The sequence below is a fragment of the Hypomesus transpacificus genome, chromosome 6, assembly GCF_021917145.1.
Source record: "Hypomesus transpacificus isolate Combined female chromosome 6, fHypTra1, whole genome shotgun sequence".
Classification (NCBI taxonomy): domain Eukaryota; kingdom Metazoa; phylum Chordata; class Actinopteri; order Osmeriformes; family Osmeridae; genus Hypomesus; species Hypomesus transpacificus.
The window spans coordinates 3,128,226-3,272,404 of NC_061065.1; the positions used below are offsets into that span (position 1 = coordinate 3,128,226).

At 40.9% G+C, this 144,179-nt stretch overlaps 4 protein-coding genes across 13 annotated transcripts; 1 reads left to right on the top strand and 3 right to left on the bottom strand.

The window, feature by feature from the left end:
• Positions 1-7,602: 7,602 nt before the first annotated feature.
• dusp10 (dual specificity phosphatase 10) lies at positions 7,603-19,435 on the bottom strand. The gene is made up of 4 exons (XM_047021803.1): positions 19,110-19,435; positions 17,100-17,909; positions 11,755-12,123; positions 7,603-11,337 (listed from the first exon to the last, which is right to left on the bottom strand). The coding sequence occupies exons 2-4, from the start codon at positions 17,860-17,862 to the stop codon at positions 11,072-11,074; spliced, it is 1,398 nt and encodes a 465-aa protein (XP_046877759.1). The 5' UTR covers positions 17,863-17,909; positions 19,110-19,435; the 3' UTR covers positions 7,603-11,071.
• A 21,602-nt stretch (positions 19,436-41,037) lies between these two features.
• On the bottom strand, positions 41,038-67,220 carry taf1a (TATA box binding protein (TBP)-associated factor, RNA polymerase I, A). 6 transcript variants are annotated; one of them, XM_047022395.1, is made up of 11 exons: positions 66,490-67,219; positions 51,728-51,867; positions 51,479-51,642; positions 51,273-51,386; positions 50,978-51,176; positions 50,557-50,678; positions 50,311-50,469; positions 50,134-50,200; positions 49,906-50,029; positions 48,232-48,377; positions 47,105-48,077 (listed from the first exon to the last, which is right to left on the bottom strand). In XM_047022395.1, exons 1-11 carry the CDS (start codon positions 66,648-66,650, stop codon positions 47,902-47,904), a joined length of 1,572 nt encoding a protein of 523 aa, XP_046878351.1. In that variant the 5' UTR covers positions 66,651-67,219; the 3' UTR covers positions 47,105-47,901. The 6 variants fall into 6 exon arrangements, with proteins under 6 accessions (XP_046878355.1, XP_046878351.1, XP_046878348.1 ...); XM_047022392.1 differs by having other exon boundaries at positions 51,728-51,870; XM_047022396.1 differs by lacking the exon at positions 66,490-67,219 and adding an exon at positions 54,266-54,350 and having other exon boundaries at positions 51,728-51,870.
• mia3 (MIA SH3 domain ER export factor 3) lies at positions 52,083-79,598 on the top strand. 5 transcript variants are annotated; one of them, XM_047022387.1, is made up of 28 exons: positions 52,087-52,779; positions 54,341-54,474; positions 54,567-54,653; positions 54,739-56,896; positions 57,067-57,318; positions 57,407-57,534; positions 67,840-67,971; positions 68,073-68,094; positions 68,203-68,291; positions 68,391-68,468; positions 68,653-68,763; positions 68,880-68,951; positions 69,034-69,138; positions 69,269-69,391; positions 69,527-69,614; positions 69,724-69,782; positions 71,067-71,157; positions 71,245-71,383; positions 71,473-71,635; positions 71,795-71,830; positions 71,926-71,993; positions 72,172-72,242; positions 73,021-73,134; positions 73,726-73,770; positions 73,859-73,902; positions 74,046-74,114; positions 78,381-78,693; positions 78,817-79,598. In XM_047022387.1, exons 1-28 carry the CDS (start codon positions 52,659-52,661, stop codon positions 79,083-79,085), a joined length of 5,181 nt encoding a protein of 1,726 aa, XP_046878343.1. In that variant the 5' UTR covers positions 52,087-52,658; the 3' UTR covers positions 79,086-79,598. The 5 variants fall into 5 exon arrangements, with proteins under 5 accessions (XP_046878347.1, XP_046878346.1, XP_046878343.1 ...); XM_047022388.1 differs by having other exon boundaries at positions 74,049-74,114; XM_047022390.1 differs by lacking the exon at positions 73,021-73,134 and having other exon boundaries at positions 52,086-52,779.
• Positions 79,599-109,344: 29,746 nt separating this feature from the next.
• nfkbie (nuclear factor of kappa light polypeptide gene enhancer in B-cells inhibitor, epsilon) lies at positions 109,345-116,543 on the bottom strand. Its single transcript, XM_047022070.1, has 6 exons — positions 115,818-116,543; positions 113,412-113,514; positions 112,184-112,394; positions 111,270-111,358; positions 110,362-110,610; positions 109,345-110,185 (listed from the first exon to the last, which is right to left on the bottom strand). The coding sequence occupies exons 1-6, from the start codon at positions 116,135-116,137 to the stop codon at positions 110,120-110,122; spliced, it is 1,038 nt and encodes a 345-aa protein (XP_046878026.1). The 5' UTR covers positions 116,138-116,543; the 3' UTR covers positions 109,345-110,119.
• Between the last annotated feature and the right edge of the window lie 27,636 nt (positions 116,544-144,179).

A 144,179-nucleotide genomic window follows, 5' to 3' on the forward strand; every position in this document is an offset into this window, starting at 1 on the left:
AAGGGACATTGCAGCCTTTTTTGCCCCAGTAAATAAAAGGGTTAGAGAAACATATCAAGGTATTGAGAAAGTTGAGGAGCTGGAAGAGCATTTTGTATGATTTTAATGTAAAGCAAAATAGGCTATTTAATGTTTAAATATCCTTTGTTTCAATTTTTTATGTGCCCCCTCTGGTTAACCACTGGCCCCCCCAGTAAAATTAGTCTAGAAACCGCCACTGGAAGTAACCTTGAAATCCAGATCCATATCCAAGCTATGTTGTATGTTTGGCCGACTAAGTAGGGATTGCACTTTCTATTTTTGAGTGTGTGGCGGCCGGTTCCAGGAGACGGGGTCGAACGGACCAGGAAGGGACGGCCGCACACGAGAAATAACGACCACACAGCAGAAAGCGACCCGACGGGACGTTCGCTGTGGACATTGATTCCAAGCCAAAAACTGCTGGTTTCTCTTTTTAAAATAATTCTTTGAACTTTTAAATGTGAATTATAAATGTTTTTTTAAAGCTCTCCTTTTGTGGTGCTTCTTTGTCTTGGGGATTCTGAACTTAAAGAGGAGCCATACGGCTGACATATGCTCTGTCTTTGTTTCATGTGTGACCTGTGCCTTTCTATATGTACTTAATGTCATCCCATGTTTATGGACAGCACATTGGTCAACGACAGTTGTTTTTAATAGTGTTCTATAAATAATAAATTGATTGATTGAACATGCTCAACCAAGTTAAATGACTCAGAGTTTGTTAGTGCTTACAAAAGCAAACTTACAGACTCTCTCAAATACTCCCACAAACATCTTGGTGAGCAGTCACCTTGATTTACAGGTTAACCTAGGAATGCAACCAGCAATCATCTCAGGGGAAGGTACTTCATACAATACCCCTCCCTTTCAAAAAGAGCAGGGAGCATGGACCACCAAATAATCAAAAAATGTCACTTGTTTTGTGTAGACTCATGTAATATAGACAGATTGTTTTTCCAAACACTATTATTTAACAATTCACCTGAAAACGCCTACAAAAGTCTAATAAAGGAGAATCAACAAAAGTCTTAAGGAGGAGTTGTGTTTTTGAAAGCTAGAGCTATGTTGGAGGGCATAGCATGGCCATCATTTTGTCTTTCTCCCATGAGAAATTGTGTTATTTACAGTAATAAAGCTGTCCCATTACCCTTGGTTACATTCATGATTCCATCCTTGGCCTGTTCATAGAGTTTGTGTTCCACAAGACAAGTAGACCTGTAAGAAGTCTGCTCTCAGGGCAAACCATAAAAAGCACATTGCCATCCTACACACACCGAGGGTTACCATGGGTCGAGCTAGTCCAGACTCCAGCTCAGACTGGCTCCTCATTGGTCAGTGGGTCCTTTCCCAGAACGCCTTCCCTCTGTGTTTACTGATGTCATGGGCACCGGGAGGCTGGAACAGGCCATGGCTCATCTCAACATTACGACCTGTTTATACCTCAGAAAAAAATGACACTTTTATTGCCTTTGCATTGTCTAAGTGTCCTGCCTTTTCCTGTTCCATTCCCTGTCTCACCAGTAGCCCCCCTAATGTAGAGAGAGAGAGGACTTTGAGAAGAGGGTATGGTGGTAAGGCGTGTGTGTGTACGCAAATGTGTGTGCATGGGAACAGGTTTGGGGGGTGTCTGGATCCTGACAGCTTTAATGCTGCAGGGCAGCTGTGTCTGATAAACACACATTAATCAAAGGGGGGAGCTGGCATTACAATGGTGAAAATCAGGGAAGGAGAGAGCCTAGTGAGAGTTCAGAACACTGTCCCTCTTGTTCTGTTTTAGATATGATCCTTGAGAATGGAAAAGGTCTGGAGCTATTGCAAGTTCAGACAGGGAATAGAGACAACACAAGCTGTTAGACCTGTTGGGAAAAGGCAGAGGTAGAATGTCAAAAGAGATGGGGGTACAGCAATAAGAGTGAAGGATGAGTCTACAAGAGTATAGATTAAGTATAAAACATGGCTGAAGATTAATGAGTTGATAAAAATTTGAAAGCTTAAGGAGATTTTGTCCTTCAGCTGATTTTCAGATATCCTAATAAAATAAAAATAAAATACTTACTTGAAAAACTTTAAGTCCAATGGTCATCGAGAATAGGCCGAATCCCAATACTCCCCCTTCCCCTTACCCCTTCCCCTTAATTTACCCTTGGCCCTCGAAAGTAAGGGGTAAGGGCTACATAGCCCTAGGAAATGGGACGCCACTTGGTTACAGGTACGTCATCTAGCACGTATCGATATCTCCAAAGCAAGTAGCGTTATGCACTGATATTAGACGAAATTCGCTGCTAATGGAGTTTACTTAGAACTGTAGACATGTTAGTCAAAGAAATGCGGGAATGTTGTGCAATTCAGAACTGTAACATTAACGTACCAAACTAGCGATTTTTAGAAACGTTTCAATTAGGAAAATGGTTGCAAATATATATGTTCATGGCTGTATATAACACAAAACAAGACTGTCATATAAATTAATGAAGCCGATAATATAACATTTATCGGATTCTCTGGATGATTTGGTCGCCATCGTTGCCGGTCGCGCAGTTTTCACATAGCCCTAGGTTTCAAGTAAGCTCCCGATCTTACTTGGTTTTAAGGGGTGTATACCCCTTAGTCTTAGCCCTTCCCCTAGCTCCAAAAGAGTATTGGGACACCACTAGCTCTCACGGGAACGCGCAAAACTAAGGGGAAGGGGCAAGGGGAAGGGGTAAGGGGGAGTATTGGGATTCGGCCTAAGACTTGATCTTATGTTTACAAAACAAGTCCCATCGTGACATAAGCTGTGGATTTTAGCATTAGGTAATTTACCAGATACCATGCATAGGAGATGAGCAACCATCCAGTGAATTCACATTCCTACATGTTTGGTTATTCATAGCTATTGAACATATGACAATGGCCTACAGATAACAAGTATGTATCACTAGTTTAGAATTCTTTATTTGTATTGGTAATTCTGTAGCCTGGTCCTAACCAGACTCTCGTACATTTCAATTGTACAGAGAGTCTGGCCTCGCTCCATTGACAAGTGTTGACTTCCTTGTAGGCAGGTACTCTGAAGTTTTAAACTATTGGATCTGCCCAGAGCCACTCTGATCTGCCATAACCAATCACTAGCATTCACCTTAGCCAATTCCTTCACAACTACTGTAACAGAGCTCGCTGCCGTAGCTGGAAAATCAAACTGTTCCCAAACCCCGTGGGGAGGAGGGCCACAACATCATGGCCACCAACATAACTCAGCAAAACTTGTTCTTGCTCCGGCTTAAGCTTATGGATATTCGGCAGCGTTGCTATAACGGACCGAATGGCTTCGCTTGCATCTTTTCCGCTGCAATTACGGAACTACAACACAAACTATCGCACAACATCGACGTCATTGTTTTCAGCCACTCTCTCTGTTCGCTCATTGGCCGGTAGAAAATTAACCAGAGACATCTGACTTACGTACCTCATGGCCAGACCTAGCCTGACGTTGTCATACTCATAATTCTAGTCAGAATATGAGTCTGATAACGCTCCGTTGGGCTGTGAGTATTGGGCGTGTTTCAACCGAACTCGTAAAACAAATGCCTCTTCGCTCAATTGGATAGACCTACAACCAATCAGAGCAGCGTAATATGTTGTTTGTTGAAAACAAATTCAACCCAAGCGCTCTTTCGTGGCGTTGATTACGTTATTGTTGATCATCTGTCCATCATCGAATAAAGCCCGCCCTGGCAATTTCATTGGTCCGACCAGCTCCTGGTCTTATATAGTTTGTCCCCAATAAGAGCCCCTCCAGACCCAACTTCCCGACCAAATAATTTTGAGGGCGGGGCTAAGTTGGGCTGGCAGCCAGGCTACTCCAGACCCAACGTCCCGACCAAAATGTTTGTGGGCAGGGCTAAGTTGCCAGGCTAGGCCAGACCTAGTACAGAAGCAAAATCAAAATTGAGCGGAAGTACCTAGGAGGCAGTGCCGGGCTAGTAATTCTGGGTTGAACAGCTTTCTTTTTTCAGAAAGTCAAACATTTTTCCTCCTTTTCCAAGGCATTGGCTATGCAGAATTTAAAACTATGTTAAGAGTTATTCTACTGTCCACCAGAGAGCAGCATTGAACTCCTTCACACTTCTGCATGAATCTAGGCAGGCGATAGCAGTATTCATGTATTGTTATCATGGCTCTATTTATAAAAGCCCTGATTCTGTTCCAACAATGTTTCCATCATGAACAAATTTGTGTGGCATTTATGTAGACCTTACAAAAACAGCTCTGTCCTGCACTTGTTTTACTATAAGACCCCTTGGAAAGAGGGCCTACCGATAGACTACACTAAAATGGAATAACCACAGTTAATCAAGAATAAATCACACATTATTATGATATGAATGGTTATGCTGATCTATCTATAACGTTTGTAGATGTACTTGTTATTTAAAATTATTGTGATTGTTTCACAGGCTCCTAAAAAGATGGGCAGATCACATGGTTTGCATGCTAAAAATGCATCACCCATCAAATTACATCTAAAAGAAGGCTTATCATAGCTAAGTGGTTTCAATTACAGTGGAAAAAATTGACCTTTGTCCCACAACTAAACTTAAACTCTGGAGAAACTTAATATATCACCAGGCTCTAATACCACGTTAAATCCGCCAAAGTGATTTCAAAATGATGCTCATGCTTCACAATAAGACAGGGATTTGATTTGAATGAATAGATGAACCTGATGGATGACATGTAGCACCCTGGAGACCTAACACAATCTGACGATTGGTTTGTTAGCATGTCCCCTATATTCTTTGCATTGTCTTGGCAATTATTTTAGCTGGACAAGCATTTCCCATAATACCGATATCTCTTTCATATGACAATATGATACATCCAAGTAATGACACACACAGGATTGAAGCACAGTGACCTTTAGGGTCAACAGCTTTATTCTCAGACACTAAGACCCTGGCATAAGTCATCACGACTTCTGATTCGCCAGACAGGATTATTTACTTGTGATTTTATCCCATGACATGATTAGATTTGACATGACAAAAAGGCATAGTCTATTTTAATCAGCATGACATTTTTCAGACATGATATTTTGGACGGTGTGCCTGGGTTGCATAGGCTGCTTGTTAAACTCTGCAGCTGTTGTTTGTGGATGTGTCCAAGGAAACAGATGTAATTGATATACAGACTCAGTTACACTGCATATAATCCTCCAGATGTCAAGGATACTAATAGGAGCAATTTGTCAACTTCTTGTACTGTTAACATTGAGAACTGTCAATTAAGCTGAGCTCTGAGAGTGAGCGTGTGTGAGTCACAGAGAGAGAGAGAGAGACAGAGACTGAGACAAATACAAATACAGAGACAGAGACAGAGAGAATGTATAAGCAAGTCACAGTGTGTTTGTTGTCATAAAATAAAAATATATCCATTCATTTCATGTTCAGTTAATTGTTTTAATTTGTTTTGCAAGATTCTGACCCAAAATGTCAAGCTTTGTAACTATACAATTTGATTTCAGGACAAAATCATGTTACTGTACAATGTGTTCAATACATATGCATGTTACATACATAGCTCTCTGATGTAATTGTTTCCACCACAATTGTCTGCAGTACAGCAAGTGGGTAGGACTGACATATGAGGGTTAGAAGGGGCTTTCCTATGACTGAGGGGATGGAAATGAGAGGGAGGAGAAGGGTAGAAAAGGGGGAGGGAGGAAAGAGAGAGAGGTGGGATGTTCTAAACTTTGATTGAGGGGGGAGGAGCGAGGTTCGGTCAAACTGAGAGTCACAGCTCCATGGAAGATGTCCTCAGACACAGAAAGCCAAAGCAGTGTCCGTTGGCCTATCTCATGTCTGTTTTTGGGTGTGTGGCTGACGGATGGACAAGCACCACCTGTTAACAGCATGATTTGGGACGTCAGTGATAACAAATAGCTATCGAGGGCAACACAAGCTCAAAGGGAAAGCAGTTTGAAATAATTATAGAATCCCTTCCATCCGCATGGCCATGTACTGGTTAGAACCTCTCCTTCAGGGACATATAGGCCCTTTCCATCACGTCCTTATCTCTTGTCCGTCCCGGGTCCTGTTTACTGAGGGCTTCACCACGTCCAGCCTTGAGACCTCCCGTTGTATCCTTGGTGGGTTCTTTGAAATGGGTCATGACCCAGTTTTTGCTTCTCCCTGACCTCTTTCTTTCTCTCTCTCTGGCTGGGTGTGATTTCATGGGGGGATAATTTGTACTATGGGAGAGGAGGGGATAAATGTTTGTATGTCATTGTGTGTGATGCTGATGTTTGTGGATTGGGGGAGCATGTGTGTGTGTGTGTGTGTGTGTGGGGCGCTTGTTTTGTGCCTTTGTGGCGTGTGGTGGGGAGTGGTGTTAAAAAAATGATAGATGCAAAGTGGTCAAAAGTCTACCTCTGTCTCTCTTTCTTTCTCTCTCCTTGTCCCTCTCTTTGTCTCACTTTCTGCGTCCCTCTCTCGGTGTGCCCCTTCCTTTTCCCTTCTCTCAGCAGGAACTTGTATACTCACCAACAAAGAGCTGACGACGCAGGGAAGAACTCATTTAGGATCTGGATATATTACCGCAGCCTGAAAGGGACGCAGAATGGATACTCCAGCGCGCCTTGGTGCCATTACTGTAACGGGAAGGTCAGTCTCATTGAAATACATGATTCATATACTCTAGTTTAGTTACAGGATCAATGCTCTTAGAAACCTGCACTGGACTGTCATGATTTAATCTATTTCACCAAGCTACAGCTGAAAAGGAAACCATCATATTTTGAGCCAAGCTAGCTGGGCTTGTTTCATCCCACTATGGCATTGGAAACTGTTTTGATGGTACGTCAGTGCTCAACCTGAGAGATCCTCTCTGGTTCGTGTCAGAGATCCCTCTGACTGCTCTGCACACACACATGCGTGTGTGAGGCAAGGCATGAGCGTATTGCATGTGTGCGCACAATGTGTGTGTGTGTTTATCCAGGAGATAGGCCCTCCTCTCGACCCAACTCTGGTAGGCTGCCTTTCCTAATACGTCCATATAGCAGTGCGACAGTGCTAAGATCAGAGCTCAGGGCTATTCTGGTGCCCCTGGCCTGCCCAGTGCTGATAGGAAAGGATTAATGAGCCAGGAAGCTCATCACTTGTAATTAGAAACAACACTAAAAACTATTTTTGGGCCTGTTCCTATGGAGAAAACTTGACCCTTTAACCAACCCCTTCCCCACACTCACCATCTACCCCACATCTCCCACCTACCTCACACCCCTAACCCCGCTAGCAATGAGGAGGTAGGTGCTTGCAGAGTTGGAATAAATAAAGGCCCATAAGTCCTGCAGCTATGTGACACAAGGTTTAATGCAACAAATAATTCTCAACTCTGTTTCTGCTGCTGCCGTGATGTGTGGATTCAGACTTGGGGAGAGAGAAAAACTGGGAGTATGACCACCCATCCAGGGCTAAGTAGGATGACACTGTTGTTGTTGATGTTATTATAGAAGTCAAGATTTAGGAAAACTGGGAATGCATTAAGTCAACGGATAGATCCATAAACCGAGCGATGATAACAAAAAATGCACATGACTCGAGCTAAAATGTAAGCGTCTCTGTTTATTTCAAACCTCACAAGGTAGGGTAAGGGATTACAAAATAACAGTGCTCAAACCGTATCAAGGAAGGTAGAGGAGAAAACAATAGATCTGTAGGGGAAACTTTGAGAGGGTCATGCAAAAAGGTGTGGGAGAAGGCCTCCGTAATAATAGCACCCTTTGTGAAAAAATAAATCCAGCTGTCAATATACTGTAGGTCAGTCCAAAAATAGTAATGAATGTGCATAGAAAGAAAGTAATGACTATATAGTATATACTTGACTGTTGACTACAGACACAAATGCACTGTAAATCCACTCTGTCCAGACTCTGAGCACAAAGCAGAAACTTTTAAACAAGTCTTAGCCGTCAAACAGTCCACATCCAATATGACAGGTTAAAACTATTCTAATACAGTGGTGTGTTTCCAAATAAAAGCCACGCCTCACACCCTTCCTGGAGCTGTCATTCAAACCAGGCGTTGCTAGACACAAGGCCTTAAAACATGACCTCTACACTGTAGGACAAACATACACACAGCACCGAGAACCACGGCTCTCATAAACCTGGAAGACAAAAGACATGCCTTGTTTTCCATCCAGAGAAAATTAGCACAGTACAACTATTACATTGAATCAATTAAATACAGTAGGCAATTAAAAAATAAATACTTGGGCCACTCAGTGCATACAGTACAATAGGATCCAGCTAAATGTGGGACAGGGTCTTCCTTTTTTTATTGGCTCAGGTGAAAAGTACCTTTTTTTTGTTGCAGATGGTTATCATGTACATAAATTCACAAGCTGTGGTAAATGTTTTAGACCTTTGTAAAAATATAAAAGATGAAAGTTTCACTCCCTACTATAGACCTTTATCATATCCAAACATATTGTTGAGCACCAATATTACGTCTAAGTACAGTACCAGTCAAAAGTTTGGACACATTTTCCCACGGTAGCAACCAGACATTTCAGTTATATTATGTGTGTATTGATTCAATGCCGTATGTTGTCTAAGCTGTGCGACCCCTTCAAAAGAGCATGTTTATTTTTTCTCTCACAATCGACTGTCAAATGTCATTCTTCCTTATTGAGGAGGATTTATTGTAATCATTGGGTTTTTAGGTTCAAAAGCAATATAGTATGAAGTCTTTATAAATGTGGTATACTATATAATGCAAAGTCACTAGAGAACAAGCCCAAAGGACACTACGACACAAATATTATAATTGCACGTGCGAAGCATTTTTTTTTTATTAAAAAAAGCAGTCTGTCTTTCCCACACCGAGTCAGACCAATGAAGATCTATATCCCTTGCCTTCGGTTAAAGATCTCTCCATGTGAATTTTGGCCTCAGTCGAGTCAGGATGATTATGGGGCATATCGTAACATCAACACAGTCCTTTAATTACAGTGTGTGTGGCTGCCTGTTGCCTGGTTTTATCCAGCGTGTTTTATTCAAGCACACATTTTGTTGAGATATACAGACTCAGCCAAGGGTCACACAGCACATACACAGGCAGCCATCTTCTGTCAGTGCATTCTGTGTGGATTACACTTACAACAACACTACAGGTCCCTGCTTTCCCTTCAGATGTCATTACCGAAACACACTTACAATAACATGATCCTCAAGGGCAAGCTAAACAGGTATTTTTGGATTTGAAATTTACATATAGTGTTACTCCAATCTAGTTATGAACAAATAGTCCCTCACAGCCTGTGTGAGGAGAAGCTGTGTGCAAAGTGGCATTTTGTTTTTGGAAACTACTAAGAGACTGACTGCTGAAGGGGAGGAGTAGATTATACTCCACAGCCTGGTTGGCTGCTGTCGGCATGCAAACGGCCAAATCAGACGCAAGCCCTCTGGTCAAACATGTATTAAGGCATCAATTGAGGCACTAGCAAACACAAGGCAGAGCAGCCTACGTCCCTGCTGCTTAGCTGAAGGGATGGGGAGTTTGAAGTGATTAGGTGAGGAGTTTACTACTTTTTACCCTGACTTCGGAAAATATGTCTCGTTTGAATCCAGCAGTTGGACTCAACTTATTTCATAGCCCTGTGTTATCTTGGAACAGCTGAAAAGACTACTGCACCAAGAAAACGTTACCTACAAGGGTTAGACACTACAGTAGAGTAGGGCAATGAGTGAAATATCTCAACCAGACAAAGGTACACTACAGTAGCAGGCAGTGATAATCTTAATGGAACTGTACAACAGCAGAAATGTGCCAAACATGATAGAAGCCTGCTCTTCTATCTGCTCCCAGTACTCATGCAGTACTAGGTTTTTATGGCTGTTAAATCTTATTTCAATGTATTACTAAAGTGATAATGCAGATGGTGGATGTGGGGGTGGAAAACCAAGTTAGACAAGAAAGGTCAAGACAAAATGGGACTGTGAGATGTTTTTCATGTATTTTTTAAACAGGGAACTAAATGAAACCAACGTACACAGACAACAACCGACACACACCATAAAGCAGTGACACAAAATTTAAAAAACACAATTTCCCATTCTAATACCCAGCCTTGCAGCACTTAACAGCATAACTGTATGCATCAAAAACATAGGGCCCTACCTTGCTGGTGCAGAACAATAAACAAAATGTTTTAATACAATATAGCATGATAGCATGTCAAGCATCACATATTTGAATGTTGAATACATCAACTGTTTATCTCATTAGGAAAAGCTTTAAGAAAAAAAATGTTTTAGAAGATCCACATGAATGTTACAGCAGATTTTGTTCCAAAAGGGCACATTTTGCACTGGCAAAAACAGCCGTAAATCTACAACAATTAACAAAAAAAAATTGCTTCAGCAGAGAGCTGGATTTATTTTTTTTCTTTATTAACAATATAAACACATAATATCAGACTCTCAAGTCGCATTCCACTCCGAAATTATTGCACAGTAAGCCACTACAGGCTCGTCATGGTCACCCCTATTAACCCCGTATAAAAATAGAACAAGAACATTAACACACCAAACAAGTCTTCATCTTTTCTGACAGGCACTGCCATGGCTGGCTCGGCCGGAGCCTGCAAACATAAACGTGTGTTTGGAGCTTGCGGTGAGAGCTGGAAGAGTTCCTCTCACTGGTAACTTCTATAAGCCCACAGAGCAGCTTGCCTTTTTTCTCTGAAAGCAGTTCATCTGTTTTCCTTCATGTTTTTCTCCTCATCGATCATGCATGGACAGCTTCCCACTGACCACTCCTCTGTCGAACACGTCTGCTCTTCTGGGACAGCAGCCAGTTGGGAGTAGCAGGGATTCTGCTGTTTCTTATCGTCAGTGACCCGGGTTAGGGTTCCAGCCCTCCGGAGACAGTCCCAGATGAGCAGGAGGGGATTCTCAAATAAAGTGCCTCTCTCTCTCACTCCAAACTGGACTAGTACCAAGTAGCCAGTAGCTCTTACACTGTATGTTGCGTGCGTGTGTAAGTGTGTGTGTGGGCAGGATGGTTGCCTAGACAATGGTCTCCACCCCCATCAGCTTGGGAGTGAGGATGCGAGGCGTTACGCCGTTGTTGAGGTCCTCCTCGAACTCCAGCAGCTGACCCATGAAGTTGAGGTTGGGTGAGATGATAGGCCTCCGGGTCTTGACAAACTTGTACGCGTCAGTCATGGTCATCCAGGTGTGCTTCATCAGGAAGGCGATGACGATGGTGGCCGAGCGCGACACACCCGCCTGGCAGTGGATCAGCAGGGCCTGACCTGCACACTGTGCTTCCTCTGCAAACACACAAGAGGAGGTATATACGTAGGGCTCCACATACCCGGGGAACAACAAAGGTATCTTAGACGCACCATATAAACACTTAACACATCCAACAAACAAATTAAATGTGAAGTCTACAGCAGTTTTTGTAATCAAGTGTGTGTCTAGCGTTCACTTTAAAACACAGTATGCCTGAGAAGTCCATAGTTACACGCCAAAAAGCAGCCAACGTTCTGTACATAGCCTTGGTTCAATAATAAAGTAGTTTGAATAGGCCTCAACCTCACTCAAGCCCCTGCTAACTCAACGTATATTCAAATGTATATTTTAAATGACTGACATGACAAACCTTGTCACATACCGTGTGGAGGAAACCCAATTCCCTCACTTATTTGCAAGTGACAGTAGCACTGTGGAGGCTCGGTACATACCGATAAATTCAAACGCCTCCTCAAAGTATTGGCGCAGGTTCTGCTTGTTGCTGTCAGTGGCGGGCAGCCTCTTGTAGTTGAACAGGCCTGTGTCGTAGTGGTAGAGGGGCAGGTGGGTGGTGACATTGAGGATGAAGCTGATGTTCAAGCGCTGCAGCTGGTGGAGGTCCTGAGCATCCTGTTCGTTCCCCAGGTACAGGAATGGCAGGATGGGGGTCAGCTGGGCGTTCTCGATGTCTGGGGTGGAGGGCAGGGAGTGAGGTAGTGCCCCCGAGAGGCCGGAGGCCCCGGCGGAGTCCAGGCCCTCGTGCAGGTGCAGCGAGTGGTCACACAGGTGCTCGTGGTTCTGCCTGAAGAAACTAAGGCCTCCTGGGTAGGTAAAAAGGATCAGAAACAGGAAACAGTCAAACAAATGTTTAGAACTGAAATGTTTCTGTTTGTTGTGGGGGTTTGTCAGGGACACAATAGTGCAGCAGACAAGGAAAATTGTCGTCTGGAGAGCTTCCCCCTTCATCGGTCTGAGGGAGAGAGATGAGGGAGAGCTCCAGGGTAGTCGCAGACAGGCAAACATAAGGATGATAACGAGTCTCACTGGACAAATAAACCATAGAACTGTGAGTGTGAACACTGATCAGGCTTATGTTTTCAGTTACTTTCAGTTCTTCATTTGGGAGACCTTTGCACCTGTCGCCATTACATCATTAGGTGGGGAGGTGAGGGGTGGGGAGGTGGGGTGGTGAGGTGTGTATTGGGGAGGTGAGGAAAGGGATGGGGAGGTGAGGGTTGGAGAGGTGGGGTGTGTGTTGGGGAGGTGAGGGGGCACACAGTGGCCCAGGGTATCAGTTCATGTATTGTACACGTTACAAAAGTTCAAATCCTGTCTAGGTCACTGTTTGGGATCTACTGATCAACTGTCAAGCGGAAGAACATAAAACTTAAGAAGGTCATAAAACAGCCACACTGATAGGCCAGTGAACAAACAAATTAGCAGTTAGGTGGAGGGTTTTAACTGTAAAAGCTAGTTTTGTTCTCTGCGAAGGTCATTAAAAAACAACAACAGTTAATCAACAACCAATCAAGCGTGTCCTTTGGGGATTAACTTTTCAAGAGTTAAATGAATAATGTGGTCTTTTTCACCACCACCTTAATATAACAATCAAGGCTTCTCTCTTATCAGGCTAGAATTCCCTAACAATGTGATAACATAGTTCATTTTCTGGCTTAATAAACACATCAACAAATGTGTGTATTACACCAATTCTCAACCATTCAAAGTATCTCTGAATAAAGCTATGTTATTTTTTCTTTTAGGAGGCACTCGATTGGTAAATTTACATTTACATTTATTCATTTAGCAGACGCTTTTATCCAAAGTGACTTCCAAGAGAGAGCTTTACAAAAGTGCATAGGTCACTGATCATAACACTGAGATAGCCCCAAACATTGCGGGTAGCCAAACATGAAGCATACCTTGTGAAAAAACAAAATAAGTGCCAAAGGGAAGAACCATAAGAGCATGTAGTTAAACAAGTTACAATTAAACAACATGAACCTCAAAATAGTGCAAGAGTGTACCTGTAGAAAAGCAAGCAACAGTAAAAATATTTCACAGCGAGTACAAGAATTTTAAATCAGTTACAGCTAACCAACAAGAGCAACAAGTCTCGAAGTAACAGTCATTGTGATCCTGGAGGAAACTAACATCAGGTCCAGCAAATCATTCCTAGGTACCTTTGTATTCCCGTATACCGTTGTATTCATTGTGTCTTGAGCCTTTTCTTGAAGGTGGGGAGACAGTCAGTGTCTCTGATGGAGGTGGAGAGTTGGTTCCACCACTGGGGGGGCAGACAGGTTCTCTTATCAGAGAACGATGGGGAGAAATAAAATAATCTTCCGGTACATTTTGATGAGATCTGTGAAGTGTGACTATTGACACTACTATTGGCATCTATCTCATTGAAGAAAGTTGAGTGTCTCTCTCCCTTTCAGAATGCCCGTTCCTACTCAGAAATGATTTATTTACACAGCACGCTCCCTTGTTTCCAGAGCTATCCATCAGAAATGGGTTCACACTTAACATAAATAATAGAGTGTTTTGATAAGACCTGTGGCTGAAACATAAATCAAAACTAAACTTTGGGTTACAAAATTTAAGACAAGCTTGGACTAGAGACTGCTACCGTTCTCAGATCCAGTATGTCACGCAGCAACATTATGGTTCTGAGTCATGTTCAGCATGATATACTACTCCAAGAATAAAACTGATGACATGGTTATCTTCCTACCATGAGATAAAAAAATAAAGGCCTTATCTTTCTATGTGTTTTTGTAATATGTAATGTTTTTGTTGAATCCATTCTGAAAAGCGACAAATCATTTTAACATTGACGTAATCTTTGCACTCCGATCTTGAGGGGGGCCACAATAATTAAATAAAAAGCGCCACTAAGCACACAATCAAGATAACAAATAAGTGGCTTTGGGACAACTCTGTAAATGTCCTTGAGTGGCCTTGCCACAGCCTACAATTGAACCTGATTGAACATCTTTAGAGAGATCTTAAAATGGCTGTGCACCGACACTCCCCATCCAACCTGATGGAGCTTGAGAGGTCCTGCAAAGAAAATGGGAGAAACTGTCCAAAAATAGGTGTGCCAAACTTGTAGCATCATACTCAAAAAGATTTGAGGCTGTAATTGCTGCCAAAGGTGCCACTTTCTCATTATGGGGTATTGTTTGTGTCGAATTATTTTGAAAAAAATACTAATGTAATCCATTTTGGAATAACTTAAGCGCTGTGAATACTTTCCGGATGCACTGTATATAAGGCTCCCACATCACCATTAGCCTACCTCTTGCACTAAGAAAAATAAGAGAACCCTGTTTCATTCTACACTTTCATGCTTTGCATTTTGAAGGGTAAATAAGTAGCAAGAAATGTATGTTGTGTGCTTTTGAATCTATGCAATCTTCGATAGTAAGTACGCATCCTTTTTTTCAAATATACAAACATATCAGTTGAAAATCTTGTGGTGTTTGGATGTTTGATATTAGTTTAAACAGTTGGTTAGGAGGGATACAGTAAAAAACTAAGAAAACTGCCCCAGCTGCAATGGACGCAAGCACACCTCACAATTTCCCCAGAAATGGTACCCTCTCTAGTTATTATATATTATTATAGAGATACCATTGTAGATATATCATTATTGAACATATAACACTCAGTTGTTATTTGTGTATTGCATATGTTATTTACTACATGTACCATCAAACATGTTTGGGTCATTCCACAAAAAAGATGACAATTTGTGTTTTAACAGAAAAAAAAAAAAGCTTTTTAGGTAACATTAAACTAAACTTACAAGTTGTTCATATGTGATTCTATTCATGTTTTTTTTAATAGTATCTAGCATGTCTCATTAAGAATAAAACGTATAAAAATCCAATGTTTATAAAATCTTAACTTTGTTATAAAGTGCACACTGTCTTTTTACTGATCAAAGTTTAATTTTTAATTTTTATAAATGATTGTAACATGTAAAAAAGCTATTTGTCAGTGTTCTTCAGTTTCTTATCTTCTACTCTGGTTAAACTCTCCAATAAAATAGTTGTACTGTTCCTCAAGTAGTAAGATGCTAATGAAATGACATTGTTGGCCTAGTATGAAGACCATGGTACACACACTGCCTTTCTACACAATGTTTTCTAATGTTTTACATTGTTAAACACAAGGGGAAGATCCCATGTCATCCCTGTCACCCTAAATCAACCCTGTTCCTGTCAACCCTGCTATCGTCAACCATGTAATCGCCAAGCCTGTTACTTTTCCACAGGGACAGTGGAGTAACCAGGTTGGCATGAATACATTTATATTTTGCACTACACAATCAGTCAACCCTGTTACTGTTACGTAATGTCCTTCATTTGTAAATATGTATTTAATATTTAAGTTATTCCTATGTTTTACCAATAATAGCACATGTTATTGTTTTTATGTGTATGTAAAGTAGAGAGCAATCATCAAACCTGAAAATGTATAACAATCTGTAATAAATGTGTTTGCTTTGACGCAACATTAAAAAAATAAAATGTAGCTTATAAACTCAAATTAACAGGAGACAGTTTATGCTAAACATAATACTGATGTTTCAGACCAATAATCAAAACTGTGTCTGCCGATAAATTACACGTTGGTAACCCATAAGTCGATGGGTCTTAACTTCACATGCTTTCCTCCATCTACACAGTGTCAGCAGTGTTACTGACAGTCAAACATACAAGCGAGATACAGGCTTGATGAAATTAAGAATGGATTCAAGCAGGAGCTGAATACTTCCATTTTAGGGGAATTAAATCAGGAAAAAAAACAAGACTGTCGCATAAACCGCTCCGTGTTATCCTCTACATTCATAGACAGAGACAGAGGGTGTTCAGATAAGTATCTTCCATCAAAGCACTAGAGGGGGAAGAGAGAGAAGGAGAGGAGTGGAGAAGAGAGAGGCGTGGGAGGATAGAGGATAGTATCAAGGTGCTGTGATCTCCTTGCAAGAGAGGCAGACTAAAGGTAGACAAAAGTCCCTGTCCCAGCCCCAAACTCAGTCGACAGCCCCAGCTTCACAGACACACACACACACACAGACACACACACAGTAGATATAAAAAGGGCATAGACCCAGGAGCTGCTGCCTCAACAGGACTCCATATTTACCGACAGCTGCTTCCCCATCTTTGCTAAACGTGTGTGTTTGTGTGTGTGTGTGTGTGAATCGTGCATGTGTGTTTTTGTGTGCTCAAGTGCGCTCATTTGTGTCTTGCTACACTGAAAAATAGTAAACTTTGTATTGATTGGATTGTCCAAAACACTGTAGGGAGTGACTATTCTCTTGGGAAGGATCAGCTTTTGTAGTTTTACTGATATCTATAGATATAATCATATACAGTAGCAAGGTTTCACACAATGATTTACTGTGTAATGACTATGAGTTGACAATATAAGTTTACAACACAGAGCAAAACAAGTCTCTAAAGCTACCCTAAAGCAACCATGTGGATTTTTCTCAGAAGATAGAAATGGGAGAGCTTAAACAAATTACTTTGCAAATCTGCAAACCCGTCAATACACCATGGAAACGGGTTAAATAGCCCTTGAAAAGTATCGGGACTGACAGACCTTGCAGTTTTGTAAACAAATCTCTCTATCTTTCCCCTCAGGCCCAAAACAGAAGTCTCAGAAATGTAGCTCCTAATTATAATATCCCCATGGCTTCGTATACAACACCCTCTCTCCTTAACCCGCCAAGCAGTCCTGGTGTTTCTACCGTCAAGTTCCACTAAGAATGTCCTACCTTTGAGAACGATGGGATCCTTGCCCTCCCTCTTTAGTGACTCCAGAACCACGTGTAGGGGCTGGGAGGGGGTCACCCTGGAGGGGTCCATGGTGTTGTCATCGTAAACCACGATCTCTTTGGAGAAAATGCCCTTGTAAGAGTCCTTGCCTTGGCGGCAGGAGATAAGGTCCAGCATGGTGATTTTGCCCTGCTGCAGCCTTCGCCGGCTGATCTTGTCTGAGCAGTTGATGTGAACGGCCCCCTGGATGTGGCTCTTGTTGTACTCCATGAAGGGCCTGCAGTCGATGATGACCGGCAAGGGCCCCACGGGGTGGCCCATGGGGCAGCGGGCCATGCGCCTGGCCAGCTCATAAGGGTGGATGACCCGGACGGGGGAGGCCTTGGGCTGGCCCGGGCTGTGGCTGTGGCTGGTCAGAGTCTCATGGTTGCTGACCATAGGGATGGAGGCCCCAGCATAGCTGAGGTTGGGGCTGCTGGCGCTCACCTGGCTCAGGCTGTGGGCGTCCTTCTCGTAGGTGCTCACCGAGCAGCAGCTGCCACTGCTGCATCCACACGACAAGGAGCGCGTGGAGCCGTTGGATGAGGGCATATACGTGAGGTTGGTCGCCTGGATCTTCACCACAGTGGCGCTGATGACCGTTTTGCCGTTGGAGGTAACAGAGTCCAAATAGCTGGTGTCCAGGCGCAGTCGAAGTTCCTGAGGTCGGATCGGCCTTGGCAGCGCCACCACAATTCTGTCGTCGAGAGGAGATGGAGGCATGGGGAGGCTGAGAGCTGACGTCTACTGAGAACTCAACAAGCCTGCGTCTACAGGAGGAGAAGAAAGATCCAGAAGAAGATTCCGTCAGGGCTAAGGGTGCACAGAGTAGCAGTGCCAGAATATATCCACTGAAGAGGGCACTGGACCATTTATTTGCTGTCATACAAAGTAACAGTCAATCTTAATTGTTCCTACACAATATCAAGTCGTTTGGAGATTGATTGAAGACTAAATGATTGGCTTGGATGACATTGCTCCTGAATGAAAACATTCTTATCTGTTTAAACATCCTGCAAAATAGTAAACCCTTAATAGCAAGCAAGTATCAGCAACATACTGAAGACAGTAATTTGAATAGTTTGGTAACACATAAACAGGAAGTGTCTTGAGGATATTCTGCACATATGTACACTACCATTTGAACAGTCAAAAGATGGGCCTTACCATAAATGTAAAATCTACACCATCTATGAAAGCATCATGTGGGAAATTTATTTTCCAGCATAGTAATGCAGTTTGCCTATTTGGCAAACAGTAGGATTTACGCTATTGTTGAACAAAGGTTATAGTATCGGTGTGACAAAATACTGCATCAAGGCATCTTACGCCGCAGTTTGGTCTCTCCCTTCACATCACATCTGGAACAGTCATGGGTTGAGAGAAGCTGATTTCCCTCAAACGTTTTAATAAGCCATGTCCTCACACATTAAAGACAGACACTCAAAATCGCGGAGCCTGACCATAGTGCATTATTCCCAACAATTTTAGATGCTGGCTACAGTAAGGACAGGGGAAATCCTTCAAGATCAATTCATTCAAGAAAGCGGCATGAGGACGTGCTGGGAATGTGATATGGGTAGCTTATTCGATGCACATTGACTGAATCGTATTAATACAATTATTCACTTTAAACACAGCAATTATTTAACTAAATATTATTTAAAAAATGTGATAGGATGCCTATAACACTGTCATTGCTGTAACCAAATTCAAACTTCACGTATGTAAACCAACATTTATTCAGAAAATAACACCGATTGACTGACTGCATGCAATCTGCTACATTATATTTCTGTATTTCAGTATTTGTAACAATATTTGCGGTAGCCCATGCTCCATCACGTGAATTTAGATAACGATGCCTTTTCATGTTGCATTCGTCAGTAGAGCTATAACCGTTCAATTTTCTCAAGTTGAAGGCTAGACAATATTGACCCACACCCTTAAGATCACTAAAGTTTACTCACATTTTTTAAAGTAATATCTTGTGCGCTCCGATTTAATGTAGACGTATATTATTTGCGCTCACAGAAAATGTTGACACCATTCAGCCTGTCCCAGTGCCGTGGGTACGCAACATTTTTACTTTTACCCTGGTCCTCTGTAATAATATACACGGGGGTCAGCCAACCTACTGAAGTCGCACTCTAAGATTGACGCGGGTATAAGCCAATAAACGACTTCATTAATATTAAATTAACACGTTATATATCGTGAAAGCCAACCCAACAGTGGGCGGAGGGTGTTCGCCGGCTGTTAAATCAGCTTTCCGATGCTAGGACTGTCGAATGAACAATGCTCATAGTCCCATGTCCTACTAGGCAGGGGTGATGTCATTGGCAACCAATCAAATGGCTCTCTGGCGTATAGGGGAAGAGCAAAGTCGACGTTGGAGCCACACTACTGATTGATTCAGCTTGATTGATAGGATGCACGGCTTTGGACACTGAGGTGTAACATATATAGTCTAAAACACGCTCTCACACATTCTCTCACTCACACACAAACGCACACTCGTACGTATTTGGACAAACAGTTCAACATTTACAATTTAGTAAACTAAGTGAAAATGATCCATAATAACATCAAACATTCACAGTTAGAACTTCGCAAAGTTGACTGCTCATGCCAGTGGGGATCAGACAAGAGGCACAACCCCACTTAATACAACAGACACGACTCCTGAACTGTGTAAAAATGTGAGGTAACATTATGAAAGGCAAGTAGCGATCTTTGGCAGCAGCCCCACATAGAAAGTGCCAACTTGGCTGACAGCATGGCCCCCACATGTCATGACACATGTCATGGTGTAAGGGTCTCCCAACACCAAAGCCAGAGTAACATCTGAGCTGGCTATAAATATCCATTGGCAGCCGTGAACAATGCAGGGCATTCAAAATTGCTTCTATTCTTAGCATCTGTGCAGAGAGCCCTTTTCAACATAATATTCCAAACTGACTATGGTTTGGGTGTTGTTGTTTTTTAACTCAAACTGATAAAAGTTGATGGGTGGGCCATAATAAAAGGGAAATAGCATGATCACATTTACATAACATTCAAAGTAAGTAAGTACTCAACCGATAAGTACTCAACCGTTGATTGAATACAGCAGCAGCACTTATCAATAATGTGAACACAACTCGTAGATTTGTCGCTCATCAAAGTTAGGTTTGTGCTCAAAGCATGGCTAGTTTGGCATCCTTGTTTGTGTACACTTACTTGGCGAAAAAACCTGATTCTGATAGTTGAGCTCAGTACTATAAACCCACTGTGATCATGAAATGGTCAACAAAATTTCACATTCAACAATACAACTACATCTGAAAGTCTCAATATAGTAGCTTTGTCTTTACCCAAAACAATGTCTACATGATATCTAGTTCACTTATGTAAACTTAACTGGTATAGCCTGGTAGCACTCTGGAAGGAAAGTATTGGTTCACTGTTGTCAAAGAACTAGTAATGCCTGTGGAGGGAGTTGCCAGTATTGGACTAAGACAAAGAATGATGAAGTATGTTACTGTAATAGAATAGTTTTTTTTCTTGTTCATCTCTAGAATGCTGCTGTCACAACAACTGACTGATCCTTTTACTTAGGTACTTGGGACTAGAATGCCAAATTAATTCTTATTAAGATAAACTGAAATTCAAATAAGGAGATGTGTTTTTTTCTTACTCTGTGTGGAAAATGTGACAGTTCACACTGTGATATTTGTCAGCCCTAAAGCAACAGGAAGACCCAAACCACTTCCTGTGTTCACTCACAAGTAGGCGGAGAAACAACGTAGGCAGTCACATTCAGACCAGTACAAGATGAATTTATAAACTGATGTAACCCTAGATACAGGTTGTACTCACAGAGAACACATACATCCGTTAAAAGTAAACCCAGTAGACCATGTTCGAGTTACATGATACTTGTATGTACAGTTATGGCTTAAAGAACTGGCAGTGACCATTTTTTTGTTCTGCTTCAATTGCCGTGGTGTTGATTCACATTGTTTCTCTATTATTGTGCAGAGTGATCAGATGGATTTTAATAAAACCTTCACTGGCCCCCCAAAAATGACTATATCACAAAAAAACAAATTTCACAGTTTTTTGGCCCTAGCATAAAATGACCAGCTAACGTCATTTCATTAAGTCCTTTCATCATCATATAGGAAAGTATGAACAAGTTCTAGTCAGGTGAAATCACTTTATTATTCAGATTGGATTATAAAAGCAGATAGATTGATATAAAAGGGGGGACTAAATATTTGTTTTTACATTTTGCCAATAAAAGCCTTTAAAACATATTAAATGTGTATTAATGTTTTCCAGTATACCATAGAAACATGTGAAAGTATTATCTACAAATACTGAACTAGCAAACTTTGCAAAACACAAAATGTGTCAATGCTACTACCTTTTCTGGCTTTTTCATTTTTTATACACTTGTACATTTTGTTTTACTTTCACTATCCTAATGCTACAAAGATATTAAACATAAATACACTGTTAAAATATGAACCTATAACATATTTTATGGTCCATATGGCCATTAATTACAAGTTTAAACAATTTTCCTTAGCAATGCTGTATATTTATGAGATGATAAGATGATGCTGCTGCTTTCTCAGAGAAAATGGCACAGATGGGCATACTGCACTCAACAGCTTGAAAAGCAACATGTCCAGTGATTGGAAGGAGAGGCTGTGCCAGAGATTCAACAGTCTGTCGACCTGCGCCCCCATAACTATGTAGCATTACTGTGTTTTCATCAAATTTGAGTCTGTGTTACTTTGCTACACTGGGTTATTTTACAGACTGGGATGAAATTGATCAAGAGACAATGGGATGAGTTAAGGAATCCCTTGCTGCAACCCATTTTATTTCAACATGCGATATCACTACTTTAATGGCAAAATTGATTTTGTTATGTTATGATTTTTGTTTTACAATACTTTACAGAGAATAGATTTGTTGTTTACATTGAAAGTCTGTTGTTTGCCTTGACTGTAAGCAGAGACCGGTGTCTGACAGATTCTTGACTAAAGGCCTGGTTTACATCCAGCCTTAGCAGCCTTATCCCTGTATTCATAACAAGCCCAGTTTGTGCTCAGTATTATTCATTCAACCAGGCATTTCCTTTAGCCCTATCACAGTCACTTAGCAACTGCCAAATATTATTTTGTTAATAATAAAAAGAAACACACTGTCCTGGAGGGGTTTAGCACTGGGCAGATTTTTGAGGTACTGGACCCTCCGTCATGGGACGCAGTTCATTTCATGCATACTCTGTGGAGAGCATTCTCCATGCTGTTCAAATGGATCTGGACTTATGAGATAGATCCATAAGGTCATGGACAACAATCACACACATTGCACCAGAGGCCTGTTCCATAAAGCGAGTTTACCGAATAAGCCAGACTTATGTCAGTTAGTCAGACTCATTTCTTGTTAATTCGGTTCCATAAAGCTAGCTCAACGTAGTTCGAACTCGGTTACCATGGCAACTTAGGCTACGAAACTAGTCTGGTCAGGGTCAGACTAACTGTCAGGCTTAGCGTGACTTGGTGCTTAACCAGACGTCCCTGTAACACTGACCCAACGGGAAGACAATGATTTACCACGTATATTCTCATTTTCTTATTCTCATCAGTTCAACATTGATAGAAAATCTACGTAAATAGCCTACATAGGCTACAACATTTAGCCTAATGCATTAAACATTGATGAACAATGCTTTGATAGGCTACGCACCATAGCCGTTAAATGTATGGATGTTAGTTTGTGATTTCAAATGTTTAGGCATCAGGCATAGGCCTACATCTCAATATAAATTATCAGAGTATAATTATCATAGCAATATAATTGTTAACAGTAGCCTACAATTGCAAAACAAACCTAAATCCGCCCTCCATTTCCCCGACACAAAACCCATGTTAAAAAGTTAGCACTAGGCTACTGGATAATGTTTTAATTAATAGTAGGCTATTTATTTTAAACAATGTCAAAAAAGTCAATTTAGATTAGTTTAGAGGGTAATTAATCAACGAAGGTCTTATCGTTCATGACGTCCATCATGGCGTGTCATTTTACTTTGATTGAAGCGGTGGATGAAGAAGCTGTCATTGTACACGATTTAAAGGGGACGTTCTTTCTGGAAGAAGTCATGTGGCCGTGTGCATTGCTTTTGCCGTGGTGGATTGTATGATCCATGTTTTACCTCTCGGGCTGTTAAAAAATAGGGTGCACGCGCAATTAGCTTGACTACATAAATCTGACTTGAATTAGTAGGACTGCGTGAGCTGAAATTGGCCTTTATGGAACCGCTTATGGGCCTGTTCCATAAAGGCCGCTCAAATAAGTTGGACTTAAAGTCCCAAACCAGACTTGAATTAGCTTAACATGTCAAGCGGGGCTAAAGCGGTTCCATAAAGGCCAATTTCAGATCACACAGTCCTACTAATTCAAGTCGGATTTAAGTAGTCAAGCTAATTGCGCGTGCACCCTATTCTTAAGCAGCCCGAGAGGTAAAACATGGATCATACAATCCACCACGGCAAAAGCAATGCACACGGCCACGTGACTTCTTCCAGAAAGAACGTTCCCTTTAAGACGTGTACTATGACAGCTCCCTCATCCACCGCTTCATCAAAATAAAACGACGCCATGATTGACGGGAACGATAGGATACGTAGGTCCTTTTTTGGACCTTTAGGCTACTTCGTTGATTAAAAAACAGACGCCCTCTAAACACAAGTTACATTTACTTTTTTTGACATTGTTTTAAATAAATAGCCTACTATCAATCAATACGTAACCCAGTAGTCTAACTTTTTAACATGGTTGTGTCGGGGAAAATGGAGGATGTAGCCTATGGATTTAGGTTTGTTTTGCAATTGTAGACTACTGTTAACAACTATATAGCTATGATAATTATAATCAGATCATTTAGATTGTGATAGCCTGATGCCTAAACATTTGAAATCACTAGGCTACGTAACGTGGCGTGTAGGCTATCACATCATTGTTCATCATCGTTTAATGCATTAGGATAAATGTTGTAGCGTAAGTTGATTTTCTAAGTTAAGTTGTAGGCTAAGTTGATTTTCTATCAATGCTGAACATGAAAATGAGAATATCCGTGGTAAATCATCGTTTTCCCGTTGGGTCAGTGTTACAGGAAGGTCTGGTTAAGCACCAAGTCACGCTAAGCCTGACAGTTAGCCTGCCCCGGACCAGACCAGTTTTGCAGCCTAAGTTGCCAGAGTAACCGAGTTCAACCTACGTTGAGCTAGCTTTATGGAACCGAAAGAACTAGAAATGAGTCCGACTAACTGACATAAGTCTGGCTTATTCGGTAAACTCGCTTTATGGAACAGGCCTCTGGCTAGACGTCAGAGCAGTGCACATGAAAAATATGTATCCACATACGTCTCCTGACCTGTGCCCCTTTTCCTCAGCTGAGACGTGGGGGTCTGTCCCTGAACACACACACACACATCCTCCTTTTAGTTGAGTAAGTATTTGAGCAGGCATCTGTACAATATTTCATACTGTAACAGATAATTGTTTATTCTTTAACAATTTCAACTGTATGATAGGGATGTAGAAACAATCATATTTGTTTAGTATTATCTCAACTTTGGCAACATGTAGTGCAACAGTACAACAGTCAATTGGTATATTACACTGTTACAATGGGAAGGGTTGCTATACAACATAACCAACTATCAAGAAGGCCAGCAAATAATTATATAACACATCAAGAGCTGATCAGATGACAAAACACATTTCTATTCTTGTTATTACTGTTCCACTTCTCTGAGCATGACTTGACTTAACTGTGCTTGGCTACTGACTAACTAGGTGAGGTCACCCCATTCTATTCATTTTCCCTTTTAAACAAGTGGCACTATGTCGCCAACCTGATGACAGTGCAATTGATGGTATGGGATGAAAAAAAAGAGTGAGTAGAAGAAAAAGAGTGAGAGAGAAAGAGAGAGAAGTGTAGAGAACAAAGGAGAGAAGAGGGTTCAGTGTTTCCCACAGATTAGAAAGCTATATGTGGCGGGGGGGGGGGGGGGGGGGGGGTGTTGTTTCATGTCAGACCGGGGGGGGGGTCGAAATAATTCACAAAATCAATCAACAACAACAAACAAATAATTTCTGCATATGCAGGTAGCGACGCTGCATACAGGGTGCTAAATAACTATTTAACTGGTCGGCTCCATGACGCCGGGTAAGTAGCTAGCTCTTGAAACTTCTCACCAAAACAACGAAGGGGAACCTTCGATTAAGACATGTCCGTCGGTACCTAGCGAAAAGTAGCCTCAACTTTCCTAGACCTTTAGCTACGGCACTAATGCTGAAGGCTCGCTGATGTAGCTGTCGGTCTCACTAGAACGGCGTATGCATCGTTGCTAACGTGTGCTGACGTAGTGACTGTGTGTGTATGTGAGAAAGACGCGTGCGTGAAAGAGACGGAGGGAGAGCAGGGAAAGGAAATGCAGCTGAACGAATACGCTGCGTGTTTTTACCTAAATAGCGAAAAAAAAAAATGTTTACGAAACGCAATGTGTGGCGGCCGGTGTTGATTCTGTGGCGCACCGCCACAAATTAGTCTATGTGTGGGAAACACTGGGGTTAGCGAGTGAGTGTAAGAGAAAACAGAGAGAGAGAGAGACAGAACTAAATCCCAAGCAATCTTTGTGGTCCGCTGATGGAGTCTGGACAGCAGGATGACAGTGGTGGTGCCTGTGACAGCAGTGCCCTGAGTCAGAGGGTGACATCAGTCCCTCCCTGCCTGTCAGACAAGTTGGAAAAGGGCTTAGTCCCACGGTCCCATTGTGCTCTGGTTAATGCTGTCATTCAGCCTGCCACCAGGCCTATTACTTGTTAATCTGACCTCACACTGTTTCACAGCACAAAGCCACACAAACAGTTAGTAGAAGAGATGACTCAAAAAAAGACAGATGACCATACAGTCTGTCTATGGTACAAAAATATGCACAACTGGTCTGTGAAACAGGGTGGGGGAAAGGAAAGTGCAAACGACACACGCATTCATGCACTCACTGACCATGAATCATAACCAAACTCATGAGTTATGGATAGGGTCAGGGACATCTGCCTTGCTATTTCAATAAAAAATGTCATTTGAGAGTAAAAGGAAGTTGAGAATAAACTGAAATCAACTTAAATGAAAGGCCACACATCTCTTTCAGGATGTAATGGATATGGAAATGAGGAGACTGCACCACTGTCAAACTACCACAGTCCTTGTGATGTGTCTTCATAACTGGATTTTCCAACCACAGAACACCCCATACAGACATGGCAGACACATGAACACACTCAGGGCCATGTTGAGGGAGTTGTGGGCTCTTTGCCTCACAGACCAAAATGAAAATGAGTCACACAAAAGTGCACAAGTTACTTGATAGCCTGATAGTATACATATAGTTGCTGCTTCACAGAAAAGCATTATCAAATGGTGATTCAAATGACTAAAATTAAGATTTTTTGACTGAATTCCATGGATAGAAGGACTCTTTAGACAAAAGTATGTACAAACATTAAACCCTCTGTTGACTCTTTCTCTAAACCTTTAGGTTATACTAAACATCACCTCTTCACAGACAGTGAGGCTTGTCATAAGACTCTAATTGACCATATCTGAATTTGTTTTACTAATAACTGAAACACTTTTAATTGTGTTTAAATTCAAAGCTGTCACCCTACTACCCTCTAGCCTGGCTGCCAGCCCAACTTCTCCCCGCCCACAAAAAAATTGGTCGGGAAGTTGGGTCTGGAGGGTCTCGTATTGGGGAACAACTACAGAAAAACAGAATCTGGGCGTACCAATGAAATTGCCAAGGCGGGCTTTATACGATGATGGACAGATGATCAACAGTAACGTAATCAACAACGTCACGAAAGAGCGCTTGGGTTGAATTCGTTTTCAACAAACAACATATTACGTTGCTCTGATTGGTTGTAGGTTTATCCAATTGAGCGAAGAGGCATTTGTTTTACGAGTTCGGTTGAAACACGCCCCGTAGTCACAGCCCAACGGAGAGTTTTCAGACTCATATTCTGACTAGAATTATGAGTATGACAACGTCAGGCTAACTACCCTCAGCAATAGTACTAAATTCCTGTGTCAGGTACCTTGACTGCCCCCTGGAGGGAGGGAAGGTTACCTCTGACTTACCTGTGGTGTACAATCAACACTACACACCTCAGATGACCTTGTGGCTGAGGTTCTGGATACATTTCTGAGTAGGACAGCTGTCAGAAAAACCAAGGTGAAAGAAACAATGATATCGTTGAGCTCATTCATTTCAGCTGTTGCATGTCTGTCTGGCTTGTGACAATAATTGATTGCTGATATAAAAACTGTTTAACTTACATAGTAAAAACCCTCCCAAATGTTTCCCCTCTTTCCTTGGCCCATTGACTGGACTTGATGGAATTCAAAGTGACAATGTGATTTCCACTTATCTCGTGCAGGCACGCAATAAATTAAATGTCAACCTTTCAGGTGACTGCTCTGTTGACCGAGGCACATAGGATTTCTACGACTGTTTATCAGTCGCGGAGCCAAAGGGGTGGCCGGGGTGGCACTGGACCCCCCTGATATCGGACTGGCCACCCCAGGTGCCACCCCAAAATGTAATTCGCTATCCCTGGCAACTGGATGCTGATTGACATTAATTTTATCTTGTTAAAAGAAGCGTTTCTTTTGACATCTGGCAGTGCATTTTTTAAATCGAGGATAGTTCTTGATCACAGTTCACCAGTCAGTCACAAATCACTATGCCAGCGTCTGATACAGCGCCAGCGATGGAAAACAAGAGCATCATACAGTTATCGTTTTAAGGTTTAGCATTGGGGTCGAGGCTTCCTGAACAAAATGTTGTGAAAGTAGAGTTGCTGGGCCGCAGAGCCATAGAAAAAGATGCACATTGGCAATTTGGTTCCATAACAGATTCAGATAAGAGAAATGAACCTAAGGCCTAGCAGCGAAGTTCCTGCTGTGGTGTAGTTGATTCAATTTCGTTTTTTTCCATTTTTATTTATATAGCACACTTTTAAACAACACAGTATCATTTAGCCATTTGAAATCTATTGTAATGACATAACTAGGTCAGAAAGGAACAATCGTCCAGGCATAAGATGAAGTTCCCGATTGACGTTTATTAACCACACGGTACACAGGCACAGTAAGCCAAACCGCTGTTTGGCCCTAGCCCACGCTAAATAAAAGAAAGGTAGCCCACGAAACAATTGTGACCGTCTCTTGTGAAACCCAGACGTAATAGAAAGAACAGACGCTAAACCTGGTCTTGATTTCGAATGCCCCAACCCCCCTGCCCAACCCCCCTCCATACCCGTTCTCCAACCACCAGGATTCCCAGCGTCCAAACATTCTGGGCATTCCCATGATTAGCAGACAGCAGGCTGATTGGCATGTCGGGCCCTGCTAACACTACTGGTAAACAACCAACCAACAGCCTAACATAACACACGTCTTTCGGTGTGGGTCGCTACTCGACACTATTTTTGTACTTGTACTAAGATTCTTTAATGAGATGCCTTATCAATTTACTAACGTTACAAAATATGTTTGTAACGTTTGTTTGCTATTGTATAATGCCTGTTCGAAATACGTATTTCAGTGTAAGGCTAGCCATGATCTAGTAGTTGATTGAAGATAATAATGGGAATATGTTTAAGATTGAGATTGGACTCAAATGTGGATAATTGGATGTGTAAGCCTACATGTTATTTTTGTTGTTCACTTCAAACATTAAAAGAAAGGGTGAGATAGCAGACTTCTTCAAAAAGCTGAGCAAACAGGATCTCAGACCTCAGAGCAGCATACTAGTCAGTCACGCCAAGTTTAGCCTGTGTAGGCCACACATGTAAGCCTACACAAAAGTTTTTCCCCACATAAAGCCTCACTTTAAAATGTTGGTTGTTGATTCATGAGTGTTCTTGTTTTGATGGCTGTGGCATTTTTTGTGTGAGTATACACTACAAGTTATGTTTTAATGTAAAAGAAGGATCTAACCTGGTTAGACCCAGATTATACAGTGTATTGTTGAAAACAGAGTGACCAAAGCTCCCCAGTTTGTGAGTAGCCTACACTACAGTGTGTGTAAGAAAAGACGAGTTGCAATTCAGATGTAGAGACACAGTCTATTCATAGTTAATGTATAATTTGATTAAAGTGACCCTAGTGGACCATACTAGGCCACCCTGAAGAACTCAGGTTTAAGTGAATTTTAATTTATATTTCTCATCAGCAATCATATGAATAATTAACACTGCTTATATGCCAGGCTAACATTTTCAATCTTTATCCGTGGACCCCCTGAAGTGGCCCTGGCCACCCCTTGGCCACCCAAATATAAAAGTCTGGTTCCGCCACTGCTGTTTATCAATCTGAAGAACGATTAAAAAGCACTTGCGTTATTGAGAAAAACGATTGGCCTCTTGCCAAGCGTCTTGCGAGAACGGTCTTGCAAGATCGCGAGGAGGGGGAATGATTTGAGATGCGCGTGTTCTTGCAATGACTTCTGGGGAATCAGTTGCGTTCTCGCTGACCGAGTCACCATCCGATGCATCCTCGATAAAAGGGGCGGATCAAGAACATTTACGGGTATTTTTGGCATTCTTGGTGACATTCTTGGTGACTTGGTGACTTCTTGGTGGACTGTCTTCCAAGATGGCGTCCCCATTCATTTCTATGAAAAGTGCTCAGTGGCGCAGTGAGGCAAGCGAGAGCGCGAGACTGGACGCGGCCATCTTTCCACTTCCGTGTCTTCCGGTTTAGCTTTAAACGGTGGCTCTTTTTTTCCCCAGCTCCGAGACCTCGTGCACGGTTGCAACTAGCTGTACATGTCATACTTTGCGACAACCAGTCGCAAGCATAGATTTATATGGTTACGAGCGTGTGAGCTAAGGCATTGCAGTTGCAGAATCTATGGGCAAAATGGGGTACAAGTCCGATAAGAATCAGACACATGATGCAAACTTAACGGAAATGTATTCTGTCATTGTATAGTATTCCTTTCACTTGTTTTTTAGAAATAGGCTATAGGGCTAAATATTGGGCTGTTCTAGATGAAACTCATCACATGTTGCTTTTTTCTTCATGATACGAGTATGATTTCCAACGCATTGTATCGGATTAAATAAACTGTTAACATGCACAGTTCCGTCGTTGTTCTCGCCAGGCATAGAAAGCTTAATAGCTATTTTGGTAACCGAAATCTTCCATAATGCAGACTTACCATAGCTTACTGTCAACTTTATATTCAAACGAAATGCCACGAAATTCACACTACTGCCTTCAATTTCACATCAGTTTCGAAATGTGACCTGTTTTATATGTTCAACCTCGAAAACCAAACGTCTATTGATGGATATAACGTGATCTAACAAGACGTGTTAATAATGTAATAAATAAAAGCTTGAGAAGTGTGTCTAAAATATACCTTATTGAACATTTGCCTTTTAAAGGGGCATATTCATAGAACCGTATAGGCTACAAGACGGTGAAACATAGTCACTGAGGACCTTCATTGTCCCACAAAAGCAGTCTGGCTTGATGACACGATCAAAAAAAGAATAATGGGTGTGTTTAACAAAAGCTTCTGAAGGCAAGACAATAAGGCAATATTATTTAAATATATATCATTTCCTATTGTGGTTAACAGTTTAAGTATTAATCTTCGTCTTTGCTCCAGATACATGTCAACAATCTATGCTCGCGCTTAGCATAATGTATTTGCCATCATGTCATGAACGATTTGACGAAAAATCAAATCTGTTTTAAAATAACGGGAATAAACTATATTAACAACATTTCGTGTATGTGTGACAACGATTTTCTAAACTTGCTACAACAAGGTAGGCAACTCAAGCTATTTCTCCCTGTGCTCATTCAATATAAGTCTATGGCTCATTCAGCTCAATGTAAATCGGCTATCGGCCAATGTGTTCTTTTGTGCTCGTGCCCTGTTAGTATCCGCGAGCACATTTGCAGGCAACTTTTATTGACGTAGGCAAATGAATGGGGTGCTAGTTTACCCATTTCGGATTGGTTTCAAATTTAGCAAAAATCAGGAAAAATTATTCTATGAAAAAGCTAGTAGTATGAGCCAGGTTAGAGAATCCAACCAAAATTATTGGGGGAGATAGTTTTGTAAATGTTGACTGGAGTTAATAGAATAAAAACGACCGGAAGAGTCGGAAACCTAACAGTAATGCAATACCACCTACATCCACCGGGGCCGTTGCTTAAGGCCGAGGGGCGAGGGGTGGGGGCTTGGTTTGGAACCGTACTTGGGCAATGAAAGATGACGTCAAACGAGTTTGCAATAACGGAAAAAAACGTGGATTGATAAACAGCCTAGGTCAATAGATCTCAGTTGCCTTCTTCCTGTCTGTGACTTCTGGTTTTAGAGGAATATGGCTGCTCCCACTCTGATGACTGACTGTGGAATGATTAATGTCAGAAATCTGTTAACTGTGTGGACGTTTGTGATGTTGATGTTTTTTTAAAGGTCACATGAAATGCTGTTTTTGGATGCTTTTATGTAGGCCTTAGTGGTCCCCTAATACTGTATCTGAAGTCTCTTTCCCGAAATTCAGCCAAGGTGCAGAATTATAGCCACTACGAGTAGTCCCACAATGAGCTTTCCTCAGAATGCGCTGTTTCTGTGTCCGTAGCCTTAAATGCTAATGAGGAGGTGAGAGGCGGCACCATGCACCAATGTTTACAGTAGTGATGGGAAGTTCGGTTCATTTTACTGATTCGGTTCTTTGAATCTCGTTCAGTAAAATGAACGAATCGTTTTTCGAGTCATTCGTTCATTTTAACAGTGGGGGGGGAGGCTATACGCCCATTGCAAACACGTATGATATTCTAATGTAGGTTAGTGCATGTGCACCAGCAGATACTATTTAAAAAAAAATTCCTGTATTAAAATAATGTATCATGACAGTTTGTATGATTTGGTCATGTATTATCACACTAGCATTTAATTATCACGGCAAACAATTACACTGCACTAAACTGCAAGTGTAAATGTAAAGTGAAAATAACAAAACCAGTCAGTATGATGACTTGAGCAAATATCATTCATGTCTTACTAAAACAGCTGCCACCCAAAAGGGAATGAGGAAACTGTTTTTCCTCTACTAAAAAATACAATGCGGGTCACGTGAAAAAGGGATCCAAAGACTCGTAGAAAGACCGAGTCGGGAAATGAACGAATCGTTCGTTTCCTCTACAGCGCCTATGCAGGTCACGTGAAAAATTATCCAAAGACTCGTGAAAGACCGAGTCGGGAAATGAACGAATCGTTCGTTTCCTATAGCTACCAGTACAGAGCCAATGCAGGTCACGTGAAAAATTATCCGAAGACTCTTAGAAAGACCGAGTCGGGAAATGAACAAATCGTTTGTTTCCTCTAGCTACAGAGCCTATGCAAGTCATGTGAAAAATTATCCAAAGACTCGTAGAAAGACCGAGTTGGGAAATGAACGGATCACTCTTTGAAAGGACTCGTTACTCCCGAGTCCTTGTAAAGATTCGTTAAAAATGAACGAATCGTTCACGAACTACACATCACTAGTTTACAGTGGATGTATGGCTCGTAGACCCGTTGCTGTAAGATGCCTCGAATTTACCCATTCTCATCTGATAACCCTGGTTTGCAGAGCTGCACACTCAGTCATTTCAATGTGGAGAAAGGCAGATATCGTGCGCGCCATAACACCAACAGCAGAACGTTATCCACATAACAACGAAGCGTACAACACTGCGTTACAGAATGTGTATTCACACACATACTTGATGCTATCTACCTTTACATTAGCGACAGTACTTCAGCTGTTAGCTGCAGAGCTAATGTTACAGACAGATTCTAAGGGTAGCAAGCTAGGTAACCATATAGTAAGCAACAAAATGATATCGCGTTAGTTGACTTAACGCTACTTGTCCGAGGTTTGTAGTTGGACCAAGGAGTAGAACTGATCCAGAATTTAATTTCAGACGTTCAGCAAGGGCAACTTTGCAGGGCTCTCAAGTGTGACGCATTGAGAGTGACAGTCACTCATTTCGTTCTTTAGTCACACCCTCCCGCCACACATTGTATTTCTCACGCCAATTTTTTTTTTTAATAATATATTTAATATGCTGCAGCACCCAACCAAAATTCCTCTGGCCGCCCAACTCTCACTATGGAACCGGCAGTCAAGTGCTTCTCCCCTGGCGTTCTTAGTCAAGCCTGCCACTTATCAGCCAATCAAAAATAAGAAATGGTCTATACAATAGCCAATTGGAAAATAGCACCATTGTATCTGGGTAAGATTTAATGCAACAACTAATGGGAAAAAAAGCATATCCTGTCATTTTTCGGGATTCTGCTACGTCTTACGAAAGTTTTGTTCACCTACAAAGCAAACCGCTGGAGCTCGAGCATCACTTTGAGCACTGTCATAATCTCCTGTTTTAATGTTACAACAAATTCACAACTTGTTTGACACAAACAATGACAACTTGACTGCGGTAAAAAATTGTTTCCCGGATAATTAGCATCTGTTTTTCACGAGTCTCTTAACCAACAGTTTTACAGCCTGTTCACTGACACCTGCTCAGAACAAGTAGTTCATAGATGTAGCCGGTGTGTATCAGTGAAACTCACTCGTCAGGTAAGTAACAGGCCACCCGCATCAATGGTTATCTAGCTTTTCGTTGGCGTAGTTGGTAGTGGCGGCGATTGGGATGTGAGAGGTGGCAGGATCGAACCCAGTGTGGGATGTAAATAGGCCCGATTCCTTTGACTTTTACAATAATGTCATATTTTATTATTATATCCTGGCCATGGATGCATTAATCATTGCTGCCTTTCAAAGATGTCAGGTAAAAAGCAATTAATTAATTGTCACTCTTGCCTGTCTTCAAAACTTGAGAGCCCTGACTTTGTATTGGCTCAAGTTAAGGAAACAGTAGTGTAACTTTGAGAGGTTGTGTCGGCGCATTTCCAGCGAAAATAAAATTGAGATACTAGTTGTTCAGAGGCTCGGATGAAGGCATTAAAAAAAGACTTTTGTTTGCATTTGTACACCCGAGCACTGAGCAACTGTTATGCTTCATTCGTTTGCTCACCACATTGTAAAAAAAAAAAACACCCAAAATTTTAAGTTGGCCCAATTTAAGTTGCGGAAACAAACTTTTTTTAGTTATGCTAACTACCCCTGCATGTAGACTGAACTTAAAATAGAATGTTGTGTCAATTAAATATTCTCTGTTGACTAAACATTGCTTGTTGGGCCAACAAGAAGACTCAAATTTAAATAAAATGTTGCATTAATTAAATATTTAATGTTGGCCAAAAACGATATTTTTCACTATTTGAAATAAATTACACACTATGCTCTAATCAAGTACATTTGATTTATTTTCATTTACAAATCAAATATCAGCATAAACTCATATCGTTGAACACATTTCCAATTACTCTGACATAAACTGCTCCCCACATATTGTTTTCAACAAAAACACAATCAAAATTACTTTTACAGTTACATCATTACACACTATATGCTCTGATCAAGTACATTTTATTTATTTTCATTTAAATCAAATATCAGCATAAACTCAGATATCGTAACCCTAACTGGCATGGTCAGAGCATGCAGAGATAAACCTTTCTATCTTAGGATGTGCTCTCCATAAATTGGTTTTTAAAGCCCCTGTTGTTGTAAAGTCTGGATGAATGCAGGGAAAAGAACCTTTACCGGCTTGCCAGTGATGAAGCCTGTAGTGCTTAAGCAGGATGTCTTCTGATTTAAAAAAATGTACATAGCGGCACTGCATTTGATTTTAAGCCTGAAAAAAAATACCTGAAATACAAACAAAGACAAATGCATCAATAACTCATAATTATGTGAAGAGAACAACCATATTAAACCATGCTTGGGTATTTTTTTAGGGCATTTTTAAACCTTACAATGGCGCACTAGCCATCATGCCTCTTCTAGTATACTGTAGCTGGGTACAGGAGGTTTGGTAAGGCAAATTGATTTAGTATAAATGTATTAAAAGGCTTAAAACTCCAGTAGCAGCTATTAGATTTCATGTTTCCTAGCAATACTGGTCATTTTTCGGACTGAAATCTTATTGCACTCTTGCAAAAGGAGGCTTTAGAGTATAGCTGCTAACACGAAGGCACAACTACCTAGCGTTAACCGTTAGGGCCAACGTTAACCATGCGCCAGTTTAGGAATGCTAGCTAAGGCTAATAGTAAAAAATGTGATTTGCCAGCACTGCTTATCGCTGCAGGTACTGACAATATATATATTTCAAACTTTGTTGAAAATAGATACAATCGACAATAGATATATGCTTACCCTAAATTTGCTGATTACCGACGGGGAGATATCTTTGAAGCACTCACCAAACAATGTCGTGACTGGTCCCTCTTGCTCGGCCAACATAATTTTTTTTGTGCGACGCTAAAAGTTTGGTGAACACTTTGTAGTTCAGTATGAAAATCATGCAATCATTGACCAAACATATTTTTCTTTTTTGACACAACCATTATGTTGAGCAAACATGTATTTCCTCATTTGTACAACTGCTTGCATCGAACATTTTTTACAGAGCATGATGTCTCTCCAGGAAAAAACGATATCGCACTCGCCCTTGCATGGTGGTAGCTCAGTTTCTCATTGGCGGGCCAAATGATCTGGGCGGTCAAAGAAGAGAAAGGGTAGGTAACCTTGCTCTTTACGACGTCACAAGGAGGAGATTTTCAAACAGAGCAATTTAGCCTTAATTTTCTCAAAGGCGGAGAAGAACACCCAGAGCTTGACTGTGTGGATTTGTGCCTTGTCTCCCGGAAATCAGTCCATGGTTTCCATTCTCCTACTACATTATTGAGTTATTTTTGCGGGCTGCACTCCCAGAACAAAGGATTTTCAGTTGTCACTTTCAACTTCACAGAGGTAGAGGGAGGATATTTTAGGTTTCATCTTTGCTTTCTTCCACTCGATAAGCAGAGCTAGTTCAGGCATGGAACTCGGGCAGCACGCGCCATATCACCCTTGCCGTGTTCTCAGCCCATAGGCTTAGCTTGATAGGCGGCGCTATAAAGTCGCACACATGCACGCACACACGTCCTCGATAACCCTTGTATTCTGCGCTGCTGCCATTGCAGTGCAGACCACTCCCGAACGCTCCCCGTTCTCTGTGTTGTTGGCCTGTCTGTCGTTCGCGTTTCCCTGTCCGTCTCTTCGGTCCCGGACGCCGTGTGCGTGTTTTGGGGATCTGAACGAAGGTTTCGAGCTGCTTCCCAATGATTCTCCATCCGAGGAGCCCTGCACCGATGGGGTCGGTGGAATTCGGGGCGCCGAGTCAGGCGCAGTTCCCGTTTGGCCTTGTCGGCCAACAAAGGACTGTCAACATGGGTTTCGGCCACTAGGAGCTGTTTGTTCCTCGAGTGCGGCGAGAACGTTCCATCCGCTCCCCTGCATGCTGCCCGGGGAAGGCTCCGGCGAGGGGCGGCTCCGTTTCCCGTGCTGCTGTTGTGCTGTCCAAAAGGGGGCTCGCGTTCAAGAGCCGACCACGAGCAATCGCGGCATATCTGGCATATCCGAGGAGCGACATTTGCAGGTACCATCGTGAATCACGTTCAGGTTTTCTCGGTGCACAGACCTGTTGGACAGGCGTCTGATCGAGTGCGGGGTGTAGGGTTGGACATATCGTGCAAGGACAATGCAATGTGCACGCTTCTCAGTTTACAATAATAGGGGCATTAATGCTTTGCTGCACAAGCCCGCATTCGAAGAAGCAGCCAGAGTTCGCTAGGTAGCTGCTAGCCATTAGTAGTGTTACTGTTACTAAGCCGCCCTGTTTGTCACTGCTTGACCGAGCCGAACAGAAGTGCTTGCTGTATTCGCGCCGTTTAAATTGATTGTTAGAATCTTGGAGCAGATCCAAATCTACTCGCTCGTTTGACGTCCTTCAAATCCGTGCAGCGGTATTATGAATACAGCGGAAGCACTGGAGTACATCGTCCTAGTGTCATTTTAAGTAGCCTAACAATGGAGACGGCAAACGTTGTCGGTTAATAGCAGTAATAATTTACTAGGATGCGTCCTGTAAAGGAATGAATAGGCTACACAATGCTAATCCTGCTGCAATTCCATATACTACTAGTTATGTCTCTTACTTATTAGAGACGCATATAAAGTTCCATGATCAAGAGGGACAGTGTACATTCATAAACATTAAAATGTAAATGCACCCAATTATAGCCAAAAGGCTAATTTCCATTGGCAGTCCCTCTGCCAGAGGGAAAAAGGCTATACAACCTAAAAAAGAGGCATTAACGTATATCAGACATAACATTGACAATAAATACAAACATAAAAAATACAAGTTCTACTGCTTACCCACTAGTGATCACATCACATCAACTCCACTAAGGCCACGTTTACACATAGCCGGGTATTTACAGAAACAAATATTTCTGCCTCTCCGTTTTCAAAAATAACGTCGTACACACAAGTACGTTTTCAAAAACAATTCTGTTTACATGAACTCGCATATTCGCCCCCGAGCGCCATCATAACTATGCCAAACCTGTAGGCGGCAGTGTAATGTGAAGGATAAAGCCATGCAAACCAATCAGAATTTTCAAAATCAACAAACACAACCGACTTCCTTTACCTTTCAGGCGCAAGGTTTATTTGTTTGAATGTGATGCGATGCAGACATGTATTTCGTGATTCATAAATGTAACGCAATTCACAAATAAATGACCCCATTATCCTAGTTGTGTTCGACTTCATGCACCACCGGCGGTGCCGACAGCCGGCTGCGTTGAAGCTGAGAAAGCCATTGGCCGCTTCAAGTCAGCCGGGCTGCAGGCGACGCCGGCGCTGCATGAAGTCGAATGCACCTATTACTATAAAGAGGACGCTCACAGGACGTGATGCTTTTTTAGTCCCATACTGTGAGGTTTGAGAACCTAAAACTCAGTTTAAGCTAGTGCACACGCAAACACAAAAACTGAGTTTTCAGAAATCTCCACTTTGGCCGGAGTTTTTAGAAATGATCAATTTCCGTGATAAAACCTCAGTTTTCGTGTAAATGAAAGGCCAAACCGCATGAAAATATATGCGTTTTTCTTCCGTGTAAACGGGCCTGAGTTCTGTGCGAGTGCTATGGCCTGTCCCCGGAGCCGTATACGGCGTATTCCTTCCGGATCAGGGCGGCTGCTTCTGGTGTCGGGCGATGCTTGCAGCCAGAACACAAGAGGCTTGCATTGGATAACGCTCTGCACTATCTACTCTAGGCCGAGCAGCTGAGCAGGCGCTCAAAAAGAAACCGAGCAGGCGCTCAAGAAGAAGCCAAGCAGGCCTCCAAGCCAAGCAGGCGCTCGGGAAGCCGAGCAGGCGCTCAGGAAGCCGAGCAGGCGCTCCAAGCAGAGCAGGCGCTCAGGAAACCGAGTAGGCGCTCGAGAAGGAGCTCAGGCTGAGCAGGCGCTCAGGAAACCGAGCAGAAGCCGAGCAGGCGCCCGAGAAGAAGCCGAGCAGGAGCTCGAGAAGAAGCCGAGCAGGAGCTCGAGAAGCAGCCGAGCAGGAGCTCGAGAAGAAGCCGAGCAGGAGCTCGAGAAGCAGCCGAGCAGGAGCTCGAGAAGAAGCCGAGCAGGAGCTCGAGATGAAGCCGAGCAGGAGCTCGAGATGAAGCCGAGCAGGAGCTCGAGATAAAGCCATTGTGTTCTGCCCTGCTGCCACCCGCTACCATCCCCTTCGCCCCCATGTGGTCTGTCTGTTTTCCCCGTGGGGGATTTAACTTGTTGCTCCCTGCCTCATGTCATGCATGCTGCAGTGAAGGCAAGGAGCGCTTCCCCATGTACATCCATTCCGCCAATGTTAAACCATTTGTCATGTGTATGAATAAATGATGAAATCAATCACGCGATTGTCTTGACTGAACTGAAGTTGCACACATTTTCGACTTGAGACATTGATTCTCTTGAGCCTGTTGGTTGTACCATCCTTTCAGTTTCAGAACACACCAGGGGCGTAGCCACGGGTAGGCACAGGCCTACCCAATTTGTTTTAAGGCCTACCCAAAAACGAGAATATCTCCGAAGAATTATGCACCGGGTGCACATCGCAAAGTAAATAAGAAAAAAAAACTGAAAGTTGCCTATCCATATTTTTCTAGGCCTACCTAAAAATAGTATTCTGGCTATGCCCCTGGAACGTATGGGCGTAGCCAGAATAACTCTGAGAAGGTTCTAGAACACATGAAGTAGGAATCATGGTCAGGGCAATCAAGCAATTAAGACATAAGAGAACAGAGAAAATGTAATATCTTTTATTTTGAGTTCTGTTTCTATTTGCTGTGTTTTCTGTTTTGTGCTATAGACAAGTTAGTAGCCCCTTACAAAAAAAGAAGTTTATTAAAGTATACTATAAGTATACTAAAATATGGATAGTACACTTTTGGTTCACTTTTGATATACTTTTAAGAAGTAGGCTTAGAAACAGAAAAGGGTATACATTTCTTCTGGAGTAGGATGTAAGTTTTCTATTATTATACAGCAAAAACAGTCAAAATACTTTTAAAGTACGTTACAGGTTACATTTCTTACATCCATCTTGTATAATCTAATTACTCATGTCCAGGAAAATCTATAATGCATTAAACATAGAATCATTTTTGAAGCTGTAACCTTAATTACTGCCAAAACATTTTGAAGCCCTATACTCTTATACTAATAATTATAAATTGGAGTATTAATGGAAAAACGAAAAAGCTACTTGAGAAAGAAGTCCGCAGAAGGGTTGCATTATGCATTTGAAGGTTATACTGTCAAACTGACTTAAGAACGAAATAAAGAAATGAAAAAATGAAGATAGCGTGGCTCATTGGCTGGTCGATGCAAGGCGGTAAATAGTTACAATTTGCTGATAAGTTTGCCATTTGTTCGAAATACAAATGTAACTTCATCAATTTAGTTTTTTAAATGTGTCTGCTTAGAATGTAGTGTTTTGTTGCGTGGTAATTGTCATTGTTGTGCTGGTTTACCATTGTAACCATGAGTTAAATGACTGTTACATTTGATAAGAAGAGCTGGATTCCTACAACATTAATGCATACGCTGAAAAGAGCTTGGTTTGGTTAAGAATCTACAGTGTCACTTGGCGAGGGGCCCCATTCTTTTTAAGTGACTCAAGATCAGCGGCGTTTGAGGGGCCCCTAAACATTTAAATATATTAGTAAAACACGGTAAATGGACCTTTTCAAGTTTACTTCTTGAAGTACTTACATTAATGGAAAGCACCCTTGAAAGTATTGCAAAGTATACTCTGAGGTACTTTATGAAGTATGCTTCATGAACTAAAAGTGCACTACACAGGTTACTTCACAGTATTGCAAAGTATACTTTGAAGTACTTTAGGAAGTATACTTCATAAACTAGAAGTGCACTACACAGGATACTGTACAGTATTCAAAAGTAAACTTCAAATACACTATAAGTTTACTTTAAAGTGTACTAAATGACCTAAAAAGTGGGCCAACTCAGTTTACTTAGTACAAAAATAGTATATAAATAAGTACACTGCTAGTATACTTTAAGTACCATGATAATAGTATACTTTTTTATACTAAGTATACTTACAAAATAAACTTGAAGTATACTTCTTTTTTATAAGGGGCCACAAATCAGGCAAAGACCGAAAGTAATTTCCTTCTTCTCACAATTTGTAGAAAGGAGAAATGGCAAAGATGTCAAACTGTCAAGTCCAAATACCATAGCGGAACCATCATCCCAACCCCTTCCCTACTTCTGTCTCTCTACCACCATATTTACGTTTAGCCGACGCTAAAGTACATAGGTCACTGATAATAACAACAAGATAGCCCAAAAAACATTGCGGGTAGCCAAAACATGAAGCACACATTGTGAACAACCTGTTAAGGTGTAGTAGGCTACTACGGTGTATACATAGTACATAGTGGACCCAAACGCAGCACAGATACAATTAGGTGTTTTATTGGGTGTGGTCCTGAGTCGTGGTCTTGTTTGGTGAATCAGCGGGTCGGCAGGCAGACAGGACTGGGTTCTCGGATGACGATCCTGGGCACAAAGAAAACAGGTTTACAGAAGGCAAGTGAATCAAGCAATGCTTGAGGGTCAAAAGCGCATACTACCACAGTAGCTGTGACAACGATCTGACGAGGAGTGGTTGGAAAGCCGGGTTGAAGTATGCAGGATGATGAGGTAATGGGCGGCAGGTGTGTAGGGTCTAGGCAGGATGATACAAGAGAACCAGCAGGGGGTGTAAAAGGGACAGGGACCAGGCCGTGGCCGTAACACATCCAAAATAAGTGCCAAAGGGAAGAACCATAAGAGCATTTAGTTAAACAAGTTACAATTAAACAACATGAATCGCTATAAGTGCAAGTGTACCTGTAGAAAAGCAAGCAACAGTAAAAAATATTTTACAGCAAGTACACCATATATTGATTTTAAATCTCCTGCAGCTCCACCACAAGCTGTCACTTTGTGAGGCTGGATTTTAACTTATGGTTACAAATCCTTACAGCCTTGCCAACCATATCAGGCATGACCCTTGTTCGCTCACTGTTGTGTGTCTGTGTGAACTTGCATCTGGGCTTGTGTGTACCCACAAATGAAGAAAAGAAACAGGGATAAAGAAAAACAGTGAGGGAAGACCAATTTAATTCAATCCAGGAGGCACCCCATCAAACAACCCAGGGAGAAATCTCAAGGAGCATGCCGTGTCAGGCATTAAATTAAAACGTATTCCCTTTCTCTCACCCCCTCCATCTCTCTGTCTCTGGAAATAAGGTAAATGTAGGCTGCAGGCTGCAACACTGATTTATTGGATAAAAAAGTGTGATGCCTGTCTTCCACAGTTCTCGTTTTCTTTTCTCCGTCGCTTTTGAAGAAGATATTGGCACATGTGAGGCTATTCAGAGGTAAATATTGGATTAACACAGGGTTAAAGACATCTTGTAAGAACACACATAGAACCTGTACACAGAAACCCTGCATCTGGACCACATTACTTAAAGGTGCCTTGTGTGTGCCCAGATAGAACCTCATAGAGAACACATGAAGCAGTTCAGACTGGCCTTCATCACCAGGGGTAAGTAACCTTACTGTCCTGTACTGAGGCAGAAAGAGAGAGAAAGAAAGGGATGGGGGGGGGGTGCTTGACAGAGAGGGAAAGGGAGAGGGAAAGAGGAAGTATGGCTTTGATGAGCAGTCAGCTGGGGAGGGGGGAGATGTGCTCACTGATCTGTTCACTCACACATACACCTTGTGAAAGCCCCTCTGTATATGTGTGGTGCTCTCTTTCTCTCGTTCGCTCCGGGACAAGTGGATTTTTTGTAGGGCAAGTGGAAGAGAAATGTACTTGCCCCACTGGACAAGTTAAAACTCAAACAAAATAAAATGCCATGTTACTCCACGTTATATTCCACTCATTGCGTCTATTTTACCGATTTTATTTTACCGAATTCTGCACTAGCAAGACACAAAAAAAATTATTTGTCCCAATATCTCTACAGATCTTGCAGCTAATTTAATAATCAACACTTGAACGGGGGCTTATTACTTGAAATCTGAATTATTTACTGTGTCGTCTCAGTTACACTATCAGGGCTTTGGAAAACTGTGCCTTGCTCAAGTAGGGAATTCAAGAAGCGCTGCGAGACCCAGTGAAATGTTATACAGCTAACGTTAGCTAGCTTTGCTAATGCTTGCTAGGTTCACAGCCGCCGACACTAGCTAGCTAGAACTGCAACACAAAAAAATAACATATAAAATGATAAATCTTTACCCAGACAAGTGACTTTTGTGCATGGACAAGTGAAACGTTAATGCACTTGTCCAAAGGACAAGTGCCTCAAAAAGTTAATTTCGAGCCCTGGATGTGTTCCCCAAGTCAACTTGCAGACTCAGTGTTACGTAACGGCTCATCAGTTAACAGGAAAAACATGACAAGTCTTAATCAAGATTATTATATTGCCATGCTTGATAAGGGTTGACAGGATTCTTTGAGCAGTCTCATTCTCCTCTTTGTGACTTACCCTAATATCTGCTCACATGAGCATGAATCTGTGTTCTCTTTCTCTCAGGGCCTAAGAGGTAGCTGATCAAGGTCAAAGAACTGAGGACTGTCTAAAGACAGTTGTCCAACCTCTTCCCTAATGAGAGTACTTCTACTCTTCTCTATTTTTAGTAAACATGAACACAAGTTAGTAAACAATCTAGTATGCTACACTTTTATCTCAATTACATTCGAGGAAGTGGGGCAAAAACCTAATATAAAGATCGGTAGATCCGTAAATTATATGACGTGATGGGCATAAAAACTCCCAGTAAAGCCCACAGCATCTCAATAGACATCTAGAGATGACCTGTGCCTGCAGTTATGAACTGGTTTCTTTAGTGCATCAGAAACGACAGTGCATTTTCATTTAACCTACGCACTGATTGGACAGCACTGATTGGACAGCACTTGACTACCAGTTTTTTTTTTAGGTGAGCAACAACAAAAAATACTTTTGACTTGACAGAAATGGGGCCCACACTTCTCCAGCCTTATTAGACCCTTCCATGACAACCACAAGATAGAACAGACCCAGGTGTTTGAGGTGATGGGATCCAGACTGGGTTTCCTTCCTGATTGTGAGCTGGACCTCTCTGCTGTACCCCTATACAGCGGCTCCTGATGTCTGGCTGGTACCCTAGGCTTTACTTATGTGACAACTGCAGTAAACACACAGATGCACTTACACACAACAGACAGTCATACACCCTGGCCCGTATGAGCAACCGCACACAACTGGCAAGCTGCAAGAAAATCATTACAAGCACTTCCACTTATTAAATTGGCGTGGGTCCATTTTCACGGAACGCCCCCACCCCCTGGTCAAAGGACTCACATGAGAATAAGGAGTATATGTAGGCCAGGGTCCTTCACATCCTCACGGAAGATAACATGAAAGAAAATTCCTTCGTCAGTTAGGGTTAAGCACCATTCACATGAGCCATATGAAATAGAAGAATGTTTTGTGGTACAGCACATCTGTTAGACAATGTAAAACGCATAACAGTTTTAGCTTAAGAGTTAAGTCTTGTACTCACTGTGAAATATTTTACTGCTGATTGATCTTCTACAGGTAAAGTCCTGCACTTTATGTGGTTCATGTTGTTTTTAATTTGTAACTTGTATAACTGCATGCTCTTATGGGTCTTCCCTTTTGGCACTTGTTTAGTTTTTTCACAATGTATGCTTCATGATTTGCCTGCTTGCAATGTTTGGGACTACCTCGTTGTTATGATCAGTGACATATGCTCTTTTGTAACGCTCTCTCTTGGAAGTCGCTTTGAATAAAAGCGTCTGCTAAATGCATAAATGTAAATGTAGCTTATTCTCTGCACATTGCATCAAAGCCAAGGCTGGCTCCAGCCAACTGCTGTTTGGGTAATGTCTCACAGTTGCTAGAGGTATCCGCTGCCAGATCAATGCAAGTTGCAAAGTAACACATATTCAAACCACTTCCTTCTCTCTATGGGGGATGGACTTGAGAGAAAAAACCATTGTGGGTGCATTCAGATTGGAGCTGGGGGATGGAGAAGGATGTTGTTCTGACCACCATTACCCCCTCCCTTCAGCTGTCTCAGTCTGGAGAGGCAAACTGCGTTCAGGCCCAACGCTGGCCGGAAAACACAGGGAAGGACAATAGATGTGTGAGATTTCCATCACGCATGAGTGAAGGACAAGATACACCATAGTGAGTGAGAACACTGTTGAGGGGGAACGAAGGGAGAGACTGAAACGGCTAGGAAACAGGACAGCAGCTGAACAGACACCTGTGAAAGAAATGGGACAACACGATAACCTTGCCCCTGTCATATCACATGCCCATAGTCAAGATCTGGCTTACAACCTACAGTGCCCTCAAAGTATTGGAACAGTGAGGCGAATTCCTTTATTTTTGCTGTAGACTGAAAACATTTGGGCTTGACATCAAATAATGAACGTGAGACCAGAGATCAACGTTTCAGCTTTTATTTCCAGGTATTTACATCAGGATCTGATGCACAACTAAGAAAATATCACATTTTGTTTGAATCCACCCATTTGTCATGTGAGCAAAAGTATTGGAACAGATATACTTAAAACATATTTAAGTGAATAAGACTTAATATTTAGTTGCAAATCCTTTGCTTTCAATAACTGCAGCAAGTCTGTGACCCATTGACGTCACCAAACTTTTGCATTCTTCCTTTTTGATGCTTTCCCAGGCTTTCACTGCAGCCTCTTTCAGTTGTTGTTTGTTTTGTGGGGTTCCTCCCTTCAGTCTCCTCTTAAGCAGGTAAAATGCATGCTCTATAGGGTTTAAGTCTGGAGATTGACTTGGCCAGTCTAATACCTTCCATTTCTTGCCCCTGATGAACTCCTTTGTTGTTTTGGCAGTGTGTTTTGGGTCGTTATCTTGCTGCATGATGAAGGCTCTGCCAATCAGTTTGGTTGCATCTTTCCTTAAATTGGCAGACAAAATGTTTCTGTAGACTTCCGAGTTCATTTTGCTGCTGCCATCATGTGTTACATCCTCAATGAAGATTAATGAGCCCGTCCTAGAAGAAGCCATGCAAGCCCAAGCCATGACATTACCTCCACCGTGTTTCACAGATGAGCTTGTGTGTTTGGGATCATGAGCAGTTCCTTTCTTTCTCCAAACTTTAGCCTTTCCATCACTTTGGTAAAAGTTAATCTTTGTCTCATCAGTCCATAAAACTTTGTCCCAGAATTTTTGAGGTTCATCTCTGTACTTTTTGGCAAATTCCAGCCTGGCCTTCCTATTCTTCTTGCTAATGAGTGGTTTGCATCTTCTGGTGTAGCCCTTGTACTTTTGTTCATGAAGTCTTCTGCGAACAGTAGATAGTGATACCTTCACTCCTGCCATCTGGAGGTTGTTGCTGATCTCACTAACAGTTGTTTTAGGGTCTTTCTTTACAGCTCTCACAATGTTTCTGTCATCAACTGCTGATGTTTTCCTTGGTCTACCTGTTCGACGTCTGTTACTTAGTACACCAGTAGTTTTCTTCTTCTTCAGGACATTCCAAATGGTTGTACTGGCTATGGCCAATGTTTCTGCAATGGCTCTGATTGATTTTCCATCTTCTCTAAGACTCACAATTGCTTGTTTTTCACCCAAAGACAGCGCTCCGGTTTTCATGTTGTTTTCACCTCTGAATACAGTCTGCATAGACAAAACCTATCTTACCCAATCTGAACCTGAGTGTAGACATTCAGTGGTATTTATTGATTGAATAATGTATGTAATAGGACACACCTGGGCAACAAAACACACCTGTCAGTCATATGTTCCAATACTTTTGCTCACGTGACAAATGGGTGGGTTCGAACAAAAAGGTGATATTTTCTAATTTGTGCATCAGATCCTGATGTAAATACCTGGAAATAAAAGCTGAAACGTTGATCTCTGGTTTCACATTCATCGTTTGATGTCAAGCCCAAATGTTTTCAGTCTACAGCAAAAATAAAGGAATTGGCCTCACTGTTCCAATACTTTTGGAGGGCACTGTATAAGTGTAAAGGCTATTATTTATCAATTATAAATGCGCACTCACCACACACACAACTATACCAGTCTGTAAAGTCCTAATCATGTGAGCTCAATGTAATGATTGAACGCTTGTTCCCAAGGGGTGAATTCATTCAGTAGGCAGACATTTTGCTTAACTCATGCATTGCACTAAACGCAATCTAATATTACTGTACTTATGTTACCAAAGCACAGATGAACAATGGGTGGATACAAAAAAAATCTCCTTAATTCAGCTATTGGACATAATCAAAATGTTATATTAGTGAAAATTGCTTTATTTGTCAACCACTCAAACTCCTTCACAACAGCAATGTAAACAGTCCCTGACAAAGTGTGCCATTGCCCTGACAGTGCAGGTCAAGAAGCAGTGAGGTTCAGAAGCACCAGCATCCATCTCATGGTTCCAACAATTTAGCTGAGTGTCCTCATGATGAAGCTAGCAGACCAGTCCCACTGGAGTGGCGGCCTGTGAAACTGAGCTGTGTTACCCAGCATCGAATGACTGGGGATAGGGGAGGGCGTTACAGGAATCAGACGTCTGTGCGTGTGATGAGAAGAGGTGGAGACAGCACCCCATCCGCCCTCCCCAACACTGGTACTGTACTCATATCCCAAACAAGGAGATGTCACTCATGTGAGCACATGGAGACAGCAGACTACAGGACAGTTCTTGTTGGTTGAGGCATGAGGTCAAACCAGGAGGGGAGTCAAATCATTGCATACTGATTCCAAACGGAGCCCAGTTTGAGTTAATCTGTGCAGTATCCACTTTCAAGTCAAACATCAAGACCCAGTGAGGTAGTATTTTCCCATAGAACACAGTTGTTCCTTTTAAACATTGAGAAGCGGTAAGCTTTAGAACACAACACAGCCACAGCATGAGCCCCCCCTGGAGGACACTAGTGTGTCACAGAAGCAACAGCAAAGGCCTCAGAACACTAATTTTTGGTTTGCTGCATCTCTGCTAGTAACATAGTAAAATTATAACATTATCCAAATTATTACTAATTCAACGGTCCATGTAAAAAGTTGTTCCTGAGTATTAAAGACTTGGTCAAACACATTGATCTTTGTGCTGTCTTCCTCTTGATGTCTGTTCACGCTTTCTCTTGAGGTTTTCCCGGCATTTTCTCGAGGTCACATAATTTCTCTTTCGCTTAGTCTTCTTGGTCTTGCAAAGTGATTCACCTCTGGACTGTCTCTTCACCTGGTAGCTATACATTGACGCAGCTGCCAAACAAGTTTTGTAGTTAATAGTAAAACAGAATCTGTGTGTTCATTAAACAATTAACATGCATGTTTTGTCTTCTCTGGCTAAAGCTGCCAATTTCATACTGTTACTCTGCATGATATGCTAACACAAGATAAATAATGAATAACTTACATGGGCAAAGGACTTCTGCCACAAAGATTTTAATTTCCTCGAGTTCTCCGTTCTCCTTGCTTGAACTGGAGTGTGTAAAATGTAGAGCAGGCCACCAGTCTTTTCTTTTCACCATCAGCTCTTCAACAATCTCCGACCATCCTTCACTAGCGTGGACATGCGATTCCATTACACCACAGCAAAAGCAGAAATGTTGCATCCCAGAATGGAACGATGGAATGCTTGAGAAATGCTACCACTGAATTTCCACCCAGTAACTTGACTTACGCCTGGGACACACCGGCTGCGAAGCACCTGGGAGCGCAGCCTTTTTCCTTTCGGAACCAATGTTATAAAATTGGACCGGCCACACACAAGGACATCTCCATACTATGAGGCCCCTAGGGTACAGGTGTCTTTGGAACCTCCGCAAACATGAACACAGTAGACCTATATACACGCACACACCACAGGCCAATTAGGGCCATTGTAGGTTTTCAAAAAATTGCGAGACATAGAAATGTGTACATTTGTGAGAAAAACTAGGATATTCTTCAAAATTATAAAGTCACAAATGTGCACTGAAGCTATAGACCTCAACCAAATCAGTAGTCCTATGCTGTTTCCTTCTGAATAGACCCAATTCACCGTAATGTCTCTTCAAAGTCAGGATGCTTATGACAATCCGTTGAAAGATAAAATCCCGAGAATTTCCTTATTGCTAATTCTGATAAAAAAAAATGTTTTGTTGAGGTCATCCATTGCTGCAGGCATACTAAGCAGGCATGTTGCTTGACATAAAGCTACTGGGCACAGCTCAGGGAAGTTTGATATCAGCTTTGGTAGGGATAGTTAATAGTTTATGCTATTTGTTTTGCAATAACTTGAGCGCAAATACAATGTTTTGAGCTTTGTGTAATATCATCTGTTGGACTCATGTTGTTATTGTGTCAAAATAAGATTATCAGTTGGCTTATCATTTAGAAACTTTCCTTTTTCATGTTTCTTTTTTTAATTTCTGAGGCACTCATCAGTTTGTATTTTCAGTAACTGCTGGTTAAAACTTTTTTTAACAATAAATTGTTATTGGGCCATGAGCTATTGTTAATCAATTGTTATACAACATTGTTTAAAATAAAAATCCCTGATTGATGATTGCATTGACTGACCAGCCAACATTAGTCAGTTCTTTCTTAACAGTAAACTGTGTTTATTAACAAAGAGTGAGATCGACGAGCAGGCATACACTCAAGCAAGAGAGACACCAAAACCTTAATGACAAACCAACGAGAAATGTTGGAAGCAATGTTTGACGACTTAATCATCGAAGTTGAGAAGTAGCCTAGACCTACAAGGAGTTGTATGACCTGGCATGTATTTTACAAAGACTAATGTTGCCACGGTATGTTGGGATGATGTTGCAACGGCTGTTGAAGTAACAAGTTGCCTAAATAAATCTTATGCCATGTTCATGTACCATGTCAGCGTAACATGTGAAAAATGAAAGCTCAGAGGAGGTGAAAGGCTTGGTGACTGGCACAGAGAATTGCGCGTCTAGTGTGAACAGCCTCAATTCATGGCCGATCGTGGCGCGGTGCTCAGGGGCGCTTCGCAGTGTGTCCCAGACGTTCGACAATCCAGTGTCATCTCTTTCAATGATGTAGTCCAAATGTGGACGGATGAAGCACGCCTTACCTGGTCCTCAGCCTCAAGAGGATGTTCTTCACTTGGCTCCAAACATCCAAGCTGTTCCTCCAGCAGGCATAGTCCAGGAGATCCAGGCAAACACCCAGAGCCTTCCCAAAGTTACTCTGCTTTCCTGGGGAAATAAAAAGTCCTCCATAATTTTGGGGGGGGGTATCGGGATTATTCGTCATTAACAAACAATGTTACATTACGCTACATGTTAAGAGTTGTAGTTACCTGACTGCAGGAGTAGAGAACAATATTCCAACATCAAGGCATGACTCGGAACCAGAGCATGCAATATCTGTTTGATAGAAAATTGACAATTGATACCATTAATGCATGACCAACTACAACTTTGAGTGAATCCATTTGATACAAACTGAATTAAAACCGTTTATGAAGACGTTTTACCTTCAACACTTGAATCTGTTCTTTTGGAGGGGCTTCATGCTTCTTCAGGTACTGATAGAGATACACATGTGCATTCGGATTGGGGGGGAAACCGTTGTCGTAGGAATAGTTGTTCAGAACCTTCAGGGCACCATCATGATCGTTGTAGAATTCTTGCATCTGCAGTTATCACATGTGAAACATGGGCTGATTATACAGATGTCTTCATGAGTAGGACTTTTTGAAGGTCTTGTTATCTAGACTCACATCAACATAACTCAGAAGAAAAGGATCCCAGACACCGGGTGTCTTCATGACCTCTTTAAGGTTGACAGAGGACTGACGGAAGTAGCTGTGCATCTCTTGGATGGCACCTGCATCCGGATCATCTAAGACACATCCCCCACGTCATAAATAAATTAGATTAGTCTTTTAACATTACAAGAAAAGCAATATTTTTATGTGGAATACAGAATTATGAGCACAGCAGGAAGCCATTCAATCTATGATTCAATCTATTGAAAATGTAACAAGCCAATTCTCAAATTGATGGCTTCAGTCCCCTGTAGGTGCAGTCATGCTTCCTGGCCTATAGGGGATGTTGTAGCACCAAATATGAATCTGCATAGTCTTTCAGAATATAATAGATGTTTGGGGCTTAGTTTCTCAACATACTGGATTTCCTTACCCATAATGGAGAGCGTGGCTTTCTTATTACACCAGATTAAGTAATCCAGGAAGCCTTTGTACGCCTGGATCAGTTTAATTCTCTGGGACTGGCCTGCAGATTTCCTGCCATACCTCCAGCTCTCTGCAATAGACAGCTGACGTTTGGCCTCCTCAAAATGTCCCTTTACCAGAAAGTGGAAGGCATGTTCCAGACAGACCTGTAAAAACAAACACTTCCCTTTAGACTGTTTGAAGATATAACCATTACTTGCAATCATTGCTATGACACCAGCAACCACAGGCCAAGAACATACCACCAGGTACTGCTTCACTCCAGAGTTTTTCATACGCTCGTAGAAGCTATTGTAGTCTTCTATCTTGGAATTGGGATTGTGGTGTAAAATCTCGGTGCCCATCTTCCATATCATCTAAGAAACAATGAGAAAACACACACACACAAATAAAGACCCTGTCACAAAATAGTTTCCATATGTTCAGTTGAGAACCTAGGCTACTGTACCTCAGATTGAAGTTGTGGCATGGTTGCGGTTGTGTCCTCTAGTGTCTGACAATAGCTAGACATGAATTGTGATGCCTCAAGCCACCGATGGTGCAGCATGGCCTCCCTGATCTTTTGCAGACATGTCCTTATGGTCTTGTGAAAACCACTTTCTTTAGGTGTCTCTAGAATAAGACAGGGTTGTAGACATTGTGTGTAAGTATGATATAAACTACAGTTGCTCACCATCCTAATGGATTTAGTTCTCACCTTTGAATACAGGAGGCGCCAGAGGAAAGTTTGATGTCTTGCCTTGTGATTTCTTCACGTGTTCTTCATCTGGGGATTCATATTCACCCTCTGGCACAATCACTTCTGTCGTTAGGTCGTCCATAATCTTGAGTCTCAATCTGCTTTACGCATAGACAATCAATACTACTTCAGACTCTTCGCCCAACTGATTGTGACAAAGATTAAGTAGGCCTAAATGTAAACGAAACACGCATCCTCTTATCACAGAGGAAACGTACTTCCTGACCTGCTGTCATTGGTGAAAATGCTTCTTCTACGGTAGTTGGAGACCGTTAATAAAGTCGTGTATTGCCATCTACAGTTTCAAACAAGACATTTTAATGTATTCGATTTGAGACGGTATAAAAATGTTGATTTTGCCAACAGAGCCTCTCCTATTCTGGATCTTAAACAGATGATGCTATCAATATTATCATAAAGTCTGATGGACATTTGTTGTGACTGACAGTTTGAAACATAAGGACTATCATCTTGTTACAGGAAAGGAATGCATCTAAACAGGAATAGGACCGATTTCAGTATTATTTTGTTCAGTAATAGGCTACTGTATGCTTGTAAAACGTATGAATATTCTGAATGAAAGGATGCTTGCTTGTTTTTTTGGTTTAATTTAGTATTGGAAGACTTTTATTGAAAAGTGTTTAACATCAACGAACAGTTGGTGAACTCTTTGAAATACACAGTATAAGCTAACTAGCTTAGCATAGAAGCTGACCTATGGATGTTTTTTTTTTTTTTACAGAACATGAACGTAAAACCAAAGAACCGAATGCTAACCTAAATTTACGTTGTGTGATCAAACAAGGGATATTACAGATTTGCTGACGTGTCCACCTCATCTGCTCATGCTCGGGCGTATTTGGCCGTCAGTGGCAACAAATCTGCCAGCATGGCAGCACATAAAACATACTTACTAGTTTTTTTTGTATTTGCAAATACTTTAAATTCTAAGGCCTCTGTGGAAAGACGATTTTCCGACTATAAAAGATGCGCCGACGAGGAGTGCAGCAGTGAGTACTTACTATTTCTACAACGAACTTTCTGGGTGCTTTAACAGTGAAACCCGTTTACGTTAGCTTGCTTAAGTATCCCCGGCCGCATCATCCCTGTATTTATCTTTGACCTGTTGCCACTTGGATGAGTGACCTGGGGTAACCCACGGGAAAGAGTTTAAGTCACGTTACTGTGCCTTGAATTTTATATTCCTCGTTATCAGTTGCCAACTACCGCAGATAACCGAGCAGTTTAACCCTTGTTTAGCAAAAACCTGGTTGACAGCCTGCTATATTCTCCCTGTCCCCGCCTCGCCAGCAGTAGTAGTACCACCACTAGCTAGCACATTTGATACTAGATCGCTTTTGCAGCTAACGGTTTTAGATGTTGTTTTCACAATAACTACGATAATCTGTCACTACGACATTGCCTATGTTCAAATGCAGTACTGACAATGTTTAGCTTGCTAGATTGTAACGCCTGAAAACATATTGTGCAAGTCCAGTGTGTATACTGTAGCTAGATAGCCAGTTAGCAAACAAGCCAACCAGTTCTGGCTAAGTTAGCCTACTCATTACCGGCGGTGTAACCTGTAAGCTAGATGCCAGCCCAGTGTTTCCCACACATAGACTAATTTGTGGCGGTGCGCCACAGAGTCAACACCGGCCGCCACACATTGCGTTTCGTGAAACAATTTTTTATTATCGCTATTTAGGTTAAAACACGCAGCGTATTCGTTCAGCTGCATTTCCTTTCCCCTGCTCTCCCTCCGTCTCTCTGTCACTCATCTTTCCCACATATGCACACAGTCACAACGTCAGCACACGTTAGCAACAATGCATACATATGCCGTTCTAGTAAGACCGACAGCGAGCCTTCAGCATTAGTGCCGTAGCTAAAAGTCGAGGAAAGTTGAGGCTACTTTTCGCTAGGTACCTTACTCACATTTACATTTAGTCATTTAGCAGACGCTCTTATCCAGAGCGAGTTACAGTACTCGAAGTTTCCCCTTCGTTCTTTTGGTGAGAAGTCTCAGGAGCTAGCTACTTACTCGGCGTCATGGAGCCGACCAGTTAAATAGTTGTTTAGCACTAGCGTTGCTACATGCATAATGCAGAAATGATATGTTAGTTGTTGTTAATTTGTGAAGGTGTGAATCATTTTGGATTAATATTTAATGTAACAAATTATTAACAAATTAACTGTGTAACGAATTATTAACGAAGGAATTATTACGACCCCCCCCCCCCCCCCCCCCCCCCCGTCTGACAACCCCCACCCCTCCCCGCCACAATTAGATTTCTAATCTGTGGGAAACACTGCAGCCTAACTATCGTTAGACTAGTTATCTAATTAAAATGTAAACTCCGTCGTAAGACAATTTACATTGATTGTGTGATTCAAACAATTTCAATTGGTAATTTCACAAAGGCTAACAAGCTAGTAGTGATATTGTGGGCCCTGTTATCCCCGGTCAGCCCCAAGTAGACAAAAAAGTTTTACCTTTGTCATTTGATAAGGACATTTGTTTACATACAAACTGATCTGTGAATGTCTTATCTTCTATCCTTATCTTAGTGCTCCTATGCCGGGGGAAGGCTGTCAGGGACTTCTATGGAATCGACTGTCGTTTCCTGACTTTTAAGGAAGGAGAGACAATATATGTCTACTATAAACTATCTGGCAAAAAGACGGATGTATGGGCAGGCAGTGTAAGTTAATGTTTCATCATCAGTAAGGTGGATAAATCAATGATTCAACTGCATCATCTCTTTGTCTTAAAATGCTGCTGTTGTTCATATAGGTTGGCAGTCGCTTTGGCTATTTCCCAAAGGACCTTTTGGCAATAAACCATATATACACTGAAAAGGAATTTGAGATACCTGCAGAGGTAAATATCAGTAACACATCACTCTATTTCTAAAACCGAGACTGCGTTCTGAAATTTGTAAGAAATAATGTATTCTTTTTTTTAGGAAACAGACTTTGTGTGCTTTGAAACTGGACTCGACAAATTTGACAACTACGATATCGATTCCTTGCTGAGAGCCTCTTTATCATCATCCGGGGAGAACCATAGGGGCAACATTGTAGATCAGAACACAAGTCCAGATAAGACCACTGTTGAAGTTGAGTCGTCCCGCATAGTAACTTTGATAAAAGGCGATCAAATTGAGAGCGACATCTCTCCAGTAATTGATGAGGACAGCTTGTTTGGTGAGTTAAAGAGGGGCAGTGAACTAGCTGATAGTGGTCCTTCAGGATTATCTTGGTCTGAATCATGGACAAACCCAACTTTAGACACAAAGACAGTGGAATCTGAAGCGATTGACTCAGAGCATGGTAAAACCAAAGATTCTCCCCCAGATCCCGAGGATGAAAATCTGACCCAAAATGAGTCTCTTTTAGAAAATCAAGCTATGGGATTTTCAGAAGGTAGACCTATCCCTGAGTTGAAAACAACACTTGGAACTACATTTGATGCTGTCACTTCTGATGATGAGGAAACTGAGAAGGTTACCTCTTATGAAAAGATGAGTGAAAAAGTAGACCATCCTTCTTATGCTGAAAGCGAGTTCCCAAGAGAAATTCCATTACTGTCTCTCCCTGATGAAAGTTCTGTTTTGGAACAAAAGGACACTTTGCCATCTGAGCAAGCAGAGGAAGAGGACAGTCATGTGGACACACATCAGGACGAACAGGCCTCAGAGGACAAGAACATGTGGACATCACTTGGGGACAAAGTTTTTGCAATTGTTAGTGGAGGACCAAGAACAGCTAATGTGCCTAATTCAGAGGAGGAAGATGAAGACAAGGAAGAGATTGTCTCAGAAACCACTCTAAAGAACCCTTCTCACACACCACAAGAATTTGAGGAGAGGAAAGGACAGCAGGATCCAGAGGAGACAAGCAAGTCTGGTGAGCACAGTGTTGAAGACTCAAATCAGTTGAAATCAGTAATGAGCAACAGACCTGATAGCCCATCATTATTTCATATTGATGAGCAAAGATCTGCTGAACAGACTGAAAATGTCTTAGCAGACTCTCTTATCATTCCAACAACTGAAAACCCAGCTGATCTAAATACTGTCTCTGAGAGAAATACCAAGGAATTGGAGGACATAGTCAAATATGTAGATATAGTCAAAACCACAAACGAGGAAAGCCATAAAGACTTGCCTCTAGAAAACGAGGAAATTAAAAAGGATACAATCACAGATTATTCTGAACAGAAAGAAACAAAATTCAGACGATTCAAAGAACACTTGATCATTGATTTGAAGAAAGATGCACCAAAGGACTTCCCAGGCCTGGATGAGGCCCTAAATCTGGATGAGGCACCAGGCCCAGAGGAGGCATCAGGTCCAGAGGAGGCACCAGGCCCGGAGGAGGAACCAGGCCCGGAGGAGGAACCAGGACCCGAGGAGGAACCAGGTCTAGAGGAAGAAGGTGAAGGACTCCTTGAGGATGAGAATGCAGCCCTGTCAACATCCACGATGGAACCCATTGAAATCCAAGGTGTGGATGAACATGAGAAAGTCAAAGAAATTGAATCTATGAATATTGAACCTGAGATTGCAAGTGAGCATTTGGACTTAAACCAACATGACACAGATGTCAAAACAAAACCAGACAAGCCTGAGATGTACAGTGATGCAGAAAACACAGACCCTGACCAGATTGTAATGCCTTTAACAGAAGAAGAGCCAGAATACAGTGACAGCGTTTTAAGGTTGACTCTGCTTCGAGACCACTTTAAGGAGGAGGACATGGAGCGATTTCAAAAGTTTCTGGGTCTCAAGAACCTCTTCAAGGTGGAGGCATTGTTCTCTGATTTGGAGGAAGAATTGAAAGCTGTTCGCCTTTCTCAGAGTGACAACAGTGAGGACATTGAAAAGGTGCTGGAGGGTATTCTGGAAGCCTCAGAGATGCCAATCCTTGATGACATTGAGAAAATGCTGGATAGCCGGGATAATAATGTTGACCTTCAACAGAGGGACACCAGTATGTTTGATGAAGAGGCATCCATCTTTGATGACTTCCAGGAACTAACATTCACCCTCCGTCAGAAGTACTCTGCAATCAGTGACAGTGCTCCCTTGGCAAAGGAGAGACAGTCAAGCATTGGTACAGGTAAGCAATATTCCTAGTTTTGAAAAAAAACATCTACATATTTATCCCAGCAGATATCACTGAAGATATAGAAGATTGCATTGACAGTGAACCCAACTGTCAACTATTCCAACAAATGGCATATATATCGTTGCATGCTCAATGAGGCAGTCTTGTGATTCATTCAACAGACATAGATTATGCTATAGAGGAAGAGGATAACGTGACTATGTCGGAGAACCAACAAAATAATGCATCTGAGGAGTTGAGCCATGATGAAATTCAAAACTCAGCAGACATAGACGAGGACGGAGGGCACTTTAACAGAAACAAAGACAATCAGCTAAATTTCAAAGATGCAGAGGAAATGCAGGTTCCTCAACGCATTCTTGACCACGCTTTTGACATCGGACTTGGTGTTGAGACAGAGCAACCATCTTCAGGTATGTCCTAAAAAAAACTAAACATTTTGATTCATGAAGCCATAATGCTGTGGGCATGGTAGCATGTAAACACATTTTGTTTTCCTAGGATCTTTGGAATCAACATCAGCTTCTCATTTAAATGAGGATGGACCACCTACATCTAAACCAGCCTATGCTTACATGCACAATCTCCTCAGTGTGCTCTTTCAAAATTGGGGAAAAGTCGTCGATTTGGTAAGTGCTGGGTTTTGTGTTTAATTGTGTTTTTCTTGCGTTTATTTTAATAATTACTAGTGCTGTCAGTTTAACGCGTTATTAACGGCGTTAACGCAAACCCAAATTAACGGCGTCAATTTTTTTATCGCGCGATTAACGCTCTTTTAGGCCTAGCAAACTTTGTAGTTTTTTTTCACATGCTGTTGCAACAATTACCGACGTTAGAAAGACTACAACACCACACCGGATCTAGCTAGACCGGAAATAAAACAACAGGCACGCCACACACACACTTGTTTGGCTTGCGAGCCGGCTAAAGAGTAGTAGCAGAGCCCGTTTACGGATATTAGACATTCTCTGGTAGTAGGCTAACGTTACGTTTTGAGTGGATGGCGAGCGCGAGACGCCGAAATGGATGCCAATAAGATTCTGAATGGAAAGTTTACTTTTAAAAAGTTGCCAAATGGTTCCATTGACAAGACCAAAGTGATCTGTGTGTTTTGTCGTTGTAAACTGAGTTATCATCGCAGCACGTCCAGTCTGAAATACCACTTGATGGCCAAGCACACAGCTGATGCGATTCATGCGAATTCTCCGCCCCCTCGTCAAAGCCAGGCGATTGCAATGTTGTTTTCAATAAAAAAAATTTGCACGAAGCAATCCGAACCACTTTTCCATGTTGATAAGAGCTTTAAAATTGAAAAAAGAATGGGACAAAAAGAAATCAAGGGACATTTAGAATAGATAAAAATGTGCGATTAATTGATTAATCGCGAGTTAACTATGACATTAATGCGATTAATCGCGATTAAATATTTTAATCGTTTGACAGCACTAATAATTACCTGTTTTTTGTTATGTGCATATTGAGCAGGTGTTAGAATCTCTGAAATGTTTTACCAGAGAATGTCTGATATGGGGAGAACTGCCACTCTTGGGAAACTCTGAACTGGTTGCAGTTCCACTCTGGTTCCATTTGAGGGCTCTCACCAGTGAGTGCAGAATGAATGGAGGTCTATGGAGCTATACCCCTCAAAATCCACTTTTCTCAGGATATAATTTTTTGTCTAGTAATTTGATTGTTGCATTCGAAAGAGGTGGCAAAGAAAATACACACTGCTGGGTGTTAGATTTAGGTGTCTTTTTTGTCTTAAAAAGCCTATTAAAATGTCAATGACGTCATACACATCGTACGACCAGAGATACTGCTTTAGGCAAGCTCTGGTCACTTCCTTTTTTCTCTCGAGGCATCGACAACACAACTGACAGGTTCGGCTTTCCTTGTCAATACACATTAGTGATGGGGGAAACAAAGCTTTCCGAAGCAACAAGCTATTTGACACAATTGTGTCAAAGTATCGCTTTTTCGAAGCGTTCGATACATCTTCTCCATAGGGACATCTGCTGGTCGAATCATCGTATGGCGACTGTATCGAGCGATGGAAGGAATCAAGTGACATCAACCTCGACACGTCAGTCTCACAATCGTCAGAATCAGAATGGGTTTTATTTGCCATGAAAGTTTGCACAGACTAGGGCTGTGTCTACTACCGCGCACTTTATGAAGTACACTGCAATACAGTGCCCTGCAAAACAGTGCACTTACATATTCAGTGCACTCTGTCGCTGATAAGTGCTGTCTCAAATGGAACACTGCTACGTTAAACACTGGGTGGAAGTGACGGACGCAAATCTGCTCGCCACACCCGCAAAACCTGCCAACATGAACGCGCTTCTCCACTTACGTGGAAAAAGCTGCCGAAAGGGCTCCTCCTTTTCCACTACGTGGCCAAGATGGCGCCCGTTTAGGGCGAGTAGTGTCCATCGTTGTACACTGTTTTTTTGGACCGTTTGCAGTGCGCCATCCTGGTTCTTTCAGTGCACTGAATTATTCTGGTTTTGTGAGTGAAGCGCCCTAAGCACTGAAAGTCAGTGCTCGAAGTGCACACGTGCGCGGTAGTAGACACAGCCAAGGAATTTGCTTTGGCAGGAAGGTGCAAACATTCAACATATAGGAATCTAAAATGTAAATATGAGGACTAACTATACTAAGGGTGCATAACTAGCAATACTAAGTGGAATTATAATTAAAATAAACTATAGAATTGAATAAAATAAAATCGTCATTGACAACTTCAGTGTTTCCCACAGATTTGAAAGACATTTGTGGTGGGGGGGCTTAATAAGTTACACAACTTTTATTTTTATTAAATATGTATGTATTATGTTGGCTTCTGTCCTCTGGCCTCCTCTTTCTTCAATGCCTGACGAATCTCTCTCTTTCTCACCCTGACCCTGTCTTTCTGCTTGAGCAGCACTGGTTGAAGCCTGAAAATATTGTAAACAATTTCTGCATATATGCATGTAGCAACGCTAGTGCTAAATAACTATTTAGCTGGTCGGCTCCAAGACTTCGGGTAAGTAGGGTTCGTGAGACAGCTCACCAAAAAAACGATGGGGAACCCACTTGTCTAGCAGATTAAGACATATTCGTAGGTACCTAGCGAAAAATAACCTAAACTTTCCTAGACTTTTAGCTACAGTACTAATGCTGAAGGCTCGCTGATATCGCATAGCGTTGTTGCTAACGTGTGCTGATGTTGTGACTGTGTGTGTATGGAAGGCCTAGTGGGAAAGTATCAAGACGCCCCCACGCGTAATTAACGCCGACTTTGCATGCACAGACGGCGTCCATTGCGTCGACCTCCATACAAAGTCGGCGTGTTTTTCGCCTCAAATTGAACCGTGACACGTTCAAAGCACACGTCTAAATAAACGCGTGCTTTTTGAAACGTGTCTAGCAAACCACAAAAAATTAATGCCTGGTTTGGCTCAATCAGCGTCTGGTTTTCGTCTGCTTAAAGTCTGCTTGCTTGAATCTCCGATGGGAAATTACGACAACATGTAACATCTAATACGTAAGAAAAGCAGGTCTTACGATGTTCTTGCGAGTTACTATCAAATACAATGTTGGTTAGCTAGTTAGCTATTAGTATGAAGTTGGTGGTCACAATTGCAATGCTGTTTGGCTTGGAGCTTTGTGAACTTCCTTTGCACTGCGATTGCGTTGCCTCAGTATTGTGCGCAATTTGGTGTCACTGCCAACATTCCACACATTTGTATAAGGCCGGCATGAGGCGTGTAGCCAATCAGTGCTTGCCACCAACTAAGTTTGCGCATTTGCCTCTTACATTAAGGAATGTTGGCAGTGAAACCAAATTGCGCACTATACTGAGGCAATACAATTGCAGTGCAAGGGAAGTTCACAAAGCTCCAAGCCAGACAGCATTGCAATTGTGACCACCAACTTTAGCCTGACGTTGTCATACTCATAATTCTAGTCAGAATATGAGTCTGAACTCTCCGTTGGGCTGTGACTACGGGGCGTGTTTCAACCGAACTCGTAAAACAAATGCCTCTTCGCTCAATTGGATAGACCTACAACCAATCAGAGCAACGTAATATGTTGTTTGTTGAAAACGAATTCAACCCAAGCGCTCTTTCGTGACGTTGTAGATTACGTTACTGTTGATCATCTGTCCATCATCCTATAAAGCCCGCTCTGGCAATTTCATTGGTCCGTCCAGATTCTGGTTTTCTGTAGTTGTCCCCAATACGAGACCCTCCAGACCCAACTTCCCGAACAAATTTTTTGGTGGGCGGGGAGAAGTTGGGCTGGCAGCCAGGCTACACCAACTTCATACTAATAGCTAACTAGCTAACCAACATTGTATTTGATAGTAACTCGCACGAGCATCCTAAGATCTACTTTACTTGCGTATTAGATTTTACATGTTGTCGTAATTTCACATCGGCGATTCAAGCAAGCAGACTTCAAATTTGGAAAACCAGATGCTGATTGAGCCAAACCAGGCGTTAATTTATTGTGGTTTGCTAGACACGTCTCCAAAAGCACGCGTTCATGTCACGGTTCAATTTGAGGCGAAAAAGACGCCGACTTTGTATGGAAGTCAGCGCAATGGACGCCGTCTTTGCATGGAAGTCGGCGCAATGTACGCCGTCTTTGCATGCAAAGTCGGCGTTAATAACGCGTGGTTAACACACGGGGGCGTCTTAATACTTGCCCACTAGGTCTTCCGTGTGTGTGTGTGTGTGTGTGAGAGAGACGCGTGAGTGACAGAGAGACGGAGGGAGAGCAGGGAAAGGAAATGCAGTTGAAAGAATACGCTGCTGAATAACATTATTTATCACGAAACGCAATATGTGGAGGCCGGTGTTGATTCTGTGGCGCACTGCCACAAAATAGTCTGTGTGGGAAACACTGGACAACTTAATAAATAAAGGTTATGTGACAAATGTGTCGATTTGTTAGTGTCAAAAATATGTTAGCATATATCTTCTTGTATTATAAAGAACGTAACGTATTTGCTATTTTACATTCATAATATTTAAGTTCCGTTTTTTTTTTTGCAATATTATCGTGAACAGTTAGGTTCAGTATGGCCTTGTGGTAAGAGCTCTGCCTTACAGTTTGAATCTCGGCGACCTCATTTTAGAGGAAGTAGGCCTATATGCTAAATTAATAAATTATTGTTTGATAATGTAGACTCAGCTCAGGTTTTGTAACATGCTTTTGCAACTAGAAAAGGCCACATTTTAAGGTAAAACTAGAGAAAGATGTAGGTGCTTGTGTACACCTACCATCTCACATCTGTATGTATCTCTGTCTATCTATCTGTATCTCTGGCTCTGTCAATGAATGTATTCTATAGCGTCCATAAATAGGCCTGTCTCCTCTCTATAACCTACGAATATTAGTGATTTCTGATGTCTTTTTAAGTTTTTGAATAAAACGCTGTTTGTCTCAGCTGCTCGTGTGACGTCGAAGTCCGAAGCTTCGGACGACACTTTAGGCAGTCGGGGAGGAGTTGAAAACGGCTCTGTGAAGTCGGACATTCCAGCTTCTCGTGGTTTGCTACGTTGACGTCAGTCATGGCCGATCAAGCGCTGTTTGCCTACTTTACTTTATTTATAATTAAACTTAGTCTTTCCGTTAGTGAAGATGCGGACTAAAACCCTTTCTTCAACCAATTTATTTATTCAATTGAACTGTTTGGTCCGTATTTGAGTGTTGGCGAAACTGAGGTGTAAGAATAATTACAAAACACGCGTCAAAGTTGTCGTGTGTGTATAGAAGCAAATCGTGACCAAAATTCAAATGAAAATGCATTTCCAGAAATGCATTTTCATTTTAAGAATGTGGCTGCATTATTTGACTCATAAATGAAATTAGTAATCAATCATCCTATTTGCATTTTAATTTTCTTCCTTAAGACTGCTCATTCTTTCACTTAATTAAAATGAAAACAAAAAAGACATTTGAAATTTAATTTTCAAAATATGCCCCAGCAAATAGATACCAAAATTCAATTTGAAATGTAAAATTTGAAAATGAAAATGCATTTCCAGGAATGCATTTTCATTTTAAGAACGTGGCTGCAAAATCGTGACCCCAATTCAAATGAAAATGCATTTCCAGAAATGCATTTTCATTTTCAAGAACGTGGCTGCAAAATCGTGACCACAATTCAAATTCAAATGCATTACCAGAAATGCATTTTCATTTTAAGAATGTGGCTGCATTATTTGACTCATAAATAAAATTAGTAATCAATCATCCTATTTGCATTTGCATTTTCTTCCTCAAGACTGCACATGTTATGCCATAATCAAAAAAAAAAACAGAGCGGACATTGCATTTTCATGTTCTGCCCGCAAAGAACTGCCCATAATTCGAAAACGAAAATGCATTCTGAGCGGCGCAGTAGAGTGACGTCAGTAGCCGCTCTTCTTCAGCTCCCTGCTGACCGAGCTACCCATCTTGTTCGGTAGGGGGCGGTGTGCACATACGCATTGCATTACGTGCCAAATGTGCCGGGAAATTGATTGAATTGCCGGGTCTTTAGAGGACGCATCACAGATCATGGCGCTCCCTCAAATTGTGCAGACACAAATTGTGGAGCCTCAAATGGGACGGGTACGACCAACCATCCACATCCCGTTCGAGTCCATCGAAAACTATTTATTAAATGGTTTAAAAATAAAGGACATAGCGGAGCTGTTGTCGGCCACCAGACCATCCGTCGGAGGATGCAAAGCAACGGATTTATGGAGCTAGAAAGCTGACAAAAGTATCTGAATTTGAATATGAAAGATCTGAAATATTTGTGTGTCGAATTTCATAAAACTGAAATATATTGCTGTTGAATATATAATATCTGAATTATTTGTATGCCAAATTTAATAAAACAGAATTATTTTGATCCAAAAATAAAAAATTCTAAAATTCAGATTGCGGAAATTCAAATTCAGATTGCGGAAATTCAGATTTTGTCTGAACTAGGCCAAAGGTGAAACAGCTTGCTTTCACAGGGAAAAGTAGACCATTTAATAAATAGTTTTCGATGGACTCGAACGGGATGTGGATGTGTCGTACCCGTCCCATTTGAGGCTCCACAGCATCCAGCCGTTCCAGGTGAGAGGTTTACTATGGCAACCTCATTAATGTGTACGTCTGTGACGGCAGAGTATGCAACCAAGCTCTCTGTGACTTGTTCTACTCGGTCACGGGCATCAGACTCAGATATATTATTAGTTTCTACCAGCTCAGCTAATTATATCAGTGTCTGCACAATTTGAGGGAGCGCCATGATCTGTGATGCGTCTTCTAAAGACCCGGCAATTCAATCAATTTCCCGGCACATTTGCCATGTAATGCAATGCGTATGTGCACACCGCCCCCTACCGAACAAGATGGGTAGCTCGGTCAGCAGGGAGCTGAAGAAGAGCGGCTACTGACGTCACTCTACTGCGCCGCTCAGAATGCATTTTCGTTTTCGAATTATGGGCAGTTCTTTGCGGGCAGAAAATGAAAATGCAATGTCCGCTCTGTTTTTTTTTTTGATTATGGCATAACATGTGCAGTCTTGAGGAAGAAAATGCAAATGCAAATAGGATGATTGATTACATATTTTATTTATGAGTCAAATAATGCAGCCACATTCTTAAAATGAAAATGCATTTCTGGAAATGCATTTGAATTTGAATTGTGGTCACGATTTTGCAGCCACGTTCGATGCACGTTCGATTTTACATTTCAAATTGAATTTTGGTATCTATTTGCTGGGGCATATTTTGAAAATTAAATTTCAAATGTCTTTTTCGTTTTCATTTTAATTAAGTGAAAGAATGAGCAGTCTTAAGGAAGAAAATTAAAATGCAAATAGGGTGATTGATTACTATTTTCATTTATGAGTCATAAAATGCAGCCACATTCTTAAAATGAAAATGCATTTCTGGAAATGCATTTTCATTTGAATTTTGGTCACGATTTGCTTCCATATGTGTGAGTCTTGCCAATCATGAAATAGCTGTGTCGTCATTAAAACCCGCGCAGTTGCTCTTGAGAAAATGCGCTCGGCTACACAGCCGGCAGTTCTCGAATCGATTTCACGGTACTTTGATGGCTACGTCACAGTGACCTAGCCTCGGCGTCGTCTCAAGTCGGACAAAAAGTCTAACCAGAATTTACTGTTTCAAGTCAGCCGCCTGCACCCGGCTACAGCGCTGTATGAAGTCGGTCCATGTCGAACGCACCTTTTGACATGTGATCACGTGGTTTTTGCCCACGGTCAACACTTGTGTCGGTACAAATTGTTTCGAAAGGTCGACACCGCTTCGTGAGCACGGTATCGAGCATAACATCACTAATATACATGCTAGAAAGAGTTTTGGCGTGCTAATGTTGTTGCTAATGCTCTGACATTCTGGTTCCGCTTCGGATGCCATCAAGCGGGATCTCTGATCGTAGTCAGTCCTTCACTAACTATTCAGCATTAATTATGAGAATGCTAGCGTGTTATGGGCAACAACTCACCCTGTAAGAAATCGAAAGGATATAAGTACTCGTTCATTCTACTTTCGCCCTATAATCCATGTTGAACTACAATCAAATCTGAGATTTCTCAACGACAACCAGGCAAAAGAGGCACATTTTGCAGTCTAGCTCCACAGACTCCTATTCATTTTGCACTCTGTTGTGTATTGATATTAATTTAAGTTTGTTCCCTCGGGGCATCCGTAATGCCCACTGTTAACCCGCGTTGAATGCTGGGTATCTTAATCCTTGAAAATTTACAGTAAAAAATATACGTTATTTCCATCACGGTCTCCTGTCCGATCATTACTAAGCTGTATGAGTATTGAGTGTGCTACACAACACACTCTTTGCCTCATGCTGGCGATCACCCCCAGTGGAACTCTGGTGGAAGTGCAACCAAATTCGGTACAATGGGGCTTAATAGGGAGTGGACAGGCTCTCCTTTGACGGGCTCTGGTTTTACAGGCGAATACACTGCTGTCCTATTACTCCCACAGTCTCGTTTGACTGTGCTTTTATACTCTGGTTTTACTATTGGAAGGTGGCCGAGAGTATGTGTCGCTCTTGATATGACGTAAGACGTGTTGTAGTTCTAAGATCCTCCCCCATTTTTGTTGACGTGTGCTAAGCCGTGGTACTGACGGTGGCTAGAGAAGCGTTTTTGTGCATTGGCTAATAATCAAACAATTAATGACAAATCTTGTTGGAGGCAAAGAGAAAAGCTAATATGATACTTACATTTTCTAGAGCAGCATAGCGCTGTCAATAGCTATCTTAGTAGCTACTTATATACCTAGCACTGTAAAAACTAGCAAACGTAGCTGTCAAACTAGCCAGTCACATAGCGAGTTGGCCACTGTAACATGGATTCGAAAGAAACACAACACATGACGGAATCTGATCATCTGTATACCTTTTATGTCTTGTTTATCACGGAATTTCAACATGTAAGTAAAGACGTCGGACTAGGTAAATTGTGAATCTCACGTAGCCTATTAGCTAACGTTTTAGATACAGATTTCTTTCTAACACATACACATCTTCTGTTGAAAGTATGAAACTAGTTGACTTACCCAACGCTGTCCATGTGTAAAAATCTGATTCTGTATGTAGGTCTCACGCTTGGATTGGAAATTATGGACGTTGGATCACAGGTCTCGTCATAACCAAATGTTGTTAATAAATTGAATTGTTTCTGCTTGCTGGTAGGCCTAGTATCGCTTTTGGTCACCATACTTACTTAAGGTCTACTGTAACGAATTTGTCTCATGTCCAAAGATTTGACGTGTGCAATGGTTTATTTGTAAATTATTACCCAATTTATAGGGTTGAAAGTGCATGTGTCGCAATCTTAATCCCCAGAAGGCCAGATAGATATGCAAATTCAAGATAGCAATACAGTGTCTTGAGTTTGTTTAATCCTGTATTTTCTCAGAGAAACTCTTACCAGTTTGTTGCCTGTGCCACGTGCACAGTTCAAAGGTATCTGTTAATGGATAGGGCTCCATGGCCTCCCTGACGGTCTGTTGTGATTTAAAGGACAACCAATAACCGTGTTTTAAATGCCAGGGCTTTACTGCTTGTCCAGGACAAGTACATTCTATGTCTGGACAAGTAACTTCTTCTTGTAGTTATCCAAGTAGAAATAAATCTAAGCTATTAATATCTGCAAAATAGATTTCCTTTTCCTACATCAATCAAAGGCTATTAGTAGTACATTTACATTTAGTCATTTAACAGACGCTCTTATCCAGAGCGACTTACAGTAATTACAGGGACATTCTCCCCGAGGCAAGTAGGGTGAAGTGCCTTGCCCAAGGACACAACGTCATTGGAACGGCCGGGAATTGAACCAACAACCTTCTGATTAATAGCCCAACTCCCTAACCGCTCAGCCATCTGACCCCTATTAGTACAAGCTATGTCAAATATTTGTGAATATTCATGCATATTGTGCTTAATCAAAAATAATTAGCTGATTACGCCTTTCATAATAACTTTAAATAATTACAGAATATTGTATAATGAATATTTTTTTTATCAAGGATGTGTTGTTATCAAATCAGTAGTCACATTTATTAATTTCACTTATATATTGCTTTTTCAAAAACGTATTTGGACAAGTAACTTAAGCTCTCAGACAAGTAAAAGATACATAAAAGATACCTTAATTTCCAGCCCTGAATGCTCAACTGTGCCAAAGGGTCTATCTGTACCACATCTCTACAGCTAGAGGCAGTGTGCATAGGGATTGATTTATTAACCTTTCTTATTTTGTCAAAGCTGCCCTCCAGTACATTGAAGTGTACTAGATCACACCTTTCCCACAAACACATGTACATACCTGCATTCCCTGTCAATATGCAGAACTGTTCTTGTAGAAGTTGGACCGACACTGGCTGGGTGTGTTTGTGTCTTTACAGATGATTTCTAACCTGCCAGAAGAATGGAATCCAGGTCCAACATGTATGGGGTTGCCCTGGCTTCCTGTGTTGACCACTGTATTTTTAGGTTGCATCACCAGTATGTGTTTCATATGGAAGAACATTCTGATAGTAAGTTATTCTGTGTTGCCTTCATTTACATAAATAGGAAGTAGTACTCCTTACATGTTCTCAGACTTTTGACCACCCCTTTCATTTGTGTATCCCCACAGGTGAGACGCACGGAATACCTTGGTAAGGTCTTATTTTTCTCTGCTGTAGACAGTGGCGTTGTCTTTCAGATTGTTAACCTTCTGCCAATGTGAGTCACTACTGAATGCATCTATTGTATTTAACCGTCAGTGGAGGAAAAAGACATCCAGAAACATCTAGACGAAGTAACCAAAGAAAACACTGCTGTCCTTGCAAGAATTGAAGAGTTGAAGACACAGGTAATGGATTAAAGCTACGGTGTTCTTAGTGGATATTTATGCACTCCACTCCACACATGGATGAAATTTGAGTATTTTGGGGGGGGTTGTTTCCTTCAGTGCGAATACCTCCGAAACCAACAAAAAATGTCAAAGGAATCAGCTGACTCGGCCCTAGAAAGGGTAAAAGAACTTGAGGTGAGGAAAGGTTCACGTAATTTGCACAGTGATGGGACATTTGCTCCTTAAAATATGTTTACAACTTCACATACAAATAAAAATAAATTATATATAGATGTATTGCATGTAGTCTTCGTCTAAGATGTCTAGATAAAAACTATCCAGTCAACACGCCAGACTGTTTACCCTCTTTCTTCAATAGATTGCTCTGAAGGAGGTTGAATCGCATAATGAACTGCTGGTTGAGGAATGTGACTCAATAATGCGAACAGTTGATGGTGAAAGGGCAAAGTATCTGGCCCACGTGGACAAGGTGAGCTTTCATTGTTTGAATATTACAATGATTATTATCATAGCACATAGGTATGGCTCTTTTCCTTTTCCCAACTTGCTAAATTTCTCATGCCTATTTGTATTTTTTGTGTTTAGTCGTCAAATTATGAAAAAAACATCTCTAAGCTGCAACGCAGTATGAAGAAGACACAGGATGCTCTCGCTAAGGTATGGGTGGTGTGATCAATATGACTCCATATTATTTCCATACGTTATATTACACAGTTTAGCATATTTTCAATCTCTGTAGTCCAAAGCTCTTATGGCGGAGTCAAAGATCAGAGAAGATGCTCGCAACACCCTGCACCAGTGTCTCCAAAGGGATCACACCACACTCAAGGAGGAGAACAGCTCAGTAAGTACACCACAGGATCCCATTTCTGCATTACATCAGGATACATCGAAACACCGTTGGATGTTCAATTAAGGGATTCTGGGATCTACGACTGCACCATTCTTCTACAAACTGTATCTCCTCCCTGCAGCTGAAAAACACAGCCAAAGATTTGGAAGAAAAAAACCGCAGATTGTGCGAACAAATAAAAGTGTTTATCAAGTCCCAGAACGAATATGAGGACACCATCGCTCAAAAGGATCATAGCAATGAGGTGAGCTTGTTTACCCAGCGTCACACTCCCTCATCTGAGGGTCCCAGTTCTAAAGATTTATCTTGATAAAGGGGCCTATAATGGACACGAGGCTCTCGTTGTCTCCTGCTCGTCTCCTGTCTCTCCCTGCTACAGGTCCTGACAGAGCTGCTGGTCGACCTGGAGGTCTACGACCTGCAGAAGAGCGACACCAAAGCTGTTGCTAATGGTGAAGCCGGCACTGGTGAGATTTACAGCTGAAATCGCTTGAGATTCTTCACCATGTACTTTATTTTAATGTCAGTGAATTTGTTCAGATCCAGAAAAGTTAATTAACCAGAGTTTTCCGTCAGTTGCCAATCGAGCCAGCTCCGTGAAGAAGAGAATCAAGCAGCTGATGGATGTCTCTCAGGTAACACAACACACATGCACCCGTACGCAAGGCTGTCAGACTAGATGTCCTTCTTTCTTTCTTTTCAGGTGGAGCAGCACTCGATGAGAGTGCTAGGGATCCTGCTTCATGCTTTATACCAGTCGTTCTCAAAGTGTGGTCCGCGGACGGCCACAAGTAAATTATTGCGACATTTCTAAAATACAACTCAGAACGAAGAAAACAGTCAGCAGTAGCCTATTAAATGGGCTACACATGTTCCGCATTCTGACATCACAGCCTCTACATGGGTTGAACCAGAGCCTCTCTGGTGTACCATGTGAGGGAGTTCTCCCCTCCCAAATAGAGTTGGTTGGGTCCATAGCCCATCTTTTCTAAAAGGTTTTCTCAGATAGGCTACCGATTGCTGGGCCGGGCGGCCCAACCGTAACGATACGCGTCAGGGAGGATGGATGGGAGCAGGGCTGGAGTGATGGCATCACTAGACATGGTTTTACCAATTTAAAAACGGCTGTTTATTTTACATAAATCTCCCAAAACTATTTTGCACTCAAATAATGGCCAAACATTTTGTGTGGAACTCCCCATCTGCATCACATCAAACCTATATGTCCTAGGTTTGGGCTAGAATATTTACAACGTCTAGCTCCGTGCTTGATAAACACTCGGATCGTTAAGCATTTTTTTCTTAGCGGAAATTATAATTAACGGAATAGCCTACATTATCCGTTAGAAAATCATGTGCCGCCAACAATTTGTATGGGGCCAGGTCTGGAGGTCTGTTGTTCCGGGTATACAGCCTACTATTTAGTTAGATGGTCCGCAAGTTTTTATTTATCGGCCAAGTGGTCCTTGGTCTGAAAAAGTTTGAGAAACACTGCTTTATACAGTTTAGACAAATGGTCTTACAGGGTATAACTGACAATTATGAGGATGAACTCTTCACAGTGTTCGTCCTGGTTCCCTAGGCAGCTCTCCTTGGCAACCAATGATCTTCATTGTCAGAAATGCTCCGTGCATATCTCACACCACAAGACCATTGGTGACCATTGGACCTGATCAAATCTACCCGTTTGGTAATATTTGCATCTGGGACACCTGTGGCTAGCAAATTGAGCAGAAGTGACAGCCCAACCTGAGTTGGCAAGCATTTTTTGTCAGAGGATTCCTAAGACATTCAAATCACAGCAAAATGTAAGGCCAGTATAAGATGGTGCCAGTCATTTCATATGTGCCCCTTAAAAGGCCAAATACTCAATGTCAGAACCAAGTGTTCACCTACCTCAATCTACAAACCATCCACAGGTTCAAACCACCCTGTCTGTTGTGGAGGAGGAGCGCAACCGGTTCCAAACCAAACTGCAGAACGAGGAGAAGGATCGGAAAGCTCTAGAAGGTACGTTGCAGTAACATGAATCCAGTCTCTCACTCGCTTGTTCTTTCACACGTCTTTTCAACATAGAACTTGATTATGTTTGGCCAGAAAAATACCGGGAGCTGGAACACAACTCCACGTCCCTGAAAAGCGAGAAGAGCCTGATCGAAAACCAGCTAAAAATCCTCCAGCAGAAGTACGAGATCATGACCGAGATGTACCAGCAGAAGGAGATCTCCCTCCAGAGGTAAGCTGACATAGTGGCAGGTCTATGCCGTGTTTTTGTGGCTCCCACTCCACATAGACCCTCCGACACTCGGCCTGTTGCTCTCACAGGCGCTTGACCGATGAGGAACTGGAGCGTCGCGACAAGGAGATGAAGCTCTCCGAGGTGGACGGGAGGGCCCTGGAAGCAGAGCAGGAAGTGAAGATCTACCGGCAGAGAATCAAGGAGATGGAGGAGGAGGTGAAGAAAACTGAAAAGGCCCTCAAAGTCCAGGTGAGCAGAGCACATCCTCACTTTGCTCCTTAGTTCTCAAACCTGGAATCCAAAGTCACCTCAACGCTTAAGTAGGAAAGAGTTGTTAGGAGGATGCTTCTAGTGGTGTCTTCCTGCAGGTTTGAGGCTACGTTCCATGACATATGTTGTGCGTTCCAGATCGCTGAGCAGGAGCGGAAGGCTCATGAAAACTGGGTATGTTGACACATCCAAGCCTTCTATGTTTATGCTCCCATCCCTGTTCTGCGTGTAGTCCTGGTGTTCAGCACGACTTTTCCTCTGGTCTCCAGGTTGCTGCCAACACTGCCGAGCGAAGCCTGTCTCAGGAGAAAACTTTGAGGAGGAATCTCCATGAGAGGTGAGCTCAACCACATAACCTTACATCTGAACTACTAGCTCCCTACCAGGTTTGTTTAAAAAGCCATGACGGCGTATTTATGATTTTGCGGCTACATTTGAGCCTGTTACAGATTGTACTTGTGCATTGGAAGGCTCTACAGCTGATCAATCATTAATGTTGTTGCCTTTGTCTCTAGACTTGCCTCTCTCTCCAACCAACTGAACGATCTCCGTGCATCAAACTCTGGCCACCCTGCTGTCCGCTGTGGTAAGCTGTCATCTAGACTATCACCACCACGCACGCACACCCACACACGAGTGAAGTTAATTTAACGTCTCTATTGTTGAAGACCTGTTTTAACATTGTTAGTTGTTTTTACGTTGACCCTAGAGGGATGCGATTTGCTGTTGTTACTGTGGTGTTGTTACTGCGTCCAAATCCTGGTGGGGCCGCCACATCGGTGGACCATTAATCTTTTTGAGGAATTTTGGGGGGAACTTTTTTACTGGCCCTGTCTGTCTCTCTACCGGTTCTCAATGTTCCCTTAATCTGGGGTGCTTGTGGTTAAATTAGTCTGGGCTACATGTTCTTGTAAACCAGCTGTAATTTGGGATACTTCTTACTGTCATCATTACATCAGCCATACTGATGTACAATATACTGTCAGTCTGTGCCCACTGAAATATGTCCTGGAATAGACAGATGCTACTTTGCGTTCCAAAAGCCTTTAAAGCCGTTCAGCTCACTTGTTGTATGTTGTGTGCATATGTAATTAACCCTCACTGACCGGACCCCCACCCCAGTCCCAGATGACAAGTCCAGGGCTGAACTTCTTTCACAGTCATCCACTTTTTGTCATGTTGGTTTACTGATGTTTGTGTGTGTGATATCCATTGTGCAAGTTGATCATGTACATCTTGATGGCTGGTTCATTGTTGAACTACATGGAAGAGATTTTGATTCTTGGCTTTGTGGAAGCAGGGGCTGACTGTGCTTGGCTGTGGTGACAGTACTTGTGTTAAAACGGGTGGTTTGGTTTGAACAGGTGACTCGTACGGGCCCTCTCCTGTGAGCGGAGGAGCCCCATCTCCCCCTCTAATGATAGAGGGCCCTGGGCGGCCCCTGTCCGCCCCCATTGGACGCAGGATTGACCCCTACGGTGAGTCTCCAGGACCCTTGGATAGCATCGGTGCAACTGATCAGCCAAACTTTCGCATGCTTGGCCTCACTACTCTTTAAACCCTTTTTTCTGTTTATTTTTCACTTTTTCTTCTCAGATCATCTCCTTCTCTTCTCTTCAATATATTGATGTTCCCTGTGCCCCTTTAAAAGGACCTGATGATAACTTTCATTTTAGGTTGAGTTCTCCCTTGTGGTCACTGTCCATTCTTTTCTCCTCCCCTTCTGCCTTCTTTGCACACAGATAATCCAGTGTTTCATTCCTCGAGTTGCTTTCCATATTAAAGCCTGCTTGCAGTCGTGCCTTGTTATTACTTTCCTCTGTTGTTATTTACTATTATGAAGAGATTGTAGTAGGTTGAGCCAGTGAGAAACTTTGTCAATCGATCTGTGAGCTAGTTGTGAAGTTTGAAATGCTTTAAGTTTTCTCAAGTTCCAATTGCAGGGCTTGCACATACAGAATTGGATTCTGTCACGTAGAAGGGATGTGAACTGAAATGAATAAAAGTTCAAATGTCATGTTCATAACCTGGAATTAGGATGAACCTATTTGTTTTTGTTCATTCCACAGGGCATCGGCTTCCATTTGAGAAACACACGGTGCCTAACCGTCCAGGTATGCAAAGCCAGCTTCTTATTATTACTGTTGACCTCTTAACAGGAAATGGAAAGCGCGCTCATAATTCTACACTTCCTCTCCTCAGATCCTGGCCCACGGACTTCCTCTCCCACCAATATGGAGGATTCGGTATGTTTGTGTACTACATGTCAAAAAAACTACTTGATACATACTTAATGTGTGAGTGTTCTTGTCCTGCCCTGAACTTTAGACCAGGTTTATCACCCTTATGTACTGTATGTGTGTGTCTTCCATCCCTGCTCTCCTAATAGCAGACAGACCCAACACGGTCTGAATGCCTTGAAACAGGAAATGAGGTCTCTACTGAGTGTTCAGAGCCAGTGAGTATAGAGGCAGGGGCTCAGGGTGTGGTGGGCTGCCCAGGTCAGATGAAATGTGTGATTGTGTATCATTGCACTTCCCTACCCTGCTCGCCTGGAGGCTTGGGTCTAAGGGTGCGGACATAATGGTTTACACTCCCAATCCTTTTGTGTGGTCTCACAGCACTGATTTGAAATGGTGGCATGGTTATTTCAAAGCCTTAAAGATGCTGTAAAGTTTAATTCAAAATGAGTTTTAAGTTCATCACACTACAGAAGAATGTGTTGTTAACTACCCATCCAAACCGTCTGTGATCTGACGTAGATAGGTGGCTGTGACATAGTGTTGGGTAACGTTACTTTTTAAAGTAACTAATTACAGTTACATTCCTTGTAAAGTAACTAGTCACGTTACTTAGTTACTTGCTGTAGAGAGTAAGGCGTTAAGTTACTTTTGCGTTACATTAGGAAAAGTACTTTATTTCTAAGACAATTCACCTTGGTCACTTATGCCCAAAAGGCACATTTAAGTTGTTGACCTCAGCAATAGCACATATTGTACTGAATATTCAGTGTCACTCGCATATAACATGATCAATCCTCATTATACAGCAAGACGGATCAAGGTAATAATTCACCATAATGAAAAGCAATATTTGCATGAAGAGCAATTCCATGCAAAGGTCACCCTTACCATAGAAAAAAAACGTTTATATATATATTATTTTATATTATTATATAATATTATATATATATTATTATTATAGAATATTATATATATATAATATATATTATTATATATTATATATATATTTGTGCCCACACAAATATAACTGTTCATAAAATGTTCACTTAGGTCTATATTTTGTTGCATGTAACCACTCTGATCTAAATTTATAGACAATTGCACTCTTTTACATAATATACAAGTTGTGCACTCATGCAAAAAAAAACATTTGTCAAATGGCCGTTTTGTACCATTTCAAGAACGGGGTAAATGGACTCCAGTTTTCAATAAAATGTTACCATTTAGCATTTTCCTGATTGACAAGGGAATGATAGAGCATTGTGTATGCTCAGCTTGAGTTAAAAGCACAACTCCTTAAATGCATTAAGCCTCTTGTTTATGAGTCAGTGAGTTTCATGGCCAAGTCACGTTCGTAACGTTTTGTAGAATAAGTTTATGCCTATCAAACAGTGCTGATGCTACAACATCCAAAGTTTCTGTGCAAAGCTTATTTATACCAATGGTTAGTTTAATTAATACATCTTGCCCCTTTGTTACTTTTAAAAACTTGAATGATGTGTTATGGACGTGACGTTACGGACGCTACACAATGTAAATCTTCACAATACACTGTTTACAACACAATGGAAATGTTCTCAAATGAAGTGGCAAAGGTGACAATCGTGTTTTGGGCTGTTATAACCCCTTTCACCGACGCATTTCAGTGAAACAGACATTCCACTCATGATTATAGTCGGAATCATGGGTAACATGATATAGCCTTAAACATATCTTCAACGATCGACATCTTCTCCAGTGATACTGAAATTTCGAGTAGCCTAATTGTCTTGCCGTAACTGTCTTTGCCATAACCTGGATCCCCGCTCCATGTTTGTAATATTTACTGTAGCGACCACCAGAATGTCGCTGAGAGGCAAAATAAGGGAGATTCACTTGAGTGACGCGCTGCCAACAATTTCAAAGTCCGCTCTGGAAGTTACGTTCTTCTGTTTATTTATAGGCAGATACATATATTTCTTAAACAGGACAGCAGATAGAAAAGTGCAAGTGCTTCTGTGCAAAGTGGCGATATTAAAATACATGCAATTCTTCCAGTAAAAGTTTTAGTTAATCCAAAATTCCAATAGTCAGCATATTTAGCGGTCAACAAAAAATGTGCTCTCCCTACTCACCCCCTTGCCATACTACCACAGGTGCCCAGGTGCATATATTCATTCACTAATTCCTGGTGCATATATTCATTCACTAATTCCTATGCCAATACCCACGTGGCTTGCATACACGCCCACCAGAGACCAAAATAAAAGCACCAAAGCACAGACCAATTTAACCATGACATATGGCCGCTATATTTACTTCCTACTAAAGAGGCAACGGAAAGCGGACTTTTCCCTTCACAGACGCACGTCGGTACATTAGGGAATGAACTTGCGCTCCCAGGGCAGTTCAGCGAAAAGAGGGGGCGTGTTCCGGTGCAAACGTTCCTTGGTATTATTTTGCAGTTTGCAAAAAACAATTCCGCCACAGACCAGGAAAAAGTTTGTCTAAAGTCAATGGTGCGTTATTCAAATGCTATTTTAAAGGTGCGTGCTTGGCCCGTGCGCACTACTGGCGAGGCCAGGCTCCTTTTCCTGCAAGCTACGTTACATTTCTTCCATGTCAATGATTGAAAAGAGTTTCACGAGTCTCTGTATGTGAACTTGATTTGTAACAATTGTGGCAAATTCCGTTATGATAGCAATCCGCAAGATAACAAGCGCACCTGCTCTTAAAGGGAATGTGAGATGTTGCTCTGATTGGTTTATTGCACGTTACACCCAAACCACACCTATGAGTAATGTAGCTACTTCAGAGCAACCCATTTTCGATTTGCGCCAGGCACTTTTTGATACTATCGTTTCAGATTGTTAGGGCCCAAAATTTCATTATCAATGCTATTTTGGTGGCCATCTTGAAAATCTCCAGTGACATTTCAGATGGTTTTTAGATGTTAAAACTAATTCACAAGTTATTTTAGATGTTGAGGAAAGCGCTGTGAAAGTTTTATTCTTGATTTCCCAACAGATTCTGTGTGTATTTCAGACACGTCACATCCATAACAGAATAATGTCACATCCATAGCGCAGGTTTTTCCTCATAAAATTCTGCATAAAAGACTACATGTTTAAAAAAAGGCTATTTTATGTTTACCCAAGACTCCATGATCATGTCAATATCAAACTTTCTGCATTAGACTTAAGGGTTCACAGAGTTACAGAAAAAAGTATAGTCTCCAGAAAATGACTGTCATTTCTCGTCACATCCATAACGCAGGTGTATTTGTAATAATGTTGTCTGAAAATTATTTTTTGCAAAAAATTGTTTCCTCCTCTTTTCTACCCATTGAGTACTTTCAGAATATGCATGACTAATTTAAATATTTTTAAAAGTTTTGTTTTTGTTTTGTTTGTTTTTTTTTCTTGTCATTTTGAGTACAATGTCACATCCATAACGCTGGAATTGCCCTGAAGTTCTTGAATCAAGAAACTCTTTAATCAATAAATAATGTTGTAAAATGCCAGGCAGAAGTCTAGTAGTTAGCTAGCTCTACAATTTACCAGGACTAGGTTTGAATCGAGGAGCAAAACGAAGCTAAGCTAAAGCTAGGTATATGGTAGCAAAATGGTGTTCACTTATGTACTGAACCAGACTATTTTACTTACTATAGTATAATCTTAAACCTAAACCACTGAACGATACAGCAACACATCACACAAGCTTGAGTTCAATACATTATTTTATGTGACAATACGTAGGCATGTACATGTCTTAAATAACTATTTAGCTGATCGGCTCCATGACGCAGAATAAATTGGGCTCGTGAGACTGCTCACCAAAAGAAGGAAGGGGAAACTACCTGTCTAGCAGGTTAAGACGTTTTCGTAGGTACCTAGCGAAAAGTATCCTCAACTATCCTAGACTTTTAGCTACATGCTGAGGGCTCGCTACTAAAAGACTAAATTAAGTAACGCGTTACTTGTTTGAACGAGGAACTAGTAACAGATTCATTCAATTAAATAAGTAACGCATTAAGTTACTCAACAAACAAAAGTAGACTGACTACTGTAACGTGTTACATTGTAACGCGTTACACCCAACGCTGGACGTAGATAGGTTGGGTTTTGCCCCGCCTGTACAAAACATGAACTGTTCAATGGTCTAACTCCACATTTCAGTGCATCAACGTTTTAGAGCTTTGCACATGCTTTCAGCAACTCATTTCACACGTATATAATGTACTGAGAATCAAATCATGGAATTTGCTTTACAGCATCTTTAACTGTTACGTATCCCTGTGGTGGAAATCCTATCTTTTTTTCCCTGAAATGCTGTGTTTGGATGTGAGGTTAACTGCAATGAAACAGTGCTGATTTTAAAATCACAGTGTGGATCTTGGTACCGTAATTGAGCATTGTGGGAGTGGCCTGACCCTAACTCGATAGCTGGGTGAGATTTGATGAGTTAAATGTTTACATTTGTTGTCTGCCGATATTTGTCAGAGTTCCAGGCCGCAGGGACCCGGATCGTTCCTCGAGTCTCCCATTAGGGACCTAGGCCCCCTGTCGCATGGGCCACCTCTCCCAGGGCCACGCCTCCCCCCACCTCTCCCCTTTTCACATGGCTACCGTCCCCCTCCACCTTCCCATCTGGCCCCTGGGATAAGACAGGCCAATGGGACTGAGGGAATGCCCAGTGCGGAGTTCCGGTACAGACCTCCTCCTAACGGACACCCAGCAATGATGGGAACCCGCCACAGGCCTCTTCTGGGTCCGGGTCCCATGCGCTTTCCTCCAAACATCCCACATCATCCAGGTAGGGCATCCCTTCTCTAGATTTGCTTTCATTTTATTTGTTTTTGGTCTCATGGCCCTGCAGTTTGTACTACGGCACCAATGTCATGTTGTTTAACACCCCCCCCCACACACACACATACAGGCCCAGTGTTTGGAGGAGGCCCCCCAGGTCCATATCCCCCCTACCACCAGGACCTGCGCTTTCCTGGACCATGGGATTACAGCGCCCCTCCCCAGCAGCTGCCCCCTGGAACTGGCCCACCCCCTCCTCAAGATGGCAGACCGCTGGCTGCTCAAGGCCCCCAGGACCTCCCTGGGGGTCCCCAGCCCAGTGGAGGCCAGGGACAGGACTGCATATCCCAGCAGGCAGCAGCCCAGGATCCAGTCAGGTCAGCTATGTCTGAGCCTTGAAAAGCAGCTGACCCCTTTTCCACCCTGAACACCCAGTAACAACCCATCTACACATCTTTTTTTTTTTTAAGCAGAAGAAATTATGGAAGTTCAGAAATAACATGTTTATCCTGTTAAAGCATCAAAAATCTGTTATCTAAAATGTATCGGTCTTGATGAGACTTAGTGAAGCTTGCTACTTTGCAAGATGGCCTATTGTGCAATAACATTTCTATTGTATGCTTGAGGAATTGTATAGTTGTTTAGGAATAGCAATGATTTTTTTAAGGGGCAAGAGTTGATTGCTTATGTCATGATTTCCTGTGGAAGTTATTTAAATAGCGATTTTTGGAACATTTGTTGCTTGGGTTGTTTAGGACATTTCAGAAGTACAGGAACTACCACTGTCCCTACGCTGTCTTTACTATGAATTGTTGAGACAGAATAAAGAAAGTTATGTAAATGATGGACAGATGTATAACTTATTTTACTATGTTCAGACATTTTAATAATAAAGTTAAGTCATGTACTGAAGTCATGTTGTTCATTGCTTTGATAACCACCACACTTATATTGTGAGACCCAAAAAGTGATTTGAGTTGTTCCTCGTCAGATACACTTTTAATTAAATATAGTTCCATTTCAGGGTTAGGGTCAGTAGATTTTTACCAATTATAAGTTGGCTACCTGGTCATTTCGTTTGATAAGTCTAGAGAGTATTGCATTATGTGGAATTGTCTTGACGTTGGGAAACATTTTCATAGTTTCTAGGTATTTTGCACATAAAGCATTCTTACTGCTGCTGTCTGTATTGTGTACCAATGTGCATTTGATAAATGAAATCAGTCCAGTTGCTCTGTTCAGCTCGTCTTGCTTATTCAAAATGAAACGGAACGAGAAAAATGTGCTAAACTTTATGAAAAACTTAAGCTTGTATATGTGTTCTATTCACCAGTGTAATTTAGCCTCTGCTTGATTCATGTTTACGGCAGTTGAAAGTGAGCAGCGTTCAACATGCACATTTGTTTACAGTGAGGGGAAAAGAATGTTGATACCCTGCTGATTTTGTACGTTTGCCCACTGATAAAGTAATGACCAGTCTATCATTTTAATGGTAGGTTTATTTGAACAGTGAAAAAATCCAGAAAAACATGTCAAAGTTGTTGTAAATTGATTTGCATTTTAATTAATGAAATACGTATTTTAGTGGGACACATGGTAATTTTAAGAATTCTGTCATGGATTTATTAACTACGTTGGCCTACAGGCAACATGTTGTTAGACACAAAACACAAATGTATGTATTATAAAAACCTCACAAAGCTACCTGGATGCTAAATTACAAATGAATGCGACACCTTCAGTAATGTGTTGCGGGTGGACTCAGTTGTGTTGCGGGTGGATCCAGTCGCGGAGCCAGAGGGGTGGCCGGGGTGGCACTGAACACCCTTGATATCGGACTGGCCACCCCAAGTGCCAACCCAAAATGTTATTTGCTATCCCTGGCAATTGGATGCTGATTGACATTTATTTTATCTTGTTAAAAGAAGCGTTTATTTTGCCATCTGGCAGCGCATTTTTTCAATCAAGGATATTTCCACAGTTCATCAGTCAGTCACAAATCACTACGCCAGCGTCTGATACAGCGCCAGCGATGAAAGACGAAGACGATAGCATGCTAAATGAATCATATTACAGTTATTGTTTAGCATTGGGATTGAGGCTTCCTGAACAAAATGTGTATGCAAGTTGAGTTGCTGGGTCGCAGAGCCATAGAAAAAGATGCATATTGGCAATTTGGTTTCATAACAGATTCAGATAAGAGAACTGTCTCTGTTTTTGTTTGGCACTTAGCACTACCTTAGTTGTCGTACTGTGGTGTAGTTGATTCAATTTTGTTTTATTCATTTTCATTTCTATAGCACACTTTTAAAACAACAACAGTATCATTTAGCCATTTAAAATCAGAAAGGAACAATCGTCCGGGCATAAGATGAAGTTCCCGAATTGACGTTGATTAACCACACGGTACACAGGCACAGTAAGCCAAACAGCTGTTTGGTACTAGCCCACGCTAAATAAAAGAAAGGTAGCCCACAAAACAATAGTGACCGTCTCTTGTGAAACCCAGACGTAACAGAAAGAACAGACGCTTTAAGGCCGATTTATACTTCTCCGTTACGGACAGACGCACGGAGTCGGACGGATTGGTTGAATGCCCATTTCTCGTTACATTTTAATTCAGATGCTGATTTACATGTAGGCTACTGTTTAGCTGAAATATGAATTGTAAAAACTTACAACAATGGCGGTCAAAGGATTAGTGATGTGTCGTTCGTGAACGATTCGTTCATTTTGAACGAATCCTTATAAGGACTCGGGAGTAACGAGTCCTCTCAACGAGTGATTCGTTCATTTCCCGACTCGGTCTTTCTACGAGTCTTTGGATCATTTTTCACGTGACCTGCATAGGCTCTGTAGGTAGAGGAAACGAACGATTCGTTCCTTTCCCGACTCGGTCTTTCTACGAGTCTTTGGATCATTTTTCACGTGACCTGTATAGGCTGTAGCAAGAGGAAACGAACGATTCGTTCCTTTCCCGACTCGGTCTTTCTACGAGTCTTTGGATCATTTTTCACGTGACCTGCATAGGCTCTGTAGCTAGAGGAAACGAATGATAAGTTCCTTCCCCGACTCGGTCTTTCTACGAGTCTTTGGATCCTTTTTTCACGTGACCTGCATTGTATTTTTTAGTAGAGGAAACAGTTTCCTTATTCCCTTTCGCGTGGCCGCTGTTTTAGTAAGACGTGAATGAATGATATTCGCTCAAGTCATCATACTGACTGGTTTTGTTATTTTCACTTTACATTTACACTTACAGTTTAGTGCAGTGTAATTGTTTGACGTGATAATTAAATGCTAGTGTGATAATACATTACCAAATCATACAAACTCATGATACATTATTTTAATGCAGGAATTTATTTTGAAATAGTATTTGCTGGTGCACATGTCATGCACTAACCTACAGTGGACGTATAGGGGCTATACGTCCTTTGCAGTGGACGTATAGCCCCCAACCCCCCCCCCCCCCCCCCCCCCCCCCCCCCCCTGAAATGAACAAATGACTCGAAAAAAGATTCGTTCATTTTACTGAACGAGATTCAAAGAACCGAATCAGTAAAAAGAACCGAACTTCCCATCACTACAAAGGATTCTGTTCTTTTTTGGTCACGGCAACCCCGCCCCAGACGCAAGCGGTTCTTATTACGGACCAATCACGGCCAAGGGGTATCCGTAAAATGACGGACTGACAGACAGTTAGTCCACACTGTTCGTGTGCAAGATGTACAGGTAGTGGGGGGTGATTAGTGCCAGGTAATGTTAGCTAGCTAACACAGTTAGCAACCGTCGCTATGCCTAACAAAGAAGACAATCACTGCCACTGCTACATCGCTGTGCTATTATGTGGATAGAGCTAGCTAAGTCGATAAGGCACCCAACTATAACTATCTACCCTCACCATTATGCCATACCGGTTTTACCATTTCCATTTAGTGAGACGACACCTGAAGTGAAGCCAGACCATTCAAGACATTACCCATACCTTTGGATTTACAGTACTGCTTCAAATTGAAGTCAAGTTTCTTAACGCTTTGTTAATATTGGCAATTTAAAGATGCAACTAACGTGTCCAGACAAAGACCCATTCAACACGGTACACAATACCCAAACCCAGATATTACAATTTATGTAATTCTTCAATATTAAATCAAACCACGACCACTAGACACTAGGTTGTTCAGGTTTGTGCCAATACAGCACAACCCTAGCTCGCTGAAATGGCCACACTGATGTCGTCCTTTTATTATATTTCCAGCTAGCCGGCTAGCTAGCCACTTGGCCTACAGTTGCCGACTTCTAGACCGGTGATAGCCAACATACCACCTAGGAAGATGTAGTGGTGGCAGTGATTGTTAGCTTTGCAGACGAGTTACACGTCACACGAGCTTAGCAATGTTTACAAAGGTAACTTCAGCGCTACGTCGCAGCTATCAAAGACCAAGTCCCCACATGTAGGCTACTAGGTCACCGCCATCACTCCCATTGGGAGCCAATGATAAAAAGGCAGAGACGACACAGACATTGTGGGCTAAGCTTGTCTACATTGTATGCTTTTCGGCAGTGCGATGCCACTGTCACACCCCATACAGGTAGCTCTACAGCTATCGCCTTAGCACAGGTGCTGGACACCCGCGGTGTTATCGCCCTGGTTTCCAGACTACCTGGTTTCAGTAAGCATGCGAACTGTGCGTTCACCTAACAGCAGCAGCTGCCATTGGCCTCTATCACCAGATTTGTCACAAATTCACACAAAATTCAACATTATTGGACAATTTCAAGTTGCATCTCATATTTGCTCTTGTAGGCTTAGAAAATAAAACAGTTGCAAGTGTGACGGTCCTCTATGTGTAAGTCTCACTAGGTTGTGTATTATGGAGTTGCATCTGAACACAGGGAAACCAGACCGAGTCAGGACAGGCACATCAACGTTGCAGACAGAAACATAAAATAGCCCTACACCACGCACAGTCAGACGGAGATATAGCATTAGTAGCTAGCAACAACGGAAAATTTGCTACATTTAACATTCAGCTTTGAGCCCAAAATTAACGTCTCACTCAACGCCAAACAAACGGCATTCACATTTACATTTATGCATTTAGCAGACGCTTTTATCCAAAGCGACTTCCAAGAGAGAGCTTTACAGAAAGAGCATAAGTCACTGATCATAACAACGAGGTAGTCCCAAACATTGCAAGCAGCCAAAACATGAAGCATACATTGTGAAAAAACTAAACAAGTGCCAAAGGGAAGACCCATAAGAGCATGCAGTTATGCAAGTTACAAATTAAAACAACATGAACTACAAAAAGTGCAGGACTGTACCTGTAGAAGAACAATCAACAGTCAAATATTTCACAGCGAGTACAAGACTTAACTTCGTTATAACTAACCTACAAGAGCAACAAGTCACTCAATAAGAGTCATTGTTATCCTGGAGAAAACTAACATCAGGTCCAGCCAAGCATTCTTAAGTGTCGTTGTACTCCAGAACAAGTGCGTCTTGAGCCTTTTCTTGAAGGTGGGGAGACAGTCAGTGTCCCTGACGGAGGTGGGGAGCTGGTTCCACCATTGGGGGGCCAGGCAGGAGAATAGCTTATGTTGGGACCGGGCGGTCTTGAGCGGTGGGACACCAGGCGGTTGTCTGAAGAAGACCTTAGGTGACGGGTGGGGGTGTAAGGTTGCAGGAGAGACTTGATGTAGTCGGGTGCAGTCCCGTTCACTGCTCGGAAGGTCAGTACCAGGGTCTTGAATCTGATACGGGCCTTGATGGGTAGCCAGTGGAGAGAGATGAGGAGCGGGTTAACATGGGAGCGTCTGGGTAGATTGTAGACCAGGCGGGCCGCTGCGTTCTGAATCCTCTGAAGAGGGCGGGTTGCACATGCTGGGAGACCAGCGAGCAGCGAGTTGCAGTAGTCCAACTTGGAGAGGACCAGTGCTTGGACTACCGGCTGGGTGGAGTGCTCAGACAGGTATCTCCTGATCTTCCAGTTGTTGTAGAGGGTGAATCTACAAGACCGGGAGACTGCGGCAATGTGGGCCGTGAGGGAGAGCTCATCATCCATGGTAAACCCAAGGTTCCTGGCAGAGGATGAAGGGGTCACCGTCGCAAATGCCAGGGTGATTGACAGATAATTCATTCATTGATAACTTAATTACAACAAAAATACAGTAGCATTTAACATTATGTGGTGGCTTTAAAGTATCTTAGCTCATTTTATATCTGCAGCGTCTAACATGCGACTCACCACGGCAGTTATCGGAAATTCTGCTGTGGATTAACCATAATACATTGCTTTTAGCGTGGCACAATGTGAAGGTGACGCAATCAAACGGCGCTGTCCCTATTTATGCAGGAATTTAACAGAACCTATATACAACCGTTACATACACCCCCCTAAGTTACTGCTAAAACAGGGAAGCACATGAGAAACAGAAAAGGAGAAGATACAAAAAAAACTGGTGGATGACATCGAGCACTACTGTGTAATAGTCAGTTACAAAACTCCCCCTACAGGGTATGCAAGGATAGGCTGGTACCGAAACCTTAACAGAGACACAAGAGATGCCGTGTCTCCATCTGTCTACACTCAAGAACAGAAATACCCATATGTAGGCTACAGTAGAAAATCCCAGACTACACTGCAAAAACATTCCTCTCAAAAGTAACAAAGGAACCCACGGAAGACCTTGAATCTTCCACAACCTGGTAATTCATATCACAAATCAATCTTTCTGGAGGTCTAATGGTCCTACCAGTCCTAGTCATAATCATGTTTGGGAGTACTTGCTTTGGTTGGGTGCAAATCACAGGCTCAACTGATTCTGAAACTGCACTACTGGGAACATGTGAGTGTACGTCAGCTGGTGAGTCTGTGAGGAGCTGTATGAAGTGAATATTGGCAGACTGATCATCCAGAAATGATGACTGGCTCACAACACTGTCCCGGCCATTACACACATGACTGTCATCGACAACATCATCCACAGGAGTAGTCTCTACTGCGTCAGAAGAACTGGGTAAGTCGTCAACAACTTCATCAGGTCCAGCATTTTTGTATCACTGTCAAGTAGGTCGTGAGGCAGAGCAGCACCATGGTCACTTCCAATGCCAACTGGCAGGGAATCAGACAACGGATCAACATCATCGTCTCTCAACAGGAAACTGACAGGAAGGAGTAGGTTCCGGTGAACTGTTCTTTCTTTGCCAGTGACCATGTCCTTAAAAGGTAAAAAGGTGCGAAACCTGTTGTTTCATGGACAGTGCAATTATAACAGAAAGTCAGTACTCTTAATGATTGGGGCCACTTTGCTTTGGACTTGGAGGGTATCGCTCTAATCATGTTTCCTAAGGTTCTGTTGAAACGCCCTGTGATTCCATTACCCATCGGGAGGTAAGGGGTAGTGTGCGATTTCTTTATCCCAGCCATATCCAACAACTCCTTAATGAGCTTGCTTTCGAAATTGGCCCCCTGGTCGGAGTGCACACGCTTTGGAAAGCCATATATGCAGAAAATATCATTCCATAAGCGGTGAGCCACTTGTTTAGCTGACTGGTTTGTACAAGGAAAGGCAAAGGCCATCTTGGTGAAATGATCCGTTGCTACGAGTACATCTACAGATTTGTTGTCTCCCTGCTCTGCTGTCCAGAAATCAATGCTAATCAATTCCATGGGCTCTGTAGTGAGAATACTCTCCAGAGGAGCACAAGCATGAGGCTCCGGCATCTTACCAACAATACAACGCTGGCAGTTTCTAACATAATGCACAATGTCATGCGCAATGCCTGTCCAAAAAAACCTGTGTCTGGCCAGTGAGAGTGTACGTGAGCGTCCTTGATGACCTGCGGCGTCGTGTATCCCATGAAGCACTTGTTGTTTCAAGCTGTCTGGTACAATACACTGGTAGAGCTTGTTCATGTTGTTATCTCTTTTCACTTTAAATAGCATTCCATCTTGCAGTGTGAGTTTGTTCCAGTGCTTGAGCAGCTTGAGTACACTACGAGGCTCCCTTGTACGCTCACGTTTGTCAGGTCTCTTGTGTCTCTGGACATAGTAAACCACTCTACTCAAGGTGCTGTCTTGCTCCTGCATAGTCCGAAGAGTGCTTGTAGGCTGAGCAGTGGTACAATCCTCCTTCTCCAGACGGGATGACTCCCGTCCCCATTATTCGGCCTATCCCACCAGAGCAGTGGGCATCTAAGAGAGCAAAGATCTCTTGAGAAGTTAACTTGCCCTGGGAAAGCGGTTGGGAGAGATCAGAGCTTGGTTCAACATGTGTGCTCACCAGTTGACAGTTGTTTGAGTATCTGAAAGTATCTTGAACTGTTTCGTCTTTCAAACCCTTCAGTTGATTTAACAAAGCATGGTAAGGCTCTGTCACAAGGCGATGGCCGACACTGGACTGGACAAAAGGCTCCCTACTGAGTGCATCTGTCACAATGTTTCTAGCTCCTGGCACATACTTCAAGTCGAAACTATAGGATGCCAGCTTCGCTATCCAACGCTGCTCACATGCATCCAGTCTTGGTTTGGTGAGTATGTACAGTGCCCTCCAAAAGTATTGGAACAGTGAGGCCAATTCCTTTATTTTTGCTGTAGACTGAAAACATTTGGGCTTGACATCAAACGATGAATGTGAAACCAGAGATCAACGTTTCAGCTTTTATTTCCAGGTATTTACATCAGGATCTGATGCACAAATTAGAAAATATCACCTTTTTGTTCGAACCCACCCATTTGTCACGTGAGCAAAAGTATTGGAACATGTGACTGACAGGTTTTTTTTGTTGCCCAGGTGTGTCCTATTACATACATTATTCAATCAATAAATACCACTGAATGTCTACACTCAGGTTCAGATTGGGTAAGATAGGTTTTGTCTATGCAGACTGTATTCAGAGGTGAAAACAACATGAAAACCAGAGCGCTGTCTTTGGGTGAAAAACAAGCAATTGTGAGTCTTAGAGAAGATGGAAAATCAATCAGAGCCATTGCAGAAACATTGGCCATAGCCAGTACAACCATTTGGAATGTCCTGAAGAAGAAGAAAACTACTGGTGTACTAAGTAACAGACGTCGAACAGGTAGACCAAGGAAAACATCAGCAGTTGATGACAGAAACATTGTGAGAGCTGTAAAGAAAGACCCTAAAACAACTGTTAGTGAGATCAGCAACAACCTCCAGATGGCAGGAGTGAAGGTATCACTATCTACTGTTCGCAGAAGACTTCATGAACAAAAGTACAAGGGCTACACCAGAAGATGCAAACCACTCATTAGCAAGAAGAATAGGAAGGCCAGGCTGGAATTTGCCAAAAAGTACAGAGATGAACCTCAAAAATTCTGGGACAAAGTTTTATGGACTGATGAGACAAAGATTAACTTTTACCAAAGTGATGGAAAGGCTAAAGTTTGGAGAAAGAAAGGAACTGCTCATGATCCCAAACACACAAGCTCATCTGTGAAACACGGTGGAGGTAATGTCATGGCTTGGGCTTGCATGGCTTCTTCTGGGACGGGCTCATTAATCTTCATTGAGGATGTAACACATGATGGCAGCAGCAAAATGAACTCGGAAGTCTACAGAAACATTTTGTCTGCCAATTTAAGGAAAGATGCAACCAAACTGATTGGCAGAGCCTTCATCATGCAGCAAGATAACGACCCAAAACACACTGCCAAAACAACAAAGGAGTTCATCAGGGGCAAGAAATGAAAGGTATTAGACTGGCCAAGTCAATCTTCAGACTTAAACCCTATAGAGCATGCATTTTACCTGCTTAAGAGGAGACTGAAGGGAGGAACCCCACAAAACAAACAACAACTGAAAGAGGCTGCAGTGAAAGCCTGGGAAAGCATCAAAAAGGAAGAATGCAAAAGTTTGGTGACGTCAATGGGTCACAGACTTGCTGCAGTTATTGAAAGCAAAGGATTTGCAATTAAATATTAAGTCTTATTCACTTAAATATGTTTTAAGTATATCTGTTCCAATACTTTTGATCACATGACAAATGGGTGGATTCAAACAAAATGTGATATTTTCTTAGTTGTGCATCAGATCCTGATGTAAATACCTGGAAATAAAAGCTGAAACGTTGATCTCTGGTCTCACGTTCATTATTTGATGTCAAGCCCAAATGTTTTCAGTCTACAGCAAAAATAAAGGAATTCGCCTCACTGTTCCAATACTTTTGGAGGGCACTGTATGTGAGTGGGTTGTTGTCAGTCCAAGCTGTAAAATTACGACCTTTCAACCAGTAATGTAATTTGTCACATACTGCCCACTTTAAGACTAAGAACTCGAGCCTGTGCGTGGGGTAGTTTATTTGAGAGCGTGAAAGCATCTTGCTCGCGAAAGCCACTGGCCTCGCCTTGTAGCTGCCTTTGGGGATCTGTGAAAGTACTGCTCCCAACCCATCAAAAGACGCATCCACGGCCAATATGAAATGGTCATCAAAATCAGGGTGAGCTAACGTTACACTCGTAAACAAGTCATGCTTAAGGTCTCAAATGCGCATTTGCATTCCTCAGTCCAATCTGATTGTGTGAGTTTAACATTTACAACTTTCTTCATAGACTGTCTTCCCTTCTTTTTGAAGCACTGCGTGTCCGGCTGGGAGATGAGCTTGAAGAAGGGCTTCGCCTTGGCTGAACAGTTCTCAATAAAATGTTGATAATACAAGACCATATCCAAAATTGATCTGATTTTCTTAGGACAAAGAGTGATGCCATCGGAGTCCATTAAATCAGATACCTGCATATCAGTGATGGCCCGCACTTTCTCAGGATCAGTGCAAACTTCTTCTTCACATATGATGTGAGCCAGAAATTTCACAGACCTCAGAAAATTACATTTCTTCGGTGAGAGCTTCAAATTGTGAGTCTTCAACCTCAAAAACACCATCTCCAGCCGGTCAAGTGCAAGCTGCTCAGTTGGAGCAAAAACCAAAAGATCGTCGAGATAACACAGCAAACTGGTGAAATTCTCATCACCAAAAATCGACATCATCATCGCATAAATGTAGCAGGGCTGTTCGTGAGGCCTTGGGGCATGCAATTGTATTCGTGAAGGCCGAATGGTGATGAGAATGCTGTATACTTTTTGCCATTATCATGTCGTGGCACATGATAAAAGCCGGATGTCAGGTCCATGGTGGAGAAGAAAACATTTCCACCTAAAGCGGCAAGTGTGTCTGTCTGGTGTGGGAGAGGATGACCATCCTTTACTGTCCTAGCGTTAAGCCATCTGAAATTATTACAGAGCCTAAGGTCGCCATTTTTCTTCCACACGAGTACTAAAGGTGATGCATACTCACTGTTAGACTTCCTTATTGCGCCACTTTCCTCCATGTCATTCAGAGCTGTTCGCATCTTCTCCTAGTGACTTGGTGGTATCCTATAATAAGGTAAACTAAATGGCTTGTCATCAACCAAACGAATCCTGTGAACAAAATAATTTGCTAGACCACAATCCATCTTGTTCTTCGAGAATATAGACTCATGTGCTGTGATGATGTTGAGGAGTTTGTTCTTCCATTCAAGAGACACTTCACACGCACTTGGGTCTAAGTCATTCACTCCCAGGTCCCTCAGAATGCTGGTCAACTCCTCTTCTGACTTTAGAGGTTGCTCAGGGATGTGCCAGGGCTGGACACCCGACTGGACGTTACACGGGACATTACACTGGGCACTTGCAACCTCTGGGAAGTCCTCTTCTGCCATGCACGGGGATACATCAGCGATTTTCGAGTTCCTTCTCAATGTCACAGGGTGATTAGTGGGGTTAACTAGTTTAACTGGGACTAAACCATCACCAAATAGTGGTGCAACGACTCGGCCGACCAAGATTTGTTTAGACCTAGAGTTAGACTGAGTGGGCCCTATGACTACAGTACTACCCACAGACACCACTGCCTTGCTAGGGAGTTTACCCCAAGCTATATATTCAGTCTGTGGTTGCAATGTCACACTGCCCATAAGTTTAGCCGTACCCACTTTGTCAGGCATGATATCACCTTTCCATCTCTGTGTTAGAGAGCAAGGACAAAAACTGAAAGGATTCATCCATCCCATCTCTGCTTGGCATGGTCATCAACTTCCAGTAGCTGTCGGTGGTCCTCAGTAAGGTCAACAGCGATTTGATAGCATTGCTGCCAAGAATCAATTGCTCCGTCTGGCCTGGCACAACCAAAACAGGGATCATCATTTTACATCCATAAACAAAGACTGTGACACCCAACAACAATAACATTGTCTGCTAGCGTCTTTGTCAAGTTAGGGTTGGCTTCCAACAGCTTATCCTCAGTTCCTTCGCTTATGGTGGATGCCATAGAACCGCTGTCAATCAGTGCTTTCAACGTTGGGCCATCTTCGATAGACACCGGGGTGTAAAACAGACTGTCAATCATAGGGACGTGCAGTAAATTTTGAAAGATAAGTTTTATCAGAAGGAGCAATACTTTTATGTACCTCATATACAGACTCATAATCCTCAATGTCACAAATGGGAGGCTGGTTAATTAGATCTGCGCTGCCCTCCTCCTCCCGCAGATCTGTTAGTTTCCCTGATCAGACGAAGGTAGAGTAGTCTGTGACACAGGACAATTGCTCTGGGAATGGCTGGGTGACTGGCACTGAAAGCACAAGCGATGCTCACGGCAGTGGACTAGGGCAGAGTGAGCCCCATCATTACAGATAGCACAGGGTAAGGCGTCTAAACCATCAACTCTTGGAAATCTGGCATTACGTTGCCGTGAGTAAGGCTGTCGTGCGCGTGAATCGCGCCTCAAAACTTTCTCCAGCATTTCGATTACTCTCTCTAGATTAACCTGGTCTGTAGATCTACACTGCTGTGATACAGAGTCATGGCAAGCGACAGAAGCAGCATTAACATCAACCTTTGAAACATTTGCCTTATCAATCTTACCACAACATGTCGAGCCAACAGGTTTGAAGCTAAACTCTGACTTATGGGCATTCAACACAGCTTGCACTTCATGAGCTGACCATTTGTCAATGGACTTGGATCGAAAGGACAGGGCCAAATCTTTACTGGGACAATGGCGGATGAACATATGGGAAATCTCAGTTCCTGGGTTGTCAAACGATTTGCCTTGCTCCCTCAGACATTCAGAGGCTACATCTGCTGCTTTGTTTAGCCTCAACCAGTAATCGTAAGGCTTTTCACTCTCATTAGGCACAGTAGAGGGGAACTGGTGAGTACTGACTGCAACTGAAATGCTTACGAAGCAGACTGTAAACAGCATTGGGGCTGGTTTGGATGTCAGACTCACTGTTCCTAATCCAAAATGTTACTACATCTTTTGCTCTGCCCCGCAGGTGAACAAGTATCTCCTCCACATGTTCGTCAGCATTCACATTTCCTTTCTTAACAAAGGCCCTCATCAGGTGTTCCCACTCCTCAATGTCAAGCGAGTCAGATCCATCTCCTCTGAAGGAAGGAGGCTCCTTGACATTTCTGTGAGTGACCAAGTGAGCCTGAGATATATCCACAGTCTTGGTAGGTCGAGTCAAAGTGTCACGGTAAGTACGCAGGTCGTTGTGTGTGTCTGGCCCCAAGCTAGGTGGGTTAAGACGACTCATGATACTGTCGGCTACCTGCTCTCCAATCTTTTGAGCAATTGAGCCTACTTGATCCAACAAGTCAGGGGCAACATGACCAATGTGTGGTGTTGAACTAGTGACTGGCTGCCCATGTATGTTACGCATGTCGGTAATGTCAGGAAGATCAGTCGAAAAGTCAATCCTATTCACTCCTAATGCAATGTTACTGCCAACAACAGGACTACCCAGAAATGAAGCATGTATTTGCAGTACACCCCTCCCCCTACCAACAGAAGCTGGGGTACGAACTGGCAAATCAAGTGCAGGATTGCTCATTATGACTACAGTCCAAAACAACAAGAGCAGAGAAAACAAATAAATAAAATAAAATCAACCAACAAGAGAAAACTGATCCAAAACAACAACAAAAAAGAGCAGAGGTAGAGTCCTTTCTAAAGGCAAAGGATAATGTCCAAATCAGAAGACCACAGTCCACGACATCCAAATGCAGTCACAGCGACAGCGGCCCGGCAAAGGCAGGCAGACGGTCACTCAATCCATGGCACAGTTACGGCACCAATGTGACGGTCCTCTATGTGCCAGTCTCACTAGGTTGTGTATTATGGAGTTGCATCTGCACACAGGGAAACCAGACCGAGTCAGGACAGGCACATCAACGTTGCAGACAGAAACATAAAATAGCCCACGGCAGTTATCGGAAATTCAGCTGTCTTTATTAATTCGTTAACTGTGATCTTATAGTGGAAGTGGTTGTTTTGACAAAATCAATTTCACATAACCAAAGTACAGTTCACATTCAATGACAGTTACCTGCACACAGGGAAACAAGACCGAGTCAGGACAGAAAATAGCCCTACACCACGCAGAGTCAGACGGAGAAATAGCATAAGTAGCTAGCAACAACGGAAAATTAGCTACATTTAGCATTCAGCTTTGAGCCCAAAATTAACGTCTCACTCAACGCCAAACAAACGGCATTCATTGATAACTTAATTACAACAAAAATACAGTAGCATTTAACATTATGTGGTGGCTTTAAAGTATCTTGGCTCATTTTATGTCTGCAGCGTCTAACATGCGACTCACCAAGGCAGTTATCGGAAATTCTGCTGTGGATTAACCATAATACATTGCTTTTAGCGCGGCGCAATGTGAAGATGACGCAATCAAACGGCGCTGTCCCCATTTATGCAGGAATTTAACAGAACCTATATGCAATCGTTATACAAGCAGGCATGAAGTGGGATTCGATCGACTAGAGCAAAACACATGATTGTTGGTCTGTTGAAGATATTCAGGCTCATGGATGAAAGGAGCTTGTAGTCACACATTTATTGGCATTCAAGCTAAATTTTGTATGGCCTGGGTTCATCGAAAACAGCTGGTTATCGTGGGCCTATTTGGGATTGTTTTGAGGCAATAGCCAAATTATCCCACGATACCACAGCCCCTTATGAAACTACATCTTACAAATGAGCCTACTTAAATCGTCACTGTGAACCCAGACAATAGGTTAGATCAAAATACGCTAAATACGATAAATTGATATAAAAATACAACTGCGCTACGCTACGACAGGCAACCACGCACGCTGTCCGAAATCATCATAACAAATAAATTTGTAGCAACACAGTTAAACAGAATCCTTTGACCGCCATTGCTCTAAGTTTTTACAATTCATATTTCAGCTAAACGGTACTTGTAAATTAGCCTGGTCCTAACCAGACCCTCGTACGTTTCATGTGTACAGAGGGTCTGGGATCGCTCCATTGACAAGCGTTAACTTCCTTGAAGGGAAGCGTTAACTTCCTTGAAGGGAAGATAACGCTTGAAACTTAGCTAGCATCACAGTGCAGTGCAGACACTAGCTAGTTGCTGTGTTTTATTATAATCCTATCAAATTAGTGAAATACAAACACAAATGTTACGAGCTATTGAGCCTATATTTAACATAAGTTTAAATACAGCTTAACTTGACTTAGTGTGACAATAAACTTGTGTGACAATAAACTCAATGCAATTGACTGCCGTCTGACAAAGCGCGCTAGTGCGAGCACATAAGTACACGCAGCGCGATGACGTATATCCTGTCTTAATAGACTGTTCGAAATCAACGGTTTTGGAGATACCTTCCCTCGAAAGGACCTGTCTAGTTAGACACCTGTCTAGTAAGAGATCAAGGATTAAGACAGCTATTTAAGATTTCGAACACAGCCAAGGTGTCCCAATCCACCTGTTTCTCCAGCAACCAATGGGTGCTGAACTACTTCCGCTTTCCGGTTTTGTGCTTCCTGTTCAGTGTCTAACCTCTACTAGTGTACCATGATATCGACAGAGAAGGCAACATTACATTGATTAGAATAGGTTGTGTTTAATTAAATGTTGTTAACATGAGCTCAGGTTACACTTACAATAACATATTCAAGAAAACTGAAGATTTTCGTCGGAAACATCTTGCTTCGAACATCAACAACTTCGAAGAAATTGTCCATGTCCATCGCCCTATGCTTTGCACTCCATGCCAAGGAATAAGGAACGCAAAACAGCGTGGCTTGCAGCTTTTAAACTAAAACACCCTCCAAAGAAAGTGTATGTTTGCTCTTTCCATTTCTTAAAAAAAAGCCAACAGAACTGTATCCTGATCCGGATCTTCATCTGGGCTACGCAAAAATGCTATAATGGCATCACTATCAATATTGCTATAGAGGGTTTTCACGACGCGTCATCGGACCGGAAGTCGCCATCTTGGAGGCACTCCGCATCACAACAAAGCACTGGCACTGAAGTATATTAAGGCCGTTTTGATTAATGATCTGATGTCTGACTGCAGCCTGGACCTGATTGGTCTCACCGAAACCTGGCTAAAACCTGATGAATATTTCCCCCTGAATGAAGCATCGCCTCCTGATTTTGCGTATTCACACATCCCTCGTGTTTCAAAGAAAGGTGGTGGTGTTGCTATGTTATATAAAGCTAGCTTCAACCTCAGCCTAAAATCTGTAAATACCTTTAAATCATTTGAGATAATTTGTATGAAACCACCAACTACTTTAAAAAGGACTAATTCTACTACTGTTGCCCCCCCTCCTTCGTTTTGTATAGTTACTCTATACCGGCCCCCTGGCCCATACTCCCTCTTCCTTGAGGAATTTGCTGATTTTAGTGCTGATCTTGTGACATACACTGACAATATCTTAATTATGGGTGATTTTAACATTCATGTAGATGACCCAAAAGATCCTCTAAGTAAGGCCTTTACTGCTCTTATGGATTCCACAGGTCTCACTCAGGTGGTTTCTAAACCTACCCATCTTCACTCGCATACATTGGATTTAGTTCTCACGCGGGGAATCAAGATTAGTGATGTCATTGTCCATCCCCACAATCCTATATTATCAGACCACTGCCTGGTAACCTTTAAAATGGATCTCTGCCAGAGCCTTGGAGGAACCCAGAATATTTCTGTTGGCCGCTGCTTAACCCCAGGTACAGCTCTGGAACTGGCTAGTATTCTACCCGCTGCACTAGAAGCACTTGATGTCCCGAATAAATCATTAAATGCTAAAACAAGGGATCTGAATTTGGTTCTTCAGCAATCCCTAGATTCTGTTGCTCCACTCAAACCAAGGAAAAGAATAGACAAGAAACTGGCTCCATGGTATTCAGAGGAAACCCGCACTCTCAAGAGGTCCACTAGAAAATTAGAGCATAAGTGGCGTACCACTAAATTGGAGGTTTTCCGCCTGGCCTGGAAGGACAGCCAAATAGAGTACAAGCAAGTCCTCATCAGGTCCAGATCAGAATATTTCTCTAAGTTGATTAGTAAGGACAAACACAACACTAAGTTCCTATTTGATACTGTTGCAAAACTCACTAAGAAAAGTACACTCTGTGTTAGTTCAGATCTCTCTCCCAATGATTTCTTAGATTTCTTTGACCAAAAAATCTATGCAATAAGGGACAAACTACAGACTAGTCCTGGAGGAGTGGCCATCAACACTGATTTTCCCTCTGTACCCAGCATTCTGCATGTTGAGACTCTCACTCACTTTAACCCTATTTCTATGGAAGCATTCATCAAGCTGATAGATTCCTCGAAACCCACTAGCTGCCTTCTCGATCCCCTCCCTGCCAAACTTTGTAGGGAACTTCTCCATATTATTGGACCGCCCATGCTTAGTATTATTAATGAATCTATTGTAACTGGACAAGTCCCTGACGATTTCAAACAAGCTATTATCAAGCCCCTTCTTAAAAAACCAAACCTGGATCCAGGTTGTCTTAGCAATTACAGGCCCATTTCAAATTTGCCATCTCTCCAAAATTTTGGAAAAAGCTGTGGCAAAACAGCTCACTGAGCACCTCTCCTCAAATCAGCTCTATGAACCTCTCCAGTCTGGATTTCGTCTTCACCACAGCACTGAAACTGCATTAGCCAAGGTAGTCAATGATCTATTATTAGCCTCTGACGCGGGCTTTAGCTCTGTCCTTGTTCTTCTAGACCTAAGTGCAGCTTTTGACACTGTAGATCATGAGATTCTCCTGGAACGTATGGAGAACTATGTTGGGATTTCTGGTACTTCACTTCAGTGGTTCAGATCGTATCTATCTGATAGATCACAATATGTCCACTATGATGGTTGCTCATCCAGGAGCTCCATTGTAAAATACGGAGTACCACAGGGTTCAGTTTTAGGCCCTCTGTTATTTTCACTCTATATGTTGCCTTTAGGAAACATAATTAGAAGTTTTGGGGTAGATTTTCACTGCTATGCAGATGATACTCAGCTATACATGTCTATAAAGCCGGGAGAATTTCCACATGCTATGGAAACCTGTGTTTCCGGGTTGAAAACTTGGATGACTGCAAATTTCCTTCTTCTTAATTCGGATAAAACCAAGGTTCAAATTTTTGGTCCGAAAAAACACCGAAATAATTTATCCCATCTAACCTTAGACTTAGACGGCGTCAAAGTATCTCAAAGCCAGCTGGTAAAAAATCTGGGAGTCACAATGGACCCAGACCTTTCGTTTGAGTACCATATTAAGCAAATCACCAGAACAGCATTTTTCCATCTACGTAATATTGCCAAAATACGAATATTCCTCTCAAAGGATGATGCTGAAAAACTAATACATGCTTTTGTTACGTCCCGATTGGACTACTGCAATGTGTTGTTCTCTGGCCTCCCAATTACCTACCTAAAAAACTTACAGCGGGTGCAAAATGCTGCTGCTAGACTATTGACTAAAACTAGAAAGTTTGATCATATAACATCGACTCTTATCTCTTTACACTGGCTCCCTATCCAACCCAGAGCTGATTTCAAAGTTCTACTACTAACTTACAAATCTCTGCATGGATTGGCACCACTGTACCTCTCCTGTCTCCTTGCACCCTATTGCCCCGCAAGGACTCTAAGATCTCAAAATGCCGGCTATCTGGTAATACCCAAAGTTAAGAAAAAAACTGCTGGAGGTAGGGCGTTCTCATATAGAGCACCTCTTCTTTGGAACAAATTACCCATCTCAATTAAGGAAGCTGATACTGTCTCGACATTTAAAACTAGATTAAAAACGTTCTTGTTTAGTCAATTCTATGATTGTTAAAGGGAAGTATGTGTGTACTTTCTATGTAAACCTGGGGTGTGTGCTTGCCTATGTGTGTATCACATGTAACTTTTAAATTTTAATTATAGCTTATGTTCACATTGCCCAGCTAGATGTTACAAATAAAGTAAACCTGTTACTGTATATTGTTAGTATTATTATTATTATAGTTCCGTTGCTGTATATTGTTACTGTTATAGTTTTTATTACTAGTTGGAGACAACGGGGGACTGGTTGTTTTCATCCTTATTCGTATAAGTATAACCTACTTTAGAGTTCTTTCCCCTGGAACAGATTTCATGTTCCAACTGAGGGGGGCTGTCGTTGTTTTGGTGTGTGGGGCTGCATCAAATACCCTTTTTGCTCTGTTAAATTGCTGCACTAGTCCACACTTGACCGGTGGGGATCTCATTCTATTATGACTGTAACTGTTAGCTGCTCCTGGCATTCTCTAATCCCTGCTCTCCTCTCTGTCCCCCCCCCACACATTCCCTGTGGTGTGGGGGGTTTGAGCTGTCAGGACCTGCTTGGTCGTCGGTCTGCCTACGCTGAACCAGGTCGTCACCCGGAATCCAGTCTCCATGACGGCCAACAGCGAGTTTCCCGGTCCCATCCAACGTCTATTAAGCCGAACAATGGATTTTGGTGTTTCAAAACCCATTGACACTGTATGACTATGTTTAGCTTGTGTTCTGCTCCTCTCTCTTACCAACCGTCTCTGGAGGAGGGGATCCCTCTCTGAATTGCTCCTCCCAAGGTTTCTTCCATTTTTTCTCCCGGTGGGAGTTTTTCTGGGAGTTTTTCCTTGTCTTCCTTGAGGGTTTAGGTTGGTTGAGGGGCAGTTCTATGGGCGCATGTGAAGCCCTCTGTGACATGCTTGCGTGTAAAAAGGGCTATACAAATAAATTTGATTTGATTTGATTTGATTTATATCCCGAACGTCGTCAAGGAAAATTGTGAATTATTGCCGTGTTTCAGGTTGTACCAATAGGATAGATCGAGAAAAATATTTGGTATAATATCGACTCCCAAAAGTTATTAAAAACCAGGGAGAGGAATGCCAGAGATTGATTATATGAGTAAAGGAGGCGCTTGTGGTTGGCAAAGCTCAACCAAGATCTACGAGGGGAAAAATCTGTACAACATCCGTATTTGTTCGGTACATTTCTTGTCAGGTATTGTGAAATGTTTATTTCAGCGGCTCATAACACATTTTCTATTGTAATGATAATATTTTTAATAGTAAATAGCAAAAACAATTACTGCTTTTATTGTTTTTATTGTGTGCTTATTTTACTGTAAAGCTGACATTGACATAATATAATTCATATCAAACTACTGCATGTGTATGGGTTCGGCGAGAAAACCAGGTAGTTAACAATATCGGGATATCCAACTGAAGGCAGAATCACCGGGTCGTCACGGATCCAAGTAGAGGGAGCTAACTGGTAGGGATCTGCACCGCCAATAAATCCTAATTTCTCAAAATATCGACCCTTTTCTTGTGGTCCAAGTCCTTCCCTATATGCCTTTGGATCTTGGACGCGTTTTGGTGACCATTTCGGTCGTTTAGACATGGCTACAGTTGTACCAAAGAGTATAGAATATACGTTCTTTGGTTGTACCAGAGCCTGTTTAAGGAAAGCCTTGCCACTCCCTATTAAGCCCCATTGTAACAAATTTGGCTGCAGTTCCACCAGAGTTCCACTGGGGGTGATCGCGAGCGAGTGCATGTTGAATGGGAGTCTATGGAGCTAAACAGCTAAATATGTCCTTTTGATTTCTTACAGGGTGAGTCGTTGTTGCCCATAACACGCTAGCGTTCTGCTAATGAATGCTGATTGGTTAGTGAAGGACTGATACGACCAGAGCTCCCGATTGATGGCATCCGAAGCGGAATCAGAATGTCAGAGCATTAGCAACATTAGCAACAACATTAGCAAGCCAAAACTCTTTCTAGCATGTGTATTGACAGGGAGAGCCTAACCTGTCAGCTGTGTTGTCGATGCCCTGAGAGAAAAAAGTAAGTGACCAGAGCTTGCTGTAAAGCAGTAGGTCTGGTCATACGATGTGTATGACGTCAATGACATTTTCAAAGGTTTTTTAGAACAGAAAGGCGACTTTAAAACAATCTAACAGCCTCCAGTGTGTATTTTTTTGCCTCCCCTTTCGAATTCAGAATTCAAATTACTAGACAAAAAATGTTATCCTGAGAAAAGTGGATTTTGAGGGGTACCGCTCCATAGACCTCCATTCATTCTGCACTCGCTTGTTAGTGCCCTCACATGGAACTTCAACCAGTTCAGAACCCGGAAGTTTCCCGAGAGTGGCAGTTGTCTCTATATTAGATATTCTCTGGTTGTACCCCATTAAGTAAGTTGTTTACACCGAGTGCCTCCAATATGGCCGCGCATCCGGGATACCGCCCAGAATGTGACGTCGGTGAAAACCCTCTATTATTAATGGTAATGTTAATAGTAGGTGGATAAATAAAGACAGTAAGCATGAACATATTAAATTACAAGTGCAAAAGTACATTTTGTCAAGTGCTGTGCATATGTAGTATTATATTTTTACTAGAGCTGTCAAACGATTAAAATATTTAATCGCGATTAATCGTATTAATGTCATAGTTAACTCACGATTAATCACAATTAATCACACATTTTTATCTATTCTAAATGTCCCTTGATTTCTTTTTCATCCATTATTTTTTCAAATTGTAATGCTCTTGGCCGGGTTTCCCAGATTCGTTAGAAGCTCTTAACGCTAGAACGTTCCTAAGAAGCTCTTAGCGTTAAGAGCTTCCGAATCTGGGAAACCCGGCCCTTATCAATATGGAAAAGTGGTTCGGATTGCTTCGTGCAAATGTTTTTTTTTTAATGGAAAACAACATTGCAATCGCCTGGCTTTGACGAGCGGGCGGAGAATTCGCATCAGCTGTGTGCTTGGCCATCAAAATGGTATTTTAGACTCCAAAACGTGCTGCGATGATAGCTCAGTTCACAACGACAGAACACACTGATCACTTTGGTCTTGTCAATGGAACCATTCGGTAACCTTTTAAAAGTAAACTTTCCATTCAGAATCTTATTGGCATCCATTTCGGCGTCTGGCGCTGGCAATCAACTCAAAACGTAACGTTAGCCTACTACCAGAGAATGTCTAATATCTGTAAACGGGCTCTGCTACTACTCTTTAGCCGGCTCGCAAGCCCAAACAAGTGTGTGTGGCGTGCCTGTTGTTTTGTTTCCGGTCTAGCTAGATCCGGTGCGGTATTGTAGTTTTTCTAACGTCAGTGGTTGTTGCAACAGAATGTGAAAAAAACGACAAAGTTTGCTAGGTCAAAAAGAGCGTTAATCGCGCGATAAAAATATTGACGCCGTTAATTTGGGTTTGCGTTAACGCCGTTAATAACGCGTTTAACTGACAGCACACATTTTTACCTTCCACAGAATAGCTGCTGCATGGCTATATGACTTCCCTAACCCGGCTGCCGACTGTCTCAATGTATTGTAGCTAATATATTGTAACTTGCTTAACTACATGCTCTTATGGTTCTTCCCTTTGGCACTTATTTTGGTTGTTCACAATATGTGCTTCATGTTTTGGCGACCCGCAATGTTTTTGGGGCTATCTTGTTGTTATTACCGGTGACCAATGCACTTTGTAAAGCTCTCTCTTGGAAGTCACTTTGGATGAAAGCGTCTGCTAAATGAGGAAATGTCAATGACTCCCTCAGCGTTACCCATGCTGCATGTTTAGCTTCATTGACACTCTGACTGGGCTCTACTGTTGCCTTCAAAGATATAAAGCTGCTGTATTTCTTCAACAATACTGTAGGCTACCTATTTTGTTACTATGCAAGTAAGTATATGCTTCTGTGCTTGTGTAATTACGCAACTCTTCGCCATCAACAGCTTCAGAAAATAAAAGGTAATTAACAACGTCGATGTAGCTAACATTGGGTCATTGCTTCATGCCATCTAGCCACTCCGTCAGACGGGATGGATGAGGGACTGTTACGCTACTGTCGTCACGACTTGTTAAAACATCCATGGTGTGTATCCACCTCAGTTCTTTATCCATTTGTGCTTCATCCATGGAGAAACACCGGCTTTTACAGCAAACAAGATAGCAATCTACGAGCTATCAAACGTACACAAGCTTCGAACCGGAAAATGATAACCGGCTTCCGGTTGAAACCCGCTATGAATCATGGGTAAAATCGCTAACCGGGAAAAAGGTGGATATCTACCTTCAATCTTGTGTGCAGCTGCGTTGGTCTGAAGATAACCACGCCCCTCTCGTTTGCATGTGAGATCGGAAATAAATACAGCACAGAAATAAATGTGGTGTGGAAATAAATGTGGCGTGGAAATATATGTGGAAATAAATGTGGCATGTAAAAGTCTAAAAAAAAATTAAAGTCTTTACAAAAACGTCATTTTGAAATAAATGTATTTATTTATTGATGTCGGTAAATGGATTCAGCTATGTATTTATATAATGCTATATTTATATATTTATTGCCATCTTTTTAAAATTTCAGAATTTAGTTCATAGCCATATTTATTTATGTATGTTTTTATTTATCTATTTATTTACCTATTTATTTATTTAATTCATTTTGACTAACTCGGCGTTCCATATGGGAACCCTGCAATTATTCAAAACTGCCCTGAGAGTCAACCTTATAACCTCTCTAACATTGCACATTTGTGGTTGAGATTGAGTGACTGCAAAAGCCATAGCAAATAGAATAGAATATAACTTGCACTTTTCCAGAATTCTGTGGTGTCAGACACATACAAAATGTAGCATGCACACAGCCATGTGCAGTATTTATAAGTATATGAAAGATGATCTGATCCACTGACCTGTGGTCAATGTTTTGAGTCACATCCAATACAAAACAGTTCGTCCTAGCCAGTGTTGGGTAACGTTACTGTAGGAGCCAAATTATAGGAAAATGCTTTGTTAATATTTTTCATTTGAATATTTAATTTACAATGTTTAATTTGGTTAATAATTTATTCTGAGTGAATATCTGATAGTTAGTGATGTACAGTCTGTAAGTAATGGTGAATGTTGATGGTAAATTGCTATTGGATGGTGTGGATCCTGTGCTGCACATGTGATGTAAGTGATTGGAGAATGAGAATTTGAGACTAGATCTGAGAAACGTGTGTATCTGAGAAGCATACAGCTTTTTGACCATTATCCGTAATCGAATACTGAAGTTTGCAATCATTATTTTATTTTGAAATTGTGTTATAACTGTTGCAAGCGTGGAGATTCTGTTAAAAAATAAGAAAATAAAAGACATCAAAGGTCAGGCATCTGAGTCTTGTGAGTAGCTAGTTTAACTGTGCACAACTAACAAAAGAAATATGCGTCAGAACAAACTTTCAACCTACACACATGATAAAGTGGTCAGGATTAACGAAAATAATTTGGAAATGAAATTTTGCTACTACAGTTACTTTTTAAAGTAACTAATTACAGTTACTAGTTACATTCCTTGTAAAGTAACTAGTTACGTTACTTAGTTACTTGCTGTAGAGAGAGTTAAGTTACTTTTGCGTTACATTAGGAAAAGTATTTTATTTATAATCAATTCACCTTGGTCACTGTTATGCCCAGAAGGCACATTTAATTGGTTGACCTCAGCAGTAGCACATATTGTACTGAATATTCAGTGTCACTTGCATATAACATGATCAATCCGCCTTATACAGCAAGACAGATCATGGTAATAATCCACCATAATGAAAAGCAATATTTGCATGAAGTTCTTGAATCAAGAAACTCTTTAATCAATAAATAATGTAAAATGCCAGGCAGAAGTCTAATAGTTAGCTAGCTCTACAATTTCCCAGGGCTATGTTTGAATCTAGGAGCAAAACGAAGCTAAGCTATAGCTAGGTAAATGGTAGCAAAATGGTGTTCACTTATGTACTGAACCAGACTATTTTACTTAGCTACTGTAATATAATCCTAAACCTAAACCACTGAACGATACAGCAACACATCACACAAGCTTGAGTTCAATACATTATTTAATGTGACATTACGTAGGCCTGTACATGCAAGTCTTAAAGGGGCGATTGATTGCAAAACCGATTTTACCTTGTCATAGTTGAATTACGACAGTTCGGTGGGTAAAATTAACATACAGAGAATATCAAAGTCCATTGACACCTCTTTCATATGCAAATCTCAACATGAAAAAATGTGGCTCTAAAACGCTAGCTTTTCAACAAAGCCACCGGACTGCCCTTTTTGGCTCTGGTCTGTATCTTTGTCACGCCCCAAAATGTACATCCAGACCAGCCCACAGTTAGCCTGGCTCTGCCCTCCTACGTACTTCAGCTCAATTTGGATTTTGCTTCTGTACTAGGTCTGGGAGTTTGACTTTGAAGTCGGTTTTCAGAAACACATTTTTTGTAGGTCCAATCAGCGAACAGAGGGAGTGGATGAGAACGATGACGTTAATGTCGTGCACTAGTTTGAGTAGTTCAGTAATGGCGGCGGAGAAAGATGCGAGCAAAGCGATTCTGCAGTTGTGGCAACGCTGCCGAATATCCATAAGTTAAAGCCGGAGCAAGAACATTCCATGCTGAGTTTTGTTGGTGGCCATGAGGTTGTGGCCCTCTTCCCCACGGGGTTCGGGAAAAGTTTGATTTTCCAGCTACGGCACTAGCTCCGTTACAGTAGTGGTGAAGGAGTTGGCTAAGGCGAATTCTTGCGATTGGTTATGGCAGATCAGAGTGGCTCTAGGCAGATCCAATAGTTTTAAACTTCAACAGAGGACCCGCCTTCAAGGAAGTTAACGCTTGTCAATGGAGCGATTCCAGACCCTCAGTACAAATTAAATGTATGAGGGTCTGGTTAGGACCAGGCTAGCCCACAGTCCGAGGTAGCGTAGATCTCCGATGCTAGTTTTTGCTGAGCGCTGCTCTGTAGGCTACTTCTAAGCAATAACAAGGATATAAAAAATGGACCACGGTCGTAAATGCTGTGTTCCAGGCTATACAGGGAAGGCTAACACTCATAGTCTTCCCAAGGACCCAAACATTCGACAGGCTTGGATGCTGTTTGTCTATGAGAAGATCCCGGCAAAGTTCGACACGCAATTATACATTTACTCTGAACATTTCACCCAAGACAGTTTTGTCAACCTTGGACAATTTCAAGCAGGATTTGCTAAGAAGCTGAACCTGAAAAGATGTGCTGTTCCGACTAATTAATTCTGCTCTAATCTCTCTCTGTTTTGAGCTCTGCATTTACCTGCTCGAACAATTGCAAATTCCCTTTACATCGAACTTCAAGGTGATCTATGTGATTGTCTTTCCTCTTAATTTTTCTATGTATGTTACGTAGGCCACGTTGACCAGACTTTTCTTTCTTTCTCAGCCTGGTATATTTAAAGCCACATATATTTACGTTCCTTAGTTGATTTATCTACTTCTACTATTTGGTACTCTATATTAGTGGCGTTAACAATTCTAACGTGTTCCTGTAAACCAATTACTAAATCATTAGCTTCTCTAACATCAAAAATGTCATTTTGACTTGTCTCATTGGCATCATGAGACGCTTGGGCGGAGTTTCTACAACTTCACGCCCATATTATGGAGGCAGTAGCTCAAACACCACACCGAGACACGATTCTTTATCACTAACTCTGACTAAATTATCAAATCGTTTCATCAGTTTACTTACAACAGTATGTACTCTGTTCCATATTTTATCATCAAAGTCATGTTCGTGGAGTTTAAAGTTATTTTTAATTATATTAAACGTTACAAGGTGCGCTGGCATTTGAAATACTAATTTGTGACTACGCGTGATAATGTCGATCATGATCCCATTTGTTAAGGTTTCTAATGGTAATTTACCACAAACCCTAAGACTATTTGGATCTAAAATGATACCTAAACTTTTGCAAGTGGCTAAGTGTTGCTCCCCCTCACCTATGAATGCAATTTCAGTAGTTCTTGTTTTTTTATCTGCCATAGAATTTATTTTCTTGCAAAATTGATTGCCAGAAAGAAAGAATATTCACGCTTTTTTTTGAAGTTTTGCATTTCCTGACAGACAAAAAAGGTTATGATTGGTTCCGATTTGTGCTATGTGACAAGAACATTTGCATATCACTACCATGAATCATTTCGGTAGAAACATTTATTTAAAAGTCACCAAGAGAGTGGGTTTTATATTACCAACCTTTGTTTTTTGTTCTGCACACTGTAAAGATACATGTAAAGTGCCAAAAATATTTATCTTTTAAACCAGTAACCATGACCGATACTTGCATCCACATACGGGCATATATAATAAGGTTAGTACCACTTATATGATGTCAATCAGTTGATGTGAGCATTGGAAGCAGCTTAGCATGAGTCAAGCGCGGGAGTTACAGAGGCTCAAAACGTCTGACGTCACAGGTTTCTGAAAGACTCATTCAGGGAGCCAAAACACAAAATGTATGTCTTTCGATTTTCTTTAAAATTTGACTGATGACGTCTTTATACGTAACCTTGCTTTCCAGGAAGTATCAGGGTGGTGCCGACATGCGGGAAAAAGTTACAAGGGAAAAACCAACCTTTTTCTCAATAGAACGTTCAGATTTCAATGCATTCCTATGGGATTTTCAGCAACATGTCAACTTGTTCAACTTGATTTTTCTCAAAATGTATATGTTTTAAAAGTGACTAAATATACCTTATTTTGAAGAAAACAACCTACTCTTTCATTTAAGATATGTCTCCCGGTGGTGCCGACCTTCTATGAAAGGTAGCCAAAGCAGCAAAAACTATAAACATCATTTTCACACACTTCCTCAATATGTATTGCAACTAACATTTGATAGCATTAAGGGGTAAGTGTCTACATGTTAACTGGCATGTTTGTTTTTAATATCTCGATAGTAGTCGCTAGTTATAGAGCTAAGAAAAGGACGTGGACCTTAAAATTCCGGTGCCAGATTTCTCAGTGGCGTTCTTAGCTACATTCAGGCTAACTTAGCATTCGATTTAATGCGTTTGCTACCGGCGTTCCACAGTATTTGACAGTTGGTTAGCCTAGGCCAAAAATGACGCGTTCTATTGTCCTCCCTACATAATGTTCTACCCACCTAAATCAATCCAGTTTGCGTCGACAACAGAAGTAGAAACAACTAACGTTATCATTTCAAATGCTATGTAGTCAATCTGTTGAAAACAGTGTTGTGTAGACATAATAGATTTATTTGCGCATTTTATTTCAAGTCTACACCTTCGGTGTTTCAGTGAGTGCTGCTGTTAGCCGTGTCGCATTTTTGCTCCCTAGCTTCACTTGTTGAAAACCAACCAATCAGCGCGCAGTTCATCTAAATATTAATGAGCATACCATAAAAGGAGAAAAGCTAGTGTTTTTTCCCGGGAACATTTCAGAGGATTTATCAGGGGGCATAGAACAGCACCCGGGCCATTTTCAACCCAACCAAAGTTACATACCCTATTCGGAGACCTTAAGGAACACTGTGAAATACCCAAAAAACCCAGTCAATCGCCCCTTTAAATAACTATTTAGCTGGTCGGCTCCATGACGCCGGGTAAATTGGGCTTGTGAGACTGCTCATTAAAAGAACGAATGGGAACCCACCTGTCTAGCAGATTAAGACTTTCCTAGACTTTTAGCTACATGCTGAGGGTTTGTGCGTTAAATTAAGTAACGCGTTACTTGTTTGAACAAGGAACTAGTAACGGATTCATTCAATTAAATAAGTAACACGTTAAGTTACTTGTAGTCTGACTACTACACCCAACGCTGGTCCTAGCATGCCCATCCACACCAAAGGAAGCATCCTCTGCAGCCCCATCCATCCCACATCACACACATTTATTTTTTTGGTGATGATGAAATGAAATAAAAGAAAGAATAACTGATTATAGAGTTTAACTTAAATTTCCCAAGACAACTTTGATATTTATGTATAATAGAGCATAGAATAAAATAATAAAATGAATCACAGAATACGTACATTGCACGTATTTTGACCGGGGAGAAGACAGGACCCTGTGTGTGTGTGGAATTTAATTATCTCCAGTATGAATCAAGGATTTACTCATGTTTAGTAGTTGTATTCCCAACAGATGTTGTTACATTCTCAGGACATAATGCTTTGTTGACTTTGGCACTTTGGTGAAGTTAAGCAACTCTAGAACGAGTTCAGAGTATCTGCAAATGTGCCCCAATCCTTAAGGCCCATGTTGCAGGGTGTACATTGGTTCTCTGTAGTCCCAGAAAACGTTTTAAAGTCACTCCAGGCATCACACCTGTCCACATTGATATATTTCCACCTTTTCTTTAGGCTATTTTATCTTCCTTAATTTGCTAACTTCAGTTTACCAAATTACACTGGATCTTGACAGCTATGGAATATGTACATTTGTTTCTAATTTTATGTGATTATAATTTCTTTAATTATACTATGTTTATTATTCAAACATTTTCAAATATTATACCTTTCTATATTATTGGAACATATTTTCAAATATTATACCTTTCTATGTAATTGTCTCATCAAACATCATCACATATGCCATGTTTCCTTGTTTCTTGCCTCTCGCAAACCATTCAAATATATTGTTGCGATCTAGCGACATCGTTAGGTGGCGCTGTCAGGGTCCTAGAACTGCGGTCCTGAAAATGTGGTCCTGAAACTGCAGCTCTCCGGGTCTCCGGGGTCTCTGGCTCTGCAGGTTCATACTATTGCACAGAGCCGTCGGAGTAGTATAAATTTTTTTTTGTTTTACCAGGCTGGTTCTAAAGGCCGATTTATACTTCTCCGACTCCGTTTACGGACAGACGGACGGAGTCGGAGAAGTATAAATCGGCCTTTAGAACCAGCCAGGTAAAAAAAAAATGTCACTTGACATAATACGTTTTTAGGGCATTGCCTCAACATCATCCTAGTTTCACGGACTAACTGTTGTAACAAAAATATGTATGCTTTTACCGCAATCCTTCTAAAAACACCGCAACAGTCCTCAAATTAAAAATCTTTCCATAAAAACATTACTGTTGGTGAACAAAAGGGCTAACAGTAGACAAGTAGGAAAACAAACAGAGGGAGGGGTTACACATTCCTCAAGAACAAAGTGCAGAAATGTATCCCTTTGACTGAGTCTTTAATCCTGGCCTGTCTGCCAGTCTGAGTGGAATTTTAAGACTTACTTTATACTATGTGTGTTATTGGTAAAAAGTAAGCAACAAGGAAAAAAATGCTACAGTGCACAAACTGGTAGTATTTTATATACTGAAGAAAAAGGTACTGAATCAGCTTTAGCCAGATCAACTGTATACCAGTGTCCCCACAAGGACTGTGAAGCAGTGAAAATGTATATTAGTACACCATATCTGTGAAAAACACAAACCGAGATCACAATAGCGTACAACAAAAAACTAGATTTAAAGATTTTATCATCATTTTATTATAAAATATAGTAGTCTGATCCCATTTAAACACACACTTAACAAGTCAGTATGTACATAATCCATGTTATATGAACAATCATATTAAAGGGAACAGGGACTGATGTAAGAAACCAAGAAGCCACACTGTCAGTTATGTAGCTACTATTGCTTTGCTGAACACCAATATACTAAAGGGCATTGCATTCAACAAAGGTACCAACAACAGATATATACAACAGGTTAAATAGGGCAAAAAATACATACTATTAGTATATGAGAAGAATTTCATGTTCCCCATTATTAAAAAAAGCATTAGCTCTGAATATCTCAAATAAGGTTTTTGAAATTAGGTTACAGGAAATATTCATGTTAAGTACTGTAGATGTCACGAAGAGGTCGATTCCAAGTACATTTTGGAAAGGACATGAAAATATATTATTGGATTTCTGCCACTAATAAAGATGGACTTTCTGGGGAAATACATAATCTTCAAAGACAAATCATGTAGAAACAAGACAGGAACAAGACTTTCTACATTCAATTGTACTGATTTGAACCGATGAATCCATATCAAATCTGTACACAACCTTGTGTCTTCGTAACTAACTGAGTAAGATATGATACGAATGATAAATAACAGATGGACCTGAGAGGATTTATAAATGGAGGAAAATTCACAATGACATGGAGGCCCTGGACGCTTTATATGGTAATATTTCTCTCCAGCAGAACATAGGTACATCCAACCATTCAATGTTTTCTACACGGTTAAAATTGCACTTCAACTGACCTGCCAGAGATTTGGATGTCATCAAATGGAAAAAGAGCAAGAATCTGAAAATACATTAAGATTTTGAAAGTTAGACATAGGCAACATCCTTTGTCCGGTGGCTAAAATATGTAAATTATTTTATGGAATAACCAAGCAGAGTTAATTGTATTTTTGACCAACTAAGCAATACTTATTCTTCAATTCAAACACAATTTCATTAACAATATAGGAAACTCACATCATCATTGCCATCTGCTAGATCCAGGGCTGTCTCGTCCTCCATGTTCCTCAGCATCTTGTCAGCCCCAGAGCGACACAGGAGGATGGCTATGGTGGTGTCCTGCCTACCCACTGCCAGGTGAAGGGGTGTGCAGCCATTAAACATGGCCGCATCCACATTAGCTGCCTTGGTCAACAGTAGGGTCACAGCAGTAATGTCATGGAGCTCCACAGCCAAATGAAGAGCTGTCTTTCCACTTGTACCCTCCTGGAGAAAGTCAAAAGAGTTATAGGCAAATAATAATAAAAAATAGCAACATTTAATAAAAAGTTGACTAAAAAGTTGAAAAAGTGGAAGTAGGTTTGACAGTTCTTGTAGTTCAACAATTAAACCTAGTAAAAGGAGTGGCGTTGTGTAAGGTCAGTCTGCTGGAGAGTTCACTTTTCTATTTCCATCAATGAGTCAGACATGTTGCCTGGGCCTGTCCTATGTCATGTTGAGCCGTGCTAGAAAAAGCCTGTACACATCACACTGCAGGGCTCAGTTCCCTATCACACTACAGGGGTCAGCTCCACATCACACGACAGGGCTTAGCTCCACATCACACGACAGGACTCTTTCCCCCAGCCCCAAACTCTGAATCTGTCATAAACCACTGACTGCCAGGCATATTACTATCGTATCGGTATCGGTATCGGTGCACAGGTACAGCAAATAGATCAAATCCATTCATTGTATTTGTATAGCCCTTTTTACAAGCAATGTCACAGAGGGCTCCACATGCGCCCATAGGACTGCCCCTCAACCAACCTATACCTTCAAGAAAGAAAGATGGGATGAAAGACAATAATTTGGAAGGGTACTACGACCCTATTATGACAGTAATATGATTAAACATTTTCATTTTGGGAGGTTTCAGCACAAACCTGAACATTGAGGTCAGCCCCTTTTTTCATGAGGAGTTTTATCAAACGATGGTGTTGGTTCAGGGTGGCCAAGTGGAGGCAGGTGAGACCTGAAACAAGAGGAGTCTTTTAGAACAGGCCTCCTCTATTAAGTTAACAGTGCAATAAAAAAAAAAGAATAAACGTTTATCATTCAGTAGTGACACACACAGTGACAGCTGGTGGCGTTAATGGGTGGGCGGGCTAAAAACGTGTAGGCTATTATACATTAATCAATAGTTCACACTGCAGCAAAAGCATAATTGCGAGATAGCAAATTACAACAACAGAAAATCACTTTCTTAGCTAGCGCTACACTGGCTGTTAGCCAGTCCTTTCTTTCAAACCAACTTACACAAAACGTACAATTTTGTTGTTTGTCCTTTTCTGTAATTTTAATGTTTGGACAGTGTCCCAGCCATGTCAACAATCACATTCCCCACTATCACACACAGTAGCCACAAGCACCTGACTGTACTGTCTATACATTTACATTTAGTCATTTGGGATGGCTTAGCCCTGTTAGCCCATTTATACCAGCCGCCCCTGGACACACACGCATGAAGCGGTGACATTGGGAACATACACGTACACAAATGTGCGTATGCAGAAGTGTCCAATGCCACTTCTACTGAGTAATTGTTGTAAGAACACGCTATGTGAGCCTTTCATGTCCTCTACCAAAGCTAAACCCCAGAGACAGCAATTACTTTATTTGCAGTATGTCATACACACTGCCTCGTGTAGGACACACGGCAGTACAACCAAACATGCAGACAGGCACATTTTTGCATAGACTGCAACACAAACAGGAAGTACCACTAAATCAAGACATAACATCACTGGCTCATACAGCCTCCCGGAATCACAACCGCAGCTGATATCATTCAGCTCACCTCTCCAGTTCTGGGCCTCCAGTACAGGGGCCAACTTGCTGTTGGAGATGTTCCTGGTCAACTCAGCTGCACAGTCGATGAGGCCCTGCTGGCAGGCTACGTGGAGAGGGGTGTTCCCATCCTGGTCCTGCGCTTCCAGACTCGCCCCTTTCTTCACAAGGCTCTGCACCAGTAAGGGCAGGCTCAGGTAGGTGGCCAGGTGTAAAGGCGTCTGGTGGTCAGGTTAACACACACACACAGGGTTAATAACATGGAGTGTTAAGATTTCGTCTATGTGATGCCAAATGCCATCAAGGTAATCCCATCCGCCCACCATAAAATGTGCAATGAAACGTTCTGCATGTATGGGGGTGGCACAGGAAAGAGGAGGGATTAGTATATTGACAGTAGGCCCACTACTTCATACTAGACCACTGATACAGTACCTGACATTCAAAAGGACTGAGTAATAGTCCTTGGCTGAACTGTTGATGGTTACTTTCAGGGTAAAAAACACTGTGGGGCATTAAATAAAAATAAATGATGCATTGTTTAACTTTCTCCATGTGTGACTGCACAGTGACTCTTCTAGGGAAACTAATGACTAATCTAACCAAAAGAGCCAACATATTTGCGTGGCTTTTGGTAAACTGCAAACAACAGGGCTCACAGTGACTCACAGCGTAAAATATTGACAGTTCGTCCTGCTAAGACCGAGTTTGTCATAAAAAGCTGACAGCAAGCCTTTGCCCGTCATACCCCCCTGGAACAGGTTCTTGCCCCTCAGTTTACTTCTATCCAGTCTCACTTTTTCGTTGACAACGTCTTTCTTTTTCCCACTTAGTGAGAAGAATACTCCCTAATATTTCTCCAAATTGTGAACACGCTCCTCGGTGTTAATAGAATTTATGAAGAAGGTACAGGAAGGGAGTTTACTTTATTTATAAAAGGATGGGTATAGCTCAGTTGTTGAGTATTCAACTGCAGATTAAGAGGCTGCTGGAACATTTTGAAAGTGTCCATAATGAATACGTCATTATTATAAAGACCCTTATGAAATAGCATAGGGTCCTCCCCCTGAGACGGTATGTACTGAAGAATAGGGAAACTTTACAGGCAGCAAAACCAACAGCACTTGCACCACACAGATATGAGGAAGTAAGAGGGTGTACATAAACTTAAAGCAACCTCACGCATTTAGACTGAGAGCATGAAAAAGAGTGATGTTTTTTTTCCATCTACGATCTACCTGGTACAAGTTGTTTTGAATGTCCAAGACTTCTTTTGGAAAAAGGTGAATCAAATGGCATGCAAGGTCTTCATCCTCATGAATGACAGCTAAGTGCAGGATTCTGAAAGAAAAAACATAAATTTATACTTTCTATTCATTAATAAGATCAGAGATTAAGAAAAGTTAAGACATAAGATCTGTATCATGCCATGGAAAAATGTGAGCTTGTATTTCTTAGAAGTATAGGTGTACCTAAGAATGTTGTGTGGCATACAGTGCAGTGATTGAGATGTTGTGCAACAAAGGAACTTCTACAAAGAGCTCATGTCAGGATGTTTGACATGTCAAAGCTAAACTATCTTGTTTAAATTACATTACATTAAATCACAATTTCCTTGTTTATTTAAAAACTGTTTATTCAAAGTAATATATTACAGACTATATACCTCACCTTCACAAAAATCCCAATTGACTGATTTTTCAAATATCAGCATGAAAAATGACAAAATACTTGCCCTATAACCCTTAAAGGGAAGTCGTAGCAGACAGGACAAAAAGCAGGAAATGGAGAAAAAAAATCACAGGGATTTATTTAGCCTACACCAAGGCTTTCAAGAACTTACTGTTGAAGTCTAACATGAGTTGCAGTGGGTATTTTACCTGGGCTGGCAAAAAAACCCTCTCACATTTGAACAAAACAGATATCCAACCATTGAAATGTTTTGACTAACAACCACAAAAACTATAAAACACAAAAAGCCATGAAGGGCAAAGTTAGTGTCAAGAGAAGGTGAAGTTGAGATTTGTCTGGGCCTCTTCCCTTTATTATAACTTCACCGTGAACAGACAGGTGCATTTAAGACACCAGGAGGACGTAATCACAAAACGTTAATGTTCACAGTTCCTTTGACAGCTATGAGTCCTATAACTTGAAGTTCGCTGCCATTCCCTGAACTTCTAATAATTTGTTAAAATTAAAACACAGACGGAATACAAAGGCGCTCTTGGAAAAGTCTCTTATGATGATGTTCACATAAGAGGGACTTACTGGATTGAGTAATAAAATATTAATAAAAATCCCATGGGGTAAATCAAATGGGTGCACCATACGTTCTCACAGTGAAAAGGCATTGATGTGGTGTACCGTCAGTCCTTCTGTTTAATGAGCAGACAGTGGGTGAGAGAATCCTTGTGGCATAAACCCAAGACTGGATTTAAGCAGGTCTACAGACCAAAAGTGGTGAAACTATTAATGGTTAGGTTGCAAAGACAATTACTTTTTCCACTTCTGTCAACAAACATGCACTAAATGAGAACTGCAGAGAGGATGTGAAGAACGATTGTTCTATTGACTATCTTCATAACTATACGAGAAAAAATTGATTGTTGTTTTGTCTTGTGGTTTTGTATTGTGTTTTGTGTACTATTTTGTTCTTGGAAAAAGAGTCCTAAAGCAAGGTGTGAACTTCTAGGACAAGCTAGCAACATAGAGAAGTATCTGCGAGCATGTGCCCTTGTTTTTTGGGGGGAATTCCATTCATCTATTTTACTTCTGCTTTCCGACTCAGGAGTTCTTCCAGGTCTGTGACAGCTCACACAAAAACCCATGCTTCATTCCACACTGACACTCCCTGATCTCATGTCTAATAAGGAATACATTAAAAAAGGAATGGCCGAAACAAGCCATTGCTAAACCCTTCCATTTCATTGAGCAGGGGGACTTTGTAGTTAAATGATCACCTTCTAAACAAATACTAATAAAATAACTACACCTTGTTATTGTGGCTGACAGACTATGGATCACTTCACACAATGTCAAGTAAGACTTCATCTGCATGTTGACAGTGGAAGGTCTAATTACCATAATGTTCTCATAACCTGATTACATACATTAAGGGAGAACCGTCCCACTTTCAGCCAGCCATGAATGCCACCCATATTGTTTTTCAGGGCTAGGCTTGCATGAATTTGTAAAAAAAAAAAAAAGTCTAAGAGGTGGTTGGGACCTTGTCAATATTTAAAGATATAATAGATAGATTTTATATTTACAAATGTCTTAATTATAGTATCCATATAAGAATGACATATTAATGCAGTGATTATGACTGCTAAAAACGAATATTTTGTGGTGTGAGCATATTGTGAAAATGTGGTGCTTTGATGATAGTGTCTCCCAATTGCTGATTTTACTATAAAGTTAAGTTAACTACAGCACGCATGAACACATGAGTCCTTGCACTATTTCAGTTCACACAACAAAATGGCAGTGGTGTAACAAGCTACAAATAGGACGTTTCTGACCTTAGGGTATTTTAACAACATTGTGTTTAAGGTTTTATATTATGTAGTCGTGTAGACTTAATGAATTGGCCCTTTGAAGAAATTGAACGGAGATAAGAAATGATCTATAAATTTAAAACATACGTGTCTCCGTCTTCAGTGATGGTAGTGAGCTGATTTTCCTCTTGCACGCTTTCATGTTCCTCAGGGTTGGTGCAGAAGTTTAAGGCTTCTACTATCTCTGATAAACTGTCGACTGACGAGTCATAATCAGAGTCCAGACGCTCCTCGGTGTTGATAAATTTGTCTTTGACTGCACTGCATTCAGAGGCCGAATTTCGTACCGTGTTCATTGACTGATCATCTTTAGTTGACGAAATAGATTTCAATGATTCAATTCCTGAATCCGTTCGGGTATCTTCGTGCAAGTCCTCTTTAAGCTTTATATAATCACCGCTAGCCATCGTGTGCCACTCTTCTGTTGGCTTGGTCAGATTTTTGTTATGCCTTCCTTCTGCTTGGAGATGAAGTGTCTTCAAAGAGAAAGGTAATGGAACCTGAAGAAATTACTGTTCCTTTGTGAAACCAACATGAGCTGTTGCCTTTCATGCCACCGAGTGCTTGTCTTTTCCCGCAGTCCAAGTAGAAGTCAACCGGACACTTGTGAGAGTTAGAAATACTTTACGATATCACATTAATTGAAAAGTCGACAAAAATGCATAATTCGTCATTTCAAACCCATCAAAAGAAAACCACACAGGCCTTAATATAGTTGGAGCTTTTACTATCTAATAACAACTTGGTATAGTGCATGTGAATAATGAAAGGCGATAAGGGAAGCGCTGCTGTTTTTGTCAAGAGCGGGGGAATCCCCAGGGCGTGGCGTGCGCAACCAGCATCGTACAACTATCGCGTCAGTGTGCACATTTCTATAGTTCTGTAGGTCTCCTTTTAAACGTAAATCTGATTTCACGTTAAAGCCATCGAGTCGGGACTCTGCAGTTTGTAAAAACATAAACACAAGGATATTCAGAAAGTAAAAGTATTGAAAATACAGTTTGTCAGGTTCAATGACAATTACATCAATCTTGAAAATAAATTGGAATATTTGCCTGTAGCGTACATTTAAATAGGCTATCAATTACTGAACCCTGGCCCTTAAGTGGCTCACCCATACTTTGTTTATTTTTATCCAATGGGGAACTATACGGCTATAAGAGGGCGTAGGCAAATCGGGCTTTTTACGTCTCAGGTTCACTGATCCACTCTACCCACACAGCAATAGTAGTCATTGCTCAAGCAATTTTCTAGATCACAATCGGAATAGGGGTTATGCGGAGCGCTCAGCGTTCAAACCGGAAAACAGATGTAATCGTTTCCGCTTCTCACTTCTGTACACATCTGCAGCGCTAGGTGATCCAAATAATTTATATTGACAGGGAAGTTCAAGGATTTTATAAGTTGTATTACACTCTACATTATGGTAAGTGTGACAGGAATAAAGTGATGAGTTCATATAACGTTATAATAGCCTAACGTTAGACCGTTTCCCAGGAGGTAGCATTAACACTAGCTCTACACATTAACTAACGCTACAACGTTACAGTAGGCTACATCCCAGATAGCACACATACGCGGCCCGACGTATACAATAATCGTCGGCCCAACGTCGTATGGACATCGTTTGCACATTGGCAAGACGGCAATTGTCGACGGCAAAGACGGCAAAGTCGGCAATTGATCGAAACCGACCTCCAGACGATGTCTGGACGATGAATCAAAACTGTAGCAACCGGCCGTTCTACAGATATTTCCTCTTAACTATACATTTAGTTCGGATCTCTCAGACAGCAAATATTTCACTATCTATCTGAAATATGTCACTTAGCAAATGAACATACAACTGGCTATTAGCAGTAGCTAGCACTAGCTACTTGATTCAACCTGGATTTTCTGTGTGTGGGTAATGAAGAGACACAATTCAAGTTAACGATCTTTTATTATCAGACTGGATGTCGATGTCATCAAGCTCTTAAAAGAACTCCAACACATAAAAGAGAGATCAACGGAACAGAGAAACATAAATATACAGCTTTGCCTACAGTTCTGCGTCTTCCATTGGTCTCCGCCGCCCTCTGACTGTCTTGACTGCCATGGTTACAGTAGCTAACTGCCGAAATTAGAAGAAAACAAATCTGACATATCACTGTTAAACCAAAATGTATTAGCCTATGTGTATGTATGCCAAGGTTACTTATTACAATACAACACTTTGACATAACATGTATAGTGTATGTTTATTTTGCTCTAGTTAGTGGGTACATTTTTGTAAAATGTCTGACCAGTGTCGAACTAGCCAAGCCAGTTGGGGTCCCTTTGCGCTAGCTCTGTAGCATAACGTTCACTCAAACCTAGCTCATTACAGTAACTTTACACATTGTTGTAGGCATAGGCTACTTATTGCAAAACGTTTTGATATTTTTCTACTTTCATTTACTTACCTAACGACGACTGCTCCTTCTTTGAGAAGATAAATGACGGTTTAAAAAGTGAACGACTCTGACTCGCGAGTCTCTGGTTCTAGATATGTTTGCAATACAACACGGAATGAGCATAATGGAACGTTCTTCCTGAAACAGTCAGTGATGAGCCGACGATGAGCCGACGTATCTGCGACGTTTGAAATAGAGCACAGAGATGAGAAGAAATCCGACCATTTGCCAATGCTTATCCGACGTTATGAATAGAACACGACGTTTCGATCTTAAGCCGACGTCGGCCCGACGTATGTGTGCTATCCGGGATAGCTACACAACTAGTGCTAAGTTATCAATGAAATATATGAATTCAGCAAATTAATTTAAGAAGCTCATTTTAATTTAGTGTCATATCCATATCATTATTCTGGTTTCTATAGCTAGGACCTATCGTTCCTAGAAGGAATTACGTTTACTAGCCTACTACTAGGCCCAAAAAAACGTTAAAGTTACCAGATGTATAAGATTACGCTACGACAAAAACCAAGGTGAAGTTAGTTTCATATTCGACATTCGACATTCGTCTCACATTCGGAAGACGCTACTTTGCAGCGCCGAGTTAGGGACCGGGTGAAAATTACCCATACAATTTTGAAAAATTATGACATTTATAATATTTGTATGACTATAAAACCTCAAACAAACAGCAGAGCATTCCAACAATGTCTGACCTACTTCCACACCCTTTACTTTTTCAATAAAACTTTTTAAATGATAGAAAATCGCTAATCTCTGAAAATAGCATGACATCCTTGCAAATCTCAAAAACTTTTCCAGACTTGTTGAGAAAAATCTCAAATAAACACCAGATTATTCTAATAATGTCTGGCCTACTTTCACACCCTTTACTTTTTCAATAAAACATTAAAAAAAATGATAGAAAATCGCTAATCTCTGAAAATAGCATGAAATCCTTGCTAATCTCAATATCTTTTCCAGATTTAGGTTAAAAAATTCTCAAATATACACCCGATTATTCTAATAGTGTCTGTCCTACTTCCACACCCTTTAGTCTTTTTAAAAAAAACTTTTAAAAAATGATAGAAAATCGCTAATCTCTGAAAATAGCATGAAATCCTTGCTAATCTCAATAACTTTTTCAAACTTGTTTCAAAAAATCTCAAATATACACCAGATTATTTTAATAGTGTCTGGCCTACTTCCACACTCTTTACTTTTTCAATAATGTTTTTTAAAAAATGATAGAAAATCGCTAAACTCTGAAAATAGCATGAAATCCTTGCTAATCTCAATATATTTTCCAGACTTGGGTCAAAAAATCTCAAATATACACCAGATTATTCTAATAGTGTCTGGCCTACTTCCACACCCTTTACTTTTTCAATAATATTTTTTTTTTTTTAAATGATAGTAAATCGCTTATCTCTGAAAATAGCATGAAATCCTTGCTAATCTCAATATCTTTTCCAGACTTGGGTCAAAAAATCTCGAATATACACCTGATTATTCTAATAGTGTCTGGCCTACTTCCACACCCTTTACTTTTTCAATGAAACATTTAAAAAAATGATAGAAAATCGCTAATCTCTGAAAATAGCATGAAATCCTTGCTAATCTCATTAATATTTCCAGACTTGGGTCAAAAAATCTCAAATATACACCAGATTATTCTAATAGTGTCTTGCCTACTTCCACACCCTTTACTTTTTCAATAATGTTTAAAAAAAAATGATAGAAAATCGCTAATCTCTGAAAATAGCATGAAATCATTGATAATCTCAATAACTTTTTCAAACTTGTTTCAAAAAATCTAGAATATACACCTGATTATTCTAATAGTGTCTGGCCTACTTCCACACCCTTTAATTTTTCAATAAAACATTTTTAAAAATGATAGAAATCGCTAATCTCTGAAAATAGTATGAAATCCTTGCAAATCTCAATAACTTTTCCAGACTTATTGAGAAAAATCTCAAATACACACCAGATTATTCCAATAGTGTCTGGCCTACTTCCACACCCTTTACTTTTTCAATAATGTGTTTTTAAAAATGATAAAAAATCGCTAAACTCTGAAAATAGCATGAAATCCTTGCTAATCTCAATATATTTTCCATATTTGGGTCAAAAAATCTCAAATATACTCCAGATTATTCTATTAGTGTCTGGCCTACTTCCACACCCTTTACCTTTTCCATAATCATTTTTTTTTTTATGATAGTAAATCGCTAATCTCTGAAAATAGCATGAAATCCTTGCTAATCTCAATATCTTTTCCAGACTTATTGAGAAAAATCTCAAATACACACCAGATTATTCTAATAGTGTATGGCCTACTTCCACACCCTTTACCTTTTCAAAAATGCTTTTTTTTAAATGATAGAAAATCGCTAGTCTCTGAAAATAGCATGAAATCATTGATAATCTCAATAACTTTTTCAAACTTGTTTCAAAAAATCTCGAATATACACCTGATTATTATAATAGTGTCTGGCCTATTTCCACACCCTTTACTTTTTCAATAATGTTTTTAAAAAAATGATAGTAAATCGCTAATCTCTGAAAATAGCATGAAATCCTTGCTAATCTCAATATCTTTTCCAGACCTGGGTCAAAAAATCTCGAATATACACCTGATTATTCTAATAGTGTCTGGCCTACTTTCACACCCTTTACTTTTTCAATAAAACCTTTTAAAAAATGATAGAAAATCGCTCATCTCTGAAAATAGCATGAAATCCTTGCTAATCTCAATATCTTTTCCAGACTTGTGTCAAAAAATCTCAAATATACACCCGATTATTCTAATAGTGTCTGTCCTACTTCCACACCCTTTCGTTTTTTTAATAAAACCTTTTAAAAAATGATAGAAAATCGCTAATCTCTGAAAATAGCATGAAATCCTTGCTAATCTCAATATCTTTTCCAGATTTCGGTAAAAAAATCTCAAATATACACCAGATTATTTTAATAGTGTCTGGCCTACTTCCACACCCTTTACTTTTTCAATAATATTTCTTTTTAAAATGATAGTAAATCGCTAATCTCTGAAAATAGCATGAAATCTTTGCTAATCTCAATATATTTTCCAGACTTGGGTCAAAAAATGTCAAATATACACCAGATTATTCTAATAGTTTCTTGCCTACTTTCACACCCTTTACTTTTTCAATAATGTTTTTTTTAAATGATAGAAAATCGCTAATCTCTGAAAATAGCATGAAATCCTTGCTAATCTCAATATCTTTTCCAGATTTAGGTTAAAAAATTCTCAAATATACACCCGATTATTCTAATAGTGTCTGTCCTACTTCCACACCCTTTAGTCTTTTTAATAAAACCTTTTAAAAAATGATAGAAAATCGCTAATCTCTGAAAATAGCATGAAATCCTTGCTAATCTCAATAACTTTTTCAAACTTGTTTCAAAAAATCTCAAATATACACCAGATTATTTTAATAGTGTCTGGCCTACTTCCACACTCTTTACTTTTTCAATAATGTTTTTTAAAAAATGATAGAAAATCGCTAAACTCTGAAAATAGCATGAAATACTTGCTAATCTCAATATATTTTCCAGACTTGGGTCAAAAAATCTCAAATATACACCAGATTATTCTAATAGTGTCTGGCCTACTTCCACACCCTTTACTTTTTCAATAATATTTTTTTTTTAAATGATAGTAAATCGCTTATCTCTGAAAATAGCATGAAATCCTTGCTAATCTCAATATCTTTTCCAGACTTGGGTCAAAAAATCTCGAATATACACCTGATTATTCTAATAGTGTCTGGCCTACTTCCACACCCTTTACTTTTTCAATGAAACATTTAAAAAAATGATAGAAAATCGCTAATCTCTGAAAATAGCATGAAATCCTTGCTAATCTCATTAATATTTCCAGACTTGGGTCAAAAAATCTCAAATATACACCAGATTATTCTAATAGTGTCTTGCCTACTTCCACACCCTTTACTTTTTCAATAATGTTTAAAAAAAAATGATAGAAAATCGCTAATCTCTGAAAATAGCATGAAATCATTGATAATCTCAATAACTTTTTCAAACTTGTTTCAAAAAATCTAGAAAATACACCTGATTATTCTAATAGTGTCTGGCCTACTTCCACACCCTTTAATTTTTCAATAAAACATTTTTAAAAATGATAGAAATCGCTAATCTCTGAAAATAGTATGAAATCCTTGCAAATCTCAATAACTTTTCCAGACTTATTGAGAAAAATCTCAAATACACACCAGATTATTCCAATAGTGTCTGGCCTACTTCCACACCCTTTACTTTTTCAATAATGTGTTTTTAAAAATGATAAAAAATCGCTAAACTCTGAAAATAGCATGAAATCCTTGCTAATCTCAATATATTTTCCATATTTGGGTCAAAAAATCTCAAATATACTCCAGATTATTCTATTAGTGTCTGGCCTACTTCCACACCCTTTACCTTTTCCATAATCATTTTTTTTTTTATGATAGTAAATCGCTAATCTCTGAAAATAGCATGAAATCCTTGCTAATCTCAATATATTTTCCAGACTTATTGAGAAAAATCTCAAATACACACCAGATTATTCTAATAGTGTCTGGCCTACTTCCACACCCTTTACTTTTTCAATAATATTTTTTTTTAAATGATAGTAAATCGCTTATCTCTGAAAATAGCATTAAATCCTTGCTAATCTCAATATCTTTTCCAGACTTGGGTCAAAAAATCTCGAATATACACCTGATTATTCTAATAGTGTCTGGCCTACTTCCACACCCTTTACTTTTTCAATGAAACATTTAAAAAAATGATAGAAAATCGCTAATCTCTGAAAATAGCATGAAATCCTTGCTAATCTCATTAATATTTCCAGACTTGGGTCAAAAAATCTCAAATATACACCAGATTATTCTAATAGTGTCTTGCCTACTTCCACACCCTTTACTTTTTCAATAATGTTTAAAAAAAAATGATAGAAAATCGCTAATCTCTGAAAATAGCATGAAATCATTGATAATCTCAATAACTTTTTCAAACTTGTTTCAAAAAATCTAGAATATACACCTGATTATTCTAATAGTGTTTGGCCTACTTCCACACCCTTTAATTTTTCAATAAAACATTTTTAAAAATGATAGAAATCGCTAATCTCTGAAAATAGTATGAAATCCTTGCAAATCTCAATAACTTTTCCAGACTTATTGAGAAAAATCTCAAATACACACCAGATTATTCCAATAGTGTCTGGCCTACTTCCACACCCTTTACTTTTTCAATAATGTGTTTTTAAAAATGATAGAAAATCGCTAAACTCTGAAAATAGCATGAAATCCTTGCTAATCTCAATATATTTTCCATATTTGGGTCAAAAAATCTCAAATATACACCAGATTATTCTATTAGTGTCTGGCCTACTTCCACACCCTTTACCTTTTCCATAATATTTTTTTTTTTATGATAGTAAATCGCTAATCTCTGAAAATAGCATGAAATCCTTGCTAATCTCAATATCTTTTCCAAATTTATTGAGAAAAATCTCAAATACACACCAGATTATTCTAATAGTGTATGGCCTACTTCCACACCCTTTACTTTTTCAATAATGTGTTTTTAAAAATGATAGAAAATCGCTAAACTCTGAAAATAGCATGAAATCCTTGCAAATCTCAATAACTTTTCCAGACTTGTTGAGAAAAATCTCAAATACACACCAGATTATTCTAATAGTGTCTGGCCTACTTCCACACCCTTTACTTTTTCAATGAAACATTTAAAAAAATGATAGAAAATCGCTAATCTCTGAAAATAGCATGAAATCCTTGCTAATCTCATTAATATTTCCAGACTTGGGTCAAAAAATCTCAAATATACACCAGATTATTCTAATAGTGTCTTGCCTACTTCCACACCCTTTACTTTTTCAATAATGTTTAAAAAAAAATGATAGAAAATCGCTAATCTCTGAAAATAGCATGAAATCATTGATAATCTCAATAACTTTTTCAAACTTGTTTCAAAAAATCTAGAATATACACCTGATTATTCTAATAGTGTTTGGCCTACTTCCACACCCTTTAATTTTTCAATAAAACATTTTTAAAAATGATAGAAATCGCTAATCTCTGAAAATAGTATGAAATCCTTGCAAATCTCAATAACTTTTCCAGACTTATTGAGAAAAATCTCAAATACACACCAGATTATTCCAATAGTGTCTGGCCTACTTCCACACCCTTTACTTTTTCAATAATGTGTTTTTAAAAATGATAGAAAATCGCTAAACTCTGAAAATAGCATGAAATCCTTGCTAATCTCAATATATTTTCCATATTTGGGTCAAAAAATCTCAAATATACACCAGATTATTCTATTAGTGTCTGGCCTACTTCCACACCCTTTACCTTTTCCATAATATTTTTTTTTTTATGATAGTAAATCGCTAATCTCTGAAAATAGCATGAAATCCTTGCTAATCTCAATATCTTTTCCAAATTTATTGAGAAAAATCTCAAATACACACCAGATTATTCTAATAGTGTATGGCCTACTTCCACACCCTTTACTTTTTCAATAATGTGTTTTTAAAAATGATAGAAAATCGCTAAACTCTGAAAATAGCATGAAATCCTTGCAAATCTCAATAACTTTTCCAGACTTGTTGAGAAAAATCTCAAATACACACCAGATTATTCTAATAGTGTCTGGCCTACTTCCACACCCTTTACTTTTTCAATAATGTGTTTTAAAATGATAGAAAATTGCTAAACTCTGAAAGTAGCATGAAATCCCTCTGAAATTTTATAGAAGACGAGTAATCATGTCATACAGGAAGACAGGATCACAATCCACCACAACGGATCAATTGACAGTCTCAGCTGTCAAGTCTTAGGTAAAACACTTTATATATAAGGAATATTTTGAATCCAGTCGATACTGACCTGACTGAGAGAGAGAGAGAGAGAGAGAGAGAGACAGACAGACAGACAGAGAGCGCGAATTAGAGAGAGAGGTATGTGTAAGATTACTCTGATGTAACCCCTTGACACACCCCATCACTTTGAGTGTCTGCCTGTCAGAAAAATTGAAGATGTATCTTTTTTTATTCTGTATAAAATGATACTGTGTTCAGCATTCCTTGTGTGGAAAGAGAGGCCTACTCCCAAACCTGGAATAGATGGAGACGCAAACTCTGGTGACCATTTGCTTGACACCTATATGGTCAACTAGGGTTGATGACGCAAACACTCACACACACGCGCGCAAGGTCTTTGCAAGGGAGCCAATGAAAGAAGAGTTATGAAGAAATTGGGATTTCCTATGTGCTTACATTATTCACTTATCAATAGAACTAGTCATTGGATACTAGTTAGTAAGTTCTCATGTAAACTTGCTATTAATAAGAGTAGATTGTGTCTATGTGTCAGGATTAATAGATGTTCGGGGTCAGGAGAAAGTACTGGCTAAACGTTCCTTGTCATGACTACAAGTAGAGCTCCATATGAACTCTCTAGTCTGAGAGTTGTCATGGTGTTGGGAGCAGTGAATCTCTTTCTCTGAGACTGTCGTAACGTCATTACTGTCTGACTGTCACAATCTTTGTTTACATTCTTGTGCCCTACAAAAGATGGTCCTCCGGCTTTCAGAGCTGAGAGAGACATGATTGAGACCTAAGCCTGGTGTTGTGTTGTCATTTATTGTCAGAGATCTGGTTTTCTTTGTTTGGCAAAACTCATTGCCACAACTTGTGCCACTGTGTTTAAATGCACGCTTAAGATAAAAAAGAAACAGGCAATGAAAATAAGCAAAGGCTGTAATCATAATATATATGGGGTTCCATAAAAGTTATTGAGATTAGTGAAGATTTCATGCTATTTTCAGAAATAAGCGATTTATTTTCTATCATTTTTAAAAATGTTTTATTGAAAAAGTAAAGGGTGTGGAAGTAGGCCATACACTATTAGAATAATCAGGTGTATATTCGAGATTTTTTGAAACAAGTTTGAAAACGTTATTGAGATTATCAATGATTTCATGCTATTTTCAGAGATTAGCGATTTTCTATCATTTTTTTTAAAACATTATTGAAAAAGTAAAGGGTGTGGAAGTAGGCAAGAAACTATTAGAATAATCTGGTGTATATTTGAGATTTTTTGACCCAAGTCTGGAAAAGATATTGAGATTAGCAAGGATTTCATGCTATTTTCAGAGATTAGCGATTTTATATCATTTTTTAAAAAACAATATTGAAAAAGTAAAGGGTGTGGAAGTAGGCCAGACACTATTAAAATAATCGGGTGTATATTTGAGATTTTTTGACCCAAATCTGGAAAAAATATTGAGATTAGCAAGGATTTCATGCTATTTTCAGAGATTAGCGATTTTCTATCATTTTTTAAAAGGTTTTATTAAAAAAACTAAAGGGTGTGGAAGTAGGACAGACACTATTAGAATAATCCGGGGTATATTTGAGATTTTTTGACCCAAATCTGGAAAAGATATTGATATTAGCAAGGATTTCATGCTATTTTCAGAGATTAGCGATTTTCTATCGTTTAAAAAAAAACATTATTGAAAAAGTAAAGGGTGTGGAAGTAGGCCAGACACTATTAGAATAATATGGTGTATATTTGAGATTTTTTGACCCAAGTCTGGAAAAAATATTGAGACTAGCAAGGATTTCATGCTATTTTCAGGGATAAGCGATTTTCTATCATTTTTTTAAACACATCATTGAAAAAGTAAAGGGTGTGGAAGTAGGCCAGATATTATTAGAATAATCTGGTGTTTATTTGAGATTTTTCTCAACAAGTCTGGAAAAGTTTTTGAGATTTGCAAGGATGTCATGCTATTTTCAGAGATTAGCGATTTTCTATAATTTAAAAAGTTTTATTGAAAAAGTAAAGGGTGTGGAAGTAGGTCAGACATTGTTGGAATGCTCTGCTGTTTGTTTGAGGTTTTATAGTCATACAAATATTATAAATGTCATCATTTTTCAAAATTGTATGGGTAATTTTCACCCGGTCCCTAACTCGGCACTGCAAAGTAGCGTCTTCCGAATGTGAGATGAATGTCGAATATGAAACTAACTTCACCTCGCTACGACAAAATTGACCTGTAAATAAATACTGTCACACTGGTAGTTGTTGCAGTTGATTGCCAAACACTGCATTCTTTGAGTCCACTTGGACTTCTACAGGTACAGTCTTCGTTTGACTGTTTTAATCGTCTGCGAGCAACAACAAAAAAAGGCTACTCCCCAGGGTACTCGGGGCTCTGGAAGTCCGTTTGGCAATCCTGTGTACATGGGAAATTGTAATTACGGGTAGCTCCTTTAAACACCGGCTATAGTAGGTGGCCTTTACTACGCTGTGTTTACCTCAAAAGCGGCCGGCCGGAAGTAGTTACATCAGTTTTGTAGAACCCGGAAGAATGTTGCGCATAACCCCTATTGGGTAGCCTAGATCGAACGTAATTTGAGCAAGATGAACAACTTTCGACAAATGGACAAGATTTCCAAATTAAAGCTACTGAGCACTGTTTCCTCTTCGCTGTGTTGTGCAGTTGTCAACGTTATAAGGCCATTTTTATCAATCCATGTAGGCCTATTAGATACTAGGATTTCAGTTTTATACTAACAAATCAGTGCCATCTGAGGTCAGTCTGAGATGGGCAATGGATTCAGATGGTCTACCACGAACAGCCTCTTTTCTGGACTCGTAAGTTCTGAGTTAACCATTGAAAGCTGTTCTTAAAATTCTTTAAAAAATCAAATGGACAATAATTAGATAATTAGACATTAGCCTACTGTAAAATCGTGTGTAGCCTATTTATAAAACTATCCGTCAATGCAACAGCCCAATAAAGAACCTCATGTTTGTAGTAGCCTGCTGTGGGTGGCAATAGAGCTCCGGGAGTTGACGTCACGCAATGCCAGTATGCACCGGTCATCGCCATTCTGGCAGTAAAGTGTAGAGCAAGTGGAGCGCCAGTGTACATACATATATAGCGTCACTGTGTCCAATCCCGACCGCTGTAAACTACTATTGTCCAAACCCGAACGGTGTTTGGACACCTAGTTTCCGGTCTTTTTGCCACCATTTTCTTTTGCAATCGCTAGCAAAGTGTAAGTAATATTATTTTAGGCATACCAAATAATCTACATGTCAAATTTCATAAACATATATGGACATTTACATGTCTAAATAATTTAGGAAAGTTACATTTTGATGAGAGAAAGCCAAAACACCACTCGGGCGACGCTCGGGCGACGCTTTTTACTCTGACATGAGAAGAGTTCAACAAAACATCCAGCAGGTGGTGGTAAACAGTCAAATTCTGATTTTATCGCAAAGTTTGGAGATGTTGAAGCGTGATACCTTATTGTCCCCGTATATATTGACAGCATTATGGTCAGTTTGGTGACCCTGGATCAAGTTAATATCCCCAAAAAACAGCAGCAGCGAGTGTTTACTACGAGTATAAGTGCGGTCGGGTTTGGACAAGGGTAGCGCACGGCTAATTTACCGGCGCCAGGGTCTTTTTACCGGCTCTAGTAAAGGATAAGCTAACTAATTTTTTTTTAACAATATTTAGTTCGCAAGTTAAGAAGTTAAAGTTTAACGTGAAATCAGTAAATCAGCTGAAAACGTGATACAATCATATTTATCAATATTTGAAGTGGCATTTTATCAGAATGTTAGCTAAAAACCGGTCGGGATTGGACACAGTGACGTTACTTATATACATATTATACATAGTTTAATTTGCTGCCTATTTCAATGAACGTTGATTCAACATGGTAGATAGCTGCTGTGCGCCGGGATGCCTGAACCATCGGGAAAAGATAAAGAGAGATCATTTTAGGATTCCTAAGATCCAGAGAGAAGAACCCCATAATTCCTGACAACCACTATGGCATCAACTGAGCATCATTCAGTTAATTAATTGTAATAAATATGTCATGGCATTTTCGTGATGAAAATTACACGGATATAATGTACGTTGGCCAACGTTAGTAGTTAACCGTTGACGAACGTTACAGACTAGCTAACGCTAGCTATATAAGTTATAAAACTAACTGCATTAACGTTACACATAGCAATTTGTAGCCGGTACACTTCAAAGCTGAATATTCATCACTAATCCAGCTGATTGCGTCTATTTATATCCCTCCAGGGTTTTGTAGGCTTTCAAAGACTCTCTTGAGTAGGACGAAGGAAAGTTGATTAGAAAGTTGTAGCCAAAATATCTGGTCTGGGTACAGAAAGTCAGGGAAGCTTTCCGTTTCACTCGTAAAGGTCATAAAAATAACTCCGGGAGCATTATATGGATCACTGATGTTTAAGCGATCGTGTTTTGCTTTATAGCTGCCTATGTCTTTTGAATTAAAGTGGGCAGTGAACTCAGATCAGGTTGGAATCCGTGTTGGAGCTGTCAGAGCCGTTCATTTTTGCCACTGCTATCCTGCCAAAATGGCGTCGTAAACAGTAAAGTCACGTGGCGTCCGGAGCTCTATTGTCCATGTGTCGTTAATAGGGCCACACACCTCTCTTACAAACCAAACCAATGGGGGTGGCAGAGGAAGAGTGCTCTGAGCAGGGCCGGATTATAATACGGGAAACCGGGGCAGTTGCCCAGGGCCTCCCAGCCACCGGTCGTGTAACTGAAATAAATTAAAATTAGAAAGTCCAATGTTTACACACACACTGTTTAAGCCAAACCAGAGAATGTCTAATATTTGAAGAACTGCCACTGTCGGGAAACTTCCGGGTTTTGAACTGGCAGCACGACCAAGCGGAAGCTCTGGTCGTGTCAGTCCTTCACTAACCAATCAGCATTCATTAGTAGAATGCTAGCGTGTTATGGGCAACAACTAGCCTGGCTGCCAGCCCAACTCATGCCCGTCCACAAAAAAATTGGGTCGGGAAGTTGGGTCTGGAGGGGCTCGATTGCGGAAAAACTATCTGAACAGGAGCTGTTCGGACCAATTAAATTGTCAGGGCGGGCTTTATACGATGATGGACAGATGATCAACAGTAACGTAATCAACAACGTCACCAAAGAGCGCTTAGGTTGAATTTATTTTCAACAAACAACATATTACGTTGCTCTGATTGGTTGTTGGTCTATCCAATTGAGCGAAGAGGCATTTGTTTACGAGCTCGGTTGACACACGTCCCATAGTCACAGCCCAACGGAGAGTTTTCAGACTCATATTCTGACTAGAATTATGAGTATGACGACGTCAGGCTAGGCAACAACGACTCACCCTGTAAGAAATCAAAAGGACATAAGTACTCGTTCATTCAACTTTCGACCTATAATCCATGTTGAACATGCAAAAACTATAATCGAATCGGAGATTTCTCAACGACAATCAGGCGAAAGAGACAAATTTAGCCTAAGGTAAACTAGCACCCCATTTATTTGCTTACGTCAATTTATTTGCACCCAGAGCCATGTGTATTAGACATTGGCTGTTTATCAATCCAAAGAACGTTAAGAACGCAAGTACAATCTTTTGAAGAACGTTCTTGCAAGCGTCCTTGCGAGAATGGTCTTGCAAGTCCGCAAGGACTTCTGGGAAATCAGAAGCGTTCTCGCTGGCCAAGTCACCATCCGATCAGACCCCCACCCCACGCCCCTCGGCTTGAAGCAACGGCCCCGGTGGATGTAGGTGGTGTTGCATTTACGGTTAGGTTCCCGTGTCTTCGGGTCGTTTTTATTCTATTAACTCTACTCAACATTTACAAAACTATCTCTCCCAATAATTTTTGTTCCATTCTTGAACTTGGCTCATACTACTAGCTTTTTCATAGAATAATTTTTCCAGATTTTTGCTAAATTTGAAACCAATCCGAAATGGGTAAACTAGCACCCCATTTATTTGCCTACGTCAATAAAAGTTGTCTGCAAATGTGCTCGCGGATACTAACAGGGCACGAGCACAAAAGTTCACATTGACCGATAGCCGATTTACATTGAGCTGAATGAGCCATAGACTTATATTGAATGAGCAGAGGGAGAAACGGCTTGAGTTGCCTGCCTTGTTGTAGCAAGTTTAGCAAATGGTTGTCACACATACATGAAATGTTGTTAATATAGTTTATTCCCGTTATTTAAAAAAATATTTGATATTTCGTAAAAACGTTCATGACATGATGGCTGAATATATTATGTTAAGCGCGAGCACATTGTTGACATGTGTATCTGGAGCAAAGACGAAGATTAATACTTTAACTGTTAACCACAATCAGAAATGATATATATTTAAATAATATTAGTCTTACTTTCAGAAGCTTTTGTTAAACACACCCATTATTCTTTTTTTGATCGTGTCATCAAGCCAGACTGCTTTTGTGGGACAATGAAGGTCCTCAGTGATTATGTTTCACCCCCACTTACATCTGATGGAAACTTCTTGTAGCCTATATGGTTCAGTGAATAAGCCCCTTTCAAAGGCAAATGTTCAATAAAGTATATTTTAGACACAGTTCCCAAGCTTTTATTTATTACATTATTACCAAGTCTTGTTAGATCACGTTATAACCATTAATAGGCGTTTGGTTTTGTAGGATGAACATATACAACACTGGCCACATTTCTACACTGATGATAAATTGAAGGCAGTGTTAATTTCGTGGAATTTCGTTTGAATATTTACTATACTAACTTTATAAAGTTGACAGTAAGCTATGGTAAGTCTGCATTATGGAAGATTTCGGTTACCAAAATAACTAAGCTTTCTTTGCCTGGCGAGAACAACGACGGAGCTGTTCATGTTAACAGTTTATTTCATCTGATACAATGCGTTGGAAATCATACTCATATCACGAAGAAAAAAAGCAACATATATGATGAGTTCCATATAGAATAGCCCTATATTTAGCCCTATAGCCTATTTCTAAAAACAAGTGGAAGGAATACTATCGGTCCGTTAGACCGGAAGACACGGAAGTGGAAAGATGGCCGCGTCCAATCTCGCGCTCTCGCTTGTCTCACTGCGCCACTGAGCACTTTTCATAGAAATGAATGGGGACGCCATCTTGGAAGACAAAAGTAGCTTACTCTAGTTATAATAGGTGCGTTCGACATGACCCGACTTCATGCGGCGCTGCAGCCGGCTGCAGGCGGCTGACTTGAAACAGTGAATTCTGGTTAGACTTTTTGTCCGACTTGAGACGGCGCCGAGGACACGTCACTGTGACGTCGCCATCAAAGCACCTATTAACTCTATGCATCCGATGCATCCTCGATAAAAGGGACGGATCAGGAAAATTTCCGGGTATTTTTGGCGTTCTTGGTGACTTGTGTTCTTTGGAATGGAACCGTACTTGGGCAACGAAAGATGACGTCCAACGAGTTGGACGCAAGAACACAAGAACGGAAAAGAACATTAGAAGATGGCGTCTCGGTAAGATCACTCTGTTATCTCTCTGCAATGAAGTAGCGAACCTCGGTTTGTTGAACAGTTAACTTGAATTGAGGGCTTCCAAATGCTATCCTAATATTTGACAACCCAGAGACTTCTTGAAGAATACGTTCTTCTACGTGTTTCCTTACTTTTTCGGCTTTTTAAAACCGGCTAAAGTTAGTGGCTATCTAGCGTTAACGCAAACCACTTTTCGATAATCTAAGTGTTACAGTAACGATAGCTAACTTTAAAAACGGCACAGACTGTTATCCCTTCTATTTGGCTTTTTGTACTCAGTTGACCCAGATATTCTTAAAAAATTGATAAAGAGGAAGATATTGGTAGCACAATGCACTCATATGCCAAGAAGGCTCTGCAGGTCAAGGAAAGCGAGATGGAGGTGACTTTGGCGGAGCAAGTGGCAGGTCAAGGAAAGCGAGATGGAGGTGACTTTGGCGGAGCAAGTGGGCTCGGACTCGGCGCAACCGTTAACAAATGCGCCGAAACCGCGAGCCGCCAAGAGAAGTAAAACACTTGAGGACAATGAAGGTCAGTCTGTGCCCAATTCTGTTCTGTTAAAGGCCGAAATATGCTTCTGCGTCTCCGTTTACGGATGGGCGGGCGCACGGATACGGACGGATAGACAGCGTTTATGGTTCTACGTAGGCTGTGGGTGCTGAAAACAATTCAACGCCAGAAGAGTAGGTGGCGCAACGTTTTTTTGTGAGACGTAGTCGAGTGTTTATTTACCTAGGTTACCGAGAAGTCGGAGCAAATTTACAAATTAGCCGTTTCATCAATAAAGTGTGCACATTTTCAGCAACTACACTGCCCATTTCTCGTCACATTTTAATTCAGATGCTGATTTACATGTACTGTTTAGCTGAATTATGAATTGTAAAAACTTACAGCAATGGCGGTCAAATGATTCTGTTCGTCCTGTTTTTCACGGCAACCCCGCCCCTGACGCAAGTGGTTCTTAATACTGACCAATCACAGCCAAGCTCCGTAGCTCTCCATAGCTCTCCGAAATTACGACGGATAGTTAGAAAATTCAGGAGGTGCACGTCAAGCTCTCCGAGGCTCTCCGAGGGCTGACGTAGAGCTCGTAGAGGGCGTTCCACGGAGTCGAGGGCGTTCCCATGTGTCCGTTTTTTGGAAAACGCAGAAGCATATATCGGCCTTAACAGTATTGGAGACGGTTGAAAAAATGCAAGAAGAGTCACTGAGGAGGTTGCAGTCGTTGGAGGCAACAGTTAAGACAATACTCGCTCCATAAAAAGTGTCACTGATGCTGTGGAATATATGGGGAAACAAATAAAAGAAGCAACAGACAAAGTTGACACCCTAGAGGAAAAAGTTGGATTCATAGAAAAAGAAAACGGTGTGCTCCGTGACAGGTGCAATGAGCTTGATAATTACAAGAGGAGGTGGAATCTTCGTGTCGCTGGGGTCAAGGAAGAAACAGGAGAAAATATTAAAAAAATTATGGTGGACCTACTCAGCCAGGTCTCACCAGATTTCGCAGACCAACTGGCCTTTTCCGTGGACATCGCTCACAGACTGGGACCCCGCTCGGGAGATGCACGTTCCAACCGCCGTATCATTGTGCAGTTTCTATCACAAACCCACAGGGACAAGATTTTGAAGGATGCCAGAACATCGACTGTACTCAAGGAAAAGAAAATCAAAATCGTCGAAGACCTGACGCAAGATGCCAAGGATGCCAGACTGTGGCCGCTGGTCGAACAGGCGAGGAAGGAAGGGAAGAAAGCGGGCTTCAGGGGACATTTCGTGCATATTGATGGTAAAAGGGTCACAGTGAATAACATTTAAGCGAGACCTCTGAACTGCTCTATATGCTTAGGCTTGCACATGTGGGTATTAACTAAGGTAAGAGCAGGCTTGGATAACAGATTTATTGTGGTCAAGACTTTTAATGTTGTATGCTCTACCTCTGGGTGGATTATGCATCTCAGGAGTACTAAAAAAATAAAAAATAAATAAAAACTGCCAAGTTCTACTGTAAACAATATACGATAACCAAAATCTGATTTTAAAACGAAAAAGGATCTAAGTCACACAAAAAACAATAATTAAAAAAGTGTTTTCAAAGGGTTTACTTATTTATAAAGGCACCCAAGGTTATCTACGTATTTATTTTCTTCTTTTGCTAGTGTGAATAATTCACGCAATACCTCTGTTGTAAAGCTGTTAGAACCTACTATGAGTTGTATGAATGGTAGCAACTCTCCATTGATTGGATGACATGAATATGGGTCATCTGTAGATGGATATAGGCCTTTTTGTTTTCAAGTTTAGACGTAATGCTCTCAATGCTGAATATCATTTTCTGGTTAGGACTTCAGAAAAGGTGGGTAGAACAGAAAAATGAAGGGTACAGATAAAAAGCACAAGTTAAAAAGACAGAATTAAATGTTTTTTCCTTTGTGTCAAAATGTTTATGCTAGGCAACAAGTTGAAGCTACTTATGGTTCTCGTAGCTATACTTTCAAAATCTGTTTATTGTAAGTTCATTAGTGCTTGTATGGCCTAATTGGAGAAAAAAAGTAATAATCTTTCAATGTTTTCCTCAAAGGACATCATATTTATACAGATTTATGCATGCCCGTGGTCTTTTGCTAGGGGGTTGTTTTTTCTATTGCAGAGTTTATAACAACTTTCTAGTTTAGAGAGAATCTTGTGTATTCTTCCAGTTTTCAGGTTATACCTGATATTGTTCGATGTCTTTGTTTTTAATGTCTATTAATGCCAGGGGTCTTAAAAATATTGTCAAAAGCAAGGCTCTGTTTTTGTTTGCAAAGAAAAATAAGACCGATTTTTGCTTTTTTCAAGAATGTCACTCAACAGCAAATGACAGTAAATTCACAGGTCACAGTGGGGAGACAACATCTGGTTAGCACATGGATCAGAACACTCAGCTGGTGTGGGAACCTTTAGGTATAATTTGAATGGGAATATTCAAAATAACGACTTAGATTCTTCAGGGCACTTTCTCATAATGGTAATTACCACAAATAATTATACAATAGTCATTATTAACATATATGGATACAACTCCTCTGTGGAGAATAACGTGCTTCTTGATACCATAGAGGAAAAAATATCACACTGGTTGAACAAATACCCTTATGCCTCTTTAGTTGTGGGAGAAGATTTTAACATAGCGATGAATAATATGTTAAACAGATGGCCACCACGGAGGTCAGGGTCTCCTAACTCTGTGTTAAGTTGTCTCATGTATAAATGGACTAAATCATTTATGGACTCTATCAGCCATTATAGAACTATATCCCCAGAAGATAGAGACTACTGTGATGATAGCATTACCCAAGAAGAGGTGATGAAGGCGATTAAAAATCTCAAAAACAACAAGAGCCCAGGGTGCGATGGTATAACTGCCGAATTGTACAAAATGTTTGATGATTTACCAACTCCCTTTCTGGTAAAGGTTTTCTCAGAGAGCTTAGAGAAAGAAGCTCTTCCGACAACCATGACGCAAGGTGTCATCACATTGATTCCAAAACCAGACAAGGACAAAAACTGCCTAGAGAACTGGCGCCCTTTTTCTCTCAATGATTACAAAATCTTTGCACTAGTTTTCGTTAATAGACTTAAAGAAGTGTTAGACTCTATTATAGATGAATCACAGTCTGGGTTCATGAGGAAACGACATATGGCAAATAATATAAGATTAGTGCTAGATTTATTGGATTATAATGATCTTATCACTGACAACAGCTTCATTCTGTTCCTTGATTTTTATAAGGCGTTTGACTCGCTTGAACATGGCTTTATCCTGCAAGCGCTTAAAAAGTTTGGATTTGGAGATGGTTTTTGCAGAACGGTCAGGAACCTGTATGAAAATGGTACTAGTGCAGTAAAATTGAAATTTGGTACTTCCCCTAGATTCAGAGTGTCAGTGGAATCAAACAAGGGTGCCCAATCTCCCCGTACTTGTTTTTGATCGCCTCACAAATCTTAGCTCTACATGTCTCTAACAGTGCCTTGGAAGGAATAACATTGGCTGAGAGAAGTATCATCTTTAGTCAACTGGCTGATGACACAACCATCTTCCTGAGAAATGCCTCACAGATTTCCCCTGCGATAGAGTTGATCAGAGGATTTTCACAGGCTTCAGGTCTTAAATTAAACTTAAGAAAATGTGAACTAATGGCAGTTAAAGAATGTGATGTGCCAAGTATATGTGATATCCCTGTGAGGGATCAGGTTACATACCTGGGAACAATAATAACTCAAGACCACAATACATGAAGTCCTTTACATTTTAGCCCAATCATTGAAAAAACAAAAAAGTCATTAAACTCTTGGCTACAAAGAGACTTATCCTTGAGAGGAAGAGTGTTACTAACAAAAGCGGAGGGAATTTCCAGACTTGCTTATTTGGCGGCCTCTTTGGATGTTGATTGTGGGGTATCGAAAATAATTTACAATACGTTGTTTAATTTCGTGTGGAAAAGCAAAACTAATTTAGTCAAAAAGTCTGTAATAATGAACACAAATCGGTGTGGGGGCTTAAATTTCTTCACAACTTTAAGCAACACATTCAAAATAAACTGGCTCAGACAATTCTTTAATAATCCAACATCACTATGGAATTTTATTCCAAACTATATTTTGTCTAAAATCGGTGGCCTGAATTTTCTGTTATTCTGCAACTATAATATTAGCAAAATCCCAATGAAACTGTCAAATTTTCATAAACACATGCTTTTGGCTTGGTCTCTCTTATTTAAACATAACTTCTCACCCCATCGATATTACATTTGGCATAATAAGGACATTCTCTGCAAAAACAAATCTTTATTTTTTGACAACTGGTACAGGAATAATATTTTACTTGTTGGCCAACTCTATGACACAAATGGCAGACTGTACAGTTATTCAGATTTTTTGCGGAAATGTCAGATTCCTGTTTCGATTAAGGAGTATGCAATTGTCTTTGATGCAATTCCTTCTGGAATTAGAATGCTGCTGGGAGGCATTCATTTCCCATGGCCACTGACTCACAATATGGATTTATCTGATACTGCTGTGGGGAATTTATGCCTTTCTGCCTTATGCCGGACTAAAAATAAAACAATTAGGAATTTATACCAAAAAGATATTGTTACTATTCCTTACATAATCCCATATTGGAACATCTTAATAGAGAATGTCCCTTGGAAAAACGTTTGGTCCTTGCCTTTCGAATATATGCTTACTAATAAAGTGAGAGAAGTTACGTTTAAATTAATTCACAGATTCTACCCAGCAAAGTGTGTGCTTAAGCGGTATAAACCAGATATTGAATCTGAATGCTCTTTCTGTTAAAGGTCAGATGAAGATATTTCCCATTTATTTTGGAAATGTTCCTACACAGAAACATTCTGGTCAGATGTCCTTGAATTGATCCAAACCTATTTTGTTACGGATTTCTCATTCTATTTTAAGGATGTTTTCTTTGGGGTGGTCGAGCTTAAGACCGGCAAGGATGAAAAATATTGTATTATTAATCTATTATTCCTACTTGCTAAATATCACATCCATACGTGTAAATTCAGGGGCTCTAAACCTCTCTTTACTGTGTTTGAAAGTGAAGTCGAAACATATTTGGACTCCATAAGATATTCACAGAACTGTAAAGCTCTGAAGACCGTGCAGATATACTCAACCCTTGTGACATCGCGTGACTGAATGAAATTGTAACTCTTCTTACTGTTAGTGATGCTATGATTTGGACTGCTTGCTAATGAACCTTGCTGGACTTTGCAGACTCCCTGGGATACGATTTGTTTATGTTTTGTTTGTAGTTGTGTGTATATGTACTTGTATGTGCTGTTTGTAACTGCAAATGCTTTCAAGAAATTAATTGAAAAAAAAAAAGAATGGCCATTCTCTGCCCCCACCCCTCGGCTTGAGGCAACCAGTGGATGTAGGTGGTATTGCATTTCCGATTTTCTACCCGACTCGTCCGGTCGTTTTTATTCTTTTAACTCCAGTCAACATATCTAAAACTATCTCCCCCAATAATTTTTGTTTGATTCTCGAACCTGGCTCATACTACTAGCTTTTTCATAGAATAATTTTTCCTGATTTTTGCTAAGTTTGAAACCAATCCAAAATGGGTAAACTAGCAGCGAATTTATTTGCTTACGTCAAGAAAAGTCGCCTGGAAACGTGTTTGCAGATACGAACAGTGGACGAGCACAAAAGGGAATATCAGCAAATCGCTGATTTACCTGAGCTGAATGAGAACAAGGAGAAAGGGCTTGATAATCTACAGTTGCCTGCCTTTATTGTAGCACGTTTTACAAATGGTTGCACACATACATGACGGTTGTTTGTAGAGTTTATGTCCGTTATTTTGCAGCAGATTTAACCATTTCGTAATGAACACTATTATGCTCACGGCATGACAAACGTAATTATAGCATAATATAATTAGTTGTAATATCGTGGCATGTTACGGCATCATTATTGATTGTTGACTTGTTATTCTGAAGCAAAGATGAATATGAAATATAGCTGCAAGCAGCAATGCGGGTTCCTCCGCAAAATGGCAAAATATTATAAAAATGTACAATGTAGAAGGTCAAGAGATGGACAATAAGAGAGCAAATCAACTTTATGTTTGGCCAACAACAACAGGCTGAATGGGGATTTGAACTCATGAGCATTAGGTTACAAGTCAGTCTCTCTATCCTCTCTGCTACACACCAACTGTTGAGATTTTATAAATAGAAATGGCATAGTATTACCTTTGGTCAGCTTTGGGACAAAGGTTTGAAAAACCATCAGTCATAATGATATTTGATTTGTTGACACAAAGATATTGAGGCAATGTGGACATTTACATAAATACAGCCCTTCCAGCCATTTTGTATTAAATTTCTTATTCCATTTCACCCTACATAAAAGACACATCAGTCCACACACAACTTCCATGAATGATGTATCCCTCTCTCCCGGTGAAGGTCATGCCAAGGCAGAAATGCTTGGTGGCCGCATGTCGTCCAATAATTGCCTCCCATAATCAAAACATTAACCGCAACACCGCCAACAGTATTTCTCAAAGATGACTTGACAGCCAAATATAGTGAATATAAAAGTTCTCATACCAGGATCACAGTCAAACCACTTTCAGCCGGCGGAAAATTGCGCTTGGCTACAACCCACATTTAACTTAATGGATATGTGGCACGTGACGACTCTCTGTTGCCAATAAACTAGACAACATGCACACTCAGGGTGACCAACAGGATCATATTAACTGATAAACATTAACATTACAAACATCTAACTGAACGAAAACAACAACTGAATTCCCTTGCATGGCTGTTGAACTATTCTCCACAAGTCTTTGGTTTTTGACATGCCGCACTGCATGCTGGGTACCCAAGAGCGCTGACGCTGATTATCTAGCTGTGCTCCAACTGCGTGATATTACGAGATGCTAGTGGCGCTAAGGTCTCGGAATCTCCAGCATTTAACAAGTTCTACCCGATTAGCAAGCTATTTTACTAATGTTTTGGTAGCGATTGAATGGTAATGCAAGCTAGCTAAAACAATGTTGGTTAGCTTGGCTAAACTGGTTTTCATAGCAACAGAAATCAACAGATCAGATCAGTCGATTTTTATTCAGAAAGGGGGGGATAGCGGGTACATTAAAAGTGTAGGGTACAGTAAAAGTGAAATGGAACCATAGAGTTAATATAACTAGAGACATCTACTTATCTCTTCCACGATGGCGTCCCCATTCATTTCTATGAAAAGTGCTCAGTGGCGCAGTGAGGCAAGCGAGAGCTCCTAACGGACCGCGCCATCTTTCCAGACCGACTCGTCCGGTCTTGCGCAGAAGCTTGTTCCTAGCTCCGAAACTCGTGCATGCTTGCAACTAGCTGTATACGTCATAATTTGCGACAACCAGTCGCGAGCTTGTGAGCTGGAGCTAAGGCATTGCAGAAAACTGTCAGAATGTTGTACAAGTCCGATCAAGAAGCAGATAGCCTACATGTGAACTTCATGAAAATCAATTCTATTAGTACTGTAGTATTATACGTGCAGGGCCTATACGTTGTTCTTTTTGCTTCGTGTTTATAGTTTAACTGCTTATGTATTGTGTCGGATAATTAAACTGTAAACCTGAATATCTGGCTCCGTCTTTGTTGTAGCTCTGCAAAGCAAGCTAAATTAAGCCTATACCTTTGTTACTATTATAATCATGATGAGTGTTGTTTACTATTAGGCTACTAGCTTATTGTTAATGCCATCTTGTGGTGTTAACTGACTCAAAGTTCTAACAATATAACAACCATAAGAATATTGACGTTATCAGACATGATTTATTCATCTGTCTTTGCCTCAGAATAACATGTCAACAATATATAATGACGCCGTAACATCCCACGATGTTATAACTAATTATATTAGACGTTTGTCATGCCATGAGCATAATAGCGTTCATTACAAAATGGTTAAATCTGCTTTAAAATAACTGAAAACAAAACTCTACAAACAACCGTCATGTATGTGCAACTATTTGTAAAACGTGCTACAATAAAGGCAGGCAGCTGTAGATTATCAAATCCTTTCTCCTTGTTCTCATTCAGCTCAAGTAAATCAGCGATTTGCTGATGCTCCCTTTTGTGCTTGTTCATTGTTCGTATCCGCGAGCACGTTTCCAGGCAACTTTTCTTGACGTAAGCAAATAAATGGGCTGCTAGTTTATAGCCTGGCTGCCAGCCCAACTTCTCCCCGCCCCAAAAAAAATTTGGTCGGGAAGTTGGGTCTGGAGGGTCTCGTATTGGGGACCAACTACAGAAAACCAGAATCTGGGCGAACCAATTAAATTGCCGGGCGGGCTTTATAGGATGATGGACAGATGATCAACAGTAACGTAATCACCCACCGTCACAAAAGAGCGTTTAAGTTGAATTCGTTTTGAACAAACATGGCTACCGCTGGAGATCTGGGATGTTATGATTCTGCCATCGAGTCTGTTTTAGAAGACATCGACAGCGCATTAATTTTGAAAGAGGAACAGAGAGACGCAATCAAGGTATTTGTCAATGGAAAATATGTTTTTGCCGTCCTTCCTACGGGATTCGGTAAAAGTTTAATTTATCAGCTGGCCCCGATGGAGTTGTAATCCTAAACGGAGAACTTGTTCGTATATGCATTGCCCTTTATTGTTTCGCTCAAAAAGGTTGACCGTGTGAACAAGTACTCTCCCTACCCTTAAATTAATTTTACAACACCGGCAAAAATCGTTTGTATTCATTCTTCAAGCATACTTCAAGTCTGCTTGTAGTTTAGTTCTGTTGACAACAACTATGCGGTGCTTAACATACGTCACATACTCTGTTGCTCTGATTGGTTGTAGATCTATCCAATTGAGCGAAGAGGCATTTGTTTTCCAGGCTCGTTTGAAACACGCCCTGTAGTCAAAGCCCAACGGAGAGTTCTCAGACTCATATTCTGACTAGAATTATGAGTATGGCAACGTCAGGCTAGCTAGTTTACCCATTTCGGATTGGTTTCAATCTTAGCAAAAATCAGGAAAAAATCTTCTATGAAAAAGCTAGTAGTATGAGCCAGGTTCAAGAATCGAACAAAAATTATTGGGGGAGATAGTTAGTATGCTGCTACTTAGATATGTTGACTGGAGTTAATAGAATAAAAACGACCGGACGAGTCGGGTAGAAAATCGGAAATGCAATACCACCTACATCCACCGGGGCTGTTGCCTCAAGCCGAGAGTCGAGGGGTGGGGGCTTGAATGGAACGCGTCTTTCTGCCTTGAAGCTGCGTGCGCATCATCTTCAAGACCCCATGTATATGTCAAGATAACATCCAAGCTAACAATTTTGCCAAATCTGATTGCAGCTTTGTATACCATATGTACTGTGTTATGGTTGTTTGAGTTAAACAACTTGCTTAATGTCTAAATGTCTGTTAAATGTGAAATCCAACTATAAATGTATAAAAGAGAGAGTTCCAATCAAATCTGAAACCTAAAGGTTTAAAAGACAACCTTTGCCTAAACTGACATGCACTAACTCAGAGAACTGAGTTTCAACATCCATTTAGTCTCTATTATTTACTCTCCTCTTAAAGGAGACATGAAATGCTGTTTTTGGATGCTTTTATATAGGCCTTAGTGGTCCCCTAATACTGTATCTGAAGTCTCTTTCCCGAAATTCAGCCATGGTGCAGAATTATAGCCACTACGAGTAGTCCCACAATGAGCTTTCCTCAGAACGCGCTGTTTTGGTGTCTGTAGCTTTAAATGCTAATGAGGAGGAGAGGGGCGGCAACATACGCTAATGTTTACAACGGATGTATCGCAATGGCTCGTAGCCCCCGTTGAAGTAAGATGCCTTCAATTTAGCCATTCTCATCTGATCACCCTGGTTTGCAGAGGTGCACCCTCATAGTCTTTTCAATGAAGAGAAAGGCGGATATTGCGCGCCATAACACCAACAGCAGAACGGTTATCCAAATAACAAAGAAGTACAACACTCGCGTTACAGCGTTTGTATTCACACACATACTTGATGCCATCTATCTTTACATTAGCAACAGTAACTCAGCTGTTAGCTGCAGAGCTAGTGTTACAGCCACATTCTAAGGGTAGCAAGCTAGGTCTAAGGGTAGCAAGCTAGGTAACCAGTAAAGTAACAAAATGATATAGCGTTAGTTAACTTACTTGTCCAAGGTTTGTAGCTTGACGAGTTAGTAGTGATCCAGAATTTTATTTCAGCAAGGTCAGTTTTGTATTGGCTCAAGTTGAGGAAACAGTAGAGGCTGAAGTGTTTGGCGCAGACATACAAAACTTTGTTAAGTTGTGTCGGCGCAATTCCAGCGAAAATCAAATTAAGATACTGGTTGTGCAGAAGCTTGGATGAAGGAACTAAAAAAAATACTTTTGTTTTGATTTTTACATCCAAGCACTGAGCAACTGTTATGCTTCGTTTGTTTGCTCGCCATGATGTCTCTCCAGGAAAAACCGATATCGCACTTGCACGGTGGTAGCTCAGTTTCTCATGGTGAGATGATCTGGGCGGGCAAAGCAGAGAGAGGGGAGGTAACCTTCCTTCTATCTACGTCACTAGGAGGAGATTGTCAAACAGCAATTGAGCCTTCATTTTGTCAAAGGCGGAGAAGAACACGCAGGGCTTGGTTTACACTTATCGAAACTTCTAGCCACTGGGGGACCAAAGGCAGGCTAGGGGAACTCATATTAATGTTAAATAACCTCATAAAATGAAGTTTTCATGTCATGTCTCCTTTAAAACATAACTATGTTTAACTTGATGTCTGCACCTCTGTCACCACTGTCTTTGGAGCGGGGGGTGGGGGCTTCACAGGGTGTCTACAGGTGTAAACAAGTGAAATTTAAGACTTGTTAAGACCTTTTAATACCACTTCCAAATGAAATTAATGACCAAATTCACAATGGAAATACAAATCAAAAGTGGAAATATACAGTCATCTTCCCAAACACTGATGTCCGTTCAATATGAACAGTAGGGCTGTCCCCACTCAGTCGACTAGTCGATTTTCTGG

What these genes read in the sequence shown, in the direction of transcription:
- dusp10 (XM_047021803.1), bottom strand. Translation starts at nt 17,862, where the DNA reads ATGCCTCCATCTCCTCTCGACGACAGAATTGTGGTGGCGCTGCCAAGG. An exon ending in GGATCCCATCGTTCTCAAAG is followed by an intron (nt 12,124 to 17,099) that starts GTAGGACATTCT and finishes TTACCTACCCAG; the next exon opens with GAGGCCTTAGTTTCTTCAGG. An exon ending in GGAGGCGTTTGAATTTATCG is followed by an intron (nt 11,338 to 11,754) that starts GTATGTACCGAG and finishes GTGTGTTTGCAG; the next exon opens with AGGAAGCACAGTGTGCAGGT.
- mia3 (XM_047022387.1), top strand. Translation starts at nt 52,659, where the DNA reads ATGGCAGCACATAAAACATACTTACTAGTTTTTTTTGTATTTGCAAAT. An exon ending in ACAGTCAAGCATTGGTACAG is followed by an intron (nt 56,897 to 57,066) that starts GTAAGCAATATT and finishes TTCATTCAACAG; the next exon opens with ACATAGATTATGCTATAGAG. An exon ending in AGGAGGAATCTCCATGAGAG is followed by an intron (nt 71,994 to 72,171) that starts GTGAGCTCAACC and finishes CTTTGTCTCTAG; the next exon opens with ACTTGCCTCTCTCTCCAACC.
- taf1a (XM_047022392.1), bottom strand. Translation starts at nt 66,650, where the DNA reads ATGGTGACCAAAAGCGATACTAGGCCTACCAGCAAGCAGAAACAATTC. An exon ending in TGCCACAACTTCAATCTGAG is followed by an intron (nt 51,387 to 51,478) that starts GTACAGTAGCCT and finishes ATTGTTTCTTAG; the next exon opens with ATGATATGGAAGATGGGCAC. An exon ending in GGCAGAAGTCCTTTGCCCAT is followed by an intron (nt 48,078 to 48,231) that starts GTAAGTTATTCA and finishes CTTGTTTGGCAG; the next exon opens with CTGCGTCAATGTATAGCTAC.
- nfkbie (XM_047022070.1), bottom strand. Translation starts at nt 116,137, where the DNA reads ATGGCTAGCGGTGATTATATAAAGCTTAAAGAGGACTTGCACGAAGAT. An exon ending in ATCACTGAAGACGGAGACAC is followed by an intron (nt 113,515 to 115,817) that starts GTATGTTTTAAA and finishes TTTTTCTTTCAG; the next exon opens with AATCCTGCACTTAGCTGTCA. An exon ending in GGAGGCCCAGAACTGGAGAG is followed by an intron (nt 111,359 to 112,183) that starts GTGAGCTGAATG and finishes CTCTTGTTTCAG; the next exon opens with GTCTCACCTGCCTCCACTTG.